Below are 134,318 nucleotides of genomic sequence, written 5' to 3'. Positions count from 1 at the left end.
CTTCTTGTTTTGGTGTTTTCTGATGAGAGGGGACGAGAAAGAGACAAACAAATAGAATGCATTCATTTGTTTGTGTTGTTAACAACAATTTACAACCAAGCAAACTATTTGGTATGGATATGAAAAGTGGAGACACAGAAATAATCTCGTATTTTTCAAAAATAAATTAACATACCGGGTTCATAGAGGGTAAATATGTATAGTTCGTGAACGAATGATTCCGTTAAAAAAGCAAGTGAATAATACGAGCGGAGAGCGACCATCGGCTGTTATGGCGGCCCACAACATCACCATGGCCGGCGCTTGAGTTCTGGTGGCCAACCGAAGGTGCACATTTTCAGCTGGCCTCCTTGGCAAGCGAACTAGTTCAATCAAAATCGGTCTTTAAAGTTTATGTGGTATTTATCGGCTGTCCAAACTATCAATTCGTTCAAATTATCGTTCAGTGTAAATCTGTATCTGCGAACTATGAACTAAAAGAACGAACTGATTCGTTCATGAGAGCTGAACTAAAAATACTGATCTTCTTAATGAGCTAGAAAGTGTAACCATAATTGAGGGGGAAAACAATATTTTATGAAATTGTTTAATAGGGATCCATCTTACTGAGATATGAGTTTTATTCATTTTTAGGGCGAAAATCGTACTTTTAGTTACCTTTCAAAATGAGCTATATGATCGAAGTTGCAATGAACTACTTAACATTATGCCACGAGCATCACCATTGGTTAAACGGCTCATCGGCCTATTGGGCAATGTGACTTACATAGGGATAGGTAAATCGATTTTCGTCTAATCTATTAAATCGACTTTTTGTATTGAAAAGTCTAAGTCGACTTTAGATATTTAAGGAAATCAAAAAGTCAAATTCGACTTTCGATTTTCTTCTGGAAAAAAATCAAACATCTTTCACGGAAAACTTGATAAAATCTATGCCGGCAATATTGAAAGCTTGAAAATGTTATCTTGGATACGTTTCACTGTGAGGTTGCTTTTGTTTAATAGTCATTATTTTTATACCCTTCAGCACAGTATCTCAACGAAATATTCATTTCCGAACCTATATTCTATTCTATGACAATCTAGCCATGTCCTTCCATTCGTCTCTTGCAATCACGCAATCTTCTGAGGAATTGAGATAGATCGCCAAAATTTTGCTTAGAGTCGTCTTTTGTCTGCAGGCAGGACAAGGTTACTGTCCAATTTTCGATATTTAGAAGTTCTTAAGCGCGCTTTTCAACCGAATTCGCTGAAATTTCGTGCATTGGGTTATTTTTCTGGTAGCCCCCATATAACGGTCCCCCCAATTTACGGTATTTTTGGGGTTCTTGAGCGCGTTTTTCAACAGAATTTGCTGATACAAGAGGTACAAGAGGTTCTTATTGGGTACCAAATTTCTCTAATAAAAATTATAAATATAGATCAATTTTTTTGGGTAACCCCCATATAAGGACACCTACAATTTTCGGTATTTTCGCTTTTCAACCGAATTCGCTGAAATTTGGTATTTTGTAGTCGCATATGGTAACAAATCTTCCTACCAAATTTATTAATGTTCGCCCCTTTTTGGGGTAGTTCCCATATAGCCCCCCTCTTATATTAAAATAGATAGCTGATTAGTTCCGTGTGTAGGGGTTGTCCCCATATAGGCGTATTCTACCATAGTATAGCGAATAGTCGTTACTCGAAATAGTCAGTTTTACCCTACAAATTATGGTATTTTGGGGGTTTTAGGTGCGTTTTTAAACCGAATTCGCTGAACTTTGGTACAAGGGTTTCTTATTGGGTACCAAATTTCTCCACTAAAAATTATAAATATAGGTCCATTTTTTCGGGTAGCCCCCATATAAGGCCACCCACAATTTTCGGTATTTTGGGGTTCTTGAACGCGTCTTTCAACCGAATTCGCTGAAATTTGCTATTTTGTAGTCGCATATGGTAACAAATCTTCTTACCTAAAATTATTAATATTCGCCCCCTTTTAGGGTAGTTCCCATATAAATCCCTTCTTATATTAAAAAAGATAGCTGATTAGTTCCGTGTGTAGGGGTTGTCCCGTATTCTACCATAGTATAGCGGATAGACGTTACTCAGTCAGTTTTAGTTACTTAGTCAGTTTTACCCTACAAATTATGGAATTATAAGACGATTTGGCCATCGGTTGTAATCATTCCGCTTTCTAAGGAAATCGTGATAAAAAGACTCGAACCTGACGATAATGAAATATATCGGCCAGTATTTAGGCTTCTCCCCCATATACGTCTTGAAGGAAAGAATTAAGGCACAAAACAAAAATATTGGATTCGAAATTGACATATGCCGGTCCCCGATAATTCTCTAATTCGTAAACTATGTAATCTAACTTTGTAATCTAAATTACAGTAGTATGAGGATTGTATATTCTACAATGCGTTATTAGTATCAGTCCATGCTTTGGGGTTTTCATTAAAAATTGCTGAAATTTGTATTTGGTGTACATAATGGTTTAAATAAACCGCTTTGTAGAATTATCAGTATAGGTTTACTTTTTGGTATGGCCCCTATATTTTCATTTCAAGTATCTATGGTGGAGGGTATCCAAAGTTCGGCCGGCCGAACATAACGCTTTTTCACTTGTTTATATTGAATTCACATTAACATTGTTATTTTATTGCATTAATTTTGGGTTTGGATATTGAGGTTCACATATAAAAAATAATAAAATTAATTTAACACGCACGTTTGAAATGTTTATTATAAAAAAACCAAGTGGATAATTTTGACTGTGACAGTATGTCATAGCCTGATATACTATCATCCCATGGCATTAAATCTCTCGGAAACGTCGAATGATACTGCCGAATTAGAGTTTAACTCGCTCCTAACGACGTCAAATCGGTTATAACGAGGGTTTTTTAATAGCGACGAAATTGGTCTCTATTCAAAATGGGACAGAACAGGTTTCTGGACTTTTTGGACCCCGTCGTTATAACCAATATTACGATATCCTGCTGGAATGTTCCAGATCCAGCAAGAATGTAAAATTTTTTACTTCGATAATAATCTTTCCTTTATGTTATCAAAATGAATAGTAAAAATTAGTAGATTCTTGCAGAACACAAAACAAACATAATTTATCATTTTATTATGCATTTTTTCTTGAATTGCTCACAATTGTATTTTTTTTTTTTTTGAAAACGCACAAATGACATCACTAATTCGATTTATTGTTTTTAATTATAATATTTCACTCCCAAGCATTTGAATTTTGAATATATATAGAACACACAATAACAAACTCAAAAATGTATGCTGGGTACTATTGTTGATGATACATTCACGCACACTCACACAACCAAACACAATCATGCACACAAAAAAATATATAAACAAACTAACCTTCAAAAATAAAGTTAATAGCGATCTTAAACTTCGCGTCCAAACAGAACAAAACACGTCCACTTGCAGCTACGTTAACGTTGATACTGAACGAAACGATCAAAGCAAAAACACTTGAATGAATGAAGTTGCATGCCGTGCCGCCTTAACGTATCCAAAATGTGTACTCACAAAAGCTCATTAATTGGTGGATTATTTGATAACATACTCTCGCGCTCTTTTGGGCCATTGTTGTCATATTTTCTTGTATTAAGTGGGCCACACACCTCAAACATGTGCGTTCGATCGGTGTGAAGCTCCTAGCCCACACACGTCAAACGGATCCATTAAACTTCATTTCATATTTATTTTTGAAGCGTGAAGATGGACCGCGATAGTGATGACGGAAAAAAGACGTAATATTTTTATTTAATATAAATGTATTAAATACTTTTATTTTATTCCGGGAAAAACATTTTTATTTGCCACACAGTAGAATATGTGTAAAAACATCAAAAAATCTTCCAAATACATATGTATTGCATTTATCCGCTGATCCGCACTCCACGAAATTTCTCAACAAATGAGAAAATATCCACACACCAGGCCACAGACGTCAAACATGTGCGCGTCGCACAACGAAAAATTAAAAATTTTTAATTTCTTTCGATCGGTGTGCGCACCGGCAGATCGGTGTGAACACCGTACCACACACGTCAAACATTGCTTCGATTCACACCGATCGAACGCACATGTTTGACGTGTGTGGGCCACTTTATTCATCTAGCATGCTAGAAAAATTTTTTGTAACAGCCACCGAAAAATCCCAACATTCTTATCGTTAATATAGGGGTATTAGCAATTAGGGCGATAAATGTTTTGTGGTTTGCTACAAACGAAATACTAATGTGTGTTTTTTTTTTTATTTTTAGAACAATTGCATAGAGGAAATTGTGAAAAAATTAAACTTTGAACAATGATTAAAATATTTAACATAACTTCAAGTGTGATTTTGTTATTTCTATCAAACGTTTGGTCTGTTTTAAAACTGCAAGAATTTACTAATTTTTAATATAATTTTTCATTATCATAAAGGAGAAATTATCAAATTCATTAAGAGCTTAAATATTTTGGAGGCTTTGATGTTGAAGAACACAGATCTAGACTGCAAATTGTCTACCCAGGAGATTAGTATCCACTAAGATCTAGTTAAATTAATTTCTACTATGTTTAGCCATCAATCCTTTAGCAGCTACTTTCACTTCGGGACCCTTGGTCCATTGTGTTCAGGAGGGAAATAAAGAATGAGATTAAATATTACAGCCTAACCATGACAGATTTGTGGCAAAGCTATACATTTATTTTAATATGATATATACCGGGGAAGAATATTAGAGTACCGATTTTAAGTTCTTAAAATATGGACCTATATTTACAATTTTTTTGCGATGAAGATGCCAAATTAGGTTGGGAAATTTGCGGACTACCAAATTACAAACACTACGGTCGGAAAATGTGGCGATTTTAATTTTTTTATACACTCTACCATAGTATGGAGGGTATATTAATTTTGTCATTCCGTTTGTAACTCGAAATATTCATTTCCGACCCTATAAAGTATATATATATTCTTGATCAAGGTAAAATTATAAGACGACCTAACCATTTCTGAAGGAATTGAGTTAGGGTGCTGAAATTTTGCATAGGGTTATCTTCAGTCTGCAGGCAGGTCAAGTTCGAAGATGGGATTTATCGGTCCATATTTAGCTCCCATATAACGGTACCCCCTAATTTTCAATATTTTGGCGTTTTCAACCGAATTCGCTGAAATTTGGTACATTGGGTTCTAAATGGGTACTAAATGTTTCCGCAAAAAATTTAAATATATGTCCACTTTTTCTGGTAGCCCCCATATAACGATACCTCATTATTTTGGGGGTTTTGATCCTATTTTTCACCGAATTGGCCGTAATTTAGTTTTTTTTTTAATTCTTAATAGGTACCAAATCTCTCCAAAAAAATTATGAATATAGGTCCATTTTTACGGATAGCCCCCATAAAAGGGTACCCCCAATTTTCGATATTTTGAAGTTCTTGAACGCGTTTTTTGTAGTCGTATATGGTACCTACCAAAAATTATCAATATTCGCCCCCTTTTTGGGGTAGTCCCCATATATTAAATAGTTAACTGATTTGTCTCGCGTTTTTGGTTTGGTTCTACGACACTGTTGTTATCATTTCACCTGCAAGGATATCGAGATAAAAAACTAGAAGTTCGATAATGAACTAATGGTAATAAATGAACTACAATGAACTATAACCCGCTTTTAGGCCTAACCCCTATCTTCGAACTTGAACTAAGTTTGGATGAAATCAAAATTTTCTGAAACGGATTTGGTCCAAAAAAACATGGGGTCTAGAAGCAATATTTCGATGAGGCACATTTTCACCGTGTCAAAGTGTATACACCCTCATTAGCCATAAGGTATAGGTATACTTTTTGGTATTTTCCCCATATTTTCATTTCAAGTACCTGTCAGTATATCTATGGTGGAGGGCATCCCAAGTTCGGCCCGGCCGAACTTAACGCTTTTTCACTTCTTGTTGTTTTTTTAATGTCGTCCAGATCAAGTGATTGTTATACGGCTGCTCTAGATGGGATGCCTTGGCACCAGCAGCTGTATCTTCTACAAGCGCATCATGTTTAAAACCAAAAAATTATAAAGACCTGCAATTCATATGGAAAACCAGCTAGTCAAGATTGATATTAAACAGTCAACGACTGACAGGACTGACATGGAATCCTTAGTGCTATCCACGATAGTCTGGTGGAACAGAGTAGGGAACTCTTCGACCTAATGGACAGGCTTGTACCGGAAGAGCAGAGTTGGGATACACTTCCGGGGGAACTGCTACTAAACCTGACTGCTGATGAGCTGGATACCACGGTAATTCCGCCCAAGTCTACACTGGAGGATTACAATGTCACCAACGGAGGAAGTCTAGCCCCTATTAAACGACCGAGTGCAAGTCTGATTTCTACAGGTCCTGTGTCGGCACATGTCGACAATAAGCCCGACAGCGATTCAAATGTCGGAACCGCCCGAGAAGCATCCAATGCAAAGCACTACAAACGCGGTGTATCATTGCAAATTCGTAGGGCGAGATGCGAATTTGCTTTCCGAGAGGGAGGTTCATCTCATCATGGGAGAACGTTGAAATTCATAAGGAAGTTCGAAAGATCTTATCCGTACGCTCTTCATCGTAAGCTCGAGATGGAGAAGATTTCCCTCCCCAAACAAACTGCTCGATCAAAAATTTCTAAGGAGACCTCTGAATCGAGAAAAGTAGTGGAGTTGGAGCTGACTTCTGATCCGAAGCCTAGCCCGAGTCAAAAAGCAATGGAAAAGGCTGTTGAGTACATCCCGACACAAACGTGTGAAGGGCTCTGACTCAAAGACCGATTCTACGCCAACTGACAAAGGTGAATCGGTTGGTACTAAGTCTTTGAATAGCCCCACCGTTGGTCGGAATACAAAAAAGTTCAAGTCTGGTAAGGAGCCATCGTCTTCTGGAAGATCGAATAATGAAATCACATTGGAACATATTTACATAAAAACATATATTGATCAAGGTTAAAAAATATGGATGACGATTATTGAAATTGACGACAGATAGAGGACACACATTTTGTAGATTACAGCCAGTTAAAATAGTCGATTGTCCTCTAAAAAAGAGGACGTATGATCACCTTATGATAGGCCCACATCATCAAATACCTAAAAAATAATTTTAAAATATCCAATTGCAATCGAAATCACCAAATCTATATTAAATTCGATAATCGAGCAGCTTCTAAACATTAATCGAATAGGAAATCCTATGGGGTCTAAACTCTAGTTTTTGTACTTGGTGCACCAAAGACCCTAATTTTCTTCGATTTAATGAAATAATGCAGAACATATTCGATTCAGTCGAGAATGATCTGTACTAAGTTTCGTTAAAATCGGTTCTGTAAATTATTCACTAAATTTCCAAGGTTTGTCCGATTCTGAAGAAATTTAGTACACCTTCTTTCCATCGCATATCCGTTCAGAGGTGTTTAAAGCCATGTCTGCGTTCGGCATTCCTGCAAAATTAATACGGCTATGCAGGATAACTTTAAGTGGCACAAGGTCAGCAGTTAAAGTCGGAAAGGACCTATCGGAGCCTTTCAATACCGAACGAGGATTCAGACAAGGTGACAGTTTGTCGCAGGGACGTACGCGACAAACTGACGTACGACGTAAATGATTTTTTTTCATAGTAAATTTATGTTTGCAACAGCGAATTTCTTCATTTTGTACTACAGAACATTGCAAGCGGTAACAACCACCTTTGAAAAAATTGAGGAGTCTGTCAAAGTGGGTGTGGCAATAAACGGCGAGATGCGTACTTGCTTTCCGAGAGGGAGGTTCATCTCATCATGGGAGAACGTTGAAATTCATAAGGAAGTTGGAAAGATCTTATCCGTACGCTCTTCATCGTGAGCTCGAAATGGAGAAGATTTCCCTCCCCAAACAAACTGCTCGATCAAAAATTTCTAAGGACAATGTTGATGGTATCAACTCGCAAGATGTCCAGTAGACTCGGACCAACTGTGGAACTTGAGAACTACAGCTTCGAGGTAGTTAAAGATTTTATATACCTTGGTATCGCCATAAATAAAAGGAATGATATCAGTTTTGAAAGAAGGATTGTGATGGCCAACAGATGCTACTATGGTCTAAATAAGCAGTTTAGAAACAAGGCCACCTCCCGCCAGACCAAACTCATACATTACAAGACGCTGATACTACCCGTGCTATTATATGGATCTGAAGCATGGGTACTTGCGCAAGCAGATGAGGCAGCTCTTGGGGTGTTTGAAAGAAAAATACTCCGAAAGATCTACGGGCCGATCTGCGTCGACGGTGAATATCGGCGTCGAATGAACCACGAGCTTTACAATTTATTCGCAATCGTATTGAACTGCAACGACTACGATAGCTAGGCCATGTTGAGCGAATGAATGAGAATGGCCCAGCTCAATAGGCATATAAAAGCGAGCCTACTGATGGTTCCCGTAGAAGGGTAGAAAACATCTTGGAACGTGGTCTTTCAAATTGGAGGAGATGCGCACAAGACCAACTCACCTGGAAATCTTTTTTGAGCTCGACTTATGGAACAACCGTTCTGTAACAAGCCAGCTAGATAAGTATGTACTGTATTGAGCCATTCGTGCTTCTAAAGCATGACAAGAGATAAAAGATTTTAACATACAGTGAGCAGCAAAAGTCATGGTACCTCATACAAATCAAAAAATATTCAGTTATTCCTCAAAAAGTAATTCACAAAAATTAAAAAAAAAAATAAACAAACAAAAATTAAGTAAAATTTCATTTTTTTTTTTTTTTTTGAAACATAATATAAAACAATATCGACATAGTGTCAAGTCCATATTTTTGCACAGCATAGCAGTGTGTTTTGGATCATTGTCCTGTTGGAAGTAATAATTATCACGAATGTTGAGTTTTTCAGCACTTTGATTCAAATTATGTTTCAAAATATTCATGTAAACTGTTTTATTCATTATTTCCCCAATGAATACAAAATTGCCAACAGCAGTTGCTGACATGCATCCCCATACCATTACTCCACCACATCCGTGCTTTACTGTTTTCCGAGTATTTTTTGGATTGAGCTCTTTGTCTTTTTTCCACCACACCAAAGAGCGTCCATCCGCCCAAATATGTTAAATTTCGATTCGTCCGAGAATATAACTTTTTCCCAGAACTCATTTGTCACTCATTTTGAACTGCTGATTTGGTTCTGTTTATCATTTTACCTATTTCGTAATAGGATTTTCCCATTTCATGGTTATTAATTATTATTGTTCGCTCTTCAATCGTTCGTCCTTTTCTAAGCATTTTAAAAAATACTTGCTTTCACTTGTTGCACTAAGCAAATGCTTTTGGAAATGTGGAAAGTACCGTTATTGTTTTAAAAGAGAATTTGACAAAACTCTAAATAGTTGCCACCTATTTTACTAAACGGTTTTATCCCATAAATGATGTGTAATATCAGCTCTGACCAGAGGTACCATGACTTATGCCGTGCAAAAATTTGGAGTTGACAAGATCTCGATTTTTTATGGTTTGTTGCATGGTATAATAATAGAAGGTAACAGCAAGTGTTGTTGTACAAAAAACGATACAACAACCACATGGAAATTTGTTTTTGTAAGTTCTACTAGTGTCAACTCATTTGACAGAAAAATGTAAACAAATAAACAAATTATCATCAAATTATTTTTATGTTTAAAATGAAATATTTTCGAATCCTCAAAATAAAAATTGAAAAACATGAATGAAAATCTATCAAATTTATATTTCTATCGCTTCCACATCTTTCCTATAATTGAACCATTGCCATATATATGTGTAACACATATGAAAATCCTGGGAATAGCGAGTTATTCCTTGAATAAAGATTTGCTTCCTCAAACTTTCCCAGCAGGCAGATTGAGTAAATTGAATACAGGAGCACATTTAATAAAGAACAATTTCAAATTGTATGCGTTCCCAATTTTCCTGTTGGGTGATTTTTAAAAACATAATTTGTCAAATTCATATTGATACTAGTAATACGTTGGAATCAAATCAGCTGGGATTTGCTGTTACCTTTTATAATTGTACCATGGGTTTGTTGGAACAAATAAATGAAATATTACTATCCATAGTTGTAGTATAGGAGTGAATACATAAAATAAAAATAATTGTTTTAAATTTTGTAAATTATTTTTTGAGTAATTACTGAATATTTTTTATTTGTATGGGGTACCATGACTTTTGCTGCTCACAGTATAAAGACCGAATAAAAATAATTTTGAAGAAATACCATCTCGAAAATTGTCTGCAAACACGAAAACAACTAAATCTTGGCCTATGGCATATTAAACATTATGTGTTCCTAAAGTGCTGGACTTTTATCCGAAAAAAATGCACTCCCTTCACCAACATGAACTCCAATCGTGGTATAAATGTCATATTTAAAATTTCTACAAATTTTGTAAATAAATAAAATATTCCAAATTATATAAAATATTTCCAAATTACAGATTAATTTGGCTTTCTGCAAAATTCTACAATTTTTTTTATTTCAATTTGTTTAAATAACAATTGTCAATTTCACATTTAGTTTTGAATGCGAGCGGTAATAGTTTATCATTTTTGCATAGCGACTTAAAATATTACTAGAAAAAATGTATGTATAAAAAACAGTCTTATATAGTTAATAATAACACAATTGTGCGTGTTTCAACGACTTCTATGAAGCCCTTCGATTGGTCCAAACAACAAATGAAATTTTTAAACACTCTATTTCTTGCCAATATAAAAAGAAAACTAGTGAATTTTTCATTTGCATTTGTGTGTGTATCTTCATAATAGAGATTGAGAGAGAGAGAACAATGGACACATTCTACACCAATTTGTTCAGCACACCATGGTCATCATCCATAGGCCATATTGATCCATTGGGGCCAAAGGAAAATCTGTGTATGTTTGTTGTTCACTCACTTGCGTGGTGGCATACCACGAGGACCCAATACACCCTCTAATAGATTGGGTCCAGGTTGATTTTTTGGACGTGGTGCAGGTGTCAAAGATCTGGTGTGGGGAGTACCCTCCTCCTTCTTCTTCATGATGGAAGTGGCAGCACGACGTTGACGAATCTTCTCCTCCATGCGGGATGGTACCATGAAACAATTCGATTCACGATAAATTGGTTTGCGGCGATCATTCCAGGGGAATTCCCATTGAATGGGTTTGAAATCGCGGCGCCAGGGACGACGTGGTGTAAACCAGAAATCAACGGTCCAATCCTCCAGGCCGTCATCATCGACATCACTAAAAAGAAAGAAATATTAACATGGGTTATATATTCCATAATCTTCTACTTACCCTCTAACATAGACTCGTACAAATCTGCGTGAGCTGCGGAAAAGTTTCAGGGCCTCATTAAATGTCAAATCCAAGGCGGGTGTATCATTGATTTGTGTAATCTCATCACCAATACGCATACCAGCCCGGCGAGCCAAACCCGTGGGAGTTACATTAATGATCGTCAACGGTTCGAATTGATCCACGCCACCGGTTACCTCAATACCCCACAATTCATCGAAGAAACTCATAATGCGACGATCCGTTTCCACGGTATACGTCATCAACAATTGATATTCGACATTATCAAATGCATCTGAGGTATACTTGGGAATCTTAGTCCGTGGATCTTTCATTCTGAAAGAAAATCATCCCAATTATTCACATCACTTATGTAACAATTATTCCAATATTACGAACCTGTTTCAATAAATTTTCAAGGCAAACGGTAATTTATTGTAACACTAATGTGGACGAGAGTCGCCAAAATGAGGATCACTGTGCACAAGTGATCACAACGCACTTGCAAGGATTGTAGAAGAAATACTCCTTAATATGCTGATAAAAAATCGCTGATCGTACGTCTGATCTGACCGTACAATAATTCGATTTGAAATCAATTAAACAATCGTTAGTATACGATGGACCGTATTTATAGTCTTTATTGTATTGTCTTCCGACATTACACTTCGTCACATTGTTCTGTGACGTTGTGATTTTTTCTTCGTTGACAATGAGGTTCTATTTCATGGTCAAGAAAAATCTTCGTTTGTTTTTAGTTTTTTTTTTTCAATTTCAACGTCATTGATTTTATTTTAATCGAGTGATTGATAAACTAAAAGAAATTGTCAAACAATTACCGTTTGTTAGTAATTAACGCGATCGAAGGTGTTCGAAGTGAATTTGCAGTACCCTCCTTTTGCTAAGGTAACTTAATTGGTATCATAATCTCAATTTGGGTTTCTTCAGCAAATTTTTCAACTGAATTCGCTGTAATTTGATATTTTGTAGTGTTATTCACCCCATTTTAGAGGTAGCCTCCATATAACCCCCTTTTTATACCCTCCACCACACTGTGGTACAGGGTATTATGTCTTTGTGCATATGTTTGTAACAGGCAAAAATAATCGAGATAGACCCATGGTTCCTTTTGAGAATATGCAAAAAATCACTTTCTGAGTCGATTTATGTCCGTACGTCCGTCTGTTCATGTTTAATTGTAAACAAAGTACAGGTTGCATTTATGATCCGAATTGGATGAAGTTTGGCACAGCTTATTTGTTTGGCTCAAGGACGAAGCCTATTGAAGTTGGGAAAATCGGTTCAGATTTTGATATAGCTCTCATATATATTTTCGTCCGATTTAAGATAAATGGTGTACCAAAGTCCCCATATATCTTTCGATTTGCACGAAATTTGGCACAGCGTACTGAATTAAGTCTAGTATGATGTGTGCGAAGTTTCGTGAAAATCGGTTCAGATTTAGATATAGCTCCCATATATAGTTTCACCCGATTTTAGGTAAATGGTGCACAAAAGTCCCTGAAAATCTTTTCATTTGCACGAATTTTGGCATAACGTACTGAATTTAGTCTAGAATGATGTGTGCAAAGTTTCGTGAAAATCAATTCAGATTTAGATATAGCTCCCAAAGTCTCTGAATATCATGCGATTTGCACGAAATTTGTCATAGCGTACTAAATTAAGTCTAGAATGGCGTGCGCTAAGTTTCGTAAAACCGATTCAGATTTAGGTATAGCTCCCATATATATTTTCGTCCGGTTTAATGTACTTGGTGCACCAAAGTTCCTTTATATCTTTCAATTTGCACGAATTTTGGTATAAGGAACTGAATTAAGTCTAGAATGATGTTGCTAAGTTTTGTGAAAAGATCTTGATTGACACAACGTACTGATGTAATATAAATTAGTCTCTGGCAAGTTTCCCTGAAATCGGTTCAGATATAACAAAAACGCGACGTCTGTTAGAATATATATGTAGAATATACCCAAAGTGGTGAAGGGTATCATAAAGTCGGCCCAGTCCGACTATACTACTTTCCTTACTGGTTTATATTAAAATAGTTAGCTGATGGGATTGCCCCCATATAGGCGTATTCTGCCATAGTACGGGGGATAGTCGTTAATCCGGAATAGTCAGTTTTTACCCTACAAAGTGTGAAATTCTGAGACGATTTAGCGATTTGTTGCAATCATTCCGCCTTCTAAAGATATCGTAATAAAAAAACTCGAACCTGACGATAATGAAATATATCGGTAGGCATTTAGGCATCTCCTCCATGTAGTGATACTTCCTGAAGGAAAGAATTGGCATACAAAACTAAAATATTGGGTTCGAAATTGATGTATATATCGGTCATTAATTAGGCATGAGGGCTATGCCAAACCCCAAATATTCGCTATCATACACTATGTAATCAATATTTAGACATAGCCTCTTTAGGCATAGCCTCATATAACTTTGCAATTTAAACTGCAGTAGCTTGAGGCTTGTATACTCCACCATGCGTTATTAGTATCAATCCACGCTTTGGGTTTTTAAGATTTTAGGAAAAATTGCTAAAATTTGTATTGTAGAATTATTGGTATAGGTCCACTTTTTGGTCAGTATACCGCTAGAAGTAGTGTCAAAATTCCAAAAATCGATCTTAAATATTGCGAGCTCTATCGTAATTTCAACAAACGGACAGGTAGCTGAACATTGCCAAATCAATATAGAATTTTACTCTAATCAATAATATGCCGCGGTAGGAAGATTAGACAACCAGTCAAATTAGAGCCAAATTCGGCTGAAAACCCAACCCATTGAACCCAATATCCCTAAAGAAAAACACTGAAAGTTGAGTCAATATCGATAATTTTAGTACCCCATAAGGATCGAAAATACTAAACTACAGTCAATTTGATTGAAAGCAGTGCCAAATTATATGCGGGTCACCTTAAAAAGTGGCCCAATATTTACATTTTTAACAGGGAGATTTACAACTCAATAAAAATACCATAATACTAAATTATGTGCAAAAATATTACAACATATATCGTCTATTTCAATGGTTATACTTTATGCGGGGTCTCCGGTGAATATATGGAGTTGTTGCAAACAGAATATTTTAATCATTCTATATATCTGATTTGCAGATGCAGATACATAAAACCATAATACCATATGCCACAATTTGTGTATAGGGTATATCTAATCGTTGCCAAAATAATAATGGTGATTGTCCTACAACATTGCGTAGATTTTAGATTGTTTACATCTGTAGGAAGTAATCGATTGACATTGATTTGCAATATCGGAAATTGGCACGACAATATAGTAGCAACGTATCTCACTGCAATATAATGGAAAATTAAACGGAAGATAAAGAGAGAGAGAGAAAGATAGATAGAAAGAAAGAGTATATATACCCACACATGATGTTTATACGATTGTGGAAGTCTACCGTCTAGACATTTAAAATTCAAAATCTAAAATACCTTTTTAAGACATTCTGTCCAAATTTCTATTATATTTTTTCCTATTTTTTCCCATTCTCGGTTTCCAAAAATTTAATTTCGTATTTTGATTTAATTCGAATCCACATTAATTCAAGAATGTCCCCATAAATTGTCAAGTGAAAATCTCAACAATTTTTGAAGATATAGCCGATTTATTGTGCTAGCATCAAGTGACGGTCTCCAGCGTTTTTGCTAATGGCGGGCACGATAACTCAGAAACTAATAATCCCATTTTTCTGTGAGTGTATAGCTATATATGAACTAGGATAAATCCAAACGGCGAAGATCTTCCTTATTTTTTAACTTAGTTTGTGGTCAAAAATAGGCGATTTTCCAAAAAGGTTTCAAAGTTCCACCATTTTGTTAATTGTTGTGCGAAGTCAATAATCCTAGTTCATACGAGAGACAGAAAACTGTGGAAAACTGTATTAATCCCTACTGGCGTTTTTAACTCTTTCCAACTCATAGAAATCAATCTACGTGTAGGAATTACCGAACATATCGTTAAACATAGTTTTCTCGCTAAACATCTTACGGATATTGTCAAAGTAGTAGCTAAGAGGAAGTATAACAGTAGCATAATTTGCCATATGGATTATTTAATATGTGATCCACGTAGAGCAAGCTCGTCTGCCACTTTATTTCTATTATGACCTGGAACCAAAGAAAGTCTAAAAAAGCCGTAGTGACATATATACATACATTGAACAGTGTCTGTAAGGACTCAAATATGTCTTCTCTAAGTAATCGAAATGCCATATTACAGCAACTTCGGCTGGTAAGTAATGATAGCGATTTTAAAATACCCAAAATCTTTCAAAAATACATTTAAAATATTCTATCGAACCACAGTAAGTTACGTTGAAAAAGTATTTAAAATAGGGCGGATGGATCTTTATATGTGGGCTAAGTCAAAACTCTAACTTATATTGAAAAGTGTGGCAGAAAGTCTTTTATCTCCTATTAAGCTATAAAAAATCGGACGAGGACTACACAAAGGCCTATGGAAATAGCCCAAAACAGGTATGTCTTCAAAATGGGATTAAAATTCAACGGTACCGTTAAACATTTTTCAATGCTCTTGCAGAGATCGGCATAGAATTTTATTCCGATCAGTGCTGGTGACAAAATGGATTCATTTGCTTTCCAAAATATTTTTAAATTTCTTATAGATCGAAGTGTAGTATAACCTCACTTTGTTGACTTATCTCTAATGAATATAACTATTACATTTCACAAATATCAAGCGTGTTTCTAATTAAGATATAAGATGCTTTTTTTAAAACAACATTGCAGATCTCTATTCATCAGTATTAAATACTTAAAAATTAAATTTTTTTAAATAATAGAAGCCCTAATACAAACCCTACTGTTGCAATAAAACAAATCGTTTCATATTTTTGTGTTTTTAAATAAACTTTAGTTTTGTCTTATTGTGTGTGTTTTTTTAAATTCCTTGTTTACGATGGAAATAATGAAATGCAACTCTTTCGTTTGTTACTCTTTTTCAACACATTAATATACGTTTTGAAGTTTCTCGACGACAGAAACAATTATAATATAATTTACAACTAAATAATATTTATAGGAAGGAATTTTTAACAAAATTGGAGACTGCACACGACTGTAGATATTTTTTACCATATTGTTGTTTCTTATTCATTGTTTCATTAAGGCATAAATAAATTGTTGTTGCTGTTGTTGATGTTTGTTTTGAAAAGAAGCTCCAAATGATTAATATTTTTATTGTAATTATATGACGTTTTATTCTATTACGTTGTCTAGAGAGAGTTTTGTGTTTTTGTGGCATTTATTAGCTTTCAATGGATCAAGTCTTCTAATTGTTTGCGTTTGGTTTTGGTTAACAAAATAAAACCAGACATTATTCACGATGTAATAAAACAAAAATGGCTAAGATTGATAAAATTGCCCACTGTAAGAGAAGAAACAAAAGGGAAATTAATATTGAAATTTGTAATTAGGAAATTAATTTCGACATACCTTGACTTTAGGATATTCGTTCATAAATATCGTAATGATGCCAACATACGGCAAGAACCCTCTAGCCCGGCCAACAATATCCTTTTTCGTTAGCCACAATTGTCCGGGAGCGTATAAACCTCTGTCGTCGACATTGTTGTTATCGCCCTTTGTCAAGAATTTAACGGAGCCATCTTCCCTGTAATCGAAACGTTAAAATGTTGAATTCTTTTCGTTAAAAGTGGTAATCGTTTTTAGCTTACTTTTCATGCAACTTAATAACACGATGTACAATGGGAATGTCTCGTCCCTCCACTTTGAAGACAACAATTTCACCTACACGAACGGGTTCTTCCTTATAGTTGGTAAGGAATAAGAGATCACCTCTGTGGAATGCTGGTTCCATACTACCACTCAATACAACAACAATGGGACTTTCGCTGCCTGTCACCACCATCAGACCCTTCCAGATCATAAGGGCGGAGGAGACAATCATAGCAAAGCTAAGAAATTGGTACAAGGACTAAAAAAGAGTACAAACATATTTATCTCGAGTCTCAATTGCAAAGGCATTAGGACCAAAAAGACACGTATAACCGCAAACAGAACAGCCAGCCAGCCAACCAAGTTAAAGCTCTTCCCAACCAAATCACACACACTCATACATACACGTACACTTGTTTGTTGAAATGTGAGTTTGTGCTTGGTTGGCTATTTGTGACCATTGTTGTTGCTTGTTTCGAGTTTTTCAATGTGTCTCGTCGTCCAATCCTCCTTACCTGGCGTTTGTTCATACGCTTGAAATCCTGTATCATTTCATCAATTTGTAATGTTTCGGCTAGACCCATATTGTATTGTTTTTTCTTTTTCTATTCTAAATCTGTGCTACAACAAAAATAAACTCTCTGAAACTGTCTTTACAAAAATTTTGCACAAAAATTTCTGTGACTTCTAAAAAAGCCGCTTGTTTTTATACCACGTCAACTGAGAATGTAGCCGTCGACCAGGGTTTCAACGCCGGCAGTTGTCAGTGCCGACATGTTTTCTTATTACCTGCGCTGCGTAGTTAAACGCCTTTGTTTTTCTGTGATATCTTAAATCTTGTTTACATTAAACGTGACTAAACTCAAATTTGTTAATCAATTGTTTTATAATATATTTTTTCTCGGGAATTTAGGGGTAAATTATTTGTTTAAATTAAAATATATTTATTTTATAACCAAAATATGTTTTAATATTAATGAAATACAGTTATAATATACATCGATTTTAATACACACGTTTATAAAATATTAAACATGGTACTAAACTTAAATTTAGAATATTTAAATACACAAAATTTTGGGTTGTCTTTTCAAAACCTTTTTCAAAACGTACTATACAAGGCCTATAAATAAGGTCGTCAAGGTGGATATTAATTGCCTCTCACGTGTGCTATCAAAATCCATTATTGTGAATTGACATCCATTATTGTGAATTGACAAAGTCCGTATTCATAAATACTAAAATTATTTTTTTCCAAAATACGCGAGGATGTCCGATTTTTATAAAATGTCAAATAAGTTTTCTTAGCACAGAAGATTTGCATTTTCTCAATGAAACTCAGATCCTAGGGGTACCGGGAAACCCATTCAAGTTCAGAAAATGAAAACCAATACACTTAGGTCGCAACTCCTATATTACATTTGTGAATAATAATTAGAACACACTATAGAGGGACCTAATAGAATCGCTGTTGTAAAACATGAAACCATTTACCTTTTAAAATCCAATTGTGCTTCTATAAATTAATTTAATTCAGAGTTATTTTTATACCCTCAGCCTTATGGTTAATGAGGGCATATTCCCTATGTTACGCAAACATGTGCCTCATCGAAATATTCATTTCAAAGAAACATAGTGTTTCTTTGGGCCAAATCGTTTCAAAAAATTTGGAGTCGATTTACAAATATCCGTCCGTCTGTATGCGCATCAAAACTTTCTACAAAGTAATTGGTCTGTTCCCGTACTGAAAAAAATCTACTACTATAACAAATTGTATCGAACAAAATATAAAAACCGTTGTACAGGAACGGACCAAATATATTGTTTAAACTGACAATCCGATTTTAACCAAATTTTGTGCAGCTGTCTTTACCATACCTAGAAATTCGAACTTGAGACCCATTGGTCCACTCCTTCTGGTACCTCCACCACAAATGATCAACATTTTCAATATGTATAAATCCAATATCGGGCTAATGGCTTTTTTATCTTGTTCATACCGATGCTTCTCAAGATTGCTGTCAAAACCCATTATTGTGACTGGGCTTCCATAAAATGTTTATATTTAATTCATTCATGACATTAGACTTGAGAAAAAAACAACTGGTTTTCGCTAGCTGGGTGACCTTATTAATAGATAATTGTACTGAATTTCAAATAAAATGTTAATATTTAATTAATGCCATGTATAAACATACTGTAATGTGACGAGTTTGTGCTTTCATTCACAATAGAGTGGCAGTAGACAGCTGGCATTTTGTCATCAACCGTCCAATGTGCTCGGTGTCATTTCTGGAAGAGCCACCATCCAGCTTCCCTAATTAAATCCTCAACAAAAATATGGGTGACCACAAACTCTTGGATACAACACAAATTGTAAATGGAATAGCTGTGCTATTGTCATTCTTTGTGGGCTATAAATATGCTCTAAAAAGGCAAGAATTAAAAGAGCAGACGGACAACAATTCAAAGAAAACTGATGAGGCCAAAGGAGCTGTGGGTGGTGGTGGCAGTACAAATGTGTCGGCCAATGAACCGGTAAGAAGAATACGAGGAATATATTCCAAAATAATATATTTTAATATTTTATTTCCAAAATAATTACAGCTCTTTGCTAGCTTTAGCCACAACTACAAAATGGTGCTGCTCGTACGCAATGATTTAAAAATGGGCAAGGGTAAAATTGCCGCCCAGTGTGGACATGGTGCGGTTGGTGCATATCAAAAGGCTGTACATCGTACACCAAGTTTGGTTAGAGCCTGGGAGAATACCGGTTGTGCCAAGGTTGCCCTTAAAGTAGAAAGTGAAGCTGAAATGATGGCCCTAAAGCGGGCGGCAGAGGCCAAGGGTCTCAACACCTGTTTGATTCGTGATGCTGGTCGCACACAAATCGAACCGAATTCTAAGACTGTTTTGGCTATTGGACCAGCCGCTGTTGAGGCTATTGATCAAGTTACTGGTCATTTGAAATTACTTTGAAGTTATCAACATAAATAGAATGCTTAGGTTAATATTATATTAAGTACATATTGTAAGTTTCGTAAGATGTGGACAAATACAAGGTAAAAATAACCCATCAGTGGTGAGTGTTATTTTATTTTTGTTCAGACTTTAAAAGATTTCTGTTTTCAGTGCAGTGGCCATGGAGAATCAGAGAAATTTGATTTAGAGATTTTTATAGATAACTGACAAGGACATGCAAATTATTTGTTTTAAGAATTTGTCCAAATAATGATCCCCATACAAATTTTAGGTATATTCTAACTCTACTCGTTTACTAAGTATTAAAAGGAGGATTTCACCGACTGGATACGGTAGCTATATAAATACGTAAACAATAACCTGTTCAAATTTAGAACCGATTAGATTAACAGAATTTGACGTACCAGCCAGTAGTAAAAGCACTACTTGCAAAAACACCAAGGCTGTAATGTGATATTTTAGGTTTGCATTGTGTAGCACATATTCTTACAAAAATGATACATTTTGGTCTACTTGTTTTCGGATTTTGTGCGCGATTTTCAACCGATTTCATCAAAACTTAGTTCAAGTTCGAAGATGGGGAAGATCGTCCAGTTCTTCTGTTATCTCCTTAACAAAATGGTCAAAATTGTGCAAAAAATTAATTGCATAATATCAGGCGAACATACTATCCGATTTGAACCAAACTTTGCACAATCTATTATCTTTATTAAGACTACGTCAAGTCCGAAGATGGGACCCACTTCTTCTGGTATCTCGCCCATAGATGGTCAAACATTTCAATATCTATAAATCGAATGAAATGTCCGATTTGAATCAAACATTGTAACACCTGTTATTATTACTAAGGCTAGATAAAATCGGAAGATGGTCAACATTTTTTAATCCACTATTAGACGTCAAGTCCGAAAATGGGACCCATTGGTCAGCTCCTTCTGGTACCTCCCCACAAATGGTTAAAAGGTTAAATATTTACAAATCCACTATTAGGCGAATAGAATGTCCGATTTGAACCAAACTTTGTACAACCTATTATCTTTATCAAGCCTAGATGAAGTCCGAAGATGGGACCCATTGGTCCACTTTGTACAACCTATTATCTTTATCAAGCCTAGATGAAGTCCGAAGATGGGACCCATTGGTCCACTTTTTCTGGTATCTCCCCCATAGATGGTCAAACATTCCAATATTTAGAAATCCAATGAAATGTCCGATTTGGTACCTCCCCACAAATGGTTAAGAGGTTAAATATTTAAAAATCCACTATTAGGCGAATGGAATGTCCGAATTGCACTAAACTTTGAACAACCTATTATCTTTACTAAGACTAGGTCAAATTCGAAGATGGGACCCAATGGCCCACTCCTTCTGGTACCCCCCACAAATATTAAAAATTTTCAATACTTTCATTACTTTCCTATTATTACCACGCCCAGATCAAGTCCAAAGATGAGACTCGTAGTTCATCTCCTGGTACTTCCCGATTTGATCAACATTAAATCCGAAACCTCTTCGATAAAAACATATTCTTAATATAAAGCGAATAATAAAACCTGTATGTAATTCCAAAGGCCTCCGCAAACCATATGCTGATGGTATTTTATCTGTCGGCAACATCGATTGACACTTGAATCGTAGTAGTACCACAGATTTATACCCAAAGTGAATTTGGTCCTTTCCGGTTTCTGAATTAATATATAATCAAGTTGTGAATACTAATAACCAAACAATAGAGGACAGTAATAGAATCGAAGTAAGAAAACATGAAAACACTTACCACCTTTTATATTCCTATTGCGCTGCTATATGTACATGTTATTGGGTTAACGCTCGCTATATATTCGAAGTAATTTTTATTTTATTCTTTACACTTTTTATATTTTTATTATTTTTTTCTTTCCCACATTTAAGACACTGAATTTCAATTATAATTTTTTTTATTAAATTACTTGTGCTTTATCTTTGACTTCGACAATTAACCTAATTTTTATGGTTGAAACCCGCACTAACTGATGAACACTTAAAAAAGCACAAATTTATCTAAAGAAGCTTTTGTAGTAAACCTACAGCGAATGAGAACCAACACAAAGGCAAATATAACTAACACTTATTAACCGGCAAACGGAGAATTAACCGAACGGAAATGGAGCTTTTACTCTCTTTAACACGGCAACGGAAACTTTGTGGCCAAAGGAACATATTTTTATTTGATGAAAAGCTTTTTTGTAGCCAAACGCGCACAGATTGCAGCACAACAAAGCATAGCAGATACATACACACACGAACACTAACACACGGTCTAATATGCAAATATTTTTGCAATAGATAAAGGAATATTCCAGAATATTTTATTACACGTTGTATAAAAGAATTTTGCACTATTTTTAGTTGAACTCAACTTTTTTATTTATTTGAAAGCATTATAATTATTTTCCCGTTTTTTTTTTTATAATTTGGCAACAAACCCGATTAACCGATCACTACAACGGACGTCTACACTGTACGAACGCGAAGAAAGAACTAAAGGAGTGGAAAGTTCTAATAAACTCTCTGACTGGTATGATGGGGAATATGAGAGACTTAACGAATGAAGTTATGCATTGGTTTCCCTTAATGTTTTAAGAGTGTGTACTGAAAATGGACATTTTCTCTGAGAGTAGCTATGAGGGAAACGAAAGGAATGTGATATTGATGCAGTTTTTTAAGCACATACATGGTTTTTTTATATTTTTGAAAATGAAAGCAAAAATGTCGGAAATAGCATCAAATTGCAGAATAATTTTAGATTTGTTCGAATTGGTTACCTTTGGCACGATTTATGGCCTTCAAACTACTAATGTTGCTTTGCCAAAATGTTTGCGTGCCCAAGGTTTTAATACATCCTCCAAAATATTTTCGCGATAATATTCGGCATTTATTTTGATGCCACGGTCGATTAATACGAGCGGAGTGCGACCATCGAACGAATGTTTTCTCATCGGAGAAAATCAAATTCGGCAGTTCACCACTTGCGGCCATGCGAAGCAACTCTTTAGCTCTTTTGAGTCTATTTTCTTTCTGATGCGGTGTAAGTTCTTGCACTTTTTGGAATTTCAATGGCTTTACCCCGAGCTAATTTTTTTAATATTTGCGCGAATGGAATATTGCGATATGTTCAGCTCACGAGCAATTTTTCGGCCACTGCAACGGGGGTTTCGGTCAAGCCGCTTCTTTACTTTTCGAACCATTTCTGCTGATGTTGCTGTTTTCATCCGTCCACTTCCCTGACGTCGGGCTACGCTACCAGTATCAAGGTAACGAGCGATGGTACGAGACACAAAATATTTGTTCACATTTAAATGCTGGAGTGCTCTAACGATAGTCACTTGTGGTTTTCAAGCCAAATATAAAGAAATCACACTATCACGCTTTAATTCCATCACGAATAACTTTTTTTATGGAAAATTCTGGAAGATACCAAAAGAGAAGACATAAGGATCTCACCTGCGGGATTGATTTATGCTTGGTATAGATAATAGGTTGTGTAAAGTTTAGTTCAAATCGGACATTCTTTTCGCCTGATATTGGCCTTATAAATTTTGAAAATGTTGGCCATTTGTGGGGGAGGTATCAGAAAGAGTGAACCAATAGGTCCCATCTCTGGACTTGATTTAGGCTAGATAAAGATAATAGATTGTGCAAAATTTGGTTCAAATCGGACATTCTATTCGCCTGATATTGTATTTCAAAATATTGAAAATTTTGACCATTTCAGGGGGAGGTACCAGAAGGAGTGGACCAATGTGTCCCATCTTCGGACTTGATCTAGACTTCATAAAGATAATGGGTTGTACAATGTTTGGTTCAAATCGGATAGTCCATTCGCATGATATTATATAATTAATTTTTAGCAATTTTGTGGGGGAGGTACCAGAAGGAGTGGACCGACATTCCGCATCTTCGAACTAGATCTATGTTTGGTAGAAATATTACGATGTGCAAATTTTGTGCACCAGCCGGCCACACAGATGGACGAGCATTTGTAATTCGACTCCAAATTGTCTTAAACGGATTCGGCCCAAAGTAACATGGGGTCTAAAATCAATATTTCATTAGCTGAGGTTATAAAAATAAGCCATGTGTCATTTTACCGTGATAATACAACAGTATGTTTATTTAGAGGATTTGCTTAATGTTTTTATATTTTTCCCTAATACTCAATGTCAGGCATTGCCAATTTATTTTCTATAATAATAATGTAATGTAATGCATGCATACACCTTAGAACGCTCGTGAACGTTCATCACAACAACAATGCAACAACTTCGTTTCAACTTCTTTCGTTAAGTCTCTCATATTCCCCAGCCAGTAAAAGAGAGTTGTACAAGTGTCCGCTTATTTAGTTCTATCGCCGCGTTCATAGAGTGCAGACGTCCGTTGTAGTGATCGGTTGATTTAGTTGTCAAAATAAAAAAATAGGAAAATAATAATATATATTAGAAATAGTTTAATCGAAGTTAAATACATCAAAAAAATACAAAATTCGTTCATATTCGTTCGCGTAATAAATTATTCTGCAATATTCCTCAATCTATTGCAAAATTTTTCTGCTTATAAGATGATGTGTTAGTGTTCGTGTGTGTGTATTTGCTTGTTTGCTTTGTTCTGTATGTTCGGCTGCAATCTGTGCGCATTTGGCTACAAAAAGCTTTTTATGAAAAAATATGTTCCCTATGCAGCAATGTTTCCGTGGTCGTGTCAAAGATGGTAAAAGCTCCACTTCCGTTTGGTTCACGATATGATTGCCGGTATATGAGCTGTATTTTTGTCGCCTATGTGTTTGTTCGCATTCGGTTTAGGTTTACTACAAAAGCTTCATTCAGATAAATTTGTGTTTTTCATTTGTAAAAGTGTTCATTAGATAGTGCGGATTTCAACCATAAAAAGTGTATTAATTTTCGCAGTTGTAGATGAAGCACAAATAATTTATTCAAAAAAATATATTCGAAATAAAGTGTGTGGCGGGAATAAAAAAAAAATTAACAAAAGGTGTAACGAATGGAATACAAATAATTTCAAATATATAGTGAGTGTTAACCAAATAAATGTAGATATAGCAGGCAATAGGAGTTCAAAAAGGTGGTAAGTGCTATCATGTTTCCTTACTTCGATTCTTTTACTGGCCTCTATTGTTTGTTAATCCATATTTACAAATATAATAGAGGATTGATTCGTGTCTTAGCTGTATTGGTTGTTACTACGAACAGAGGTGAATTAATTTAAACAGATCAAATAATGCTGTGGTAGGTACGGGAGGTACTTGTAGGAATAGTGGATTTACAGACGCACTGGAAGTACCCACAACTTCATTTGCGATTTTTTATACCCTCAGATTTATGGCTAATGAGGCAATATACACTTTGATATGCCAAAAATGTGACTCATCGAAATATTAGTTTTAGACCCCATGTTTCTTTGGACTAAATCCGTTTCAGAAAATTTAGAGCCCTCCGTTGTTCGTCTGTCTGACTGGTGCGCACGATAACTCTCGAAGGGAATAATTTTAATTTCACCCAAACTTTCCACATCTTATTATTTCTTTCAAACTTAGTTCAAGTTCGAAGATGGAGAATACCGATTCACTCCTTCTGGTACCTCCCACACAAAATGGTCAAAATTGTGCAGAAAAATAATTTTATCAAGCGAACGGACTACCCTATATGAACCAAACTTTGTACAACCTCTTATCTTAACTAAACATAGATCAAGTCCGAAGATGCGACCCATTGGTCCACTCCTTCTGGTACCTCCCTCACGAATGGTCAACATTTTCAATACTTATAAATGAAATATCAGGCGAATGGATTGTCCGATTTGAACCAAACTTTGCACAATCTATTATCTTTAGCAAGCCTATATCAAGTCCGAAGATGGGACCCATTGATCCACTCCCTTTGGTACCTCCCCCACAATGGGACAAAATGTTCAATATTTATAAATCCAATATCAGGCGAATGAATTGTCCGATTTGAACCATACTTTGCACAAACTTTTAATAAATTCGAAGAACAGAGCATCCGATTCAAACTTTGCAGAATCTTATATTTTAATAATGTCTGTATATTGTCTGTCCACTCCTTCTATTAACCTCCCTCAGAAAAGGTAAAAAATTTAAAAACTTGTATGAAACGAACGGAATACTCAATTCTATCCCAACTTTGCACATCGTAATATTATTACCAAGTCTAAATCGAATCCAAAGACGGGACCCATCGTATTGTATTTTTTGATCACTCTCGCTACATCATGAAGATTACTCCTAGCTTGCCTGAGGCAAACCTGTTCACAGGCTACGGCAAGAGAGTTCCCGACGATAACAACCAAGGAGGTACTGTATCGACAACATTTAGTTGTGTCAATGGACCATGGTCATAAGAAGACAGTCTGCTTCATTTCTTAGGACGACATTTTGGCAGGTCGGAATATTCTTCCACTGCACTTACACTCGCATTGGCCGTCCTATTCCTTTATATGAGGTCAACAAGGTCTCCTTGTCAGCAACCCTATAAACAGCCGGTTTAGCTAACACGGGACTCGGTTCCGAATTAAAAATGATTTTTTTCCGAAGTTTCTGTTCTCCATCGAGTTTTATGTTTAGCGTAAGCTTCATTTTAGCTGCCAAAGGGGTGATTAGGAATTTAGCTATATAGAATATTACCCACTCAATTATTATCCCAAATTTCAAACACGTTCGGTGTTTCGTCTCCTATATATCATCGAACTGTTTGCCATGTTTGACATTTGTTGCCGGTACGATTCTCCTCTTCGGACATCCTTGCTATTTTCTTCAGTAGTGGTACCACACTACTTTTTTCCCGCTTCAGGAACTATGTGTGTGGTTAACGACAAATTGAGGGCTGCTGTTAACTACTCGGCTCCGAGTTCTTTCAGTTGTTTAATTTCGTCCGTGCTCAATACTTTATGAAATCTACACCATTGAGGTGCTATATAAAAAGCCGGTTTAAATAACATGGGCACCTTTTCCGATCTCTCAAACATACGTCGTTAAATGTGAGATCCATCTTTTCTTCCAGAGTTCGAGAGTGACTTAACCATTGTCCACAATTTACTTGTTCCGGGTTGTACACCTGTTTTAAAATCTTAAATAGTTGTCTGATGGTAGAACAAAAATCAGTTTTGTTTACCTTCTATAGGAGAAAATATTGAAACACCGTAATTTGCTTTATTTTGTGTTTCTCATGATCTTTCCACAAATCTTTCATTCATGGAACCAAAGAAATAATAAAAAGTAATATTTTAAGCTTTTCTCGATTTATAATTTTTAATCTTACTATACAAAAAAATTAATATTAATTATTATTTTGAAAATAAAAATTTAAAGACATTAAAATTCTATTGCAATATTTAGTAAAAAAACCCTCTTAAAACATACAAATTTAAAATCTTAACCAATCATCATCGTTATTATCATCCTGTGATGGTGGATCTTCTGGTGGCTGTTCCTGTTGTTGATGATCTTCATGTAGGCCCGAGACATCACCATAAGCTGACATTTGTTGTATTTGCTGTTGTATACCCATCATTGTGTGTGCAGCACCACTGTTATTATCCGCCCCTGCAATATCCTGTTCCATTTGATGCGTGAAACCACCCTCCTTTTTGGGGCGGGCATTATCATCGTCATCATCACTCTCCGAGATGGCTAAATCATTATTAATATTCATGTGATGATCTTGATTCATTGGTGCGGCACTTTCCTGATGGGCATCTTCATCTTGTGGTAAAAATTGTGATACATTTGATGTTTGATATGTGGAATCGGTGGTGGAAGTGGCATTAGCGTTGTTGTTACCACCACCTAAACGATTGTGCATTGTAAGGAAATCAGATGGATCATAGTTGGGATCCAAGTCCATTGATTCTTCTGTAAAAGTGATATTGAATTGTTTAACAATTCCTTTTAGATTATAACAATTACTCTTACCTCCAACAATCTGTGGATCTTCGATTTTCATTTCTGATTTAATATGATCGGAATGTAGGGCCTCGGAACCCTCACCTTCACTGCCACCGGCATTTGACATCGAATGCATACGTTCGCCCTGATCTAAGATATTTGCTGCACTATTCTCATCTTCGGAGACTTCTTGGAATTCATCATCTTCATCCTCGGTGGAACACTGTTGATCTGTGGCCAGAAAAAAGAAACATATGATTTAATATTTTCCGTTAAAAAACAACTTTGAAGCATTAATTATATATTTTTTGAAACTGAACATAAAAAGGACAATACTTTATTGAGTCTAAAAAATAGAACAAAAAAATTACAATTTAGTCAAACAAATATACAAACAAGTGTATATACAAGTAGTACTTGAAATAAAATTAATAATTTGGAATTTGTACAAACTAATTGGGGGTAAGACACATATACATATATTATTGCTGTATAATTTGATATTCCGCGAGATGTTTATAGAGACCTCAATATTTAAGATGGAGCTTTGAAATTTGGCCATAAATCAAAGTCCTAAAAATATTTCATATTTAAAATACTTAATCATCCTTATTACGGATGGCGTAGTCGTGTTGAAAATTTGGCACTGTCGCATTTATACGACAAATCGGTATTATGAAAGGCGTTACAATACGCCAAATCTGTCGTGAACGATTTTTTTGACGACAGCATACAAAAATATATAAAAATGTGTTAAAATTGCATTTTAAAAATATTTACTGATTCAACTTTATTTTATTGCATTACTCAATATTCATAAGAATTAAAATTATCACAAAAATTAATTAGAAAACAAACAAAATTACATAGTTTTTCCAATACAATATAAAAAGAGTATGGACCGAAAATAACAGTTATTTTTTAAAATGCTAACAAAAAAATCTTCATGTTAGAGACATGGGACATCAATAGTGTCATATACCAATAGATTCGTATTGAGGAGCCCATTAAGGATATTGAGTGATCTTGAGAAAACACTCTCAGTTCCCATGTTAAGGATTATTTTTAATGGAAAAAATAAACGTTGATTTTTAACTGATAAAAATGATTTTTATTTTTTCCGTCAAAAATAAGTCTTTTTGGGATTTTTATTTTTTCCGTCAGAAAATTAAAGTCTTTTTGGGATTTTTATTTTTTCCGTCAGGAAATAAAACTCTTTTTATGTAAAGAAGTTTATACAACTTGTAATCAGTTATAAAATTACAATTTATAAATCTCTGTCCTTATTACAATAAGTGTACACATACGTAATCAAGATCAAAGGTAAAAAATATTTGTTATAAATTTTTAAAAAAATAGTCTAGTGTACCAAATCATGAATATAAATTAAAGAATCATTCCCCTGACTATTAAGTCAAAGGTTATATAACTGGTACCAAACTCTATATGTTTATTTACGTAAAAAGACTTTTATTTTCTGACGGAAAAAATAAAAGTCACAAAAAGAATTTTTTTTACGGAAAAAATAAAAATTTCAAAAAGACTTTTATTTTTGACGGAAAAAATAAAAATCATTTTTATCAGTTAAAAATCAACGTTTATTTTTTCCGTTAAAAAATAAATAATTAAAGTGGATTTTTTTTTATTTAGGTCACATAATAACAGTTATTTTTTACCTGATTTGATATAAGTTATAACCGTTACGGTCCCTGAAAAAGGGTTCTAAAAGAACAATTTTTGATTTGGTTTTGTAACAGAGTAAAAGAAAAATCTATTACAATATTTGGCGTTGTCGAAAATTTTACATAATACCGACCAAAAACGGCTACGACAACGCAATCGACTACGCCTACGAGAGCTGCCGTACAACGACTACGCCTACCGTAATAAGGGTGCATATTTTTTCATATAGCCCCCCATATAACGGTTCATTTCCCATTTCCTACCATAAGGTGATAAATTTGTCATTCCGTTGGTAACACCTCGAAATAATCTTCTGAGACTCTATAAAGTATGCACATTCTTGATCAGAAAAAAATTCTATGTCAATATAGCCATGTCCCCCTGTTTGTCCGTCCGATACGAATTGAGAACATTGCTTTATCCGGACCTTAGTTGTGCCAGAATTGAACAGGTTTGCCTAGGAAGAAGCCTCTCGACATGTATGTCGTTATATGTCGTTACCAACGTTTCTTTATCCTTGTCCCAGAAGGTGCCAGCCGCTTCCGGAAGAAGTTGGTGAAATTGGAATTTCTTGGACTTACGTCGTCAATGTTAACGCAGGACGTAATAATCATACAGTCATCGGTTCATCGACACCAATGAAACGCAAGGCGGGACTCCCATTTTGATCTTGCGATATTCGGATTTTTGGCCACGGAACTCAACGAAGGCCTGCCGCCCATTAATGTAGTTGGCAAGTCAACGCTGGATATCACTCGGAAGGGTGGAATTTGTGATGTCGGATATCAGCTCGGAATGATCGACCGTATCAAACGCCTTGGACAGATCTAAAGTTGTCACAATGGTCCGTTCAGGTGGTCGTCGCTGATTGATGCCATTTGCAATATTGATCTTGCGATATTCGATTTTTGGATTTTTCATTGACGGAACAATAGAGACTATAAAACCTTGGCTACTGGTTTTAGAATTGGAATAATCCGGGCAACTTTCTAAATGTCAGGAATTACAAACTGTGACATAGATAACTCGAGAACTTTGGTCAGATAGCCCAGCCCCATTGCTCCAAGCTTCTTTATCATGAACATGGATATGCTGTCTGGATCAAGGGCTTTGGATGGCTTGGATTTGGAGATAATTGGATACTGGGAATAGGTTTGAAATCAACATGTACAATTCCCCAGGGTGCGGAGAATGATTAAAATACGCTCTTTCTCACGAATGCTCACCGCAAGAATTGAAATGTTTTCAATTTATCGCGAATGATAAATCTTTCGCGAGCATTTGTTGCTGAAGAGCATTCTCAAAAAACAAATGTTCGCAAATGCTCGCGAGCATAAAAAAGTAAACATACACAGCGAATGAATGTGTCTGTAGCGAATGTCAGATTGATCGTTGTTGTGTGGTCTCACTCGTTTGTTATGTACGTGCGAACATTGGCGAATGCTCGTTTGGTAAAAAATTTATCGCGATAATTTCATTTGCAAAATGAGCCCAACACGATTCACATCTGCTAGCATCCTTACCAAGATTTAGTAGGGGGAACATCCCGACTATATTTCAGGCTTCAGTAACAAGGTGAATGCCCAACGATAGGATGAGTACATCAGTTAATAACTCTACTCAAGGTTCATCTAGCTGCAAAAACATCATCATTGAGATTCCATACGGGCCAAAGTTTTGGATGACTTTGCGTTTCGAATGACATCTACCCGGAGGGATCTTATACGACGAAACACACTCATTTTTGCCTTGACACTCTCTACGGACTGCAGTTTAAAAAACTCGTGCATCTCGTTGGATGTGTCACAGTTCTGCAAGTATTCCATTACCACTCTTAATAGATTATTTCTTGGACACCTTAATTTTTCTTTTGCCTTCAGCGATATTTCTTTCTATCTGGTAGACCTCTCTTTGTTTTATTTTTTTCAATTTATCATAGTTCCACCAGTAGGTTTTTGTCTCTGGTAATAGTCAGTAGGATTGACAGAAGACCTTCATTGAATATTTTATTTATAGGAGGCCTTATGTGAATTTATATATAAATATAAGTCATGTAAAGCTTTCCAACAAAATATATATATTATTGTAGAAGACCTTATAGGTCCTCCCCAGAGATGGTCCGTCAGAAACAGTGACGTAAATGACATACATTTTCGACATATATTACATACGTCAGAAACGTCGGAAACCCACCCAAAACAATTAGGGTTTTACAAAATAACTATTTCCATTAATGAATTTGGAAATTACGCATGCTTTATTGAAATCCATAAAAATTTCAAAAAAATTTTCTCCGAAAGGTTTAGAATTTTGTATTAGTTCTAGTAAGGAATAGGATATATGTAAAAATAATATGGATTTTTGAAAATAACGGTATATGTTAATAATATTCGAATAAATGACGTTTTATACATTTATTACATTTTATACAGGTATATGACGTTTTCGACGTTTACACCTTTTTGACAGTCGAAAACCTAAAAATTCGTCATACGGACCATCCCTGGTCCTCCCATGAGTAGAAAAAGGTTTATGGTCTCCTGAAGATGTAAATAAAAGTACTGCTATATGATAATTGTTCTTCCCATAAAATATCTTCGGTTGTTTCATTATATTTGTATATATTAACATATATACATAAAATTGTTCATAAATAAACACTAATAAAAACAGATTTTACTAAAATCGTCGACAAAAGTAACAAAATAGTAACTAAAAAAAAGATATTGAAAAGAGAAAGAAAACACATACAAAAGCAAGTCTGTGCAAAAAAAATGAATTGGGTGATGTTGTGCAAACACTACACAATTATATTAGTTTTTACAATAATTATTAAACATCTCTAGGAGCATATAGCAATATAGAAAATAATTGTTAGTAAAAATATAATATTTTGTGGTTAGATTTGTTTTCAAAGATAAATTAAAACATATTAAACTACTCTTTACAAAGTGGATGTGTATGTGTGTTTTTTGGTAACAAATAGATAGAAAGATAGAAAGCAGTATTAGTCTTACCTTCTTCCGTAAAAGAGGAATTATGTGGGTTACTTATATTTGAGGTTAAGCTGTCCTTACGGGGACGACCGCGACCACGTTTAACAGCATTCGCATTAAATTTAACTAAAAGTATAAAATTGTGTAACGCAATAGTTTCCATAGATAGATAGATTGAGTTTGATTTTTTTATTAGTTATCATCGTTAATTTTTGGTTTGGCAATTTCAGGGAGGATGAGAAGAGTTTGGATTTGATTTTGAAGAAAAATAAATTGAAAGAAAAAAATAAACTTAAACATTTAAAATCGACATCATGGAATAAATACCAGAAAACAGTTTAGAAGGGAAATTATAAGGGATAACTATTAACGATGATAATTTAAGGAAAAACATAGAAACACAGAAAAAAATAATTATTACAACATTCAAGTAAAGTGTACATAGATAGATTTCATTGTTTGAATTAATCGATCTTTTAAGGAGATCTATTTTTAGAAGTATTCATCTTTGCTACTGCATACGTCTTGCTGAACTATAATTGTACAAAAAGAGAGTGAAACTGAATTCTACCAGACTCCTGTGGTTGGTGAAAAGCCTAATGATGTATTAGGTCCGATTAACTTGATACCCTTTAAAATAACCAAGTGTCGCAAAACGGTACTCCCGTCGAATTTGTTTTCCTTTTTTCATTCCATTTGGGAACATAGGGCATTTACAAGAAAAAAAATTCTATTTTAATGGTTTTAATCTCTTCCCCTATTTTGTTAATTTTTCTTATTTCTAGAGCAATAGTTCTGCGCCTCGTATTTCTAGGAAGGCCAGGTCTTCTGGAGCCTTGAGGATTCCAATCTAGTGCGGCTTTGGCTATGCTTTCATGCTTTCGTTTTATTCCACAGTTCCATATTTGCAAATTTGTTCGGCAAAAATATGCGGAAAATAATACGCAGACATTTGTTTATGAAGACTTGGAGTGTCTGAAACATTGATTTTGATAACATACACTTCATATAGTAGTATAGATTTAACAAATGCATTGAATATGTTTAATTTTGTCCAGAGAGATAAATGCGGCGATTTCCATGTTTTATTTAGACGGCCAAATGCGGACCTGGCTTTGTTGAGTCTATTCTTAACATCATCTTCAATTCTTCCATCTGCACTCATGAAGCACCCTAGGTAGCAGAAGGATTTTACGTATTTCAGGGGTTCGTTGCCAATCTTTAATTGGTTGTCAGATGCGTTGGTTGTCAGATGCGTATAAAGCTTGTGTCTTTTTATATTTATTTCAAGCCTTACTTCTTTTGCACGGAGTACGAGGTCTTTTAATTTGTCTTGCATGTCGACGAACTTATGTGACATGAGACAAATGTCGTCAGTAAAGTCTAGATCCTCCATATGACGTTGGAAATTCCAAACTAAACCTCTTTCGCTTGTCGATACATTTCTAATCAAGAAGATATTGAAGATTGTGAGGACCTTTCCGGAAAGTGGATGGACAATGGAATGTTTCAAATACCTAGTAAAACCACTATATGTGATACCTCAAATGAGAACAAGGTAGATCTGACGGTGGACAATAGTCATTGAGGAAAATTGTAACTACTATAACTTGATTTCAACATGTCATAAAGAGAATATTTTCCTTATATATCGTGACAAAAAGCCAAAATATCTTCGTCTCCATTGTCTAGAAAGAGGGAATACTACAGGAACAAAGAAGCCTTTAGATGTATGGCAGTTTTTGTTTTAAATCCGCAAGATGTAAGCTTAATTTAAAAAATACTGTGCAATAGATTTGTAGGCTCGGACGGGTAATTGAATATATGGAGTGTGTCGTGAGGGATTTGCTGGCAGGAGGGACAACTGTTAAGGTTTCCTCTCCCGATATGAGTTGAGAACATTGCTGTATCCGGACCTTAATTTATGGCTTGCTGTATCCGGACCCAATTTATAGCTTCGGATACCGCCAGTTAATGCGCGGATTTCATAGTGGTCGCTATAGGCTTTGCTGGCAGGAGGGACACCGGTTAAGTTTCCTCTCTCGATACGAGTTGAGAACATAGCTGTATCCGGACCTTAATTGTGCCAGAATCGAACGGTGTTGCCTAGGAGAAGCCACTCACTCTCCGAAATTGCAGGAGGATGTTAGAATAGGACTTTATTCCATCTGTAGCCATTTATGGCTTCGAAGACTGGCATCACGGATTTCATCGCGTTCGCTATCGACAATATTTTGACGTCCGATGGAATGACGTCTTGGATGCTATCACGTTAGAGCCTGAAGTCTTGACGGATGTGTCACGGAGGTGAATCTGTCATCACTGTGTGATGGTTGGGATAATACGGCAGATGCCAGCAACAACTTTCAGTCAACAACACATTATGTTGCTTGACTGACAGAAACTGGTATCCTCATTGATGTGATCGACGCTCATCATCTGGACACATCCGGTTGCAATTCTGAGTGCATTATTTTGAGTTGTTTGCAAGGATCTATATTGTGTGTCGCAAAGGAAAGAAGTACAGACTGAGGTAGTATAATTAAGAATGGAACGATCTGTGGCCTTATATGTCGCTATCAACGTGTCTCTATCCTTGCCCCAGGAGATGCCAGCCAAAGCTTTCAGTACGTTATTCCTAGCTTTCAACTTCGGTTAATGTAGTTAGAATGCGGGGAGAAATTAAGGAGGTTATCGGAGACCACCCCAAGGATTTTCAGATTTTTTGGACGGTGGAAATGTAAAGTTCTAAATTGACTTCTCGAGTCCATGGAAGTGAAAAGTGACACAGTAGACTTTGTAGTGGATAATTTTAGATTGCGCTCCCGAACGAAGTTGGAGATGGTGGCTAAATAGTTGAAAATTTTTGCACTTATGTCGTCAATGTCAACGTCGGACGAAATAATCGTACAGTTATCGGCATACGACACCACTGAAACATGTGGTGGAGGAATGGGGAGTTTCGCAAAATACATGTTGAACAAAATGGGAGATAGGACACCGCCTTGCGGTACTCCCATTTTAATCTTGTGATATTTGGATTTTTGGCCATGGGACGCAACGAAGGACTGCCGTCTATTAAGGTAATTGGCAAACCAACGTTTGATATCACTCGGAAGGGTGGAATTTGTGATCTCGGATATCAGTTCGGAATGATCGACCATATCAAACGCTTTGGACAGAATGTTGGATGTTATTGAAGGAAATAGCAGGGAGATTTTTATTTCTTTTTGGAACCAGATATACTCTTAATTGTAGACAAATTGGTGATTGGAATGTATATTGCAGTGGTTAACGTGTTCTAACCATTTAGAGCACCTATGCTGAAGAACTAGAGCATCTAATTCAGCGCTTAGCTGCAGGATTCTGTGGTCAGCGTGCTTTCGGAGTTGATCGCGTTGCTGTGCCAATCTGGATGCCTTGGATGGATAGTTTGGCCTCATTAGAGGAATTCTGCCCACAGGAATGAAGCGTTTATTAATTAATTAATTTGTAGTAATCTACACTTTTTATATTTTATCACGACGACATAGAAATTAATTCGACTGATTGAAACAAAATATTCTGCATAGGTCTTAGGAGTTTCCTCGAACACAATCTTAAAACAATATTAAGTTTTTTTTTTGAAATTATACTAAATAAATTTAAAGTAAATGTTAGTATTTCATAGATAATTGTAAACTAGATAATGATTAGAAGAGATATATAAGAAAATGTACAAGAATCGTTTCATTTTGCATTTGATATAATATTGTAGGTTATGGTACTACACTTTCTCTATAGTTAGACTATATATATGGAGAGATTTAAATGTGATTAGTAAAATATGCAATTAATATTTTTTTTATTTAATAAAATACCACAGCCCATTGATGAGAATTGGTAGAAATTAGTAGTAAACCAAAAAAAGCTTTCAGAGAAAAGTGGCGAAATATAATTTTTTTTGCAATTTAGTTTTTTTTTTTTTTTGCCTCTTTGTAGAAAGAATTCCAACATAATTTAACAACTTGACACTTCTAACACTCTCAGATCACAACATGTATGTTCGTTGGAAAATATAAATAAATATATTTTAATTCAAAAATTGGCTTACCTTCTTCAGTTATATCGCGAAGTTTACGTGGTCTACCACGACCACGTTTTATGTCATTTGGAGGTTGCATATCGGGATTTAAACCGGTATTAAGAGATATTAAACCACCAAGACCGCGTTGTAATGTGGCCGATGATGATGATGGTCTCTCATTGCCCTCCACATCAATAAATTCATTTTCTGGTGTACTCGAACGACTGGTTCGGGTATAATCATATTCTTGATCTTCCACACCACCCCAGGTGTCATCCAGATCAGCATCAACTCGTGCACGTTCCTGTACCTTGGCAATATTCTGCTCCAATTGCAGGCATTGTTCTGAACTCTATGGAAGGAAATTTAAATTATAAAAAATATTTTGCAACAACAAAAAGTGTCTGGATATATTTGAACTAATTTTTGGGAGGCATGTCCTCAGTATCCAGTTTGTTATTATGTTCATTAAAAGATTTAGCGAATAGATAATAGCTTCTTACGCTCAGAAATTGACTCTGAACCTGTTTTGTCGCTCTTAATCTCGCAATCCGTAAATCACACACATTTAACTTATTTTTCTTCTTTAATACAAAAGAGTACCTTACCTCCTCCAATTGTGTGCGAGCAAATTCTAAAATATGCTTTGCATTTTGTGTAAATCTTGATTCACTGCCATTATACTGTTCACAATTTGCGGCAATTAATTCAATGTCTGCCAAGAAATCAGCTCTAGAGTGGTATTGATGAGCTGTAAAACAAAACCAAACAATTAGAATAAAAACTTAATTAATATTGAAGAAGAAAAGCAATTGATATTTACCTTCAATATTTTTACCAATCGTTTCCAAATCCATTGGCCTCTTAATAATCGTATAGTAGTCTTTAACTTGTTTCTTATTGACCGGTTTAAGGAATGGCCAACTTTCTTGCATTGTTTTAATTTTTGTATGCAGTTTTTCCAATATAAATGATAATGCCACCTGATCATCATCATCTAGCAGGGGATTAATTGCCTTTTCCAAACGAGCCAACTTTTCTTCTTTTTCAGCCATTAAATCACAACAATTCTTGTACATACGTTGGGCAGCCGATGTGAATGAACTATTCAGACCGTTGTATAGGGTAGAGTTTTCCACAATTTGCTTTAAGTCCGCCAAAAATGTTTCACGTTTGTGATAACGTTTCTGGCGTATATTGTCACGCATTGTTTGCAGGTCCGTGGGTTTGGTAACAATGCGATAATAATCGGGGACCATCTAAGAATAAGAAAGAAACGTTTTAAAAAAATAAATTAATTTTTTATTGACACTTTACCTTGGCATTAACGGGAAACATAAACGGTGTAACATCCGGCATTGCCCTTAGCACATTTAAAATCTCTTCCAAAATAGATGACAACACCACAACCGGATCGGTACGTCTACGATTGGCAGTTTTATTATGACGCTGCAGGTAATCACAGTGTATATCACTGGCTTTGCGTTTCTTTTTACCCATAACATCTTTGGGCACTTTCAGTAGAAGACCCTTTTTGCTGCGTCCCAGCAAACTTTCATCGTGGCGCTTTAGTACTTTGCTACTCAATGTCACCTTGGTACCATCAACATTAACCAAATCATCATCATCACAATTGATTTCACGGCTTTCGGGCTCTTCTTCAGGTTCATCCATTACCGAAGAATTCATTGATGAATTACCTGGACCCTGTGTTCCCGTGTATAGAGGACAAGCCTTATTTGTACGCATGTGACCAACCTGCCCGCAGGCACCACATTTCAATTTCAAATCTGGTTTCAATTTGAATTTCTTTCTTGATGGACTCACTTCCTTGTGGCTGTTATCCCGTTCTTTGTGTGAAGAACTTTGTGAAGTCTTGGGATCACCCAAAGATGTAGGCATACCACCGGGTTGCAGTTTTTGATTCTGTGCCAATTGGGCCAGACGTTCTTTTTCTTGGTTACGTTTGATACGTCTCAGTTGTTCTTGAATTCTTCTCTTTTCACGTTTCATTTCTTCCTTTTGTTGTTCATCGAGAGTGGCAAATTGTTTTATAAACTGTTCATCCTTGGTGGTGCGGATCTTGACATATGCATCAATTACCGGTTGTCGCCTCACTGTTTCTACACGGGTATATTCCTTGCCTTCCTGATCCTTAAAGGTTCTGGTGATTTTCAATATGCGTCCCAAATTTGGCTGTGATTGTTGTTGATTTTCTCCCGATCCGTCTTTGTTTTTATCATTCTTTTGTTTATTACCCTCCTCGTCTTCCATCATTTTCTTTAACAATTCTTGTCTTTCTTGTTCTTCACGTTCGAGGGTCAGTTGGGTAGATGTTTTCTTATTGGATAACATATTTTCCAAATTTTTACCCAACTCTTCCAAATCCGATTCTTCTGAGGCAGATGATTCATCTTCATCGGTGGAAAGTACTTCGGAACTGGCGAGTACCCGATTTTGTAAATCGAATATACGTTGACATTCTTCTTTATAACGTTCTTGATGTTCGGCAATGGAGAAACGATTACCTCTGGAGAATTTATCCATTCCTTGTTCGCCAGCCTTAGCTTTTTCTGTTGACAAAGTACGTACAACATCAATAACTTCCCATCGAGATAACTTCTTAATTTCCTCCTCGGGTACTTTAAATTTACGCAATAATTCCTTGGCCCTCTGCAGTGGTAGACGACGTAAATCGGCATCTGTACCGGTTACAGTACGTTTTGGTTGGGATTCTTGTTCTTCTTTTGTTTGCTGGATGTGTGATTTGAAAATTTTATTTTATCAAATATTTAATTTCAAATAAAATTTATTTACCGTTGGTTTATTTGGTACCCTCACATATGAGAAACCTTCACCACAACCTGTGGGATCAGCAGGGCCAGTAAGTTGCAGCAAACATTTGCCACGCATGGCTTGTATGTAGGCCCTGTAAATAAGCAATAGAGAATTAAATTTCTTTCCCAATTAGTTAGAAGTATTACTTACCTTGTCGTATTCCATGGAGCCACCTTAACTTCGTCATCCAATTTCAATTGAGATTCCTCATCATCATCCTCCTGTGGAGCAAATATGGATTTCTCACCATAACCCGCATCCTAAAAGAACACACAAAACTTATTTTATTAATATGCCAATCTATATTTTTTCTATGTATTCCTACCTTTAAACGTTGCTCTGCGGCAATCATACTAAAGTAAGCACAACATTGCTCGGGAGAAACCATCGAACGAATTTCTTCCTCAGATGGTAGACGAAATTCGGGTTTAATAACCCACCAATTGGAGTCCATACCAGTACGTTTGAAATCAGCACATTGTTTCAGCCGTTTACGTATACTACTTTCCGAATGGGCTGGGAAGGCCCGCTTTATATCATCCATACGAATACGACGTGGATTATCTTTACTTTTCCAGAAGAGACGATAAATGAAGACTTGTAAGAAGTCTCGAGTAAAATTATTAACCCTCTTCGAGTTGGGTCCCGGAACCTCATACAAAGGACACTCTTGACCTACCGTGAACAGAGCATTAAATTCACGTATATAATAATTATTACGCGTTCGTATAACCAAAAAGTCTGTGGGATTTACATTGTGTGGATAGATGGGAGCACGATACATATTATTTTCCAATGCCTGTATACACTGGCCGGGATGTAAGATACCCAAAAAGGGACTGGTGTGGGCAATTGCTGTTTCACCATATTTGAAGTCTTGTGGTCCATTATCTTTGGTGGCCTTACGTTTGTAATAGTTTTTAATTTTCGAACACATGCCAACTTGATTCATTAGAGGAGGATGTTCTTCACAGAACTCAGCTAAAATGATATCTCCATCTTTGCCACTCAAATCTTCAGGATTACGCATAAAGAAGACATCACCACCACCCGATGCAATTCGTTCAGCATCTCTTTGCTTAGCCTTTTTAATGATATGCTTAAGCAATGGCAGTACTGGATGTGGTACCGGCTGTGACAGCGGACCATAAGAGTACTTTTTCAGCGGAGGTCTGTGGAATGATCTCAGTTTCATTGGACCCATATGTGTGGGTATAAATGGCGACCTCAATTCTACCACAGGGGTTGAATGTTGTATTAAACTACCTCCACCAACTTTGAGGCGTAATGTTGGTTCAGTCTTAGGCATATAGTAACTGTCATTGGAAATATTAAATGGATCTCTGTCTGGACTTTTTGGTGGTGGAGGTGGGGTATCTTCAGCCAGTACATTAATAACACCAGCTTTACCCAATAGAATTTTTGATTTCTTAACATGAGGATGGGGAATTTTAATTTTCGGTGGTGGTCCAGTATTCTTATTGATTTTCGATGGATCAATATCATCCGGAATACCCAGGATAATATTCTCATCATTTGGATCCAATGTCAATACTTTGGGTTTTGGTATCTTGGGCATTTCTTCAGCATCCCAAATGATTTCATCTTCCCATTTGCTGTAAATTAGTTCCTCATTTTCCACTGGGAAAATACTGTACCAGGTATCATCCACAGCTTCTGCGGGTTTGGCGGGTAAGCTAAAGAAACGCAAAATCAATTTTAATATAAAATCATTTTCTTATTTACTTTACTGTACTTACTTTTGATTTGCCTTTTGTTTACTTGTTGAACTACCACCTGCGCCTGAAATTTTTCCTGATGGCCCTCCGGTCACGGGCAATGCTTTACCAGCCGGTGTAAATGCTCTCGAGCCACTGGATGGCAGCCAACCGGCAGCATTTGTTTTTGAATTTAGTTTTTGTAAAACTTTAGCCTTTATTTCGTTACCATCCCAGACCACTTCATCTTCCCAATGCAATTGGGATACCATGAGGAAAGCATCATCTGCAATGGCCGCCTCTTCCTCCTCCTTTGTTTGTTCTTCCTTTTTGGCTTGTGCTTGTGGCTTAGAATGTTTCATTTCTTGTTTACTTTTAAAACCGTAATTGAAACCCTCTCCTGAATCGGGTACATCTAACATATCGTACCAAATTTGTGCCGGGCCATAGCGCCAATCGGCAATTTTCGGTTTATTATCTGTGTTATCACCATTTTCTGGTTCCTGTTTAACATCCTCATCATTGAAAATACTCAAAAGTTTATCTTCATCATCTGATTGGCATTGTGAAGGCATGGGATCGGGGCCATAGTGAATACCAAAACCTTTTTTACGTGGCTCCTCCGAATCACTTGTAGAATCTGAACCTGGATTGTGAGGTTTATGATCGCGTGATTGTTTACGTTTTCGCCTGCGCTTCTTAACATGACGCCAAATTTGTGGAAGACTTGAAGGTTTGCCGGGACCAAATAATCGTGAAAATCTCAAGATTTTACCCGGTCTAAAATCAGGAAATAGTTCGCGAACATCGACATTAGCATACTTTGAGGGTAGCATATCGGCCAGTGGTGTGTCCAATTTACGTTCAGAGGCTAAAAATATAAAATTTGACAATTAGTTATATTATTTAGATAGGGAAACAATTTCCTTACATTTCTCTGGTTTAACATCCGAATCCATGCCACTATCTGATCCACTTTGTTTACTTTGCGCTTCTTGTGTTGAATTGGGTTGTGTTCGTACGGGGGTGCTGGGCGGTGGCATCAATTCCTTATCATCCTTGGCCGAAGAACAAGCATTACTCTGCACCTTTGATGCCGGTATAGCATCCTCCAGATCTTCCAACATATTGGAGGGATCTGATTTATTTTCCGTCTCTGTGGCTTGTACTTCTGCCGGTGGTGTCTTGGGACAATCTTCCGATAGTTCATTTATATCGGAATAATCAACGGCATCAGAATCTTTTATAATTTCGCCCGTTTCATCTTCTTGACTTTCTTTGTTATCCACAAATCCTGATTTGAGGGCATCAAAATCACTCATTGGTTTCTTCTCCTCCTCATCTTCATCATCGGCATCCTCTGCTTCAATTACTTCGCTCAGCATGGAATTTAAACCCATTCTAGAAGAAAATTTACAATAACAACAAGTATATTTCCATATTTGAGTAATTGGTCTCACTTTGACAATGAACCCAGATGTTCCTTTAATTCCGGATCGAATGCCCCCGCTCCATCATCATCCATCAGCTTGCCCTCCGAGTCAATATTACCAAATAGAATACCAGTTAAATCTATACCAAATCCTCCACCGCCATGATTACTGCCGCCGTGATTAGATCCATTTCCCAGAGATCCATCATCATCACTGTCGGTATCCATGCCTGCTGATTTCTGTTGAGTGGCTTAAGTTTTCAATGAGATGAACTTGATTTTTTATTGCTCAATTGTTTCACCGCTGTTTTCTGATAATTTATTTAATTAATTTTAATAATAATATATTTATTTTTCTATTTTATTAGCGGCAAAACTAAAGCGTTTGACAATTTCACGAAAAAAAACACACAATAACAAAACCGCTGTAAGTGGCCAGGGTTCTCTAGATCGAAAATGGAACAGGGTTGTACAAATCGATTGTGGTGGTTTGGCGATACTTTAAATTATGAAAGATTTTTTAGTCAGCATTTTTAGTGTTGTAAAACGTGCGTTAATCTATTTTATCATAAATATATACCGTAAGCTTAATTACATACACTGGTGACCAAACTAAAGCAACTGAAATTGCAAACTGATTAAAAGAATTGTAACATTTTTGAAAATAAAGATATAGGGCCAATATATACATTTTCAGTCTATTCGATTGAAAATGTTCCCACAATACTGAATAATAGCTGGTACTTAGACTTTATACCCAATGGGAATGCAATATTACAGCATATTTGCATAAAAATTTGTTGCGGGGTAGCTAAAACGCAGTCTTTTGTCGAAAGCCAAAAAAAATTTTGCGTGGAGGGGCCTTAGGAAGTGACTTTTTTCGCCTACGAGGTAGCCACTAACCACGAGTTTCCACCAGCTCCCATTATGCGGTAGAGTTGGGGGAGCTGGAGGTAGCTACAATGGACACTCCCGGGATGACAAGCCACTGTAATGCCTCTTTTGGCCTGCCGTGTCCATTATGTTTGTTCTAAGGGGTTAGTATATATTTGCCAGGGTGGTGTTAGTAATTTAGCACAATATTTGGTGTGTGCTCTTTTTCGTTGGGATGACCCTTTATTGGGATTCATCCATAATGGCAGGGCAGCCTCCTGTGCGTCCGGGTTTTGACGCGACTGTCCCCGAACCCAATTACTCCATGATCACAGTCCAGGAAAAATACATTTGTTTTTCTCGGCCAAGTAATAACAAAAAGTCAGCCAACTTGTCCACGGATGACGTTATTCCTTATGGCCGAGAATAATCCAATGTTTTTTTCCAAGACTGCGGGGGAAACCTGAAAAGAAAAATAGATTAATAAAATATTTTATAAAAAATTACAAAAAAAAATGTGCTATTAGCTCTAGAAAACTTTGTTGATGTGAAGCAAATGGTGAACCGCGTTGCCAACCACTTTTTTAGTAGTGGAACCTAATTCATTCATGAATAAAACACGTCTTGTAAGTGCAAGCAAGTAAGGTAGATGGCATGTTCACAAAATCAGAAAATGTCGGATTTATTTAAAATTTTGAAATGTCGGACATTAAACAGGGACAATTGAATGGATGTATGCCAAATGATAACATATGTAAAGAAATAAGAGAGATGATAGGAGTAATGATACCAAATTGTCTGATCGACTAGAGGAAAAGAGTTAGCGGTAGTATAAGATGTAATAAGAAGATTTGGAGAAAATGTCGGGTCTGGAAATATTCCAAGAATAAACCGAACATATAAATAGCCCATAGAATGGCAGAGAAGTCAGTATTGTATAAGTTGGTGCTGAGTGCTAATTAGTTGAGTCAACGATAATAAGGTGTATACGTGTATTTTACGTGTATAACAATTGATAATTTATAAGTGTACAGAGAAAAGTGCACATAATTCAAAAAGGCAAAGGTAAAAGTGATTAAACCCAGTTATTAATGGAAAGAATATATTGTAACAAGCTGAATCTCTGTTTTGGGTAGGTCCAAGTGATCAAGAAGTTCCCGATTATTATCCTTCCGTAATCCTAAAAAGAAGTGCTCTTCCAAAAGTGTGAACGGTTTTAGATCAAAAGTTAAACGTTCACAAGAGGCTAGCAGGGACTAACCATATAAAAAGGACAGTCCGAGAGTTATAAGTAAAGACCGGCATTTGTAACGGTGACACTACGAAAAGAGGTAGGATCCAACCAAATATATTGTACCGCTATATTATTACTACCCGGTAACTAAGGACCTTTGCTCCCAGAAAAACTGGAGACTCACTCTATTATACCACGGTGCTCAGCACCATATTAACTTTTACGTGGAATTAATAATACTTAATATTGGTGTGTGTTTGATATATAAAGTAATGAAGGCAAAACCTCCGAAAAAAATGGTATAAGTTAGCGGTAACAACGGAAGCTAACGTCCACGAATTTCTATCACACCACCAAAAAGCATACCAGTATTTAAATTCAAACGACAGTAAAACCCAATTTTGACAACTTAATTTTTATATTTATTTATTATTTTTTTTTATAATTTATAGTTCATCATTGTTATATGACACATTTTTGTGATTAGTCTTATTATGTATCTAGGTTGGTTTTAAGTGAATATTTATTTGTATCTTAATTAGTTTAATTTTTTTAATAATATTTATTTATAATAATATTGGAGTTAATTTTTATTACTGTTAGAAACCACAGTTGGGTTGTATGCATAGCATCTAAATGTTACAAATAGAGCTCTATTAGGAACGATTAGGAATTGGCTTTACCCGTAGTAGTCCAGTGAATTGGGCGTGCGCTAAAACTCTTTAGTGGGTTCTAAAGACCATAAAATTTGACTTCAATTTTGAATTTTGTTTTGGGTCAACAGACCTTTCGATTTATCCTTCGGAATACCTATAAATATAAGGAAAATAAATAGAATTAATTTTACTTGTAGTAATCAGAAATTGTTATACAGTAATTCCATACATAAATAAATTATCACTTTTAACTAGAAAGTATTAAATAGAAAATATATAGGGTATACAAAAATAGCGGAGATAAGATTAGGTTTAGTTTTGTTTGTAATAAAAGACATGTGAAATAGTATTAAGAGAACATAATGGACTTGTGATTGAAGAAGGAAGGAGGGACTTAAAGGTGAGGTAAGTGGTATGTTATGGAGCGGGATTAGGGGTCAATATGATAATGATGGGAAGGGTTGACCAAGGTAGGGAGGGCGGCTAAATAGGTCATACGGGTTTGGATTTGATGGAGTTGGAAAGTTTTAGATTTAGTATTTTTGTAGATGTAAACCTATCATCTAGGTTACTGTGTACGTTCCTGTGCTGGGAATGCGGGATGGGACCCCCCCTTATGAGAGGCGGCGGAGCTGGCTGGAGTTACCTGAACATCTCCCAGTGGCGAAAAGGGTCACGTAACAAATTGTTCCCAAACTATCCATTATACTGAAATTTAAGATGTACCATTAGGGACTATACCAAAAAGTGTGCTGATATTGGCACCCAAAGTGCACCAAAGTGCGGAAGATTTGCCACCCAACTTATGGTCAATTCAACTGAAAAATGTGCCAATATACTACTGGATAATTTGTTATTGTATTCTAGTTGGTAATATTCTCAATGAGAATCTAAAATATATGATTACAACCTATTTGGTTGACAAATGTTCCCTCAACTCTCTGAAGCTTAGGCTACGTTTAGACTACTAAATCCGCTCGATCCCAAATGTCAATCCTGTTGGATTAAAAAATGGATTTTAAAAATATAAACGTACCTTTATCTTTGATAATTGGTAACAACATTTTCTACCGAATGAGAGCATAAAAATGCCAAATTGGTTAAAAAACGTGTGTATAATACCGTATATTGGTGGTACACCGTAATATGGACGCTTTTAAAGCTCCAGCTTAAATATTGCGAGCTCTATCGTGATTTCAACAAACAGATAGACATGGTCAATTCTCAAGATGATTTAAATTTGTATGATAAATAGTGGTACCAAATTAGAACATTCTAGCTCTAAACGTTCCGTACCCTTATAGTACGAATTTTCACAGACCTATCCCTTTCCAACACTGACCAGTATACAAAACTTCAAGATTCTTTAGAGCGCGTTTAAACTAATAACTTATTATAATTTGCTTAGCAGGCTTGTGACGGACCATTTGTTCCATAAGCCGGGCATAAAAAAGATCTACAGACGCGTCGGTCATGCAAGCAGCTCTTCCAATTTGAAAGACCATGTTTGAAAATCTCCTCTTCCACTTGATCATTACATCTAATTCAGTGTTGAACAGAACTAAATTAAGAGAAGGTGTGTGAGAGCGCAACTGAGAGATCATCATCAAAAATGATCGACGAAAGAGAGAAAACGTGTTTAGCCATCACCGCTATCGTACTATTTTGTGCATTAGTGATCTAATTCGTGGCCTTCCCTTTCTGAGTCAGCTATAGGCTTGCTTTTATATGTCTTTTGAGATGGGGCTTCTTCATCCATTCTCACAAGATGGCCTAACCAACGTAGTCGCTGCAGCTCGATCCCTCTGACTATGTCGATGTCTGAGAATTGATTGTATAGCTCATGGTTCATTCGACGGCGCTATTCACCGTCGACGCAGATCGGCCCATAGATCTTCCGGAGAATTTTTCTCTCAAACACTCCGAGGACTTCCTCATCGGCTTGCGCAAGTATCCACGCTTCAGATCCATAAATCAGCACGTGTAGTATCAGAGCCTTGTAGAGTGTGAGTTTGGCCTGGCAGGAGGTGGCCTTGTTTCTAAAGTGCTTACTTGGACCATAGTATCATCTGTTGGCCAGCAGTATCCTTCTCCGAATTTCAAAACTGATGCCATAAGTTTTATTTATGAAGGGACCAAGGTATATAAAATCTTTGACTACCTCGAAGCTGTTGTTCTCAAGTTCCTCAGTTGGTCCGATTCAACTGGACGTCTTGCGTGTTGATACCATAAGTTTGGTCTTTCGCCATTTACTGTCAGTCCAACTTGACAGACTCCATTTCAATTCGTTTTGATTGAAGGGCTCTTAAAGGTCAATTCCGACCTTAACTGCTGACCTTGTGCCAGTTAAAGTTATCCTGCATAGCCGTATTAATTTTGCAGGAATGTTTCAGTCCACCTAATAGTGGGGGAGATAAAACGGCATTTACATTAGAACTCTTTAGCGGGTTAACCTAATTTATGAGGATTTTTTATAAAATGGAAAATCCGTTCCAATGTAAACGTACCATAAAGACATAACAGGACAACATATTTCATATGTGTTTTATTTACATTAACACATTTGAAAGTACGGAATTGATAACCCTGCATTGTTGGATACTGACAATCTCTAAATTAATATAAAAATGCAATTCTTGTTCGGAATTTGTAATTTTTGTCAAACATGTTTATAAAACAGCTGATTAGTACTAATGTTTTCAGTCAATTTAATAATCAAATGGATAGTATTGTAACCTTGACGAAATGCATACTGGGATTCAATTATCTTATTTCCACCGTTCTGAAGGATTTGTTTTTTTTTTTTAATAATGTACTCCACTATCTTAGAAAGCGCTGGTAAAATCAGACGGAGATAATCGAAATAACGAACAGAATGACATTTTTGAATGGAAACCACACGAGCCGTGTTCCAACCTACTAGAAATTCCGAAGTTGTTATGATGTAGTTTACTAGATCCATGATCACGCCAGATATGTAGGGGAAAACTAGTTTGAGAAATTTTATTGATATGCCATCAACACCCATTGACTTTGATTTTACTTTCAGCATGGCTTCAATAAACTAATTTTCATCAACACATTGGAATAAAAAGGATGTATTGGAGTCGATAAAATTTTCAAAATCGATTTGGGAAAATCCATTAACACCAAGAGTCTACAAAGAAATCGTTTATGCAGTTAACATCAATATTTATCTCATCATGATCGTTATCCATACACCCAGAACTTAGATATTTCCACATCCTAGCAGAATCCATGCCGTTAAAAACCGTGCAGTAATGGTGTCTTCATTCTCGCGCGAATTATAGATTTTGTCTTATTTCTGAATTTGCAGTAAATTTTCCAATGATTATGAGATTCCAATTATCTTGAGATTTATTTCTTAGGAAAGTAGAGAAAGCGAACCTCTTAGACATTTCCACATCCTCGCAGAATCCATGTCTGTGTCTCCTTTCTCGGCGAATTATGCATTTTGCTTTATTTCTGAATTTGCAGTAAATTTTCCAATGATTATGAGATTTATTTCTTAGGAAAGTATAGAAAGCGAAATTCCTAATGGAAATGGCATATCTTACTCCTCTAGATTTCATCCAAAAGTCTCAATCTTATTTTATTTATTTCCTAATAATAGGAACAAAAGCAAGAAAATGCAAGAATTAAAAAAATAATGATTTTTAAAATTAAGGATGGAGGTCACCGTTAGGCGGAATATCCCTTTCAAAAGGAGTGTATTTCATCGAAATTTACGAGACATTATTTAAATTCCGGCGAATATTTCGAAAAAATTAAATGGCAAGTTATTTTTTTTTTTTTTTGCAAAAAAGACAACTTTTGTTATTATTAATTTATTTCTTATATACTAATACACGGATAATATTAAGTACAATAATTACATCGTATTTCATATACAAAATCGGCAATTTATTAATTACTACAACAACAATAAAAAGAAATTCAACACATGACAATAACTCGAATCAAGTGCAAAAGTCGACCAATAAAAAAGGTGATGTTTAAATTTTATTCAATTTTGTTGTTGATAGTGGGTGTTAAATTTGGTTTCGACAATAATAAAAATAATAATTCTAAAAATGAGAATTCGTTTTTGAATTAATACGTTAACGAATATGAATATTGTGTTAGTAGTAGGATGGAGGAAAATTACACAGACGCACACACAATTTTGACATTTCTCAAAAAGGCAACACTTGTTCACATACTCCGCACCGGTAGAGGGCAAATCATTAAGCCACACTTGAAATGCATGTGACACCATCGTATTGTGTCTGTCTATTCGTCCGTCCGACATTAGGAGCACTCGACTAACGACATTTACCACTTCGAGTCGTACGTTGTTATTTACATTTTATTTAGTTTCGAGAGTTTGAGAGTGTGTTAATGTTGTTTGTTCTCCAATCAATCCGGCAAACCTACACTAACCCGTTTGGTGGCGGTGCTGCGAATATTACGACGCGGTGCTGGTTTCTCAGATGTGGGCGACAGCGTCGCATCGTCATTCTCAGCTATAATTGCACCATCATGAAAACATAAACTACTGCGCAAATGTTTGCGAGGTTTGTTTACCTCAGCCGATGATGATGGTGGTGGTGGCGATGGCGATTTTGCTGTTTCAGGTGATGCACTTGGTGTGCTAGTTCGTGTGCGGCGTGGTTCCGGAGAGGGCGATGCAGTATATCTCCTTGAATACATTTCGTTATTTAATTTATTGACATTTCGTTTAACATTTTCTTTGTGACTGGTTTGTCTTTGTCCTTCATATCTGTCCTCATATGGCTGGCTGTGGGTATCATCATGTTCATCGTAATGATCGTATGACCTATTTTCCGAACGTTGTTGTAAATTTCCTCTTTTCGTTACATTTCTTGTAGTAGATATTTGATTACGTCTATAATTTTCGCTGGGACGTTGTTCGTCTTCATAATACTCATCGCGATAATATTGATGTCTTCGGGGTGGTGATGGTTCTATGCGAACTTTTCGCATTCTTTCGCCAGTTTCATCTGCTTCTTCGTTGAAATTATAGTTGTCCTCATTTCTGCGGTTTGGTTTCTTAGTATCATTTTGTATGCGTCTGTATTGAGGTTCCTCAACGTAGTCTTCCGCTTGATCATAGGTTCTATAACGTTGACGAGGTTCCTCCCTCTCCTCATAATTCCTTTCCTTGCTTAATACTGATCTGGTAGGTTTTTCATAATAATCACGATCATTTTCATAGCGATCTTCAGATTTTTCCACATTTCTAACCGGTTGCTTGTCATAACGTGAATTTTTCCTTTCATTTGATCTAATATTCGATCTGTCATAACTATCATCCCTGCGTTCGCGATATTGGAGATTAGAGTTCCCCTTGGCTACATTAACTTCCTTAATTGGCCTTGAAGGTCTTTCCAGCGTTTTGTTATAACGATTATTTATTTTCGGTATCTCCTTTTCCTCGCTGAGACTTCGTACATCGCGTTTTATTTGCAGTTTTGGACTATTCTTCGAATTCAATTCCATTTCACGTTTATCGTTCATATCCATTTTGGGTTTTCGATAATTATTCTGTTGACGCTTGGCCCCTTCCTCGTCTTGTTCATTGATATAGTCGTAGAACTGGATTTTCGACATATAAGCCTGTTTTCGTTTGGCAGTGGTGTAGGCTTCATCCACAATAGTTTCCGGCAGTTCTAATTTAGTGGCAGTTGGTTTTTCTGTTAGTTCCATTTTTTTGCCCACACCTGATCTCAGTAGAGGTCTTCTATTGCCCATCGAATCATTTTCATTTAAATTATCATAAAACTGGATTGATGACTGTGAAAACTCCTTGCTAAATCTCCGCTTGGTATCCACTTCATTTGCCCCGCCCACGGAAAATTGTTTGGTAACCTGGGGTTTATCATTGGCCTGCAATTGTACACTGTTCCGACGTTTCAGACGATGTTCAACAGCAGATTCTGCCTTGGTATCATCAGGCCAAAATAAATGAGATTCCAGACGATTTGGTGTGGCCCCGCTACCTCCACGTTCTATCATTTTGGGCGGTAGACCCGTAAAAAATTTTCCGTTTAACATTTTCCCGTTCTGTCCGTGTTCACCTTTATGATTTTAAACGCGTCCTAACCGTTCGTTGTCTTAAACTCTACTAAATTGAAATGACCGTTTCCATTCTCACATTCAGATTCATTGATCGATCCGTCGTGAGTTGTTTTGTTTCAAAGAAAAAAATGTCGCTGTTTCGTTTTGTTGCCTGTGCTGCCACTGTAGGCGTTTGAACCATGTTAACGTATAAAACATTTTGGTAGACAACCTTAACTGACATAATCAAGGCACAGTGGTTTTGATTGATCTTTTTTGAGGTTCCTGCAATATAAAGGGTTATTAAGAGATTTTACATTGTTGGAGAAATAAATAAGATGTTTTTGAATTTTATAGAAGTAACTTTTTTATATATTTTTCGTATGACAATAAATAGACCAGGTGTTCTCTGAAGAACTGGTTATTTCCCGAAGCAGAATACTAATTTATGGTATTCAAATAAGCGTATTTGTATTTACATATGGTTCATTAATTGGTTTGGCACAGAAATCGCTTCATTATAGGTCTGTTTGTTTTAGTTTACAGCTAAAACTTACTCACCTACCTACTAAAAAGTCAAAATATATCAATTGATGTGTGAGAATACCGTTGAGAGAAACTGGCGCCCGACCATGGTATATTCAGTAAGGTAGCCGCATAGGCTAATTTCTACAACAAACATCGGTTGTTGTATTTTGATATGTCAAAAATATATTTCCAAAACAAACAGATTGACAAGATTTTTTTTACACAAATTCTTGTAGAAAATGTTAATAAAAGTATTGCCAAACAAGCTCTTCAAAATTCTAAGATTTTCATTTATAATTTTGGGCCGATGCGGCTACCTAATTATATATATCTTGGCGCAAAGCCGATATTATTGCCTTACATGAAATAGGATGGAGAGGGACAGACGTAAGTAAGTCAAATGATTACACCCTGTATTGCCGTACTGCCGTTTTATGGTTAACAGGAGAATGAAAGACCTCGTCTCCAGATTCACTCCAGTTAATGAGCGAATTGCTATAATCCGTATAAAAGCGAAGTTCTTCTACATCAGTCTTATTTGCGCAAATCGAGATGTACAGGAGTCGGAACGAAGTCCGAAAATGTTACCAGAAAGTAAAACACCAAACCGAAGGCTTTGGTGCATGCACCTCCTCCTGTAGATATGAATACGGAAACCTGGTGACAGATACAGATAGCGTGTTGAGAATCTGGAAGGATCATTTTGTAAAGCTTCTGGTATCAAAAAGTGGCGGTAAAGAAGATACCCCAGATGACGGAATAGATTGTATACCAACTAGCCAAGATGAGGTTACAACAGTAATTAATCGGCTGAAGAATAACAAAGCATCTGGTGCCGTTGGCTTATCAGCCGAACTATTCAAGACCGGTGGTTAGATTCTGGTCAGGAGCACGCACCAGCTGATTAGTACAACTTGGCTAGATGCATGTCCAATAATTGAAACCAAAGCATCCTATTTCCCATGCACAAAAAAGGAGACAAGAAGATATGTGCCAACTATAGAGGAATAAGTCCTCTTCCCATCGTATATAAAGTGCTGTGTGAACGACTTAAGCCAATGGCAATATTGGCTTTGCAAAATCCACCATTGACCAGATTTTCACACTACGCCCGCGACACATTACACCTATTTGTCGACTACAAAGTCACATTCGACAGCCCAATCCCCTCAGATGTATTTAAAGCCAGTACGGCTATGCAGGATAACTTTAACTGGCACAATGTCAGCAGTTATGTCGGAAAGGACTTCTCGGATCACTTCTATACCGAACGATGATTCAGACAAGGTGCCAGTTTGTCGTGAGACCTGTTTAACATCCTGCTGGAAAAGGTCATAGGAGATGCGTATTTGAACGCCGATTTCGATTTTCTTCATAAATATTTATTTTAATATTATGAAGTCCAACTTAACGAAAAATTACACATTCCTGAACTTAATTTTATCTGTTACCAAAAATTCATATAAAAAATAAAATTTTTAGGTGAAAATCGATTTTGATCAGGTTTGACAAAATCGAAAGATCGAAAAGTCGATGTTGTAGTCAAAAGCAAAAGTCTAAAAATCGGCTTTTTGGTCAGTGACAAAAATTGAAAAGTCTAAAAGTCGACTTTTACGCTCAACTACGTAGCGCTATTCCATATCGAGTGTGTTTCTTCAGAGCGATTGACGTTGCTGTTTTACTAGTTAAAAGCTCCAATTTTTTTAGTTATAAAGTATTTTATATACTTTAAAGCATCGCCTGTCATAACGGTGGAGCTCGGAGCGCACAATTTTTGAATATGATTCGGTATAGAAGCGTTTTTTGTCACAATAGATAGATTGTAAGAGTAACTCTTCAGAATCAGCACCAACTACCATATCTATTGGTTGAAGCCATTACAACTCGTTGGTGAGATACATTTTCAACACTCAAGCATTGTTTGTTGACCGCCTGTATTGAGATTCTCTATTGCATATTCGGCAAGGGGAATATCATCGATAGTGGATTCATTCGTTACTTGGGTTTGAAAATATTGTCAATTGCTTCCCGGTCTTCATGATTGGCAACAAAAGGAAGGACCTGTGAAGTATTAAATCCTTCAACACAAATTTCGTCAATTGTAATTCCATGTTTGATATAAAACTCTGAGTTGATCAAATATCTGGCTGCATCAATTACCTTCGCTGGGTCTGATTGTTTCAGTCATGTAATTATGCTGATGCTCAATACGACTTTTAAGAAAATTAGATATCGAAGTGCTTTGCAGAAGTTTAAATACCTAAAGTATTTTTGGATGTATCCTACTTTAAAGAATAACAAATATTTGGATTTTTAAAACATATTTAAAAACTTTTTCTACTGAACACGTGACTATAGAAGTTTTTGGTCCATGAAACACCATGTAATGATATCTTATGTTATTAAATTCGGATGCATTTGGGACCACAGTAACAGCTTTAAAATCAATTTTTACAGCTTTATGGAAAATTGTGAAAATAAATTTTTGACTGAAGCACAACAACAACAAGACAGCTGGACTTAAATATATAATTTATTTTTATATATTTTTTTTTTTCAGATTTTGTACTTTGTGTGTTTTTCATGTTGTTTTGTTTGGGTTTTCGATTTTGGCGACCAAATGCCAACAACAAGTTTCTAAATTTGGTTAGTAGGTTGTTGTTACTGTTGTCATTGGAATGAAGTAATGAATGAATAAATGAAAGATTGGATATAGAGCTATAGCTTGATTTCTGGTTACCCAAAAGATTGTGCTCCGCAAAAGTTGTTCTCAATGGTTAGTCGCATGTAATAACGCTGACGTCAAAGAAACGCTTAACCAACAACGCGATTGAACCGTTGTTTGTTTTTTCTAAGTGCACAACTTAAGTTACGACAAGTTGACAAGATGTAGATAAAAATGATTTGGGAAAATTTGTAGTTTTTTTCCTAAGCAATTGAGATAGATTTTAGATATTATCATTTTGTACTACATACTTATGACAAAATTATATAATAGATGTTGTGTGGTTTTTAATTACCTTAAATGATCTTAAGACCCGCCAAAAGCAGGGTCTTTGGCCGAATTTTATTTAGTTTTTTGTTTGTTTTTTTTTTTTTTAATAAAATTTATTGTCGTTCTGTATTCTAATTTCCATATAAGAGATTTTTTATCTATTGGGAAATACCCAAAATGTTATTTCTTTAGGGAAACAATCCATTTAGGCATCACAGAAATAAAACTATCTATGAAATTAAAAAAATTGGTATAGAAAGAACTAATGGATTATATTTGGCAATAACCACTAATTTATTTTGGATAAAAAAACTATTGTATCACGCCCAAAACTGTATAAGTCTTCGAATAAATAAATATATATACTTACTTAGCTGACTTGTGTCAGAACGGTTGTAAAAAAGATTTCCAGGCGCGTAGGTCTTGGCTCGCTTTTTTATGCCCTCTGAGCTGGTGCATCTTCATCCATTCTCACAAGATGCCCTGGCCAACGTAGTCGCTGCAGCTAGATCCGTCTGACTATGTCGATGTCCGAGAATAGATGGTATAGCTCATGGTTCATTCGACGGCGATATTCACCGTCAACGCAAATTGGCCCATAGAACTTCCGGAGAATTTTTCTCTTAAACACACTAAGAGCTGCCTCATCTGCTTGCGCAAGTACCCATGCTTCAGATCCATAAATCAGTTTGAGTTTGGTCTGGCAGGAGATGGCCTTGTTTCTAAACTGCTTACGTGGACCATAGTAACATCTGTTGACCAACACTATTCTCCTCCGGATTTCACGGCTGATGTTACTAGTTTTGTTTATGGCGGTACCGAGCTAAATAAAATCATTCACTACCTCGAAGCTGTTGTTGTCAAGTTCCACAGTTGGTCCGAGTCTACTGGACGTCTTGCGCGTCAGCATGGTCTTTTCGCCATTTACTGCCAGTCCCACTTTGTCAAACTCCTTCTCAATTCGTTCAAAGGTGGCTTATTATGTCGATGTCATCGGCGTAAGCGAGTAAAATATGCTGTTTGGTGTACAGAGTGTCATTTCTTTCGCATTTGCATCTCGTATGACTTTTTCCAACAGGATATTGAACAGGTCACACGACAAACTGTCACTTTGTCTGAATCCTCGTTCGGTATTGAAAGGCTCCGAGAGGCCCTTTCTGACTTTAACTGCTGACATTGTACCAGTTTTAATTGTACCGTATTAATTTTGCAGGAATGTCAAACATGACTTTAAACACCTCTGAACGGATGGGGCTGTCGAATGCGGCTTTATAGTCTACGAATAGGTGGTATGTGTCGATGTTTTTTCGTGCATTTTTTTCCGGGATCTGGCGCAGAGTGAAAATCTTGTCAGTGGTGGATTTGTCAGGCCTGAAACCGCATTGGTATGGTACAATAATTGCCTTCAGTCGTTCAGGAGGAGACTTATTCCTCTATAGTTGGCACATTTCGTAATGTCTCCTTTTTGTGCTCGGGGCACAGGATACTGAGGTCCCAATCATTGGGCATACATTCCTCTAGCCAAATTGTACAAATGAGCAGGAGCTCCTGTCCAGGTAACCTGTCTTGAATAGTTCGGCTGGTAATTCATCGGTACCTGATGCTCTATTGTTCTTCAGCCGATTAATTGCTACTCTGACCTCATCTTGGCTAGGTGGTATACACTGTATACCGTCATCACTTTATTGGTTCTGGGTATCTTCTTCACCGTCACTATTTGATATCAGAAGCTTTTCAAAATGCTCCTTCCAGATCCACAACTCGCTGTCTATATCTGTCACAAGATTTCCATTTTCATCTCTACAGCAGGATTTGCCCGCACCAAAGCCGTCGGTTTGGTTTTTTATTCGTTGGTAAAATTTCCGGACTTCATTCTGACTCCTGTACATCTCGAATTGTTCTTTCTATCTTGTTCTTTCTACTTTTTTATCTGAAAGTACGTTTCTCCTTTTCTCCCGATAATTTTCCTTCGCATTACGTGTTGCTACTATCTGCAGTGCGTTTTTCGCCTCAGTAGCATTACCTAATCGCACCACGGGTTTCTTGATGGTGGTCTCTGCAAGAGCTCCCACTCATCTAAAAAGACTGGCTTCAGTTCGTCTATTAAGACGGTGTTCGGTTGGTCTATGATGTTAAGATTCAACCCGCCTATATATTGGAACTTTGGCTCGCCTATAAAAACGGGCATAGACCTAAAATATCTATACGAGGGCAGTTCGGAAAGTTCTTAGCCAAAAGTGTGTGTGTGTGTGTGTTCGAAGGCGGTCCTCAGTTCCTTAAGGCCGCAGGAATTGGCGATCCGTGAATACACGTGGCCAGGTTTTCTTCCAAAAAGATAATATCCAAAAACGATCGTACACAGCCAAAAGTGTTTTGGAAACTTCCATCTCCATTAAGAACACATGTTAGATTATGTTTTGATCTGGCAACTCCTTCATATAGAAACAGGTGGTCAAAATAGACGCATTCGCAATTTTTTACAAGGGAAAAGTTAGAAATACATGATTCCAATGTAAGAAAATTGCGGATGCGTCGTTTTTGACCACATGTTTCTATATGAAGGAGTTGCCAGATCAAAACAAAATCTAAGTTGCCAGATCGAAGCAAAATTTAACATGTGTTCATAACAGAGATGGAAGTTTCCAAAACACTTAACATTTTTCTGTTTATACCGCGCTTTTTGTGCTAGGCTAAGAATTTACCGAACTGCCCTCGTAGTAGACCTTGGTATCGCAATTATTTTGATACTTCCCATCAAATTTCCAAAATGGACATTTGTTGCTTTAGCCAATTAAAAATCGCCAGATATATTCCGTTAACATCATGCTCAAAATGTATATCGCAGATTTGCTGCAAGACCGACATAAATTAAAATTATCGATTTTTGTGTTAATTATGCAGAGAATGAGCGAAATGTCAGCTACTGTATATTTCTTATACGGCAGCCAATCATGTTTTTTAATAAACCAATCTGCCTACCTATAATTTAATAACAATTTCGAAAATTTTCGGACACGTTTTTATTGAAATATTCATTTGTTTTTGTTCGTTTTTTTTGTAGTTTTATTAAATACAATATTGGAAATGTTCATACATATTTATTTTTGTTCCATATTTATTTTTTTTATTTCTTGTTTTTTGTTTTAAAAACTACCAATTCTGATTTGTTTGTGTGTGTATGTGTGTTCAGTGTGTGTTTTATGTACTTTTCGTCTATCATTCTGAATTTCCAAATAAAACACATTCAAATACTTCTTAGAAATACATAAAATACATTGGTATCATAATCTAATTTATCAATAATTTTTGTTGTTGTTGTTTTTTCTTTTCATTATGATTAAAATCATTTTATAATTATGGTTTTATTTTATTTATTTTTTTGTTTTTCAATGGAGTTTTGGGAGTATTGTTTGCTTTTTCTGAAATATACAGTGTCTGACAAATTTAATGGGAACTCTTTTTTTATAAATTTGTATTTTTAAATCTAAGACTATTAAAAAAAAATTACCAACTCTATAGAATAAATATTTAATGTATATTTTAAGTTTAAACATTTAATATTACAGTCGACTCCGCTTTACTGTAAGTCGCTTAACTGAAAAATATCGGACAAGTGAAACTGATTTCCTGCATCATTACATTTTAGATTAATCGCCCACAATTTACTCCTTATAAGTGAAACTTCGCATAACTGAAAATATCGGATAACTGAAATAGCCTTTGAAGTCAAATAATGCAATTTTCTTTCAAATCACTCTGCATTACTGGAAATCATGAGAGTGAAAGATAATGACAGAATATTCAAAGCCCACCCTTACAGATATTTTTCTGCAATTAATGATTTTTCCGACGTATGGAACCTGTGTGTCAAATATATAATATTTGACGTCGAAGAGCGTTAAGTTCGTTCGGTCAAACTTTTAAAACCATTTGGAAAATTCGAAAAAAAATCGGTTAAGCATTTCTATAGTAGCAAAGATGTACCAAAATATTATACAGAATGCACCATTCATAGGGGAAATGTCAATACGAGGTTCCATATAATTTACAAAATTTTGAGGAGTTCGTCCTACTAAGATATTATTTAAATCCTTCATGATGATAACCAAAATTTAAATAGGGACAACGTAAAAATTTTAATCTATATTGAACAAATGTTGCAAGGAAATATGTTACTCATTCACAACCCCATATTAGAGGCAAGTCAGCTATTGAAAAGACTTAAATCGGTTAGTATAAAACCTTTTCAAAAGCATGGGCCGATATTTTCCGTTTTTAATCTATAATAAATATTATATTATAGACCACATAATAAGTAAGATTCGTTACAAGCCGCGTATTTTAAAAATACGCATAAAAAAACAGTTCATAATAAAAATCCCTTAAGCTTTGAACATGTCAACCAATTCCAATTTCTATCGCCTATTTTCATAAAATTCGAAACCTACGAATTCGATGAAAAAATAAGAATTATGAAATTCCTAAAACTGAAAAAAATGTTATGATAAGTTCGGATAACTGAACTTAATTTCAGAAACAGACATTCAGATTTTTTTCCGTTTCAGTAAAGCGGAGTCGACTGTATTTTAAATTAATACAGTATTTTCTCGCAGATTTTCCTTAGCAATAAACATATGTTTTGAATTAGTAGAGATGCCACCTAGTATTTTTCAGAAATTATGTCAAATATGTATGTAAAAAAATGCCAGATTATTTTTCAACTATTATTATGCAATTAACCTGTGAAAAGTAAAAGGAATTTTATTTTTGATGACATGAATTTTGAACCAGTTAAGCGGGAAAATCAATTAACAGGGTTTATTTATCCAATCATGTGGTTATTTGCCCAATCATGTGGTTCAATTAAGCGTGGAAACCAATTAACCGTAGGGTCAATTAACCGAAAAATACTGTATTTATGTTTCATTGCTTCGTCAATATCTCAAAACTGAATATTTTTAATTTTCTTCGTAATCTTGGAGGAAAAATAGTTTCTTATAAGTTAATGTTATAAAATTTATAAAAAATATGTTGGTAAGTTTATAAATTTTGTTCTTTTATTTTTTTTAGATTTAAAAATTAAAATTCGAAAAAAATGTTTCCATTGAATAGTTAGTCACTGTATATGTATGTGTTTTTCTTCTGTTTTTCAGTTGCTAATTAGACAGTCTGCCCAGAAAGTGTTTTGAAAAAGATTAGGATTTATGCAAGGACCAAGTCCTAATTGTGTAATACACCTTCTATAGAAAAATAAAATTATTTTTTTAAATGAAATTAGGGGTTTTCTTAACCTTGTCAAAACACTTCTTCTTAACAAACTATTTTTTTCTCATTTTAAAAATAAACACAAAAAATAATCTATTTAAAATAAAATTAAATAGCTTTCTATATTAAAAACCAAATCAATAAAAGAACACAACATCAAAGGAGTGGTTTATAAAAATAGTTTCCTTTTTTATCGAAATTTTTATTTGCCGGATATGTAAAATTTTATTTTTTTCTCATTTTCTTGTTTTTTTTTTTTAGGATACATTAAAATTTCCATTTTCAAAATGTACCATAATTTACAATTTTTTTGTTTTTTATTTTTTCTTTTTAAAAAGCATTTCATGCAAAACTACAAATTTTTTTGTTTAGCCAATTCAAAAAGAGAAAATTAATTTTCTTCATATAATTTTTTTTGTTTTTTTTTCCTTTTTTGTGTCATTTGATTCATCTCCTTGCAGTCGTTCGGTTCGGTTTTGTTTTTTTTATCAATCTACTTATTATTTATGGAATTAAACGTTTTTTTGGGGTTTAGGTTCGGTCTATAGTTTAAATGGACTATTTACAATTGACTGGCAACACTAGTAATACAAATATGTAAACAAAAAATTAAAAAAAACTACAATTGGATGGCAACTCTTACAACGTTATCGACAAATTATCGTAATGTAATGTGAGGTTATGTATATTTGATAGTATGGGGATTCGAAAAATACAAGGAAAATGCGGAAAATGTAATTAAGACCGCCAAATTCCAAATTGCCTATAATAACCGCTTCTAGGCAATTTCATTAGAATTTTTTACCGGGTTAACCTACTCTATGAGGACTTATTTGACATGTATACAATGGAATTGATAACCCACTGGGTTAACGAAATCCGGTACAATGTAAACGTACTATTACACGACTTGTTTAATCCTACGATCCATACTTACTTACTTATGACAGAACGGTTGTTCCATAAACCGAAACCATCTCATCCAATTTGAAAGACCATTTCCCGAGATATTGTCTTCTACTTGATCTTTCCATCGGATTCGTGGCCTTCCCCTTCTACGTGAACCATCACTTGGCTCGCTTTTATATGCCTTTTGAGCTGGGGCATCCTCATCCACTCGCTCAACATGGCCTAGACACGGTAGTCGTTGCAGCTCGATCTGTCTGACTATGTGTGAGAATAGATTGTATAGCTCATAGTTCATTCGACGGCGATATTCACCATCGACGCAAATCGGCCCATAGATCTTCCGGAGAATTTTTCTCTCAAACACTCCAAGAGCTGCCTCATCTATGCTTCAGATTCATACAGCAGCACGGGTAATATCAGCGTCTTGTAGAGTGTGAGTTTGGTCTGGCGAGAGCTGGCCTTGCTTTTGAGTTGCTTACTCAGACCATAGTAGCATCTGTTAGAGAACACTATTCTCTTCCGGATTTCACTGCTGATGTTATTAGTTTTGTTTATGGCGGTACGGAGGTATATAAAATCGTCCACTACCTCGAAGCTGTAGTTTTAAAGATCCACAGTTGGTCCGAGTCTACTAGACGTCTTGCGCGTTAATACCATCTGCTTGATCTTTTCGCCATTTACTGCCAGTCCCACTTTGGCAGACTCCTTAATTCGTTCAAAATTGGCTGTTACTGCTCGCAATGTTCGACCGATTATGTCGATGTTGGCGAGTAATTGCTGTTTGGTGTACAGAGCAGCCACGGCCAGTGCATAAAAAATTCTGTTCTCACGCACTTGTCTTTGTGTGTGTGTCAATGGTTTTTCAATTGGTTCAGTTGAATATGTGTGAGAGAATAGTGATACTTACTCTCGCGAGAGAGAGCGCGTGCGGTGGTTCGCCCGACTGTACTACAGAGTGTCATTTCAGTTCACATTTGCATCACGTATGACCCTTTCCAACAGGATGTTGAACAGGTCACACGACAAACTGTCACTTTGTCTGAATCCTCGTTCGGTATTGAAGGGCTCCAAGAGGCCCTTTCCTACTTTAACTGCTGACATTGTACCAGTTAAAGTTATCCTGCATAGCCGTATTCATTTTTCAGGAATGCCAAAGGCAGACATGGCTTAAAACACGGAACGGATAGGGCTGTCGAGTGCGGCTTTATAGTCGACGAATATGTGGAATGTGTCGATGTGTATTTCGTGTTTTTTCCAGGATCTGGCGCAGAGTGAAAATCTGGTCTATGGTGGATTTGCCAGGCCTGAAGCCGCATTGGAATGGTCCAATAATGTCATTGACCATTGGCGTCAGTTGTTCACACAGCACGCTGGATAGCACTTTATATGCAATGGAAAGGAGACTTATTCCTCTATATCAGGTCGTGGTCTACAGATAGTCCTTGGAAGGGTGACAGTGGAGTATCAACGAGCAAAAGTATGCATAACCCAATAGGCATGCCTTTTTATGAGTTCAAAATTGTCATTCAATAAAGTAGCAAAGATGTTCCAGCAGCGTTCGTTTGAGGACATAGAATTCTCAACTCCATGTCAGTCGGGAAACCACAGACCTATGCAATGGTGTTTGTCTGGTGGACGCCCCTGTATCCGTTTAAAAGTTCTGGTCAATACAATATGGCATTGTGGCCAGAGCGAATATTGTAGGGTTGCTACCTCAAATGTTATTTATTTAATAGTCAAAGGCAAAAATCGATCGACTAAGACCTGAAGAAGCTCTAGCTTTTCTTGGGTTTATTCTGATGCAAGAAACCAGGAGCAGATTTCTTACTCATGGGCAAATCATTGGTTCAGCTGTTCAGTAAGATTCATCCTCATAAATGAAAATTGCATGGATGGCATGATATTGCGCCACCCAGAGGAATAGAATTGAAACATTAAATAAGCAGTGACCCCAACCATTGTACCAAATTCAAGGAATCATTTGTTCTAGGCAACGATAGATGGCAGACCCATCTCCTAGGGCAGGCTATAGTAGAAACGAGGATGCTCTTAAAAGCAGTAACAATGGAAAGGGGTGGAAATCTGGTCGTTTTTGGAAGCTATTTTTAAATTCGTTAAATCGGGCTTTTTAAAATTCATATTCCCAGGTCAGTTTGAAAGATCTAAGTGCTTTTCGAATATTTATAAAAAGAGGTTTACATTCTCCTCCAGATTAAATGTATCCGAAAACCCCTAATAACCATCCAGGGGAATAGAATTGAAATACTAATTAAGCAATGACCCCAACCACTGTACAAAATTCAAGGAGGCATTTTTTCTAGACAACGATAGATGGCAGCCGCATCTCGTAGGCCAGGATACAGCAGACTTAAAATATACTTAACTGGAAAATGTGAATGATCTCAAGAGCTGAACGGGGTGTAAAACAGGTCGTTTATGGAAGTTATTTTGAAATTCGATAAATGAGGCTTTTTAAAATTCAAATTCACTACAAATACATCTTCCTGAATAGTTTAGGAAGATGTATTTTAAGTGAGTTTTTTTCGAAGTTTTGCAATGAAAAGAAAGGCCAGGGGAAGAACCAATATGTTGATAACTTGTATTTATATCGCAGTCAATGCAAGGTCTCAAGGTCTGACATTTGTTTTCACTCAAGCAAGAGTCATATTCAAAGCAGATTTTTGTTGTAGCGAGGGATAATCAATCCACACACCTACAACTGCTTCGCTAACTAGCAACATTTGGGTTACTCTGGGCACCTAAGTTCGAATCCTAGACGTGCTCAGCTGAAATAATTTGTATTTATTGGAGTTTTGCATGAAAGTGCGAAGATCCTTTGAATGATTTTTAAGTGAAGAAGATATATATAGAAAAAAAATATTACATTACGATCATGTAACATATATTCCGGAAAATTCCCACCGCTTTCTAAAACTTACAACATACATTACGATTACGATCATTAATTTAATACTATAATTTTTGAACTCGAACTTCTAACACAACTACGGTTCGTCCACTCATTCGCACACAACAATTTCCCAGCTCAATTCTGCATACCAATTGTTGTTGCTGTTCCCGCACTAGTCGTTACAGTCGATGTCGGTTGCATTAGGATGAAATTGGTTTTACCCTCCTTATCGGTTGTAAGTTGTAATAATTCGGGCTTGTCGACGCACCCGGATGCACCCGTGATATCACCGGTATGCGTGATGACACAATACTGATTGCCATTGTAGGTGACAATGGGCAGAGTACCAACAGTGGCAACTGAGGTTGGGACATTGGTCGTTGTTAAATGGTGTTGTTGTTGATGCTGTTGTTGCTGCTGATGATGTTGTTGCGATTGCTGCTGCTGTTGTTGGGTTTCCGTTGTGGTCTGAATATTCAGGCCATTTAGATTATTCAGCTGGGCTTGGACGTAGGTGGCGGCAGTTGGTGAATTTGCAATAAAGTTGGCAATCTAATTAAACGAAAATTAATGGGCGTTTTAAGACTTTGATCGATATTAAGTACGGGAATATGTTGGTGGTGGTGTCATTGTTGTTGTCAGTCTCTCTCTGTGTGTTTATATATGTAGGAGTATTTTTTAGGAAGTGTCATTTATTTATTTTTTTGGGTGTTTCTTTAATGTGTTTCCTGTTGAAATGTGGTGTTGTTGTTATTGTTGTTTTTAATTAATCAGTATTTTAGCAAATATTTACATCTTGATTATTGCCATTGTTGTTGTGATTGGTATTACTGCTGTTGTTGTTGGCGGATGTGGCATCTCTATTGTCGACATTGACAGTCGTTATTCCCGAGTTGGTGGTTGTACTAAAAATGGCCGGTGGTTGGGTTAATTTTTTTGGTGCTCTCTTAACCACATTTTGTTGTTGCTGCTGTTGTTGTTGTACTTCTGTCATCTGCTGTTGTTGCTGCTGCTGATGTTGTTGTAAATTGATAAACATTTGATTTTGTATGATTATCTTCTCTTTACGCTGTGACATTTCATCATTGTTGCCGTTATTATTGTTATTGTTGTTGCTGTTGGTACCACCACTATTGTTATTGTTGTTATTATTACTGTTCGTAGTTGTATCCATTTGATAGTTGTTTTGACTTGCCATTTTGGCTTGTTTTCCAGTATCCGTTGTTTCCTGTTCCTGATGTCAATACTGCAAAAGGGAAAAAGGGGAGTAGAAATTATTATTCGCTTACGATGAGAATGGATCTTATAAAACAATAATTTAGCAAGATTCAACAAATCTGAGATTACCAAAAATTGGCAAAACTTCTGTAAAAATCTAAATGACTTCTTACTTGTTTAGAAAATGGGGGAATTTTTAAAATCACTTGGAAATGCAACGACTAAATCAGCCAAATCATTCAAGACTTAAATGAGTTATTCTGCGATCGTGAGCCACAATCTCCTACAGATGTGGGTGTCTTAGCATCTGTAGTCGAAGGTATAGCTAAAAGCACTCTGCCACGAGCAAAACCGAATTACAGTTGAGAAACCACAAGGGAAGGGCAGTCTCGTCCTACCCTTCCGAGTCAGGAGGGGACTCAACTTCAAATTCAGAGTCTGAACAAGAAAATCAGACAAACATAAATGTCTTGGAAAGACGAAAGAGAGAAGGGGCTGACAAGATGGTAGAGGAGGTAAACATATCGCCAAACTCACATCTAGGAACAATCAGTTGTATGGGGCACAAAGGCGATCAGAATGAAGCGGAGGATGTCAGGAGGGGACTCAACTTCAAATTCAAAGTCTGAACAAGAAAATCAGACAAACATGACCATCTTGGAAATCCGGAAGAGAGAAGAGGCTGACAATATGATAGAGGAGGTAAAGATATCGCCAAACTAACAACTAGGAACAATCAGTTGTATGGGGCACAAAGGCGATCAGAATGAAGCGGAGGATGTCTTGGAAGAGCAGATGATCGTCAAACCCGCTAAATAGTAAAACAGCTTCCCGATAGGAAGTGAAGCTGTCCAAACCAACGTCAAATGAAACCAAAACATTGACGAAGGAAGGCGAGGCTGGCTCTGATATCTGGAAGACAAACGTTGAGTCTGAATCTTCCGCAAAGACCGGTAATCCCAAAAAGTACCAACCAGAATTTGTGAAAGAGGACAGCGAAAGATCTGAAAATAACACAGATCAAAGAGCATAGAATATGCAAAAAGGATAAGTTCTCCGGAAGAACAAATAAGTGTCAAACATTCTAAAAAGAAAAAACAGCTTCCTGAAAGAGAAAAAGTCAAAGGAGACTGCCACGACATCCATTGATGAAGGAAGGCGAAGGTGGCTCTGATATCATGAAGACAAGCGATGAGTCGCAATCTTCCGTAAACACCGGGAATCCCAAAAGGACCAATCGGAATTTGCGAAAGAGGACAGCGACAGATCTGAATAGCTGCATTTTAAAAGGGGACTATCTAATGCTAGAATTGGAATCATCAAAGAGCATAGAAGTCCTGCGGAAATTAGTGGGAATAGAATAGGCGAAGAGGATAAGGTCTCCGGAAGAGCAGATGAGTGTAAACCCCGCTAAAAAGAAAATGAGCTTCCCATCGGCCGTTAAGAAGTGAATGCTGAGCCAAACCAACGTCAAAGGAGACTGTCACGACAGTCCATTGACGAAGGAAGGCCAAGCTGGCTCTGATATCAGGAAAACGAGCTCTGTGTCGGATCTTCCGCAAAGACCGGGAATTCCAAAAGAAAAAAACCGAATTTGCGAAAAAGAACAGATATAGATTGTAAGGAGCCGCCAGCGTATGCGAAGGTTACCAAGAAGCGCTATGGAGACGAGCTCTGTTATGCAGTAATCGACATAAATAGTGCGTCCGGTATGCTGTAAAAGGAGACCCATAAGAAGGTTGTGAATGCTGTCAAAAACAAGATCGTGAGGCACCTGCTTCAAGGAGGGGACCCCATTAATCTGAAAATAGCTGCTTTCGAGGGGGACTATCTAATGCTAGAATTTGAATCACCAAAGACCATAGAAGTCTGAGGAAATTAGTGGCAAGTATTGAACCAATAGATGAGACAACCAACCTTAAGCTGGTGAGGAAAAGAGAAATTCCTCATTTCCAAAAGGCTACAGTCTTCGTCAAAGATTGGAACAGATATTTTCAGTCTACAGAACAAGATACTGCTGGTGATGAAGTGGGAAGTCTTCTACAAGGGAGGAGAACGAGGAAGGGATTATCCTTGTGGTAGGCTTCGACAGGTCTTCATTTGCTTGTCTTGCGCCAGGACAAGGCGCATTACGTGTCCAACGCAGTGCACATTAAAATCGGAAAGGCAAGGATTGGAAAAGGTGAAGCCACAAAAAGGAGCAGCGAGGGGGAAGTCCCCAGCGAATAAAGATGGGAGATACGAGGAGAAGATCACTGACTCCCAAGAGTTGTCAACATCGGACGCTACTATACTAGTTTTTGAGCCGATTTTGTGCACAATTTATAGTAAAATGGGACGGATATATATGTGGGAGCTGTATCTAAATCTGCCCCGATTTCAACAAAACTTAACACATGTCATTCTAGGCTCATATTAGTATGATATGCAAAAAATCGCCTCTATCGAAATAGATTTTTTCTATCCGTTTTAATTCTGCACAATTTTCAACACCAATGACATCAGATTCCAAATCACATGTATACAACCTCTCATATTCTTCCAATTCTTCAAAATCATAAAAACTACCGACTTTTGCTCACCTCCAAATGACTCTTAGCATGCAGTGTCCATTCGTCGCGATTGGAAAACATCCGACCACACAATTCACAAGTCCACGACAATTGCTGTTGGGCATGATGATGTGGTATTATGATGCCGGGTATTGTTGTAGTCTGAGCTGTACCGCCATGTTGGCCGCTTGACGTTTGGACAATTATATTTTGAGCGGCCACTTGGACCGCTTGCTGTTGCAGCTGTAATTCCAAATTTTGTTTATTGTCCTCCGGTTCGGGTTCTTTCTTTTTCACCAAATTATTGAGACGTTTCCCAAGTGGGGCTATATTTGTCGGGGTGACATGTTTGAATTTGTTCATATGAATGACCAATTTATCACGGCGAGCAAAAGCTTTATTGCAAACCTGAAAAAATATGATGAAGAAATTATTAATATTTTTTGTCAATGGCTAGGTAAAGAGAGCATCTATAAAATTATACTTCACAAATATAAGGCTTCTCTCCGGTATGTATACGCATGTGAATGGTGAGTTTATCCTTGCGCGCCAATCCTTTGCCGCAAACGGTACATTCAAATGCTTTGTTGGTGGCTGGAATATAAAATAAAAAACAACAACAATTAACACAAAATTTTGAATATATGATTTTTGATTGGACTTACGTTTAGACGGATTAACTTTTCGCACACCTGAAGATGCCTGCTGCACCTGCTGCAGTGCCTTGAGACGGCTGGCCGGATGCATGGAACCACCCTCAACATAGGGCTCTGTAAATGGTATCAAATTCGGCTTGGGTATATTATAGGTTATATTGTCCGATGACCAGGTGCCCAGACTCTGCAGAACCCGCACCCCACCTTCAAAGCCCATACCCACATCATCGGGTACGGTAAAGGTGCTGTCATTACCGGCTGAACTTGAGGAACTTATTTGTGGTACTTTAATGGTGCTCGCATAGTGTTGCTGTTGTTGTTGCTGCTGCTGCTGTTGTTGTAATTGTTGATTTGTGTTGTTATTGTTGTTGTTGCTATTATTATTACTATTACTAGTGTTGTTATTATTGCTATTGGGAGAGTTTTGTTGTTGCTGTTGTGTTTGATTAGTATTGGACGTTTGTTGTTGTTGCTGCTGCTGTTGTTGCTGTTTGAATTGTATAGCCGCCTGGGCCATTTGCTGTTGCACTGCCATATGTGCCTCCAAATATGCGTTCTTTTGAGCCACTGTCATTTTATCCATATTCACTGTACCGTCCTTTTGGGTTAGAACGAAAAACACAACAACAAATTATTAAAAATTAATTATTTTATTTGATACTTTGTAGAAACATATTAATTTTTCGTATTTCTTTAATTTATTTGCAAGTAGAAAAACCCCTTCTCTGTGCCGCCAACATTAGTCAACTAACGAAAACAAACAAAGCCATTTCACTTTCCAACCCTTAAAGGGCTCCCCATTTTAATTAAAAAACAAAACTTTTACTCTCTCACAAATGCTGTCTCACTCTCGATTGTTTTTCTCTACTTCTTTCCGTTTCATTTCAGGACAACAAACAATTTTGTGTTTTCCTTTCCTGAAACATTTGGAATTGAAACAAAGCATTCATTCTCTCTCAATGTCATGTTCGAACACCGGTAAGTGATGCTAATGCTGTATTATTGATAAAAAAAGCTAAAAATTTGAGATCGGGGGAAATCGATTACATTTGTTAAATAATTTTAATTTAACACAATTTACAGAGTATCGACTTCTGATTGTCCTTTTGGTTGTTTTGTAAGAACTATCGGCTTTATTTTGCTAGTTATATACCGCATGTCACTTTGTTCGCAAAACATCGAAATATTCCCATCATCTCGCTACTACTCCAAGGATTTTTAGTAGTGGAAATGAAACATATGGTTCCACGTTTTGGTGTAGCTTCCATAAAGCGATTCCAACAATAATTGGTGTATTTGGCACGGGTTTCAAATTGAAACTTTCAATCGACGTAGGGCATGATATATACCGAGCAACGGCTCTGATTTGCTATAACATGGCAAAGACCCTCTTTCATTTCAATTGTTGACTGGACTGACCTCCCCGCAGTGTCAACTGGGGTAGCTACTTTTATCATCCGTTGAAATGGTGAGTCGATATGTGCCGCGAATTCGACCATAAGAACTATAAAAAATGGGTTTAGGCGTTGGGTTAGTGACCCACACTCGGAAAATCCCACCGAGTTGAAAAGCAACGAAAAAGAAAACCAATCCCCCCAATGTAGACGACCCCCGCCAACGTATAAAGGACTACGATCTGCGAATATGCACTTGGAATGTGGGCACTTTGTACAGAACAGCTTTCGCATGCCTTACAGGAAATGCAATGGAAAGGAACTGGCGTAGCTGCCAGGAAACGAGACATGAATTTGGCTGCGGATTTATGGTTAATAAAAGAAAAAATACCTCCTCTCCAGATGAGCGAATTGCTATAATCCGTATAAAAGCGAAGTTCTTCTAAATCAATCTTATTTGCGTCCATGCTCCGATGGAAGACAAAGATGACCACATCTAAGATATCTTTTATGATCGCCTAGAAACAGTATATGTCCTCTGCCTTGGCCATGACATTAAAATTCTGCTAGGAATGTAAAAATCGGAAGGGAAAACATCCGACGACGGATTTCTCCTGATCAAGCAAGGAGAAATCAAATTGATCATGTTGTGATGGACAAAAGTTATTCATACAGTGTTTTAGACATTCGGTCGATCCGAGGAGCGAATATCGATCTTTTACGATCGCCTAGAAACAGCATATGACCGCTGCCCTGGCCGTGATATTAAAATTCTGCTAATAGATTTTAATGCAAAAATCGGAAGTGAAAATATGTTTGGTCCCACCGTAGGAAAATTCAGCCTACATGAAGAAACATCCGACAATCAAGCAACGAGAAATCAAATTTATCATGTTGTGATAGAAGAAAGCATTCATCCAGTGTTTTAGTCGTTCGATCGATCCGAGGAGAGAATATCGATTCGGACCATTACATTGTGGCAAACAAGGTTCTCACCCGTCTTAATGTAGCAGCAAAGTTGCGATTTAATGTAACACGGAAACTCGACATCGAAATGCTGCAAACACAGCATAAAGCAGAATCCTACTCAGCTCAACTTACCCACCTGCTTGACGAAAGCACTCCTTGCCTCGATGATAATATAGAAGTGCAATGGCAAATAATTACCCACTCTCTACAAACGGCAGCAAAAGCAACTCTAGGATACCAAAGACCACCATGTAAAAAACCCGTGGTACGATCAGGAGTGTCGTAATGCTACTGAGATGAAAAAACGCAGCGTATAGGGCAATCCTGCAAACAGTCCACAACACGCAATGCAAGATAGAATTGTCGGAAGAAAAGGAGAGAGAGGTGAAACGTACTTTCAAAAGAAAAAAGAAAGTACAAAAAATACGCGAGCATGAGCAAATCGAGATGTACCGGAGTCAGAACGAAGTTCGGAAATTTTACCAATGAGTAAAACACCAAAACCGAAGGTTTTGTTGCAGGCACATCCTCCTATAGAGATGAAGATGGAAACTTGGTAGCAGATACAGATAGCGTGTTGAGGATCTGGAGGGAGCATTTTGAAAAGCTTCAGGTATCAAATAGTGGGTATGAAGAAGATATAGCAATTAATCGGCTGAAGAATAAAAAAGCAGCAGGTGCCGATGGATTACCAGCCGAACTATTCAAGGCCGGTGATCAGACGCGGATTAGGAGCATGGACCAACTAATTAGGATAATTTGGCTAGAGGAATACATGTCCAATGATTGCAACCTCAGTATCCTGCACCTCGTGCACAAAAAAGGAGACAAGACGATATGTGTTGACTATAAAGAAATTGGCTATTCAGCGTGATGTGTGAACGACTGAAGACAAGGGTCAAAGACATTATTGAACCATACCAATGCGTCTTCAGACCTGGCAAATCCATCATAGACCAGATTTTCACACTGCCCCAAATCCCGAAAAAAAACCACGAAAAACACATCGACACATTTCACCTATTCGTCGACTACACAGCCGCATTCGACAGCCCTATCCGTTCAGAAGTTTTTAAAGCAATGTCTGCGTTAGGCATTCCTGCTAAATTAATATGGCTAAGCATTTTAACTGGCACAAGTTCGGCAGTTAATGTCGGAAAGGGCCTTGTAGTGTCCTTCAATACCGAACGAAGATTCAGACAAGGTCCTACTGAAAAAGGTCATACGACATACAAATGTGAACAGAAATGACACTCTGTACACCAAACAGCACATGCTACTCGCCTACGTCATCGACATAATGGGTCGAACATTGCGAGCGGTAACATCCACCTTTGAACGAATTGAGAAGGAGTCTGTCAAAGTGGGACTGACGGTAAATGCGAGAAGAGCAAGCTGATGGTATCAAAGTGCAAGACGTCCAGTAGACTCGAGCCAACTGTGAAACTTGGAAACTACAGCTTCGAGGTAGTGAACGATTTTATATACCTCGTTACCGCATTAAATAAAACTAATAACATGAGCTTTGGCATCCGGGGGAAAATAGTGTTGGCCAACAGATGTTACTATGGTCTGAGTAAGCAATTCAAGAACAAGGCCACGATTCCGATGGAAAGATCAAATGGAAGACAGAAACCATCTCGGAACATGGTCTTTCAAATCGGATAAGCTGCACATTTGAGTACACACAACAATATAATTGATATAAATTTAAAGATCAATCACTCAACTTCTGGGGTCTATGTCCTTTAGGTGTAATATATACACTATAGAATAGAATGTTTGTAATTTTTCACACAGAAGTCTGGTTCCATTTGACCTTTTTAATATTGGCCTCTTCTTTTTTTAACAATTCTTTTTATAATTTATAAAAATACACGCAAATTTACACATATTTTACAACGGTTTCATTCAATGTTCATTTTTTGTTTCACATTTCAAATAGAAAAAAATCGCTAAATTGACATCACACCACATTCACTCTCTGCAAGAAAGAGCGAGATTGAGATTCACTCATTGCATTATTTAACGGTAACTTTAATATCTGTTGTTTGTTTTTGCTTTTTTTCCTTTGGCTTTGTTTCATTTATTTCGTTTCCTTTTCTTTTTATTATAAAAAATTGTTTCATGTTACCGTTCTTTACGCGCAAAATTATTTTTCTATTCTTTTATTTCCATGTTTTCTTTTATTATCTTGTTTGCAAATTCTCGCATATTTATTCGGCAAAGAACACAAGCACACACACAAAGCTGTTCATAGGATTGCGTATGTTTGCTATTTTTCTTCTTCTTTTTACCATTTAATATAAAAGCCGGATGCAATTTCAGTGGTTTGAGGTTCAAGTGTGTATTTCATGATAAATTTTACACAGAAATGTACTGAAATCGTTGTACATATGTATGTGTACATATACATAGTGTATATAATTATTTATATAGTACATAGAAGTGGTATATAAATTACACTTTTTGTGATTTCTTTTTGTTTGAGTGTCATATGTAACACTAAATCGATTTGTCTTTTTATTTTAATAATCGTTGGAAAATAGCAAGAGGAATTGTTAATGGCCTACACATTTTGAATATCAAGTTCAAAGTTAAAATTTCTAATTGACCTTCAACTAGTAGGAGACGTGACAGTGGGGAATTTCGCAAATGGGTTAAATAACTGGCGCCCAAGTAATAATCAAGTAAAAAAACGAAAAGGATATGTATGCTACAACAGAATGTAAGACCGGTGAACTCGAAATCAGACACTCAGGTTGCTGAATGGGCTATGGTCATGAAAATATCGTATATAGTTTGGCAAAAAATCCTGTATATACAGCACTAATGCACAAAAGAGCAATCGATAGCGGTGATGGCTAAACACGTATTCACTTTTCTTCAGTTTTGATGATGTCTCAGTTACGCTCTCACACACTTACTCTCACTTTAATTCTGTTCAACTCTGATATACAGCATGAGATGAAAATATATACAGGATGAGATAAAAAAAACTGCACCCAACTTCAGACTGCTGTCATTTCTAAGCCACTCGTCCGACAGCTGTTAAAATTATTCCAGTGACAGCTCATTATATTGTTTACAAGCGTACAAAAGCATTTTGGTGAGAATTTTCCAGAAAAAAAGTATTCGTGATAGTGTGATTTCTTTATATTTGGCTGTAAAACCACAAGTGGTTATCGTTAGAGCGCTCCAGCATTTAAATGTGAATAATCGCTCGTTAACGTGATACTGGTAGCGTAGTCCGACGGCAAGGAAGTGGACAGAAGAATACAGAAACATCAGCTGAAATGGTTCGAATAGTAAAGAAACTATTTGATCGAAACCCACGTCGCAGCGGCCGAAAAAATAGCTCGTGAGCTGAACATATCGCAATATTACATTCGGCAAATATTGAAAATTGAGCTCGTGGTAAAGCCATTGAAATTCCAAAAAGTGCAAGAACCGCAACAGAAAAAAATAGAGCTAAAGAGTTGCTTCGCTTGGCCGAAAGTGGTGAACTGTCGAATTTGGTTTTCTCCGATAAGAAAACATTCGTTGTATAGCAGTTTGTAAACAAACAAAATTATCGTGTTTACTTTCCAAAGAGGTCAGCTGAAATGTGCATAACAGCCGATGTAGTAATTGACCGCGGCATCAGAATAAATGCCGAATATTATCGCGAAAATATTCTGGAGGGTGTATTAAAGCCTTGGGTACGCAAATATTTTGGCCGCAGACCTTGGACATTCCAACAGGACTCAGCACCATCGTACTCAGCACGCGCCACCCAGCGCACAATGGCCACCAAAATCTCCGGATACCAATCCGTTGGACTATTGTGTCTGTCGGTCGCCTCAAGCAAGCACTTCGCCGGGAATGGGCCAAATTATCGCAGAGTAACATTCGGGCAGCATAAAAATTATGACGTTTGACTTTGTTGCAGTTTTTTATCTCACCCTGTATTTGAATACCGGTCGCTGTTTTGTCGGTAATTGATAAAATCATAGAGACGTTTTTATTTAATAAACTGCAAATCTTTTTAGAAAACAAACGATTAATGTAGGAATTTCAGTTTGGGATTCGAACAGGTTGTGGAACATCAGATGCTGTTGTAAATTGGACACACACAATTTTCAGTGAACTTAATAAGGCATTCAATGGCGTATCTGCAATATTTTATGATCTTACAAATGCCTTCGATCTCGTTGATCACGATATAATGTTACATAAAATTAGATATTATGGTATTTAAAAAATAGAAAGCAATATCTGGAAATTCGTGGCGAAAGAAGTTGTATAGGTTCAATAAATGTTACGGAACGAGATGCCACTTTAATAGTTTAATTTGCACGATTAAGCCGCTTACCAGTAAACCCTAAAAAACTCAAGTTATTCGATTTAGACTGCAAGCATCAAGACCAAATGCAGACAAATTTTGCATATACACTCAGTAGAAAAAGTCTGCGTAAAACCTTCCGCTTTACTTTATATGATATATGGCTAGTAGTGAGTCATCGAGTCTACTATGGATAAATATGCGTACCTTAAAATTGTAAAGGCAAGTTTAAAGAGGAGCGCGGAGAAATTGAGTCTGGAGAATGACTACTACTTCCAGCAGGATAATGACCCCAAGCACACTGCTGACATAGTTAAGCTTTGGATACTCTATAATGTCCTTACACAGCTTAGAACGCCGCCACAGTCCCCTGATCTGAACCCAAAAGAGCACCTATGGGATGCCCTGGAACGACGAATCCGATCGATCGCAAAATTACCTCTAAGGAAATGCTCAAATAAGTGCTGCAAGACGAATGGAACCAAAATCTCCTACAAAAACATCCAAGCAGGTCTTTTCGATGACACAGCGCTTAGCAGAAGTTTCCCGGAGTTACCGGGAAATTCCGACAGATTATGAAACTTAATTTTAGGTATATTATGTCAAAGAATAAAATATTCTACGTCAAATTCCACTACAAGTCCCAAAACAAACTATATATTTATATTCAATAGTTTTTTTTAGGAAATTTACATTATAAAATTATATATAATAACAACAAGGCTAAAAACTGATGGAGAACATTTTTGTTCCTTCTTAAACAACACTTGTTGTAAAAATGGGTAAAAACTAGTAATAAATACTATTTAAACCCAAAAATTATTTTTTTTAATTTTCCACGTTTAGGCTGATTTTTGAGTTTTAGTCTATTCTGAGACTTATAGTAAAACATTATGGCGAACATTCCTGTTTTTTTGATCTCAATTTCGTCAATATATTTACAATATATACATACATATATAATTAATTTTGGTTTCACAATTGCATATTATCCTTATGTTTATCCATTTTCAAATTTTCTAAATAATTGAAGTCTCTTTTTTTTCTAAATTTATAAAGTCTCTTTTAAAATATTACAAACATTTCATTGTTTTTCTTCGTTTTTTTGTCTTTTACATTTGCACTTGAAACAAATAACCGGTGTCGAATTTTTCAATTTCTAAGAATTTCTTATATATCCGGCAACGAACATTGTCCTTTATGGTGTGTCCTTTTGGAAACAACAACAAACGATTGGTTGGCATTTCTTTCGTTCAGGCATTTAATCGATTTTTCGCGTTATAATAATGAAACGATTTATATGTACTTTTTAAATATAGACATACTACATCGTTGTCGAGGGGCAGACAGACAAGCAGCCAGCTAGCCATACATTCACACACACACAAACACCCACGCACTTTTATATTAAATAATGGCTATGATATAATCATTAAAAATTCTTAAGAAATTTTTTTGTTAAAGAACTTTACTTTGCGGAACTCAACATGAAATGCTGCTGCTGGCCCTCCGGCATTCGCCTTCGCCCAGCCAGTGAAGAAGATAACAGTTTAAACTCTTTTAACTTCGAGGAGACACTCACTCTCACAAACGCGGAGAATTGACAAGGCTTTTTTTAGGAAAGCCAAGTCAATTAAAGGTAATCCAGTCAGTCAGTCAGCTAGCTAAGCAGCCAGCAAACTATATTAAAAAAAAGTTATTACAAATTATTTTCTTCTTTTTTTATTTTGCACAACACTTGATATGCAACGCCGCAAAGTATGCTATGAATTTTTTTCCAAGCACCTTTTGTTTGTGTATGTATTGCGAAACTGATTTGCCACTCACAAACGAACTCAAAGCAAAGTCGTCGTCTGTCTGGTGGTGCTGGCGCAGCAGCAGCTGCTGCTGCTGATGTTGTCGTCGTTAGTCAGACGAGTGTTGTTGTTGCTATTGTTATTTTGCTTGTTCTTTTTTGTGTTTGTCTTTCCTTCCTAGTTCATCGTTGAAGTGTTGTTGTTGTTATTGTAACATTCGTACGAATTAATAAAAGAAATCAACGAATTGGATTTTGATACAAACTTTGATAATAGTTGCTGCATATTTTTTTTAATATCTAAATAAGTTTGTATTATTTTTGGGCAAAGTTTGAATGAAAGCCTGACGGTTTGTTTCGGTTTTTATGCATTTTACTTTCAATTAGGTATTGTTGTCCAAGTCCCCAAGAATGTTCGTAACGCAGACGCTTTCAAACTCTCTGGAAACCGCGTCGTACACACATACACATATGGACATTTGAAATGTTCGTGAAATAACTTTTACTCAATACATTTTAGGGATGTCAATGGAGATTCATTGAATAACATTAAATGATCGCCAGCACAATTAGAATACAAATGTAAAACGTGGTAAATATCGGCGGGCTCAATCTGTTTATACCCTCCACGATGACATGAACTTTAAAAATATCTAAAACTGGCTGGGTATTTTATTTGTGGATTATTTTATAGTGTTGTGTTCTAGGTCGTTTTGGCCCCGAAAAAACTCACTCATATTAGAGAACGGGGCTAGGAACATCAACATACCGAAAATTAAATTAAGCAAAGCTAATAACATCAGGTTTGAAATCCGGAGAAGAATAGTGTTGGCCAACACATGTTACTATGGTCTGAGTAAGCAACTCAAAAGCACGGCCACCTCTGGCCAGGCCAATCTCAGACTCTACAAGACGCTGATACTACCCGTGCTGATGTATGGATCTGAAGCATGGGTACTTGCGCAAGCAGATGAGGCAACTCTTGGAGTTTTGAGAGAAAAAAATTCGGAAGATTTATGGGCCAATCTGTGTAGACGGTGAATATGGCCGTCGACCATCTATTCTCGGACATCGACATCTATTCTGCACCATCTATTCTCGGACATCGACATAGACGTATCGAGCTGCAGCGACTATGTTGGCTAGGACATGTTGTGAGAATGAATGAAGATACCCCAACTCAACTCACGCAGAAGGCCACGAATCCTGAAGGAAAGATCAAGTGGGAGGCAACATCTCAGAACATAGTCTTTCAAATTGGATGTTCTGCGCATAAGACCGACGTGCCTGGAATTTTTTTAATTCGGAACAAACGTAAGTAAGAAAGTAAGTATTGTATGGGACTGAGAACCATATTACAGCCACTCCCGTAAGAAATTGCGTTAATGACGTTCAAAATAAAAAAAAGGCCGGATTTTTATGTGGGTACTATATTAAAATAAGGATACAGTATGCAAAATCCGTATTCGTACACCCATGATACATCAAAAAATCATATATAATTCATGTTATGTAATATAAACATCAAAAATTGATAGGTTAAGTCAACTCAACCCTGAAGACAGATTGGAACGTCAAGACATAATTGTAAAATATTTCAAAAAATGTTGTCCACTTCGAGAAAGGAAATCTGTCTTCGAAAACCCCTGGATGACTGGGGAAATTCGGAACAAAGGTTAAGGTCGGAAACTCGCCGCAAGCAATTTTTCGAAAATGGACAACTAACTGTACGCTAAAAGGAAACAAATACATCAAAACAGGAGAACCGCTAAGCGCAACTCCTGGAAAATTTTCTGTGAACAGGTAGATAGCGCACATGACATTTCACAAATTAAAAATTTTCTATCAAAAACTCACACTCAACGCGTATCTCAGATAGATGAAGAATAGAAACAACAACAAAAACAAAAAGACTCCTTATCAAAAGCTCACTTCCCACCGATACTGACGAAGTAACGCTTCTAAAGGAAGGAAAAATACGAGGAACCTAAGATTGATGGATAAACGGTACGCGATGCATTGAAGAGTTTGTCATCATTCAAAGCAGCTGGACCAGACGTCTTCCCAGCTTTACTACAAAAAGAGGCGGGCTAAATGACACCATATTTTGCAGCACTATTTAACGCATGTATACGGTTTGTGTACACTCCGAGAGCCAGGGTTGTCTTCATACTCAAAACTAAGAAAGGACATATCGGATCATGATAAAGAGCAATATATCCAACGATACGCTTAAGTACAAACAACACGCGTACGTAAAGGGAAGGTGAGTAGAAACCGGCCTGCATGAAGTGGCACAGCACATTCGAAAAGAACATTTTTATTTTAGCTGTACGCATTAATATCGAGGGATCTTTCAATACTGTCAGCACTGAAACTCTTAGCCAGAATCAGCCACATTCTAAGGAATAGATGGATAAACTGTAGCCTACAAGACATAACTATCAGGGACAAAGTAGGACAAGGGACGACGCAGGGAGAGATTTCTATCACCACTGCTGTGGGTTACCACTATCAATAGTCTCTTAAGAACCTTAATTGAGGATGGGATTTGAATCCGTCTGTTATTCAGACGACTTTATAATACTTCTGAGGGGAAAGAATCCTAACTTGTTGTATAGGAAGGCTGAAACGGTGTTAAACATTGCCTATAATTGGGTGATGCCGATGGTCCTTAACGTAAATCCGGCTAAGACGGATATATGCAGTATGAAGAGCCCGTCTTTCAAAACAAAATGATAGTCATATCAAATTAAGGTACAATTATGGGAGTCATTCTATACAGGAAACTTAATGCAATGACCATATAAAAAAAACGGCCCACAGATGCTGGCATTTATGCAGAAGAACCGTAGAATCTAAATTGGCTCCCATTCATAAGATGATACATTGGATCTATAGGAGCATATTTTATCAATTGTAACATGCGCGTCAGTAGTCCGATGGACAGCAACGGACCATAAGTGTAATGTAAAAACCGTACACAAAGCCCAGAATATATGTTGCTTGGGTATATGGGGGCAATGCGGACAACTTTAGAGACTATTGTTTATACATTCAATTGATATCCAAATAAAATATGAATCTGCCATCACAGCTTTATGATTAAAGCAATGACGAGTGAATCGATACCAGACACAATATACAATACAAAATTTTAATATATAATATAATTGGAAGCTTGAGCAAAAATCACATGCTCTATAATTCTGATACCGGCCATATGGACGGAATTCCAGCACAAACATCCTCTGGTAAATGTTGGTACACAGATGGCTTTCGGCTAGTAGGAAGTACGTGACTGGGATTTTTTAAGAAACCAGCGAAAGAAATGTCACTTCGCTTGATCATACAGGCGGAGTTTCAAGCTATAACGGAGTGTCTAAACTGGTCAAGTTCAAACTCTGGACAAAATATAATGACGGATAGTAAACAAACTATAAAGGCACAAACCACTAAAACATTCAAATACAGAACTGTGATTGAATGCATAAAACCATGATCTTGCATGAGAAAGTAAAACCTACTCGCCAGAGTGATTTTTTAAGAAACCAGCGAAAGAAATGTCACTTCGCTTGATCATACAGGCGGAGTTTCAAGCTATAACGGAGTGTCTAAACTGGTCAAGTTCAAACTCTGGACAAAATATAATGACGGATAGTAAACAAACTATAAAGGCACAAACCACTAAAACATTCAAATACAGAACTGTGATTGAATGCATAAAACCATGATATTGCATGAGAAAGTAAAACCTACTCGCCAGAGTGATTTAAACCCCAACTGCCGTGAACATGTAAAAATAATAGCGTCGTATGGAGACTGAAAACCGAGAACCCCCAAAATATCGAAAATCCGGCATATCGTTATATGCGGGCTATACGAAAACTGGAAACCGATATAAATTATTTTATGAAGGAATTCAAAATATAAAATTATAGCCAAAACGTTACCCCTTGGGCATATTTTAAAATTGAAATTTTGATAATTGCTAGTAGGAAGAATGTGGCAATATTAACAATTTTTGGTAGGTAAAGTAGCTACTTATTAGAATTCAACATATAAAATACAAAAATGATAACCGTTTTTTTACTAGACTTGCAGATAACTTCCTAGAGGTCCTAGAAATATATTAATTATTGGTCTTCTATACCTAGAAGATCATTTAACTTCTAAAGGCTTTTATGGTTTCTATTCCATTATAAGACCAGTAATTGATATTCTATATATTTCTAAAGATATGTTTATATGCAATGGATACTTCAGCACCCATTCTATACCCCTCAAATCATGATTATTTGTTTATCAAACGAAACAGCTCGCCTGATTTTGAACCAAATTGTATTAATCTAAGTTCTGACGACTCTCTATCAGATGTATTTCATTCGGTGCTTTGGTACATATAGCAGTACCAAAGTTCGAAAAGTGAAAGAACTTCTCGGTCTTAGATTTTTTGGGTGCCCCTATTTTATTCCTTTCCTCAAAACTTTTTTTTTGTTCTGCAGGCAGTCCCTACAACACAGTGCTTGTTTATGGGTACACACAAAATTTCTAGATACCACCAATGATCACCATGCTATCAGCTACCTGAGTGTAATCATCAAAGATCATCCCTTCTTTTCCTTAAAATTGTGTATGTCACACATCTTTACATAGACTTTCCAACCATCAGTGATAATAATCATTTCTATTTCAAGGCATTCCTGCCCTTTAATTCTCATTCACTTCATATCCATGGCAAGGTATAACATTCACAGTGACCACCGTCTAGTTATCGCTTCTCGGCCTTATGGCTAAGATCAAAGTGTAGTATCTGTTCTTATCAGCTTAACATCTGATAGATCCTCCATCGGAGGACAACAAATGTTAAACTGATTTTTGGAAATTGACGAAAGTTCAAGGGGCTTGCTCCACTTTTGTCGCGGGTTGGCCCGGTATTGCAGTACCGCCGGGATTTCGGCCCAACCATAAATAAATACATTTCATAGTAGCCATTATTAGATAGAAAATTTTTTTAGGCAAGGCTTTTTAAAGGCATATTTTTCAAAGCCCCAATAGACGTGGATTTTTTGAAGGAATATTTTTTACTCTGCTAGAAAAGAAGGTTACGGATGGAAAAAAATTTTAAACCGGTATTTCATCAGTGCTGTTCAAAAGGGAACCCCTCTCCCCTAAATTTGTTTTTTTTTCTTTTTGTAAAATTCCCAATATTTAATAAATCTGTTTTTTTTTTTCTATTTTTATACCCTCGACCATAGTGTGGAGGGTATATTTATTTTTTCATTCCGTTTGTAACTCAACGAAATATTCATTTCCGGCCCTATAATGTATATATATACTTGATCAGGATAAAATTCTAAGACGATTTAGTCATGTCCGTCCGTCGGTTGTAATCACGCTATCTTCTGAAGGAATTGAGTCTTGTTAGTCAACGTTTAGGCATAACCCCCATATAAGGGTACCGCCCAATTTTCGATATTTTTGGGTTCTTGAGCGCGATTTTCAACCGAATTGTCTCAAATTTGGTACATTGGGTTATTTTTGGGTACCAAATATCTCCATTAAAAATCAAAAATATCAGTCCACTTTTTGTGGTAGCCCCCATATAACGATACCCCCCAATTTACGGTATTTTGGGGGTTTAAGCGCGTTTTTAAACCGAATTCGCTGAAATTTGGTACAATGGGTTCTTATTGGGTACCAAATTTCTCCACTAAAAACTATAAATATAGATCCATGATTTCGGGCAGCCCCCATATAATTCGCTATTTTGGGGTTCTTGAGCGCGTTTATTAACCGCTGTAATTACGTATTTTGTTGTCACATAGGGTAACAAATCTTCTTCCAAAAATTACTAATATTCGCCCCCATTTTAGGGTAGTTCCTATATAACTCCCTTCTTCTATTAAAATAGTTAGCTGATTAGTTCCGTGTGGGTTGTCCCCATATAGGCGTATTCTACCATAGTATAGGGGATAGTCGTTACTCGAAATAATCAGTTTTAACCTACAAATTATGGAATTCTACGACGATTTAGCCATCGGTTGTAATCATTCCTCTTTCTAAGGAAATCGTAATAAAAAACTCGAACCTGATGATAATGAAATATATCGGCCTTAGCATTTAGGCATCTCTCCCATATAATTGTACCTCCTGAAGGAAAGAATTGAGACACAAAATAAACATATTGGGTTCGAAATGGATATATGACAGTCATTAATTAGGCATAGCCCTCATTTAATTATAACCCCAAATATTCGATAATATCCAAACACTATGGATATTTTGAGGATTGTATATTCTACCATGCGTTATTAGTATCAGCCCACGCTTTGGGGTTTTCATTAAAAATTGCTGAAATTTGTATTTGGTGTACAGGGTTGCCCATATTCGCTCCACCGCACACAAGTCGCATAACAATCGATTTTCTGAAGAATTTGTTTCGGGGCGTTTGATGTCGAAAAGTGGTGATTGGGACTGGCCACCGCGTTCGCCCGATTTTACGCCGCCTGACTTCTTCTTGTGGGGATATTTGAAGTCAAAGGTTTACGTTAACAAGCCAAGGACCGTAGAAGAGCTCAAGGACAACATTCGTGAAGAAATAGCCACTATTCCGGCCGAAATGTTGGCAAAAACGATGGAAAATGCAGCAAAAAGGCCACAATACGTCATCAACGCCAGAGGCGGCCATTTGAGAGATATCATGTTCAAAAATTGATGTAAACAAATCTACTTGGAACAAATTAAATGATTAACATTGCCAACCGCCAAATTTTTATTTTTTTCTTTGATTAAAAAAAAAAATCATGGGTCCGTCGAATATGGGCAACCCTGTACATAATGTTTTACCTAAACCGGTTTGTAGAATTATCGGTATAGGTTCACTTTTTGGTATGTTCCCTATATTTTCAAGTATCTGTTAGTGTACCTATGGTGGTGGGTATCAAAAGTTCGGCCCGGCCGAACTTAACGCTTTTTCACTTGTTTATTTTTTTCAGTATTTTTAGCAATGGAACGAATTTCGCCTAAAAAATTAAAAAACAGTAAGCCATTATTTTATAATTATATATAAATTTATATTACGCCAATCTTCCCCTCGTAATTGTGACGCATTCCAATCGGCATCCCTAACCTTCAATGTTATACAAGTTCGAAGTTACGTACGCAACATATCCCCCCATTGTATTGAATTTCTATTTCTGTACACACATGAGTTGTATGTTTGTTTGCCTTTCATTGTAATTGTTGTTGTAATTAAAATAAATGTTACCGTTGTTGCTATTTTGGGGGTTGCGATTGCCAATGAGATGTGGAGGAGAGCAAAAATTTTTGGCGCCTCAGCACAAAGAGTAACGAAAAAAAATGAAACGAAATGGAAAAGAGACGAAACAACATTACCCTTAAACAACTTTAAGCCGTAATAAACGAAACGCGTGTACTATGTCAAACAATTTCGTATTGTGTTGTGTCGTGTGTTTGTTGCTGTTTTTGTTTTGCTGTTCCTTTTTGTTTGAAAATGCCGCTATTGGGGATAAATACAGTAATGCTAATATTGAGGTTTTTTGAGATTTAATTACTAAATCGAATGAATTGAAATTAATCACAAGATTACAACAATGAAAACATAAGGATTATAGATTTCCCCAATAACAATTCCCTGTAAAACAACTTGATTTTTTATCTTACTTTTGAAAATATTTTTTTATTTATATTTGATGAAATTTTTTTTTACAAACAATGTGCCAATGGCTGTACATATTTCAAATTCGCCGATAAAGTTGACAACACTGTGCACAATTAAAAAACATTAAGAAATTTTGTGACTACAAAAATGTGAACCGGAACAAAAGTGGAAAACGGCAAATCTACCAAAGAAAAAGACTGCAATTTTAAATTTCAACTAGAATAAGATGTTGGCGTTATTATTTGACATTCATTTAACACACAAATTGTATATAAATATTATCTGTCAAGGATGCCGACTAATGGAAATGGAACATAATTTAAAAAAATCGTTATAATTTTGTTTTTGAGACTCTCCGAAACCTCCCATATAAAATAATTTCAAAAATAAGCTCATTTATTAGTGTACATCACACTTTTGAATGTATGGAAAATTCAACATAGATTTTTGTCTTCAGGGTAGCCGATATTCCAATTTTGAGCCTCATTGGTATGAAAATTAGATTTGGACTTTCAAGATACCTTAAAATAAGGTTCGGAAAACGCAGCTTGAACCATCAAAATACTTACAGTGGACAGGAAATAAACAGTTTGGATCTTGGAAGGTGTTGGCACATCGAAGCAAATTATCGAGGTTTCTTCTGTATAACTGGTCATGTGTCGTTAATTTAATATGTTTACCTGTAGTCTTTAATTTGAAATAAACATATCACCTGATACCAGTGCATTTTTAAGCGATCACAAAGTACCATTATTGGATAATCGGCAGTTCAGGCCTGTTGGCGCCCAATCATGAAACAAATGCTTGGTCAATGGAACCCCCTCTCCCTATTCTATATTTGAAATGCGATTAAGAAGCTTCAAAAGAAGCTGAATGAGGGTATATATCATAAAAGAACATTTATCGTAATGTAAACTAGAGCCCCGACTTGAGTCGTCCCGATTTGCCTGGTTGTGGTAGGAAATTAGTGTGTGATTCGCCAGAGTACATTAAGGACGTCAAAATAAAAGAAAATTAATAAGTTTGGAATTAAAATTGGACGTAATAAAACGTTTTAAATCGGGAGAAAAGGCTGTTAGTAAAGAAAGAGCTTTTGGACTAGCCCCTACAACAGTACGAACAATTTGCAACCGAGACAGTGATAAAATAAATCCATTAGCTGTAATTGTCACACCACTCCAATCTAAACAAGATACTATAGCAAGAAATCCCTTATTGGTTATGACGATCGTGATCAAAATAAGCGAAGAATGCCACTGAGCAAGGACGTAATAAAAAATAAAGTTCTTTCTATTTACTTCAACTTTAAAAAAAATTCTGCATTCTGATTCTATCGAAGCCAGTAATGGTTGGTTTAACCGCTTTAAAACACGGGCAAATTTACATAATGTGGCATTAAAAGGAGATTCATCCGGCGTGAGCTGAATGCCATTATTGAAAAAGGAGGGTATTCTGCTAAGCACGTTTTGGAATGCCGACGAGAACTTGTCAAAAAATGAGAAAGCATGCCCTGGATATAAAGCAGATAAGGATCAGGTAACACTTCTTTTGGGCGGAAACGCAGAAGGATATTTTAAATTTAAATTTTTCTTGATAATCCAAGAGCAATAAAAAGTATAAACAAAAAAGACATCCCGGTACACTCTAATAAAAAAATTTGGATGGCCCTGTTTAAATATTGGTTAGAAAATTGTGCCATTCCTGAGTTTTAACGCTATTGTTCCTCTCAACAAATTTAGTTCCAAATGCTTTTATTAGACGATAACGCACCAGGACATCCAACTTCTGCAGATGACTTATCGGAGCATGTAAAAGTTGCCGCCCAACACAACATCACTTATTCAACCTATGGACGAGGGTGTAATTTCGAACTTTAAACTGTACTATTTACGCCGAACTTTCCGCAAACGTCTTGATTCAATATACCAAAATTATCAACTCTCTATGAAAGACTTCTGGAAAAACTACAACATAGTGAAAGTCATAGGAAGTATACATTTATCTGGGGAAGAAGTTAGAGCATCCTCCTTGAAAGGGAGTTGGCGGCAATTATGGCCAGCACTTATTGATGGAGACGAATTTGGCTAATTTAGCTAGAGAAGCCGAATCAGAAGGAATGGAGGAATGTGATATTAATGAAATTTTTCTGTCTCAGGATGAGGAGCTTGATAATGAATATTTATTATCCATTGATATTCAGCATGTTTCAGAAGAAGATGCCAAAATAAGTGATGATACATTAGAAGAAAAAAATTAACAATCGTCAATATTTCCAAAGCTATGCAACTAGTTTCCCTTGCAATGGATATATTTTCTGAAAACGATCCTGACGAAAACCGTAGCATTCTGATCAAGCCATTAGTTTTTACAGACCATCCAATCAAATGGATATACGTGTTGTTGATTTCGAACGATATACAATTTTATATTCTATAATTATGTCGATTTAGGTACAAATCTTTATTTATTCCATTTTTTGAGTATTTCAATGAAAATTTCAACAAAACATCATTAGCAGTTTCATTGGAATTTGTTATTTTCAACATTTTGTTGCATAGTGTAAATTGGTATAATTGAAATTTGTAGAAAATATGATTTTTGACACATACAACAATTCCACGAAATAGAGAGTAAATCATGCCAATCTCCAAAAAAAAGAACTCTATTTCGCTAAATATGGAGTCAGCACGGAATCCCAATTTGTTGGGAAGTTTATTAAAGCCAACTCAAAACAAAACATCAATTTAAAGAGACGTGTTATTTACCAAAATATTTGAAACCCCCCTTTTGCATTGTTTTGAATATTTTCTCCAGTAAATTAAAATTCAGTGCATTTTGTATATGTATAGAAAAATGTGATTCGATTTGCTTCATTTTGAGTTGCGTCGCGATTCTCCGGTCCCCATCAACGACGCAAGTCGGGGCTCTAGTGTATTCTTATTATCTATCTAAACATAGACCTATAGGGACATTTTCTGTCAGGATGTCTTTTGGCCTTTGAAAGAATTAATTACTAAATTACTGAAATTTAGGATGGAATATGTAAGTCTATAAAACGGGAACAAAATACTCCTTATTAACCCAGATATGCCGTGTATACTACGTGTCTATGGTTAAGTTGTTTTGTTTACTGCACCTTAAATTTTCTAATCAGGATGATGAGACAGAACATAACCGTTTATAAAGCGATATGTTCTATAGAGCCTCTACAAGGTGATTAGAACAGATATCGTACAGTAAACACACAATTTTAGGCATAACATATGTACTACATGTATGGGGCTTTAACACATCAGACAGGACAAATGAAAAAACTAATTTTGATATGATCAAGAATAAATATACTATATATACTTAGATTTTTATTCTTTGGAAGATATTATTTCTCTAGAATTTGAAAAATGACATTGACAGATCTTTTTATAGATGACATGTAGAGGGTTCCCAAATAATGGGTCTTACTATAGAAGATCCTCGTTTTTGTATAAAAAACCTTAGAACACCTCCAGAAGGTATTTTGTTTACGGGAGACATCGAAAACATAATCCATATATATAGTTTTCTATATACTAAACCCTTAACAAGCTCTATAGGTATATTATAATATATTCCATTAATAAAATATCTCAACATAAGGGCTCATTTCCTATTATTATAAAGCTTTATCTTTCGCATCGCGACCTAAAATAAAATTAAATATTAGTATATTTCTGGCATATTTGAAGTCCAATAATGACAATAGACCATAAACTCTATCAATGTTCCTTTTTACATAGAGGTTTAACATCCTATAGCACTATGAAATTTTTAATTTATAGAATATCTGCATTTTCTTCCTCTTTCCTTTTAATCTCATTTTCTTCCTCTTATCCTCCGTTTTCCCTAGATGAAGTATTTATTTATGTACGAGTATATGACCACTTGCCATCTTACCTGAAAATTTATTGTTGCTGTAACGGCTCTCATCGACTCCGCATAATTCCTTAGAATGTGTTCGTTGTGTAAACTGGTTTGGCGCCAGTCGTACAGGCTTTCCACTTTTTGGACACAAAGTTCGCAAATGTTTTTGGGTAGAAAATCTTCTTTGGCAATCTAGAAAAAAAAAACGATTTGCAAAATGGGAAGAATGTGGAATGGCATCAATGAGGTCAAAATGCAAGAAAATGAAAAAAACAAGACTTGTTGAGGGGTGGAGGGGCAGGAGCAGATGAGTGCTACTTACATTAACCGGCATTAGCAAACGTAACTTATAAACGAGATTACGTTGTTCGGCTTCCTTTTCGAACAGGTGAATTTTGGCGGGCCCATTACGTAGCGAACACAGGCGGCATAATTCGCCAAAGGTTGCAAAGTTCAGATTGGCATCGTAATCGTGTGCGTTGATGTTGACGATTTGTTGGGATTGCTGCTGTTGTTGTGTTGGTTGTTGTTGTTGCTGCTGCTGGGGCTGTTGTTGGTGATGCACTGTTTGTTGTTGTTGCTGATGATGATTATGTTGTTGCTGTTGTTGTGTTGTATGATGTTGTTGTTGATGCTGCTGCTGTTGTTGTGTTTGTTGTTGATGTTGTTGTTGCTGCTGTTGATTGCCGTTATTCAACATAACTATACGTTTTCTTTTTATTTTATTCTACTACGGTCCACCATTTAGTATTTCGTGGGGCGTGAATATAATAACTTACTAAATTAAAAAATTATAGTTCATCTACTTTAAATCACAGTCCAGTTTTGTAGTTAGTTTCACTTTTCTCGGGTTATCTGGTTAGGAATTTGAAAATTTTAAATACTGGAGGATTTTTCTCAATGAAGTTCTTAATTAGATTATAAATTCGTTTCACCGATTTATTATTGATCAAACGTGGGATTAAATATGAGGGATTCTATATATATTTATGGCCTAGGTTAAGTTGAATAGAGGGATGATTTATACCACTACATGTCCAAATGTAGGACAAACTCTTAGGACGAACCCCAAACCCGTAAAATAGAAAAAAAGTGCTTCCTGTCGGCTGATAGCAATAGAAGGCATAGCCTACCCGAATTCAAAGGTGGCTGCCAGAATCCATATAATATAAAACCAGTAAGGACAGTTCAAAAGTTGGATGGTGCCGACTATTTGATACCCTTCACCACTTTGGGTACCAACGGGAAATTTATGAAAAATTTAATGCCAATCATCGAGCAAAATATGTATAAGATCTATATATAAATGGGGGTATTTGTGCAACCGCCATTTGGTATGCTGCAACACAGTGCGCTATCCGAAATCTATCTCGACACAAAATCGAATTTCCGATTTCAACAACAAAATGTCGTGCAAATAGAACAGGATGTGAGCTATATTTAAATCTGAACCGATCTCAAACTTAACCAAAGCATTTTACACTAAATTCCATACCTGCTGCTAAGTTCCGTGAATATAGAACAAACATAGAATCCTCGGTGTGCCTTTTACATAAAATCGGACGAAACTATATCTGGGAGCAATATCTAAATCGAAACTGATTTCAACAAAACTTCACGGACATCAACCTACAGTAATTTCAATACGGATGTCAACCTGTAGTAACTTCAATACGCTATGCTAAATTTTTTCTCAATCGGACAAACATTGACAGTATAGTGTACCATTTATATAAAATCCGAGGAAACTATATATGGGAGCTATATCTCAATCTGAACCGATTCAAACAAAACTTCGCATACATAAATTTGGACCTAACTCGGCCTAAATTTGACTCTTTGGCGTTCCATTTACATAAAATCGGCCGAAACAATATATGGAAGCTATATCTAAATTTGAACCGATTCCAACAAAACGTCGCATACATATATCTTGACCTAATACAGTACTTTTTCTCAATCGGACCAATATTCAGTACCCTGTGTATATATAGGAGCTATATCTTCTGATTCCAACAAAACTACGCATACATCTATCTAGATAATTCAGGTGTAACATTTTGTATGGTGTTCCATTTACATAAAATTGGACGAAACTATATATAGGAGCTATATCTAAATCTGAAGCGTTTTTTCCAAATAAGTGACAAGTGCCAAATTTCATCCAAATCGGATCATAAATGCGACATGTACCTTGTGCACAAAAATACATGGATGGACGGACAGGCATAAATCGACTCAGAAAGTAATTCTATGCATATTCTCAAAAGGAACCATGGGTCTATCTCGATTCCTTTTTCCTGTTACAAAAATATACACTGTACCACAGTGGTGAAGGGTATTAATACGAGCGAGGTTGCCAGGAGTCACAACAGAGACGAGCTTAGCTATGCAGTGATCGACGAAAGCAATGTGTTCATTGATCTGAGCATCTGCGGTTTCAAGGGGGGCTATAAAATCAATCAACCTATCAAATGTATGCTAATGAGGAAAAGGGACGTTCCTCAATTACAAAAGGCAACGATCTTCGTTAGATATTGAGGCAACGAGTTCACGTCAGAAAGCAAGGTCGAAAGCAGGTGATACTCAACTTGTGGTAGGATCTGTCTAGGCCTACCACAAGTTGAGTATCAATGACAAGTCTAATCAAGGGCAAGGCACATTACGTGTCCAATGAGTGAGGAAGCCGAGGAGAAGATAACCGACTCCAAAAAAGGTCCTCCATCTGTGTGAGACGACAACACTGGCTCTGACGGAAAGAATAATTAAAGGTTATATACACATCGGCTCTGACCTTGGATTATCAAAAACAAGGATTAAACCACATGAATCATATCGGTTAAAAGCAACACATTTTTACCGACCACATCGTGGAATTGATTAGTTATCCGTCATTACATGCCTGACTTTAAACGTCAAGAAAATAATGTGTAGTGCATGATTTTCTTCACCAGAAGATACCGGCTCAATCAGAGAGGAAAAAGTACTTCGATAATTAGTTTCAGCGCATCAAAAGAGGAGGGTATATTGAAAATTGAGGAGGGCTCGGAAAACTCAAGATTTATTTTTGAGAAGCTCCATTTGACATTTTGCTGCAGTTTACAATTCGGCGGATATTTGAACTTTATTTTTTTTCGAAAATGAGGTAGGATCAACAGTTACGCTGAATACATTTCGAGATGATTAATGATTTGGTATGCTCGGATTTATATAGTATTGAGCTGTACAAAATATCATACAATCTAAAAACCAATATGTATTGCTACGCGAAATATTTCCGGTTCGTGTTATCTCTTGAAGATGTGATCACAATTAATCCACAAGATCATGTGATTGGAAACCTTCCAAATTCTCCATTTGGGACTGAATAAAATATATAGACAAGAATTCAATAGTCCAACCACAAACTAACTTCAAAGATGCAATTCCCAAGGCTATTGAAGATGTTTATGATATTTATGGAAAGTGGTATTTTTGAAGAAGGCATCATTAGAAGAGACCGATGGTTTCCAACTTCGAATTTAATATAAGTTTGGAAAGAATGTATTATTTAAGATTAAGTAAATTCCAATTGAATGGAGAGATATGTCTTCTTTTCATCGATTTTAAAGAATTTTTATGCACAATTTAAGCATTTTTCAACTTAATCATTTTAATAATCCTTACTTCATTTTGCAACTCACTGTACGAATGTAGCGCACATTAAAATCAACTCATTTTCAATTGAGCATCGGCAACAAAATTTCTTTTATTAGTCAGCAAAACAATTCTCCATCCATCCAACAGTTCGTTAACATTGTGCACTTCTATCTTCTTTTTTGTTTGTTGGTGTGCAACAAACGAAATGTAGTTCCGCATAAAATATTGCCAGCACGTTTTCTCAAATAATATTGAGTAGGGGATACCCCTATATTAGAGTGAGACAAAACATAAACATGCATTTTAAAGCGGTGAGAGAATACATTTTAGTTGTTTACCTCATTTGCAGAGAAAAGAATTTATGATTGTGTGATGAGGATGCCAGATAATGGAAACAGCGAATTTATACAAAATACCCAAGAAGAAATAAATGATTATGATAAAGGTCCTGAACATACATGCGCTTAGCATTCTGGTAGGACATTAAACTGTGAAAAAAGAATCCCAATTCGCACGTATTGCGAAATTCTATTCAGAGCGACTATACGTATCTAGTCTGAACATATATAAAAGAAATGCATCGGTTAAGAACTATATCCAATTATAAAGAGCATTAGAGTTACATATTGGACGCCACACATGACCAATAAAAAGTGCAATAAATAAATGTCTACTGGGAACGAAATTGTTTACTGATACACACACACGGTGCAAAAAACAAAGGCTACAATATGTCTTCTCGACCGAAATATAACAAAAAGATTATTAGATTATCTGTAGTTCGATCTCTCCCTGAAGGAATGAATTTGGCAAATGATACACAGATACGGAAAATTCCGACTGTGAAACATTGTTGCTTCTGTCGAAGGGAAACCCACCACAAATCCTTAAAATTCCATGTCAGCTTTTGGTCTGTTCCCATACTGCAAGAATCTACTACTTTTTACTACGATAACGAATTTTCCTTTATGATATCGAAGAAAATAGTAAAATCTAGACCATTTGTAAATAGCTTGCAATGTAGCCACACGAATTCTATCCCTGAATAATCTATGGGTCCACTCTTTCAAATACCTCCCCCAGTGTATGTCTTATATTAAGATTTTTACCCATAGCCTTATAGCTAATGAAGGTATATACACCTTGCTACGGCAAAATGTTCCGTTTTTTTTTTTTTTTTTTGAATAAATCCGTTTCAGAAAATATTTCATCGATTTACAACTATACGTCCGCCTGTCTGGCTGGTGCACACGATAACTCTCGAAGGGAGTAGACGTTTTCATCCAAACATTGCACATCTTAATATATCTTCCAAACTTAAATCATGTTCGAAGATGGGACCCATCGGTGCACTCCTTCTGATACCTTCCACACAAAATGGTGCTGATTTTACTGAAAATTAATTGTATATCATTCATGAACTAAACTTTGCACAACCTAATATTTTATGGGACTCATATGGGACCCATCGATCCAGTCCTTCTGGTCAAAATTTTGAAAATTTGTTAATCCAATAACAATCGTTTGGAATGTCCGATAGAGTTGGGTAGTTCCGGAAAGAACTAGTTCATTGGAACTGCTCCGAGAAAGGAACGATCGGAACTAGTTCCAACTCTTTAATTAACATAGTTCCTTTTTCTGATCTCGTTCTTTTTTCTTTTCCTTTTTCTCGTTTTTTTCTGATCTCGTTCCTTTATTCCCATATTCTGCATTCGTTGGTATTTCAAATTGTGTAAATAGTTACGTTTAATTTTTTTGTTTTAAATATTTTTATTTATTTATAAAAAAAAGTATTTTGTGCTTATCGTCCTACAGTTGAATTCTGTGGCTTCATTTCATTTTCTTCTTTTTTCATTTTTGCAATTTTTACATTTATTAACAAATCAACACGGAACTATGTGAGCGAAAAAGGAGTCGAAACTATATGGAGCAAAGGAACTATTTGAAGCAAAGGAACTGTATATAGGAACTATATGGAGCAAAGGTACTATATGGATCAAAGGAACTATATGGAGCAAAGGAACTATATAGAAAAAAAACGAAAAAAAAAACAAAAAGAACGATGAAAGAGAGATTCAAAGGAACTATGTAGGAGTCGGAACTATATAGAGCAAAGGAACTGTATGGAATAAAGGAAATATAGGGAGCAAAGGAACTACATTAAAGAACTAGTTCTTTTTTAAAAAAGGAACGAGAAAGATCGATCCGCTAAGTGAACAATATACGCACATTGTAATATTTTATACAAACTTAAATAAACTTCGAAGATGGATCCCTCGGATCACACCCCCCACCAAACTTTGCACAATCTAATATTTTAACCTGGACTTTTTGCTCTACACCTTCTAATAATTGCCCACAACATTTTGAAAAATTTTAAATCTCATATGAAGCGAAAGAAATATCCTATTTCATCGAAACTTTGTACAACGTATCTTACCTTACATAGATCAAGTTCGAAGGTGGCACAAAGGATCAACATTTTACAAAACGTGTAAATTTAATTTAAAGCGAATGAATAACCGATTTAAACCATTATTTTTACATCGTAAAATTTTACCAAACCTACTTTAAATCCGAAGATGGGGACTACTGGGTTCTTAGTGCAAACTCTTCTGGTACCACGGATGGTCAACGCCTTGAAAAAATATACTTTTTATACAACGAATAATAAAACCTGTGTATAATTCCGTAGACTGAGGTTATATATCTCACGGCAACACCGACTGACACTTTTTAATTCTTTTTCTTAAATTTTGTTGAATGTTTTACTAGTTTAGTGTGATCAGGAACGGGCTTGGAGTAAATAGTTGCAAAAATAGTAGATTCTTATACCACGGTCTAGTGGTTCCATTTTCCAAAAACTACAACACTGATAGTGCTACATTATTACACAACCAATACTAGACGAGGATCTTGCTTCTCATAAGTAGTACCTAAGCTCAATCTAATTTCAATAAAATCGAGCCCTTTTTTATTATTCTATTTTTCGGGGCATAGTTTGTAGGTGGGGCCATAGGGAATAGTCTTAGTGAGTTGGTTATGTCTTCTGCTAAGCCGAGACACTTATTGTTAAGGGTAAAGTAAGTGCATGATAAGTTATGACGTAAGATAGGTTTAAGCCGTTTAACCTGTTATAGATGTAAGATTTGAATTAATAAAATGGCCGTAGGCTAAAAATCGAAATCGAAAATCAATAAAATCGAGTTTGAACTCCCCGACTATGATTCGTTTAGCGAACACTGAAGGCTTAAGATCATTACCCACGCTTGCCCAAGTTGATGGACTTAGATCATAAGATGTATCCTAGTTTTTTATAAAAATGTTCAAGCTTCAATTTATTTATAATAAAATAATTAAAAATTTACAACAATCTGGTAACACCATTTAACTTAATTTGAGAGATAGTTGGTAAATGAGTAGTGGAGCAAGAATGTTTTGGTGCTGGCACGAAAATGACGTTTTTCCGGAAAAGCAGTGAAAAGCAATTTTCGCGGAAAAATGCACCAAGCGAATGTAACACCATAGCCATAGTGAAATTCATTGTTCTCGTTTTTTGGGCAAAATGACCAACACCACCTTCCCCCACACCCACTAATCTTGGGAAAAATCGATAATGCAGCCAATACCAACAATGCAAAAATTAAAGAAATTGATGGTTTAATTAATAAATAAAATGAAATTTACATTAATAGGGAGGGATGAATCTCCTTTTAGAAAATCAGCACTTTTTTGTTTGAACTTTTTTTCATGCCACCATATTTGAGATCATATCTGGATTTGGGTTATTTTTTTTATTTGTATTTATTGCATTGAACTTGTTTTCTTTTCTTTTTTCTTGGTCGTATTTTCTCCAAATACCAAAACCACAATTCGAGGGAATGCAGCTCTTTTTTTCTTATTCGATTAATTACATTTCATGCCAATTTGTGTTTGTCATGTGTATAACTATGTTATTGGAGCAAGTGGCACATATTTTTTTCTTTTGGAATTTTTTGGATGGTTATTGGTTGGGAGTAATCCAATTGGATTTTCACTGGGCTTCCATCAATCACATCACTTAACCGACGGAACAACCGAACACCGAATCGGCAACAAGACAATTTGCAAATTACCGCTGTGACCCATGCAATGGGCAATGGGACAATTACTACTGAAGTGAGTTAGTTGTTCCTCGTCGTCATCGTCGTAGTTGTTGGCAATGCAATTTTTTTTTGTTGAACGACCGAGAGTGAGCAGTGTTCGGTGCATGAACAACAAATCGTGTCAACAACACTTGAAATGCAACTTTTAAATGAAAGTGTGTGTGTGAGAGTGTTGTTGCACCAATTCTCTCATACTCTCGCTCGCCATACTGAGTTCTCTGGGAAAAAAACTTATCCAGAATATAGGCAAATGTGGAATGGGTATGATATGCGAATACGAGGAAATTTGGTAGGATGGGATACATTTTTTTGGAACGAACTGTTGGATTCATTCGGTAGGCAATAGTAAAGGATATGAATTTGTTTTTTATATAAAATAAAATGTGTCAGTCGGTGTTGCCCGACAGGTATATACCCTCAGCCTATGGTTTGCGGAGGTCTATGGGTTTTACGAGGACAGTTCGGAAAGTTCTTAGCCTATCACAAAAAAAATAAACCGCGTTTTGGAAACTTCGGTGTATGAACACATGTTAAATTTTGTTTCGATCTGGCAACTCCTTCATATAGAAACAAGTGTTCCAAAAAGGCACATCCGCAATTTTTTTACAGAAAGCACACATTTCTAATTTCTCCATTGTAAAAATTGCGGATGTGTCTTTTTTGAATACCTGTTTCTATATGGAGGAGTTGCCAGATCGAAACAAAATTTAATATGTGTTCATAACAGAGATGGCAACTCCTTTGTGTGTTTGACCCTTTGTGGGCAACATACCAGAAGTAATGGACCAATGGGCCCCATCTTCGGACTTGATCTAGACTAGGTAAAAATAGTAGGTTTTGCAATCGAAGAGTCCGTTCGCATGATATTATAAAATTAAAAATTTTTGACCATTTTGTATGGGAGCTACCAGAAGGAGTGGTCCTGTGTGTCCCATCTTGGAACTTGATTTAAAATTTGAAAGAAATTTTACGATATGCATATTTCGGATATTCCATACGTTTTTTATTGAATCAAAAAAATCAATATTTCGACCCTTCATGGGGAGGTGCCAGATGGAATGAACCGATGGACCCCATTTTCGAACTCAGTTTTAATTGCTAAAAATACGACAATTTCCAGAGGTTTTGAACATTCCATTTGCTTAATATTGCATTTTTATAAATCAAAAATTTTGAATTTTGTGGGAAGGTACTAGAAAAGTCTAATCTTCCAACAATATACAGGCTTGGTAAAAATATTAGGTTGTGCAAAGTTTGGTCCACATCGGATAGATCGTATAATAACACAAACAAATTTTCAGCAAAAATGTTGTCCATTTTGTGTGGGTGGTATCAGAAGCAGTAAGCCGATTTGTCCCCACCTTCGAATTTGATATAATTTGGAAATAAATATTACGATGTGCAAATTTTCGATTAAACGGTTACTCCGTTCGAAAGTTACCGTGCGAGAGACAGACATTTGTAAATCGATTCCAAAGTGTTCTGAAACGGCTTTTGGTTCAAAGAAACATGGGATCAAAAACTAATAATTCGTTGAGGCACATTTTTGCCGTAGGGAAGTGTATACAGGGTGAGATGAAAAACCAACTTCAGACTGCTGCCATTTCTAAGCCACTCGTCCGACAGCTGTTAAAATTATTCCAGTGACAGCTCATTATATTGTTTACAAGCGTACAAAAGGATTTTGGTGAGAAGTTTCCAGAAAAAAAGTTATTCGTGGTGGAATTCAAGCGTGATAGTGTGATTTCTTTATATTTGGCTGGAAAATCACAAGTGGCTTTCATTAGAGCACTCCAGCATTTAAATGTGAATAAATCTTTTGTGTCTCGTACCATCGCTCGTTACCGTGATACTGGTCAAGGATGTGGACTGAAGAAACAGTAACATCAGCAGAAATGTTCGAAAAGTAAAGAAGCGACTTGACCGTAACACGCGTCACAGTGGCCGAAAAATGGCTCGTTAGCTGAACATATCGCAATATTCCATTTTGCAAATATTGAAAAATGAACTCGGGGTAAAGCCATGGAAATTCCAAAAATTGTAAGAACTTACACCGCAACCGAAAGAAAATAGACTTAAAAGAGCTAAAGAGTTGCTTCGCTTGGCCGAATGTGGTGAACTGCCCAATTTGGTTTTCTCCGATGAGAAAACATTCGTTGTCCGACAGTTTGTAAACAAACAAAATGATCGTGTTTACTTGCCAAAGTGGTCAGCTGAAAATGAGCATCTTCGGTTGACCATCAGAACTCAAGCACCTCCATGGTGATGGCGTGGGCCGCCATAACAGCCGATGGTCGCTCTTCGCTCGTATTAATCGACCGTGGCAGCAGAATAAAAGCCGAATATTATCGCGAAAATATTCTGGAGGGTGTATTAAAGCCTTGGGCACGCAAACATTTTGGCCGCAGACCTTGGACATTCCAACAGGACTCAGCACCATCGCACTCAGCGCGCACCACCAGAGAATGGTTAGAAAATGAGGTTTCTCGCTTCATTTCCAGCCCACAATGGCCACCAAAATCACCGGATACCAATCCGTTGGACTATTGTGTCTGGTGTATTTTGGAAAGCAAGATGGCACTAAAAAATACCAAAGTGTCGATCACCTCAAGCAAGCGCTTCGCCGGGAATGGACCAAAATACCGCAGAGCAACATTCAAGCAGTGTGTGACGGTTGTTTGAAGGCCATAATTAGTGCCGAAGGTGACCAATTCGAACAAATTAAAACTTATTCTAAAGTTTGATGCTATCTCCGACATTTTTTTGCTTTCATTCAATAAAATTTAACAAAAAAAGTAAAAATGATGGCGTTTGACATTGTCAGCCATAAGGCTGAGCATATAAACATTGAACTACCCTGCACATTTTTTGGGAAGCAGTTTTTTTTTTCAAATCAGATCTAGGCAATAGCAAATAAGTGGCAATTCAAAGTATTCAGAAAAAAAATATTTGTCACATTCGAAGAACCTGAAACCTGGTACCAGGAGGAATAAGCCGATATTCCCTATCTTCCGACTTGATTTAAGTTTGGAAGAAATAATGCGATGTGTACAATTTAGATGAAATCGTTTACTACCTTCGAGATTTATCAGCCAGCCAGACAAAAAACAGGGGCCTAAAACCAATATTCCGATGAGACAAACAAATTAACCAAACTGAAACTTTTACGCCCCAGTTAAACATTTCCGATGCTATTAAAAAGCGTATTTAAAATTAAAACATCTTTCTTAACATAAGAAATATACATATCTTTAAATTTATTTTTTTATTCCAGATTATGGAGAATTGTAGTACATGCTCAGATTTCCGTATGATGACAATTGAAAACTATCTACATATTTGTTGAAAATATGGCAGGCACGCCCTCCCCGCCTACAGCGATAATTAAATCTTTTGCAATCATCCCGTACTCTCAATCCTAAAATTCCACTAGGAAGGAATGCAATACGACAGAGACCAACTATGTCGATTAAGTTGTTAAGAAATTTGTTTATTAAAATTTATATTCTTTAAATGTATATATTTTTTACAAAGAATATTTAATAAAATTTAAATGAATTTACTAAAAATATTGTTTGTTTTTATTTACGGATCCAAAAAAACGGTAAGTATATGCACCAAAGGCACTATGTTGCGACATATGATGAATTCACAAATTTTCTTTCATCTGGTTTTGTGTAAATGTGCAAATTTCACAAAAATACCAGGCGCCCAGAAAATAATAGAAAGTAGCCCGCCAAAAAAATTAGAAAAAATTTGCATCTGGCAACGCCGTACTAAGAAATTACAAAAATTGTAGCATACTTTTAGGCGCTCGATTTTTTGGCAGGTGGGGTATTGCCAGATCAAAAAATTTCAAAATTTTATTTTTTTTTTGGCGTGCAACTTGCTATTTTATTCTGGGCGCCTGGTATTTTATGAAATTTTGCCCAAAAATGCACAAAATTTTTGGGATTTTTTTTAATTCATTGGAGGGACCAGGATGGGAATGTGAAGAAATATTACTAAGAAACTAATATTGATAACCCCCCACTAACTAGCAGGTATTTTGAACCTCCATATATAAATGAAGAAACATTTTTAGTATTTGTTTTTAAATCTTTTTTTTAATTTCAAAAAACAATATATAAAAACAATATATAAAGAAAAATTTAACTAACTACATACACATTTTCTTACTTAGTATTTATTACTTAATACAACAGTGTAGAACAGGAAGTCGGGATTAAAGTTTGGAGTAGGCACTTTCTTTCGGAAATTGCTCAAGCATACCAGGCATCCAGAACAGGTAGTTAGAAAAATAAACAAATGTGCAAACTGTAGGCTTTCAGCTCCGTAACATGTATCAGGATTGAAATTCGGAACACGATTTTGGGGTTCACATCTTAAACATGAAATTTTGAAAGCTGAATTCTATCAAAAGTAAATTTATAAAAAATAGGAATCATGATCGGCTCTAGTAATATTTAAAGAAATACTCTAAAAAAGCGAGGTCTGCTTTCATTTTCCTCGAAAATGTTACTTGAAGGAATATTTAAAAAAAATCTTCCCCAATGGAAATGTTTAAAAAATTAACCATTTAAGAAACAATTAGAAAAAATTAAGCCTGAAGGAATATTTTAGAACAATCAACACATTAAGAAATGATTTTATGGAAACTACACCCGCTTGGAAAGTGGTACTACTGTGTACTAAATTTGGTACAATTTGAATTGTGGGTGAACGATAGAGTTGGAATCCTGCAACTTGGTCTTAGGATCATTGTGGGGGCTTAGGATTGGGGTATGTAGAAAGATTTGGAAAATGGTACTACTGTGTACTAAATTTTGTACAATTTGAATTGTGGGTGAGCCGATAGAGTTGGAATCCTGAAACTTGGGGTTAGGATCACTGTGGAGGTGTAGGTTTGGGTTAAGTAAGAAGTTTTGGAAAGTGGTACTACTGTGTACTAAATTTTGTACAATTTGAATGGTAGGTGAACCGATAGTGTTGGAATCCTGCAATTTGAATTTGGGACCATTATAGATTTGTAGGATCGGGGTATGCGGGAAGTTTTGTTGGATGGTTGAGGAGGGTACTAAATGGAACTAAATTTGGTAAAATTAGGATTTGGGTGAACCTTTAAAGCTCGAATTATGCAATTTGGTACTAAATGGTACTCAAATTTAATTGATGGTCGATATTAAAGTGTGGATTGTTTAATTTGTCTGACATATGCAGCTTTCAGGGAAAATAAAATAATATGTTAATACAAGTTTAAATAGTTCCCACATTCACTTACGAAGTAGCAGGTATATGCTAGTATATAATAAAATACATCTTTCGAATTCTCTCGAACTATTTGTGCAATATTTATAAAAATCGCTTTTTGCTTTTGAATTCAACGATGTTCCCAATTACACCTACTGTTCAGCGCTGCTCACCTATTCCCCTAAAGTGAAAAATCACACAAAAAATCGGTCTTATAAAAATGGAAATAACCATTGTTACGTTACATTAAAATTTGTGTATAAAAATAATCACCCCTATCAATTTAAAAATCGGACTACATACAGATTGTGTTTGACCTAAAAGTATGCTATAATTTTCCTTACAAACCAGCAGCCATTGTGAAAGCAATTTTTGTGTGGTTTTTCACTTTCAGGTAATAGGCGCTCAGCACCGAAGAGTATGTATATTTTGGAACATCGTTGAATTAAAATTCATATAACTCGGCGACTACTTAACCGATTTTAATAAATTTTGCAGCAATGGTTAGAGGGAATTCTAAAGCTTTATCCCGTATTGTATATAAACTTATGTTATATTAGAGAAAATTAGAATTTTGTAAAGTTCAAAGATATTTTCAATATCGACTATATTTTTTTGTTAAATGCTCAGGGTGACTCATGATAAATGGGCAGACTTCAAAAAGTAGATAAATGCCAGGGAATATTTATCGATAAGCAGGGATTCATTATAGGCGAGTTGAAGGTCTACATATACGAATTTAAGCATAAGGATTCTTTATAGAAGATCTGAAGATCCTGGAGTCTGTATAGAATGAAGCCGTAGAATGAAACTGGATTTTCCCCTAAGAGGTGATATCTTCGAAAATGTTTAACCTCTACCTTTTTGGAATTCCAAACCGTACGGCATTAAGAGCATTACGTAGGCAGAAAGTTCTTCGATCATAATGTCTGGACCAAAACTGACGATATTTACTAGCATTGTTTTTCCTATAAGAAAAATATGCAGAGGTAGCATGGACAGCGGGAATACGGCTATCTTTGAATGTGCAGGTTATAATTATCCCAAGGTTCTGGCAGTCACCTTCGATAGCTTATATTTTGCGTTAAGATCAGGAGGAGGTGCATGGTTCTCAAGTCATTAACCGGTAGGACTTGGGGGCTAGCTATTTTGCGTTAAGATCAGGAGCTGGTGCATGGTTCTGAAGTCACTAACCGGTAGGACTTGGGGGTTAGCTAATGAAAACCCCTTGTTGACAAGCTACCAATAATGCGATATTTCCGTCTGTACGGATTCGACCAAATTATTAATTTAGTAACCTCTCCAATATTCAATTTTTTCTGGTACAGGTTTTGTATTATGTTTTTGTGCATATGTTTGTAACATGCAAAAATAATCGAGATAGACCCATGGCTCCTTTTGAGAATATGCATATAATCACTTTATGAGTCGATTTAAGCACGAAATTTGGCAAGGTCATCCGCTAAGGTAAGTATAACAAAACGCCAAATTACCCCCTCAAGGCTGTAATAGGGTTCTCCTGACGTGTTTTCTGCAAAATAGTTTTTTTTTTTGTTTATGCCGGTCTTGCAGCAAATGATCGATATCGATTATGGATAGACAATCAGTGCCCTGGCATTTCAGAAAGGATTTTCATGATCTAACGAAACAAGTCAGAGGCCTAAAGAGTCTAATAAGTAGAATCGATTTGTATTCTCACATATTCAGTTGAGGAAACATTTCAGGAATACAGAGTGAATATAGTCCTCTGAGAACACCCGACACAAACCGGAGTGATTTTGGAACATTTAAGATCTGGATGGTGTAGCAGCCTTTACTCATAAAATTTCAATTTTCGTGTGGTATTTCATTTTCAGGTAACAGCACCGAAGAGCAGGTGTATTTCGGAACATCGTTGAATTTAAATGCAAATAACTTAGCGTGTACTTAACCGATTTTCAAAAATTTTGCAGAAATGGTTAGAGGGATTTCTAAAGATGTATTCCATATTGTCAATGTGAAAGTTGAAATATATTTAAAATATTTGTATACCTTCGACCTTATGGCGAATGAGGGTATGTACACTTTAATGCGGCAAAAATGTGCCTCATCGAAATATTGGTTTTAGGCCACATATTTCTTTGGACCAAATCTAGATATATCTGATATTCCTATATTAGCTATTTCGTGGAAGGCCGGCCTAACCTCTTTTGAAGCAAGTAGGAAAAAATAACGCCAATTTCGTTATGACTCTCATAAAATTGGCTTCAATTTTTGTTAGTTTTTGGCGTAAAGGAACGCTTTTCTAGTACAATTTCAAAGGTAGCTCATTATAGTACTACTTTGCACCTTTGGGAACCCAACAATTCATTAAAAACTCATAAAAATTGTTGTCTAAACGAACAAGGGTATTTGCTTTTTAATTCCGAAAAGAATACCCATTTTCTTCATTTCAAAATGTTTCAAGATTCATTAATGATTATAAAATCCAATTGTATGGCAAAGCGGAAACCCATACTAATCTATTTATTAGAGAAAGGATTTCAAATTCAGGGACAGCGTAAGGTAAAATTTACCCCGGAATTGGCTGCTGAATTTTTACAGGATATTAGTGAAGAACCGGAATTTATGTTTCAAGTTATATTACTATCCAAAGGAACGTCAGAAGCATTTATATTGGCCAAAGAAAATGCTGTTGAAGATTTACTCAATTCCATGGTGTGTTATTTGTAAGTAAAGCGAACAAATTTTAGATATCGATATTTTAACCCAAATTTCGTTTCAGTGGCAATTCCGTGGAAATGGAGAAAAATGTTTATGTAACCAAATGCTTGGGAAAAGTGCGCAAGGATATACGTTTTATATTTCCCAATTGTAAGGATTTCATATAGCTCCTGTTCCATAAGAAAAATTTGTTTGCAACTTCTTTTCTTTCAGATATTTTTGAGCCCATTGCCTATCCCGATTTGATGGAATTTTCTCAAAATAACCCCTTTGTCGAGTCACTAATATCAGGAGTTTATGATATTGCCACCCAACCCGAAATGGATCCACACAAAAGTTGGAAAGAAAAATTAGCCGATTGGCTCATACTATCGAACAGGGATTTACCTCAGGTATCGAATCAATGTTCTTGGAATCCTTCAGTAAATCTTTGCGAAGTTGGACAGCAAACAAAGATTACGTCGTTCAAACATGATTGTAAGATAGACCGAAATGTTTCGAAATCTTCCGCCATGGGTTTTAGTACCGATGGAAATTCTCTGAATATTACAACATCGTCGTGTGTTTCCTGCTCCGATTTGAATAGTAGTGCTGATGAATGCATTCAGCAATCTAGATCCTTAAATGAAATGATCAAAATGAAAACAGCTCCTTTGTTAGTGCCAAGTAAGTCCTCTTCAGCCACTATCCGAATCGATGAAATGGAAATCGAAGAAGAGAAGAACTTCGTGGAGATCATTGAGGAAGAGGAGAATTCATTGGATGAAATTCCCATAGCTATGCCAGGTGATCTGAGTGATGCAAATAAATCCAAATCTCTATTGTCGATCAAAGGCTCTGAAGAGAATTATGTAACTTCTTCCAAGATACCCAGTAAGGAGGGTGCAGGTGATGGTGGCAGTTTACTGATTGAAAATAAATCACTAACAATAGATGAAACCCCTCCTGATACCCAGGTAATGTCTGTCACTGACAAGGACATGCTAGAACAATTAGAGCTGCCAGCAAATGAGACTCCTCAAAAAGAGTCATTGGAGGATTTAGCAGCACCACCAGAAGCACTAAATATCCACGAAGAGAATGAAGCTGAAAATGCTGATGAAATACCGCCAGAAGAATCAATCGAGATTTCACCTACCCAACCGGAAAGTGTACATCAAAATGATAATGAAAATGTTGAGAAGATTGAGGTGCCGGTCGCATAATAATGTTTTAGAAATAAAATTTAAATCTTTCTCAGCGATCTTTGAAAAGGAGATGTAGTATATTTCTTTTAAGTTCTGCAACCCCACTAGACAATTTGTTGCTATAGCAATTTTTACTGTTATGTATCTATCAGCTTGATCTGGTTCTGTTTCAAACTTCAGATACATAACGGCTGCGATCTGTATACATTGTGTGCATTATAAAAATGGGGTTAGGTGGGGAGATTTGGTTGGACGTGTGCTGTGGAGCTGTGTGAGGCGGCTACACCATCCACATCTCAAAAGTGAAAAAACTCTGGTTTGTCTCGATAGTTGCTTCAAGGTCGTGCCATTTAAACCTTTGCCAATTGGCGTCCAATACGAATTGAGGCGGCTACACCATCCACAACGATTTTGCAGAAAACACGTCAGGAGACACCCTTTTACAGCCTTTGGAAGGTAATTTGGCATTGTGTTATACTGACGGACGTATTCCGCATATACGGAAATATCGCAGTATTGGTGGCTTATCAACAAGGTTTTTCATCAGCTCCCCTCAAGTACTGCCGATTAGTGACTTGAGAACCATGCACCTGATCTTAACGCAAAATAACTGTACGGGTGACAAATATAAGCTATCGAAGGCGACCTGCTAGAACCTTGGGATAATTATATCTTACACATTCAAAGATAGCCGTCCATATTACCTATATATTTTTTGTATAGAAAAACAAGAAAAAGAATGCTAGTAAATATCGCCAGTTTTTGGTGCAAACGTTATAATCAAACAATCTTCTGCCTAAGTAATGCTCTTTATGCCGTGGTTTGGAATACCAAAAAGGTAGAGGTTAAACATTTTCGTAGATATACACCCTCCTTTGGGGAACTTCCAGTTTCAATCTACGGCTTCAGTCTATACAGACCAGGAGCTTCAGATCTTCTATAAAGAATCCCTATCCCTATCCTAGAATGCGTGACCTTCAGCTCGTCTATAATGACTCCCTGAGCTTCAACACGCCTATAACGAATCCCTGCTTGTCGATAAATATCTAGTTTTTAAAGTCACCCTGAGCATAAAAAAACCAAAAAAATCATCGATATTGAAAATATCGTTGAACTTTCATATAATGCTAATTTTCTCTTATATAACATATGTGTATGTACGTATTGTATTGTCAATAGAATTCCCTCGAATCATTTTTGCAACATTTTTGAAAATCGGTTAAGTACTTGCTGAGTTATTTGCATTTGAATTCAACAATGATCGGAAATACACCTACACAGTACTGGGCGCCTGTTACCTGAAAATGAAAAACCATACAAAAAATGATTTTTTAAAAGTGGCAATTTTTTCTTTCATAATGGCTGCGGGTTTGTAAAGAAAATTATAGCATACTTTTAGGTCAAATACAGACTCTGTATATAGTCCGATTTTTTAATTGATAGGTGATTATTTTTATACACAAATGTTAATGCAACGTAACTCTACATACATACACATTAGCGCCGTTATGAATAAATTTTATTTCCGTTTTTATAAGACAGCTCCTGAAAAGAACGCCTTTTTGCATTTTAGCTAATGATATGTTATATAGAAGAAAACATTAAAGTTCAAAGATATTTTCAATATCGATTTTTTTTGTTTTTCGACGAGCAGAGGGTCAGGGTCAGCTAGTCTTTTTGGACGAAGCGAATCTCAAGGGGTCTTTTAACGAGTTGTAGCACAGTAAGTCTTTGCAAACCATCTAAAGCGCAGAGAGTCTTTGCACACCGTCTGAAGCTCAAAAAACTTTAGACAAATTGAAATTCTAAAGTTTTATACCATATTGAAAATAAATATTGACACCTATTAGTCCCATTTTATCCTCCAAGTGGCAGAAATGTATGATGAACGATAAATAATTGTAAAATATTTGTTGTGTTTTAAATTTATTTTTCAAAATAAAATCTTAACATACTAAAACGATTCATATTAGCCAACTAAAAATGTAATATCATTGAAAAAAAGAAATAAAACAAAAAACGAGAAAAATGAAAAATAAAAAAGATTTATACATATGATTTATCGATATTTTACTATAATAAAAAAATAAGTAGATAGAATATATATGTATATAGAAGAAAAGATATAGAATAAAAAATATGTTTTTTTTTTAATGTTAGAGATATATAAAGATCTTCGTTTCAATTTCTATATTTTTATTTCTTTCGATTTTTTTATTAATACAAATAAAATAGATTTTTTATACATGTATATGCCGCCTTAAAGCATGCTGTTGTTTTGAGGGGGGTTTGTTTTTTTATTATTTAGACAAGGAGTAAAATGTACAAAAACAAAATAAACGCGCATCACAATTTTTTATTAAGAATTCACCCACACTTTTTTGTCTATCCATCATACCAAATAACTTGCAAAGATTTGGTTATTTTTATTATTATAGAAGGATTAATAATTATTTATTAGATTTGCCAGATAATTTAACCTAAGGAGAAAGAAGAGATACACAAGGTTAATAGGGAGTAGATAGTCGAGTAGATAAAAGAAATTTATTATTTTCACATACCGGAAATTCTGGCAAAAGCCAATGAAGATCTTTCATGATTATAGCATTTGCCAATTTGGGAACAAATGCTGGATTCATCAATAACTATGCTCTCGGACAAATGCATAATGCTCTTGCCATAAACTTGAATCATTTCAGAGCACTGAAAAACAAAATAAAAGGTAATAAGAAAATATCATATACATAATTTTCAATAAACTTACAATCTTATAATATTTAGCTGGTACATTTTCACAGGCAAGTTCAATCAAATCGTTGACATTAATGGTATCATGTTCGGTATGCTTTCTCAAATAGGGCAAAAGTGAAGAAGATGCTCCATGGCAAACACCGCACTCAATGACTTCATCTAAAGGGAAATAAGAACATAGAACTGTATTTCCTATTCCAAAAAGAAGGAAAATCCCAATTTTTCTTTTTGTCCTTACCATTAACAACTTCATCCAAGCCAGCAAAACACAACTGCATACGTTGGCATATCTCTTTGGGTGGCACACTACCAATCAGCGAAATAATCGCATTGGCATATTGCTCAACAAACTTATCACAGCTCTTGGCCACGGTCTTGGGCATACGATTGCATATAGTTTCAATGGCACGCTTAATATCATCCTGTTCGGTTTTATTTTTCAAATCGTTTTCAAGCTTTGTCATAACAAATTCACACAACACACAGGTGGGTGGCTCTTGTACGGTCATCGATTCATCTAAGCCGCTATAACGGCCATTTTTAGGCGAAACAACATTTTCCTGTGGCATTGCAATGACATCGTATTTCAAGGCTTCATCGATTTCCACTGGAATATTTGAAGATTTTAATTTCTATTTTATGAAGAAGTGTTTTTTTTTTCGATTTACTTACAATCTTCCTGTTCGCTGAAGAGACACAAACCCAATTCGGCACAAATCAATTTCGGGTCCATTTCCTTCAATAAAAATTCAGCGATTTTGTCACCATATTTATCAACATATTTGTGGCATTTTGGTCGCAAATTGGCGCGCATTTTTTCACATGATTTTTCCAAAGCCTTTTTGATGTCATCCTGAAATAAATTAAAAAAAATAATAAATTTTTATTGGAAGACTTAACACAACTTATTATAGAATATATGAATGGTGGCAAAATAAGGAATAATAATATTAAAATAATAACAAAGATAAATATATGAAACAACAACAGTTAGGATGATACAACAATAACAACTAAGTTTAGCGAAAACGAACAACTGGAGTACCAATGTGATTATCTTGAACCTGACATAAATTTAATTTGGCACTACTATGCCCTGAATTTAATTTAAAATTTAAATTTGTGTCGGTCCACCACTATCAGATAAAACAATTACTTGGTAGCATTTATAGAACAAAAAACTTCGGTCTGAGAAACAAGTAGAATCATCGACATATCTCTGACAGTTCAGACCTGCTAAATAAACATATTCTCCTTTTGTATCGTTGAAGATCCATCCTGATACGTTTGGGTGGGGAAATTCGAACAATAATTAGGATGATTCCCTCTAAAGGTACTGCTATGCTGCTGTAAAGGAAGGGTATTTATGAGGGAGTTCTATCCACCAAAAAATGTTAAGGGTGATTCTTTCTGAAGCACCCTTATGTATTGTTACCGCCCGATTATATTTATTTTGTAAGCCCTGAACTCATTTTTCCTACCGAAAATGATGTACTGTCCCTCAAAGATAATCATTAAAAAATCCACGCCTTTGACATTGATATAGTCTCAAAGATATTCTTTAAAAATCCACGCCTTTGACATTGATAGACTCTCAAAGATATTCTTTAAAAAATCCACGCCTTTGACATTGATAGACTCTCAAAGATATTCTTTAAAAAATCCACGCCTTTGACATTGATAGACCCTCAAAGATATTCATTAAAAAATCCACGCCTTTGACATTGATAGACCCTCAAAGATATTCATTAAAATATCCACGCCTTTGACATTGATAGACCCTCAAAGATATTCATTAAAAAATCCACGCCTTTAACATTGATAGACCCTCAAAGATATTCATTAAAAAATCTACGCCTTTGACATTGATAGACCCTCAAAGATATTCATTAAAAACTCCACGCCTTTGACATTGATAGATCCTCAAAGATATTCTTTAAAAAATCCACGCCTTTGACATTGATATACTTATTTCTGAAGCGATACTGCAATACTGACGTAAGGGAAGAATCCTCATAACCTCATGTAGATGGTCCACATAGGTGTTATGAGGAGGGATACTGTTGCAAAAGTATTTCGGGAACAAAAAGTAAAATCTGTACATATCACATTGTCTGGCTTTAAAAGCGGAACTACCCTTGCTATTGTCCAGGCTTATGGAACGATGTGGGTGACTATCGACAAATAAGAAATTTTAGTCATATTCCAAAATCCCGGTTTCAGCATTACCATACTTACTTCGGGGCTCAACGTTTTAGTTGATTTTGTGCTGCATTAATCAACCATTGTAAACTGTGGTGGCTCTATTGTATATTCTATTCGCTATGCCACTTTTGGGAGATGATCGAAATAATATCGATTAAAATAAATGCGCATTTATTCACAACAGTCACAATTTCGTCGTTAAATTTGTCCTATCATCCTTCTTACCAGGGTTCGAGAGGGGCTTAACCATTGCTCACTTTTTTATCACACCAGTCCTATCATCTTAATACCTGAGTTCGAGAGTGACATAACCATTGCCCACATTTTACTCATGCTGAAGACAATTATGGGAAAGTGCTCTGATCCAGGTGAAATGACTTGCTGCTAGTAAAAGTTATTTATCATATGGTATGACACGAAGGTTATATTTGGGGAGCTGTGACACTCTCTCATTATTCTGGTGGGGGAATCCTGATTAAACGTGCCATTATTTAATTTGTTATTTGAGACTGAATAGCTTTGAAATTTTACTTTTATGGAAGAAATAGCTAAGGATCGAGCTAAACCATATAGCTGACATGGGAAATAATTTAAAACTTTCAATTTACCTTGGACATAATAATACCTTTGGTAAACTATTCAAAAACAAACAGTTTAATTTAATGAAAAATAAAAACAAATCAATAAAAAATTATCCATACCTTTGTGGTGTTTTTGTTGATACGCTTCTCGGCAATTTTAACCATTTCCTCGCACAACAAACAATTGGGGGTAATACCTTCGACATGCTGTTGGAAAACAATTTCAACGGGCATTTCATCGTGAGAAATTATTTCGTTAAAGGCTATAGAAGGAGGAAAATCGTTTAGAAACCATTGTTTTTTTTTTCGAAATACGAAAACAAAATTCTTACACATATCATTATCGATTTCTTGGCTGGAGCTATCATCTTCAACGCTGATACCCAATTCGTTCAAATAGTTGTTTGTCTTTGGACACAATTTCAAAGCAACACAGATCTCATTGGCCTTAAAGTCACTAATAAACATATCAATCAATTCCGAAGAATAGGTATCGACAAAATCGACACATTCGTTTTGTAGTTTTTGTGGCAAGTGTGTGCACAAATTATCCAATACATTTTTAATGTTTTTCTGCAAACAACAAAAGGAAAACAATTAATTTGATTACCAAAATAAATTTTAAAATATATTTCATTACCTTCGACTTGTCACCCTTGATCTTCTCCTGGGCTTGTTCAACAGCAAACAGGCAAAGAGGACATGTTGGCTTATCCTGTTCATCGGTGGCCTTGGGTGAAAACACTTCCATATCCTTGTGGTTTTCATGATGTTTGGGGCATATTTGCAATTTGGGACAAATTTCAACAGGATTTAGTCCTTGAATCAATAGAGCCACAACAGCATCACCATACATATCAACGAAATCATCACATTTGCCACGAACACTGGCAGGGAATTTGTGACAGATATTCTTGACGGTATGTTTAATTTGATCTTCGGTGGAGGGTGTGGCCAATGTCTCTTGAATGAAGTGCAATAGATATTCACAAAGGGTACATAATTCACCGTTGTTGACCAGCTGGAAGGGATTGGCGGCACCCATCAAATGATCAATTGGCAAGGTCATATCTTTAAGTTCTTCCTGGGTGAATTTAGGTTCATGGGCACCCAACTTCTTGCGAATGGTTATTTTTACCTCTGCTGGCGGTATGGCGGGCAACATTGGCATTATATCGCTCTTGTACATGGCATCTGATCCCTTGGGGCATACACCAATCAAGAAGCAGGCACCATTGGCATCCAAATTATCAACCAACGATTTGTAGATTACACTGTAGTATTGATCAACAATACTTAAACATTCGGCCTTGAAACCTTTAGTTTGATTGCATAGACCTTCCATGACCTGTTTGAATTCTTCCATTGTGGTATTGGCCACCAAGAGATCACGCAAATGATGTACCAATTGTTGACACAATTCACATGGAATATCATCATTACCGGGAGCCATTAAATCAATGGGTTCTTCTTCTTTGGGATCTTCGGGATGTTGATGGTACTTGGCAGCACATACACCCGAGATGTGACAAACACCAGCTGGTTCAAGATTGTCTTTGATGTGATCATATATATCATTGAAATAGGTCAACACAATGTTGGCACAAGCATCCGAGAATGAAGACATTTCACCGCACAGATGTAACATATTTTCCAAGATATCATCACGATTGCTGGATTGGAATTTATTGGTCAACAGAGTGGCCATATTGAAACAATTGCCACAAGTCAATGATGCCTTTTTAGGTGTTTCAGGAGCTGTAGTTATCATTTTTGTTACAGCAGCTTCTTCACTGGATGTATCTTCTTCGCTTTCACGTAATGTTCCATCAAGGGAAGCGGTGTAATATTTGTGTAGAAGTTGATCAATTTCGGCATTATTACAGAGGCCAGCCACCGAACAGACTTGCTGTAAATGGGAGAGCAAAAGAGAAGAATTAAAATATATAGAAGTTATAGATAAGTGGAAATTAGTGAGAATTTCTAACACATAAATATAATCCCTTTAGGTGTTCCTATAAACAATAGAAGTCCTTTTATAGACAATGCAAGTCCTTCAAGTCTTCTATAGACAATACAAGTCCAAGTCTTCTATGGACAATAGAAACCCTTCAGGTCTTTAGACAATATAATAAGCCCTTCAGGTATTCTATAGACAATAGAAGACCTTCAGGCCTCTAAGGAACTCTACAGGTCTCTTATAGGCAATAGAAGGCCTACAGGTCTTCTATAGAAAATAGAAGCCTTCAGGCCTTCTTTAGACAATAGAAGCCTTCAGACCTTCTTTAGACAATAGAAGACCTTTATGTCTTCTATAGACAATAGAAGGCCTTTATGTCTTCTATAGACAATAGAAGGTCTTTAAGTTTTCTAAAGACAATAGAAGGCCTTCAGGTCATCTATGGGCAATAGAAGCCCCTTCAGGTCTTCTATAGACAATATAGGCCTATCAAATATTTTATAGCAGTTCAGGTCATCTAAAGACAATAGGAGCCCTTAAGGTCCATCAGAAGTCCCTTCAGCGTTTCTATATAAAAAACTAAAGACCTTTCGGGCCGTCAATAGATAATAGAAGCGCTGTTAGGTGTCCTATAGAGAAATTTCCAAATAAGTATTTGACGAGAATGACTCAAGGTGGTATCAAGTACATTTGCTTTCGAGTTTACATTACATATAAAATGTTTCCAAATTACTCAAAACTTACATCTGGATTCATTTGTGATGATAGAGCCTCAACCAATTCGGGTATAAAATCATCGGCCAATTTGCAACATTCCTTCTTAACAATTTTAATGGGTATCAAATTGCAGGAGCCCTCAAAGACTTCCTTTAATTCTTCCATGGTTTCATTGCTACGCAATTGATCGCGTGCCTGTGTCACCATATCCTTACAGATCTGGCAAATGGAATCATTGTCAACGGGAACCTGATGACTCTCCCAAACCGTTTGAATGCAATGACGTACAGCATTACAACCTTTAGCATTGCTGAAAAAATAGACAAAGAAAGAATGAAAATTATTAATTAAATGTGTTTGTTTTTAAAAATAGCAACAAAAAACAAAAAAACAAGTTTAATTTATAATAAATATTCGTTGAAACGATAAGGCAGGCTGAGCTGTTAAAACTTGTAAAATGCAAGTACACATATTAAGACTTGAACGAATGGTGAGATAAGATAAAGATAGATGGACTTTCGTTGTGGTATTTTTTTTTTTTTTGTGTGTTTGATGATGCGGTAAATACTATTTCGGAGGGGCACCTGTTTAGGGTTCCAGGGACAGTGCGCTCTCGATACGAGTTGAGAACATTGCTGTATCCGGACCTTAGTTTTGCCAGAATTGAACGGAAGAAGCCTCTCACTCTCCGAAATTGCAGGATGATGTTGTTGTAGGACCTTATTGCATCTGTAGCCATTTATGGCTTCGGAGACCGTCACGGATTGAGGCACGGATTTCATAGCGTTCGCTATCGACAATCTGTTGAAGTCCGATGGAATGACGTATTGAATGCCATCACGATAGCGCCAAAGTCCTGGCGGATGTGTCGCGGAGGTGGATCTGCCATCACTGTGTAATGGTTAGGATGACACGGCATAGAGCATGCCAGCAGGAACTGTCTAGTGAACAACACATGTTGCTTGACAGACAGCATCCTGGTCTCCTCATGGAGGTGGGTGATCGACGCTCGTCATCTGGACACAGCCGGTTGCAAATATCTCCATTGTGTGTCGCTAAGAAAAGAAGTCCAGACTGGGGCACCATAATTCAGGATGGAACGACCTATGGCCTTATATGTCGTTATATGTTATATGTCTTTATCCTCGCCCCAGGCGGTGTATGGAGATTTACCACTCATTACTAAAAATGTCAAATAATAATCTATTAAGGAATACCTATTTTCAAATGAAATGCCACAATTGAAAACACATCCCAGCAAATTGAATTTAAATCCAAATTATCCATTTCTTTTAATATTAAAAATACCGGCTTTTCAAGTCTTTGCATCCAGCTTCCATATTAATTTCAGTTTTGATAACTGAGGAATTTATGTGAACTCAGTGATATAACCGACTGAGGCATATTTTTTGTTCCTGCTGAAAATTAATATTCAGCATTTCACATGAAAATGAAAGCGTATCCACACACTACACTCCAGTACACAACATAATATTTTCAATGTGATAAAAATGAATCACAAACAATATTGTACATACACACTCTCAAACGTAATATCGAACAAATGCCATTTACGATAAAATTACATGCCAAACAGAGTTCAACTGTAATGAGCCTGCATTTGAAATAAACAATAATGACAAATCCATTGAACGGGAGTGAACAAAGTGTGCTATAAAGACTATAGGAGGGCAAAAATTCACTGGAATAACTCATGGACATGATAAGCAGGGGTTTTGGGTGCAACTATTTAAAAAAATAAACAAAAAATGAAAACAATGAAAGAACAAAAAAACCGCAAACAATGCACGAACGAAAAATACTTTTAAATTCTACCCCAAACAAATATTTTTTTTATAAATTTTTTGTGCAATCCCACAAAAAAAAAAATATATTTCAGTATTCTCTTTAAATAAAATCAAGGGACAGGGGTAGGGGGAGAGAACACTCAAGTCGAAATTCAATAACCCAAAACCGCTTACAATCATGAATAAAACGCATATTAATGACTTACAAAACCATGGCTATTTTGTAAATAGTTTCATGTGATACAAGTTTTAAATTTCCTTAAGGGAACCCCCCCATTCTCAATTTTTTATTTTTAAGATTTTAAATGGGCTGGTAAATGAATACCAATGCTTGTTAAGGTTTGTAACTTTGCACATATATATTTGAGAATTTAAAAAGGAAGAAAAATAATTTACAAAAAAATTTTGTTGTTGTTTTGTTGTTGTTTTTTGTGATCAAAGAAAAGTCCTTATTTTTGATGGCGGGCATGATAACTCCTCACTGGAACATCGGAATCCGAAAATTCCAACGGTGTTGGAAAGAGTACATGTCTGGCTCTCGTATGAACTAGGATTATTGACCTCGCTCTAAAATTAACAAAATGGCGGACCTTTGAAAAAATATTTTTGGAAAATCGCCTATTTTTTACCAAAAACCAAGCTAAAAAATAAGGAAGATCTTCACCGATTGGCTTTATCCTAGTTCATACGAGAGCTATACACTCCCAGAGAAACGATGCAAAATTTGGAACCGATTGGATTATTAGTTTTTGAGTTATCGTGCCCGCCATTCGCAAAAAAATGTTTAGAGAAAAACGCGTTTAAAGTTTGAGAAACCCTTTAGCCGTCACTTGATGCTGACACACTAAATCGGATATATCTTCAACAGTTCTTGAGATTTTCACTTGAAATTTCGTAGAGACATTCTTTAATCAGTGTAGATTCGAATTATATCAACAAAAATTTTGACCCCGAGAATGGGGGGGGTCCCCTTAAATGGACTTTGTTTTAAAGTATTAAATTGTTGCCATTGCAATCACTTTCGGAATGTTTGGACATTGGATACAATAAACAATTACCAGCCTTTTTCCTTTCTTTTGCTTTTTAAATTTCCGATTTTGTTTTTTTTTTCCTTTTCAATGATAAATGAGTCCAGCGACTCTGCTAGAATATGTCTGCTCCCGGTTGAGACATATTCCAAATATATGAACTATATGATATATGCATATATTTGTAGTTTTATCGTGAGGAATCCATATATACATATGTAAGTTCTTATATTTGAATTGTTCCTTTTTGCAGAAATGTTATTGTCAACAAATATTTTGTGATAATGCAATCGCCGGCAAAGTTGCAACAAATAAAAAAGAAAATAATTTTATTTAAAGCTGATTGTTTCCTTTGTTTGTTTTTATTATTTTAAGATAGCTGAAGTTAATTCCAAAAAGGCTATTGTACGATTAGACATATTTTAGGGTATAAAAAAATAAATATTAACAAAGAATTTTTTGAAACTTTTGCGATAAAAAGGAGGTTGCATTTTGGGGAAAAATGAAAGTTTTAGATCATAGGTAAATTTCTCATTGCACCGCCTACGGGAAGCAAAGCTGAATGCTATTAGAATCGTCCAAGGTTGCGGATTGTAATTAATTTAATTAATTTGGCGTCCTGAATAACCCTGTCACAAAACAACAACAGTCCTAAACATTACTTCTAACTCCCCAATGACACGCCACAAATTCACTTCCTACTTTGTAGGCGGATACCGACGGAGCAGTTTTGATACCTATGCTCATGAACAAAAATTTCAGGCTTAGCTGTCAAGTCACGATACTTAACACAAGAACTGACTACATGGAGTAATTTATTAGTACCCTCAGTCCTAAACTTTACTTCTAACTCCCCAATGACATCGATCAATGCTAATTTTATTACAGACTATTTAAATAATCCTCCCAAACCCATCAAAGTCCCCCCTCAATTTAATTGAGGAAACTAGATACATATTTCGACTTCGCCCTTGACGGATGTGAATGACGTTGACTCAAGAAGAATCATTAAATGTGGTAGGAGAGAGTATCGATCTCGAAACCCTAATTCCATGACGGCAAGTAGAAAACCGATGCAAGAAGTCATTGAGTGAATGTTGGTGTCGATGATATTTATACTCCTCACCAAACTGTGGTACAGGGTATTATGTCTAAATGTATATGTTTGTAACAGGCAAAAGGGAACGAGATAGACCCAAGGTTACTTTTTATATAGTATCACTTCCTGAGTCGATTTATGCATGACCGCCCGTCTGTTCGTCTGTACATATAAAATTGTAAACAAAGTACAGGGCGCATTTAGGATGCGATTTGGATGAAATATGGCACAGCACAATTGTTTTGCACAAGGACGAACCCTATTGAAATTGGGAAAAATCGGTTCAGATTTAGCTATAGCTCCCATATATATTTTCGTTCGATTTAATGTAAATGGTGCACCAAATTCCCTATATATCTTTCGATTTGCACAAAATTTGACATTGCGTACTGAATTGAGTCTAGAATGATGAGTATTAAGTTTCGTGAAAATCGGCTCAGATTTACATATAGCTCCATGTATATTTTCGTCTGATTTAATGTAAATTGCCCCTCTTATCTTTCGATTTGCACGAAATTTGGCATAGCCTACGGAATTGAGTCTAGAATGATGTACCTCAGGCCCTATATATATTTTGATGTGCACTAAATTTGGCATAGCGTACTGAATTGAATCTAGAATGATGTGTGTTAAGTATTGTGAAAATCGGCTCAGATTTACATATAGCACCCATATATATTTTCGTCCTATTTAATGTAAATGGTGCACCACAGACCCTATATATCTTTCGATTTGCATGAAATTTGGCATAACGTACTGAATTGAGTCTATAATGAAGCCTTTATATCGATGCAAGGGCCTCAGGAGGCGGAAACTAATCAAAGAGCAACTTCTTCTTAATAAGGGTGTTCCCGATGACGGACGAGAGGAAATCATTGGCAATGTTTATCCTGATTGGTGTATCAGAGAAGTCGATCGACATCTGATGAACATTTTCCCAAACGCCGAAGTGGTTCGAAAGAACTTTCTGTTTGTTCAAGTCAACATGTTGAAGGTTCTAAGCTGGCTGCATGTATCAGTCGAAGAGATTATGTGCGGAACTGATGAAACACTGAAAACGGTATGACGATCTTCGAATGAGTGTGTGGATAATTTTCAATATCAAGGACACAACTGGAGTAGTAGCCTATCTAAACCTGCACAATAGTAGGGTGCGGAACTACATCTTACATTGATATCCTCAAAGACGAATATGGTAACTGATATAAGCTGCAAACCCTCTATAGTTTTCCACTCTTGAAAATGTAAGGCATGGAAATCTACATACGGTTTACGGATTCAATTACTGGAAATCTACATAAGGTTTACGGATTTGATTACTATTATTCCGATTGGGTCCAAACTTAAACACGTTATTCTTTATATGTACATTTGAGTTAAATTCACGAAAACCTCACAATATTTAAGATATAGCTTCGAAATTTTTCTAATATCACACAAATTACGTTATTCTATGTATACATTTCAGTTAAGATCACAACATTTGAGATATAGTTTCGAAAAACTTGCTAATATCACTACAGTAGATATCGGATATAAGAAACTCCAAAAATGCCGGAGATTTCTTTCTTATATGGGTTTTTTTCTTATATGGAATTATAGGATATAAGAAAGTATAACCTCGGTGTTTTTGATAATCTTTCTTATATGAGATTTTTTCTTATATGAGATGTGCTTATATCCGATATCTACTGTAACAATTTTATATTGAAAATAGAATACCGATAGCCATATTAAGGCTTCCGATCCAACCAAAGTGACCAAATTTTGAAAATATCTCCTCGTGTAAAATTAGAACACAAATTTCCCACACCACACTTCCAGTTGCCTTACTTCCCCTATACACAGTCGGATTATAAAACAAACAATGCAAATACTCGTGAGTAACACTCGCTTACACATACATCAATAACAGAAGGCAATTTGTTATTAACACCGGTAGATCTTAGTCATCAAAAATTTGAAATTGAAAAAAGAAAAGAAAAAAAAAACAAAAACAAACAACAACAACAAATACAATCATTCAATTAAAACAAAATTCATGTAAGATTCACATGACAGAAATAAAAAGCAAAATTAATAAAAACGCATCCCAGTTTCCCGCATTTTTTCAATGAACATTAATGACCTATGTCTAAAACGTAATCTCAAAAGGAAGTCCAACAGGAATTTCAATTCAAAAGAAGAGATCATGTCTATGAACTACAAAAGTGAATATTAAATTATGATTTTTTTGTTTTATTTGTATAGACCAGCTTCATATTTATACATTGAAATAATGATACTGGTGCTTCTGATGCTGTTGTATTGTTTAAATAATAAAAAAAAAATTTCAACACAAAGAGGTTATCGACAAAAATGCCATTAATACGATTTGTGCTAATTTTCTTGTTTACTATTTGATTTGTTGTTGTATATAGGTTTTGCAATCAAAATAACAACAACAAAAGGGTAAAGAAAATAAATAAGACCAGACTGCATTAATCTAATTACTTATATTGAAATGAATAGAGGCAGTGTGCAATTTGATACTCTTGTCTAAATATTAACAATTAAAATTGTGCAAAAGTGGAAGAATTGATTTCATAGATGAATGAGTAAAGATGACTCAAGTTAGATTTGGAATTAAAATGCCTACAATCGAAAAAAACTTCTAGTGCAGTTTTTAAATGTGTATTTGAATATATGTACGTGATTTTCTTTGATAGAATATTTCAATGAACTACTTGATATAAGAAAATTCAACAAATTCTATAAAGATATTGGGTCTGTGACAGATTTTTTTAATTACTTCTTCACCCTTTTGTCTAAGACATCGTCGTTTAAAAAATCATTTAGCATAAATAAAGGTTGTAACAAAACTAGTACCGATATTTGGTACAGCCCTCATTTATATATATATATATTAACCATTTCAGCAGCTAAAACCTTGCTGAAAAAAGCAGGACCTTAATATGCGGGACCATTTAAAAAAATTTCATTTTGGAAAATGTCGACAAAAAGTTATTCAACCTACAGAAAATAAAAGTACAGATTTCCCGTTCTGAAAATAAGCTTAAAGCCTTCATAATGCCGGAGGGCAGGACCTTTTTTATGGATAGATGTCATAACATATAACTATATTGATAATTGTAAGACTCCCAGAACCCGGACTGTAAAATTACTGCCACTTTGGCATTTTTAAGGTTAAGACGCATTAATCCTTAAAAATACTGAAATGAGCGGGACCTTATATATGATAGCTATATCAAATCGTGCATCGATATATCTGACTTGCAAAACAAAACATCCTAGTAGTAATAGCAATGGGAGTGGGGAAATTCAAAGCTATATCATAAATATTGCGATCTCTGTGATTTCTGCGGAATCATTGGCACTTCATCATATGGTGCAGTATAATTACTTTGGATGCATTAAAACCAAGCTCCCGAAGTTTCTGGCGAGTCACTGTAGATGTGTGTGTGGCCTAGCGCTGTCTTGGTGGAACACGACACCTCTCCTATTGGCCGACACCTCTCCTAATTGGTTTGGCACCCAAACATCGAACTTCATTTTGAATCCAGCTTTGTGTAAATGATTTAAAATGGTGTTATGGTCGATTTTTAGCACCTGGGCGATGTTACGAAAGCAATTTTATCGACATTTTCGACGACCGGAGATCTTTTTCCCTAACCTAATATTATATTTGCCAATAAAAATATTATTGCATTATATTCAAAAACTCGAAAATGCGAATTAATAAACTTGGCGGGTAATGGAGACCAGAATATTTGGGTAAAGTGGACCAATTTATTGCAATCTTGGGTAGCAATGAATGCATAAATATATGGGTTCATGTTTTGGAATAGCCCCCATTAAAAATAGCCCCCTTTTAAAACCAGAGATTAAGTAAATTTTCAAAACCAATTTTGATGTTTGTTTTCACTAATTATAACTACATTTATCGAGGCGGCATTGACATATTTCAAGCATTTTCATTTTCCATATTACCCGAAGTTCCTCTAATAGGAGAATGTATCAAGCGCATATAGAAGTCCGGCAGTTTAGAAAAACCTTAATCTAAACAAAGTTTGGATTGTGTAGCCATGTAAGCGTTTGCCCACATATAGAGTCTTAATCAAAACATAATCTGAATCCTTATTTTTATTTGAAAGGAATTTGAATTCCGTAGCCACGTATTTCCTGTCCATATGATATTTAAAGAAAACATAATCTGAATGCAAAATTGCGTTTAAAAAGAATTTGGCCTGCGCAGCTATATAGGATACGATTTCATGCCCTGACTAGAATCTACATCTGAAACCCAAATCGCGCTGTAGTTCGAAATGACAATTATTAAAAAACGTTGATTCAATTCGGACTGCGTAGGCATGTATGCACCTTTCCACAGGTGAAAGTCCCAAGGACCGGTCAAAGACCGACATCTTAAAATGATTTGAAATCGAATCCTATATTGCACTTGATTTATAATTCAGTTTAAAAATATAAGTTTCATTGGGACCAATTTCCGTCGCAAATGCCTTTAAAAATAATGTCAACCCGGTATCTTCCCCACTATTTGCTTTGTTCTAACGAACAACAACATATAGCCGCCATAATATTCCTTATCAGTTTGTTGCTATTGATAATTACAATAAATCGAAAAAAAAAAAAAAAATATGAGTCTCTCAAAATCCAAAAAACAACAACGAAAATAATATTTGTGTCCGCGGAAAAAATGTCATTGTTTTCTTGTCAGTTTTTCGTTTGGACAAATGTGTAGCTGTTGCTTGTGGTATGTTATTGACCAGTCTAGCAGATTTTTTTTTTATTTTCTGGAAAAATAATATGTGTAGTTATTTTTAAAATTTTGTCTTTCAAATCTGCAATATACCATAACACAACAGCGGCAACGACCACGAATCTGAAGAAAATATGAAAGGAAAAACAAAATAAGTAGAATTTTTTTCGGTTTGGTTTTTCAACAAACAATGGCCGGTAGATTGGTCGGTCGCTCGGTTGGGGCGTTGTAACAAATGACTACGCAATTTTTTTTCTTCTTTTGTATATAGTTAATTTTTGATGTTGTGGTTGTTGTTGGTGGTGTTTACAAATACTAGCTCATTTTGTCTACATTGCCTGTGGAAATGCACTCACTATCGCAAATATTTGATTTCATTATTCTTTTCAAGCAAATGAAAAAAACTTACGTTATGTTACTGCACCAGTATGTTGGTCCCCAGGTGCATTTGTTTGCTCCCACCAATTGTTGTTGTTGGTGAACAGGAGATGCATTAACTGCATTCAAACCTAGAAAAAGCACAACAGAAAAACAAAATGGTGAAACAAAGAAATAGAAAAATTTGATTTTGATAATTTTTTGTTTAAAACGCAAAAAGTGTTGTTGTTATTAGTAATAAACACAATTATTTTGTTTTTAACAAACACACGCACATACACACAAAGTTAACAAACACTTTTTTCTACGGAAAATATTCGCAAAAGAACAACAACAATAACAAAATGCATTATCTCTATGACAGCGCCATTTCATAGTGGTGTTGGTGGCAATGGTGTCGTCGTAACAACAACAAAACTTAATTTTGTTTTTTTTCTCTATTTCGCACTTACCCAACAAAGCCACAAGGGCTACAATGGCACACAGGCCAATATTCGTTTGTTTCATGATCGAAACTGCCGTCACACCACACAATTTACTTTACAAAGTATTTTTCTTTTGTTTTCCCCTTCACACAGTAATAATTTTAATTAAATTTTATAAATTATATTCATTAAAATCTTATAAGTGTTCGTATTGGAATTTAGTTCTATATATATATATATATATATGTTACTGATACAACGTTCGCGAATGCAATGCAACTGTAGAATAATAAAAAATAACACCAGCTTGTCAACGATGACTTGAGTATAGGGATCGATAGGTCGTCATTCGGTTAATCGATTAGTAAAAAGTTGATTTGTATATCCCTACTATTAAATCGTATTGTCGATTATTTTAAATAATTGCAAATATCTATGAAAGATTGATTTTGAACCCCATTTTTTGGACTAAATCCATTTCAAATTATTTGAAAACTATTTACAAATGTCCGCCTGATACCATCCATTAACCGGTATTTTGGGTAGTTTGAGTTCGTTTTTAACCGATCTGGCTGCAATTTAATACTTTCGAGTTCCAATTAGGTAACATATCCATCTACCAATTTTGTTCATATCCTATTTAGTGCTTTAAATCTGTGAACAGAAAATTATTCTATGATTACGGAAAAAATCGAGGCACAAAGGGTTAAATGACCACTTCAAATGCAACGTCACGTCGGCAACGATATCAGTTGGCATGTTATTCCGACAATCTCGATAGACATCTTGATCTAGTGGTCTTTGTTACATTCTGCCTATTGCGGCGTAATGGTGGGGTTCCACACTAGCTCAGGTGGGAGCGTTTTTTATTCAGGGGGGATTTTTAACCCTGCCACCATTAACCCTAGGGAATGAACACTTTAAGGAACTTTGGATCAACAAAACAAAGACGAATACAAACACTACATAAAACCATGACACAGGAGCTTGATGGAATCTGCTCCTCCACTTCGCCCACCCATCCTTGACCCTTTTGATCCTAAATTTAAATTGCAATATAAAGGGCCCCGTACACCACTTACACTTACTCACTTACAACATACTCTTAGTTTTGGCTCTCACACAATGGAAATTAACACAACATATTTAAACTTTACATTCTAACATAAAAATGATTTATTAACATTGTCATTTTCCTTAAAATTAGAACAAAAAACACAATAGAACCTGAAACATTAACAACTATAAATTTTCTTAAATTCTTGAGTCATTCACTCGGATTACCCTCTTGTTACTTCAAAATTATTGCCAATTTAGGCCATTTTACGAAAAAAAAACGCTTAATACCTGCCTAAATGAGCTCTTTTAGGTGGTTTGGGACATTACTTTCCGTCCACAAACAATTTATAAATTCCAAAACCAAATTTCAAGGTAATTTGGGGCAACCCTACACTCCAATATATATGAAAGACAAGTAATTAATGTTCCTTACAAAAATTATTTAAAACATTTAGACAATACCACTTAACCTAGGTTATAACATATACACGATTAAACTATTTATTATATATATTTGTTAATTTTAAATCAACTTGTTTTCTTTTGTTGTTTTTCTTTTAATTTATATCAATTTTGTGCCTTTTTAAATTATATTTTTAATTAATTGAATTTTGTTCTTCTTTTTCTTTTTTTTTTAGATTTCAATAAAGTGGTGCTTTGAACTTTTCTTCAGGCAATAGTAAGTATAAGCCTTATTCTATTTTACCTGGACTTAGCCAATATTTTACATCAACATTTATTTCCTCTTTCAGGAGCACTTATCACATTTCTTTCGGGGTAAGGCAGAACCCGAGACTTTCTTGGCGGTGTAGTTGGCGGTTTTGTGGTGTGGCCGAAAATCGTTATTATGGCTGTTAGCCTGGCCAATATTTGCTGTTGTGCTGCTGTGGCCAATAAAAATGAACTGACCCCTCCGTTTCGTCTGCCGGGGAGGCCAGTTGACGCCTTTGAATATTTTTATGTTGGCGATATCTACAACCATAAAAGAACAAAACACAAAAACTCATAAATCTACAGAATTACACACCACACAAAGACTTCACACTTACACTGCGTTTCTAACGCCCACGACAAAATTTTAAAAATAATATAGGCGAATTTCAGCCTTTAATAAATTTAGTTTATTAACCAAAAAAGGATTTTTGTTTTAATTTTCGAAAATAATTTAAGACAACTGTTAACTGTTTTCGAGTGCACCACTGGGGAAATGAAGGAGAATTTTTCTTTTTGGAGCTTTTTATACTCCTGTAAGGACGCCGAATTTTCCCTCCTTACCAGGTTTTTCCTGATTTCCCTGACATTTACCAATTTTCCTTTGTCGATCTAGCCAGCCCTTAAACATATCGCAGGGTTGTATTTTCGATTAGCTCATTTCTTTGCTAATCGACTTCAATACAACCCTGCCAGTGGCGGCAATTCTAAATAACCCTGGGTTAGAACATTTCCGCTTCATTTTTTGGACGTGGGTTGAACTGGAGATTTGTTTGCGGAGTTTTGCATGGCATTTTTTTTTTAATAAAAATTCCACACGCAACAAAACTTCTCAATTTGTAACCATTGGGAAGCAAATTGAGATGTGCGTGGTAATGAAAAAATAAAATAATTGTTGGCTAGAAATGCAGGTAAGTTAATCTAAAAAATTATTATTTGCAAATACCTAACCCATCTTCTTTTCCTTTCAGAAAACTCATGGTGTCACATTTTTTTGCGTGGCTTGTGTTTGGTGTCTCAATGAGGTACGTGTGTGTGTTTGCGTGTGCGTACCCACGCTTCTTTCAATGCAGCTGCTGCCGGCGCAACACATTTGAAACCCAACGTAGAGTCTAAACGCAACCATAGAGTCTAGAGTCAGCGACAGTCGTTTGCCGTGTGTTTCTTATAGGCAACGGGAAATCGCGACGTCTGACGTTCGCGTCTAGCGGCATGACGCTAGAATAGATTTTATTCATTTTTGCTCAGCGTCATACTCAAAATTTCTCTCTTGCTCTCAATTGAGTTGCCATGTTTTAGGTAAAAATCAACAGTGCTACCAAATTTCAATGAGAATTTATATCAAAACATATGGCAGTACTGTTAAAAAAACAAATATTTTCAAAGATTGTGGATGTTTTTTTTAATGAATTATTAGAGTTAGCGTTAGCGGCACAAAATGTCAATTATTTGTTTTCATTTTCTAACAGAAAATTTTACGTTGTGCAAACCAAAATCAATTTATTATTTAATAAACAATAATGTCAAGGAACTTGGATAAAATTATCGAAAAAAAATATTTTTCTTCTATTTTATTATTAATTCGTTAAAAAACATCCACAATCATTGAAAATATTTGTTTTTTCAACAGCACTGCCATATGTTTTGATATAAATTCTCATTGAAATTTGGTAGCACTGTTGATTTTTACCTAAAATATGGCAACTCAATTGAGAGCAAGAGAGAAATTTTGAGTATGACGCTGAGCAAAAATGAATAAAATCTATTCTAGCGTCATGCCGCTAGACGCGAACGTCAGCCGTCGCGATTTCCCGTTGCCTATAAGAAACACACGGCAAACGACTGTCGCTGACTCTAGACTCTATGGTTGCGTTTAGACTCGTATGTGTGTTTGGTAGCAGAATCATGTGTGTGCCTTACTAAATACATTGGTTTTCATTCAGCTGCTTTCCATTCACACACACACACATACCTGCATGCGGCTTTTGGGGGAAAAAACGCAGCAGCATTTATTGCAATGAATGTGCATTACGTGCGTAGCGTCTTTACTTCAATGGAGGTTATGGTAAGAAATGTAAAATATTTTGATAATTGATAATAATGATTTATGTGTGTTACTTTTCAGAATTTGTGCAATTGTATATGCGATATTATTCTTATTTAATATTATTATTATTATTTAATATTATTATTATTTAATATTATTATTTATTATGTGTCTGATTAATAACCTTTTTCCTTTTCATTACAGGTAATAAAAAGAACGTGCACTTGGGAAAAGCCTTGGTCACTACCCAAAAAGAATCTTGGAGTTTTTTATGGACAGATGGGTGAAAGATTGTTTGATGCAGTTTTGCATTCAATGCGTGGCGTATTTGCCGCAATTTCAACGCTCCAGTTACTGGTCTTATTTTGTGATGGAGGTGAGTACTCCTGGCTTCCAATTGTCTTTTAAAATTTTAATTAGAAATAGTGTGTATATTTGTCTGTGCTATTGTGACTATCTTGCATGTGTGTTATTAATTAGTTGTTGTGGGATCCCAAATTTATATCATTTTTTTACGAATTTTCTTTTGAATAATTTTATTATTTCTTTCCAGTGAATCCTTTTGATTGTAATTTTTCCAAATTTTCATTGCTAATTATGATTTCACTAATTCCTTCTTGTCTTCCTTTTCAGGTAATATATAAAATTCACTCTTGTTGCTGTATAATATTTGCAAACACAACTGCCAGCTGGTTTCAATTATGGATATTTTCATGTGTCTATGGAGTTTGATTTGTTTGTGTATACCTGGAATATTTACATCATCAAGGACTTGTCCCGTTTGAAAAGACCATAAATGGACAATATTAAAATTCGGATAATAGCTGGTGAGTGTGTTTTCAATTTATTATTATTATGTCCATAAAACTAGTTGTGTGGAGTGTGTGTATGTGCAATAAAATATTGTAAATCCTTCCAAAGGATAGGAATTGTATTTTGTCGACGGTGACGATGTGAAAAAAATGTGATCTGTTTTGAGCAAAAGACGTGAGTCTTTTGGAAGGCGATATATTTTATTGCATGCAATAAAAAAAATAGAAACACCTAAAAGTATACAGTTTAAAACTGTAGTGTAGCATGCGATACAAATTAAATAATCATTTGGCTGTGAACTTCTGTTATGGGAGACAGATAGTTTTAATATTTATATGTGATTTGAAAATCAATTGATCTTATTGAAATATAATGACTTGGTGGTATCAAACAAAACATTGATTTTCATGCAGTTATACTTTTAAACAAAAAGTAAAGATTGGAGCTTGTCGAAATAATTTTTTTTGTGCAACCCATTTAAATACTGGTGGCTAAAAAAACAACATGCGAATTTGGTTGTCCAACTCATGTATTCTGAAACGAGCCCAGGTAGATATGAGATCCTCTGGATAAAATAAACCATGAGCTATATACGACCAAGAATTATTTACATTTTATGATTTGGGTTAGCCTAATATTGCACTGATCACACTTCATATTTCTTCCACACAACAAATTTATTATTTCTGTATAAATATTTTACTTTTATTATATACCTATATTCTTGTGTGTTTTTATTATATTATTTCCATTAGATTTTATTGATATTTATTTCAAATGGTCTTTATCTCCGGGAATTACCTTGACTTAAGTTTGGCTGGGAAATTTTTAATATTTATGGTTGAACTTGTGGACAATTTTAATGGTAGTTTCTGATGAAAATTTCAATGAAAATCTAATATACTTTACTAGAATTTTACTATAATTGTTTGATGACCAGAAAATACTTTCGTTTTGTTTTGAAAAATGAATTATGGAAATATATATATATATATTATATATATAAATGGAAAATTTTTTATGACCACTTTTACGGAAATTTTTATGAAGAATTTGTATGGAAATTTGATGAAAATTTTATGACACATTTTTCACAATCATAAAAAATTTTCTGAATGATTTATGAAAAAAATGTTCTGAAATATTTTATGGCTTTCTTTTACGGAAAGACAATTATCTGACAAATTGTGTGGAATCTCATATGGAAATTTTTATAAAAACAATAATATGGGAAATTGTGTATTGAAAATCTTATGGAGAGTTGAACGGACAAATCTTATGAAAATGGATTTTATGGAAAGTCTTATTCAAACTTCTCATAGAAAAATTATAATAAATTGTATTCAACATTCAATGGAAGATCTGAAAAAATGTTTACGGATAATTTTTTCCGAAATTATGAGAATTTATTGCCGAATCTTATGAAGAGTTTATTAAAAATTTTAATTGGAAATTTCATGGAACTCCTGATAACAGATGTGGAAATTTTCTGAAGAATTTTCTAGACAATTTTCACATAAATATTAGGGAGAATTTAATGTCAAGTTTTATGGAATATCACATAAAGAATATTATGGAAAATCTTATCAAGGATTTTGTGGAAATTCTTGTATGGAAAATCTTATCAAGAATTTTGTGGAAATTCTTGTGAAAAATTTATTGCACGAATTTATGAAACATTATGGAACAATTTTATGGAACATTTTATAAAAAAAATTAGGGAATAATTTTTATGTTTACATTTGATTAATGTTGACGCAATTTATTATTTGTATTTGTTAAATCTTTATGTGGGCAGGGTATTTTTGGTGATTTTGGTCACCCATTCTCAAATATCATATGGATTGTTTCAAACTTTACATCCTCTGGGCAAACATCACATTGTATTCATCTAGGTACTTTTGATTTACGGTCAATACCCATCTCACATACTCATCATCATTTAGTTTCATGCTCTCTTCATATGACTGGTGGCTTTTAGTTCCAACGTGGGGAACTCCCACACCCTGAGATCAAGAGTCTCATACCGACTGAGATAGCCGGGCAATAAACATGTTTTGTTTGTTATTAATCAGGTACTGCGGATTTGTAGACAATAATTTCTCTGTATAATCATTAATATAATTACAATATAGGTTTAAAAAAATGGACATTCACGACATACATTTTCTTAATCTATATTGCACTTAAATTAAAATATCACAGAGTTTATTGCGTGTTGTTGGTATAATCGTTAGGTGTTGTATAATGGTAGACAATAATCTTTAGGTATAATAAATATAATTACAATATAGGTCAAGAAAAAAATGGACGCACACGACATTCAATTTCTTAATCTATATTGCACTTAGTTTATTATATCACAGATTTTATTGCAATTCCTCTAGGCTTTAATATCCTTAGCATGAAAATGGCCAAGAGATTTTCCTTGGAGAGTTTCCAACTCATACATATTGTTTCCTATGGGTTTTACCACTCTGCATTTCAAGAATTTCTTGCAGAATTTTGCATTTATATTATTCTTGAAGTCTGACAATATGTGATTTCTTCGGTAAACTTCTTGTCCTGGTTGAAAGATTATATTTCGTGATCGGTAATTGTATCTTTTTGCACTGGATTGGTATGCCTCATGTAGGTTGTTCTTAATTTTCTGTCGCAGTAATTCGAATTTATCGGCTTTATTTAAAGAAACTATCTGGTGGTCTGATAAAGATCTCAATTTCTTGGCTAATCTGTAGTCTGTTCCGTTAGTGAACATATTGTAGCCGAATAGCGCGAAGAATGGGTTTTCGCCAGTAGCGGAGTGCACCGATGTTCGTAACGCTTGTTCAATTTCAGACAGGTACAGATCCCAGTCCCTATGGTCATTTTCGACATAAGTCCTTATTGCCGCTAAAACAGACTGGTTCACACGTTCGGACGCATTCGCTTGGGGTGAATAGTAAGCTGTCTTTAGGTGTGTTATTTTATAGTTGTTTATCATTTCCTCGAACAGCTTTGAGACAAACTGTTTTCCATTGTCGCTATGGATTATTTCAGGAACTCCAAATGTATGGAATACCTGATTCTCTAGAAATTTGACCACATTTGTAGCAGTGGCTTCCTTCATTGCGTGTAGGAACGTAAACTTGGTGAAGTGATCCATCACGATAAATATATAAGTGTTACCTCTTTTGGATCTTGGATATTTTCCAAGGAAATCAATGTACAGTTTTTGAAACGGTCTTTCAGTCACGACTTCATTTCCAATCGGCGGTCGCATGATTCGATTTGACGGTTTCGTCTCTTTGCATACTTGACAATTGCTGATGTATTGCCTGACTTGGGATGCCATTTTCGGCCAATAATAAAATATTTTTAATCTATTGATAGTTTTATTTAATCCTTCGTGGACTGCATTGGAATAATTATGGGCCTTCTCAATTAGCGCATATGTAATTTCTTGTGGTATCCACAGTTTCCATTCGGTTTCCATGGTGTCTTGATCGAAACATTTAATCCTTATGTAGATTTTCTGGTTGTCTATTTTCAAATCAGGAAGTCTTTCTTTGTTTTCTGTTATGGTGTTTCTTAATTCTACATACTCCTCGCTTTCAAATGCGGTAGTTTCGAAGTCTAGTAATTCTTCATCTGTTATTTCTTCCACTATCACATCTGCGTCAATGGGCATCCGCGATAGGGTATCAGCCACTATATTTTCGGAACCTTTCCGGTGCTGGATTGAAAAGTCGAAGGCTTGGAGCTGCAGTGACCATCTAGCGAGTCTACCACTCAGGTCCTTTAGGGACATAAGCCACTTAAGGCTAGCATGATCCGTGATGATGGTAAATTTCATTAGTTCCACATATGGCCTAAACCTTTTTACCGCAAGTACCGCCGCCAAACACTCCTTTTCGGTAACCGAATAATTTCTTTGGCCGGAATTAAGTTTCTGGGAATAGAATGCGATGGGATATTCGCCATCGTCATCATCCTTTTGAAATAATACGGCTCCGATTCCATATTCGGAAGCGTCGCATTGTATAAAGAATTCCCGTCGGAAATCCGGATGTCGGAGAACCGGTGCCGTTGTTAGGGCCTTTTTTAATGTTTTAAAAGATTCTTCCGCTTGTGGTGTTATGCTAAACTTCTGGGCTTTCTTCAATGTATCCGTAAGTGGCGCAGAGATACTAGCAAAATCCTGGATGAAGCGTCGGTACCATCCAGCGGTACCCAAAAAGCTTCTTACCTCTCTAGGAGTTTTCGGTATAGGTATTTTTATGATCGCACTGACTTTTTCCGGGTCAGTCTTTAGAGTTCCGTTTCCGATTATGAAACCCAGATATTTCAACTCGCGGAAGCAAAATCGTGACTTTTTGAGTCCAATGGTCAGGTTGGCTTTTTGTAGGCATTCCGCTACTTCATTTAACAGTCGCATATGCGTATCAAATTCATCAGATATTATGAGGAGGTCATCCAGATAAATAAATACATTGGATTTCAGTCTGCCAGGGATCACGCGGTCCATCAATCGACAGAGTCGTTGTGCTGCGTTGCATAGACCAAACGGCATTACTCGGAATTGGTACAGTGGTCGACCTGGTACAGTGAAGGCTGTATATGGTTTGGCTTCATCCTCCAGCTCTATTTGCCAAAACGCGTACTTCAGGTCGACACTGCTGATGTAATGCGTTTGATCTATGCGGCTCAGAATCCCATCAATATTTTGTAGGGGATATGCGTCCTTGATAGTCAGTGCGTTCAGTTTTCGAGCATCCAGACAGAATCGGTTTTTACCGGGTTTTCGTACTACGGTGGTTCTATTGCTCCAAGGCGAATCGCTTTCTTCAATTACGTTTAATGCGAGCATATTGTCTATTTCCTTATACACGATTTCCTGTACGGCGGGGGATAAAGGATAGTGTCTGTCTTTGACAGGATTTGCACCTTCTACTAGTTTGATGGCATGTTTTTCCAGCTTAGTGCACCCCAACCCATGTTTTTCAAACGTTCGGAACTTTTCTATTACTTCCGATAGCTTCTTCTCCTGGTCCTCATTTAGTACATGCATATTATTCACTTCATTCTTTGCCGCTCCGTGGATGTTTCTTTGGAGATCATTATTAATTTCTGCAACTGGAAATAATTCCGGTGCTATTTCAAATTTCTTCCAGAAGTCAATGCCCAGATACAGTTCCTGTTCTAGGTCAGGACACAGGAATAATTGCATCTGGCATATTTTATCCTGGTATTCAACATTTACTTCAATATTACCTAAGATACGGTGACGTTGACCAGAGGCTGTAGTGACGTTTGAGATATAGGGCTTTATTTCAATTCCCAGTTCTTCCACTAGTTCTCGACACTTCTTCCCTAATAAACTCACTGTTGCACCTGAATCCAATAATCCTCTTACATCCCTACCGTATATTTTTATATTGGCGTATGGCCTTAAATCTTTTATGTTTTCGCATCTTACAATTGCTTCAGACACTGATCGTTTAATTTCCTTATTTTGTTTTTGTTTCTGTCTTAGTTCATCTATTTTTACTTTGTTTTTCGTTGAGTGTTTTAATTTCTTTATTGTATTTTGGTTTAGTTCCATGTTAGGACTTTCAGTTTCGTTTTGGAATATCCTGGCTTTTGTTTGTTCATAATTTTTTGCTCTAACTTCTAATGGCAGATAATGCCTAATTTTCGCAAAGTTTTGTTCTTGGTTGTTTACATTTGCGGATTCTGTTGGGGTTTCGGGTCGGCGGGTTGATCGGTCGAACGGTGGTTCCCCGCGGCAACCCCGTTCTTCCTCGAGTTTCCCGCTCGGCAATTTGAACATTTAGGTGTAATGGTGTTTTGCTTTCCGCATTTGAAACAAAAAAAATTTCTTTGCACCGAAGGGCAATCCCTAAATCCGTGTCCAGGGGCTTGACAATTCCAGCATACTAATTGCATATTAATAGCTGAAATGTCTACAACTTCCTCCTGTTCATTAAAATTTTCATAATTTTCCACCTCATCTTCCTGTATGGCATTGACGCGAACTTGTCTGTTAATTCCTGGATTAGGTATGGGTATAGGTTCCCTACGAAAGAATGTCTTCTCTACTTCTATACATTCTATTCTCAGTTGTTCTAAGGATGAAACTTGCATCGAATAAACAATACTGGAGATGTTCTTCCTCAAATTTTTCTTTGCCAGGGAGATCATTTCATATTCAGATACTGGTCTTTCAAGCTTGGACCTCATAGAATTCAGGTCATGGAAAAATGAATTGATTGATTCTCCCGGCATTTGTTTACGCTCTAACAAATCCCTCATTTCTTCGAAGCAAGTTCGTTTGGTCTTGAATCTTTCGCA

At 35.9% G+C, this 134,318-nt stretch overlaps 9 protein-coding genes, 2 long non-coding RNA genes and 1 other non-coding gene across 12 annotated transcripts; 4 read left to right on the top strand and 8 right to left on the bottom strand.

Annotated features, from left to right (window-relative positions):
* Window positions 1-10,951: 10,951 nt before the first annotated feature.
* Window positions 10,952-11,674, bottom strand: LOC133336431 (uncharacterized). The gene is made up of 2 exons (XM_061544762.1): window positions 11,340-11,674; window positions 10,952-11,285 (listed from the first exon to the last, which is right to left on the bottom strand). Exons 1-2 carry the CDS (start codon window positions 11,672-11,674, stop codon window positions 10,952-10,954), a joined length of 669 nt encoding a protein of 222 aa, XP_061400746.1.
* Window positions 11,675-16,693: 5,019 nt separating this feature from the next.
* Window positions 16,694-17,686, bottom strand: LOC133336224 (signal peptidase complex catalytic subunit SEC11A). The gene is made up of 4 exons (XM_061544541.1): window positions 17,599-17,686; window positions 17,083-17,342; window positions 16,841-17,018; window positions 16,694-16,772 (listed from the first exon to the last, which is right to left on the bottom strand). Exons 1-4 carry the CDS (start codon window positions 17,665-17,667, stop codon window positions 16,722-16,724), a joined length of 558 nt encoding a protein of 185 aa, XP_061400525.1. The 5' UTR covers window positions 17,668-17,686; the 3' UTR covers window positions 16,694-16,721.
* A 1,737-nt stretch (window positions 17,687-19,423) lies between these two features.
* Window positions 19,424-20,068, top strand: LOC133336324 (probable peptidyl-tRNA hydrolase 2). Its single transcript, XM_061544653.1, has 2 exons — window positions 19,424-19,613; window positions 19,689-20,068. The coding sequence occupies exons 1-2, from the start codon at window positions 19,424-19,426 to the stop codon at window positions 20,060-20,062; spliced, it is 564 nt and encodes a 187-aa protein (XP_061400637.1). The 3' UTR covers window positions 20,063-20,068.
* A 7,433-nt stretch (window positions 20,069-27,501) lies between these two features.
* LOC133336115 (transcription initiation factor TFIID subunit 1) lies at window positions 27,502-42,983 on the bottom strand. The gene is made up of 14 exons (XM_061544446.1): window positions 42,784-42,983; window positions 42,255-42,724; window positions 41,366-42,194; window positions 39,931-41,302; window positions 39,756-39,865; window positions 39,585-39,696; window positions 38,085-39,521; window positions 37,591-38,026; window positions 37,376-37,518; window positions 36,795-37,119; window positions 36,008-36,019; window positions 32,723-32,827; window positions 28,050-28,253; window positions 27,502-27,989 (listed from the first exon to the last, which is right to left on the bottom strand). Exons 1-14 carry the CDS (start codon window positions 42,981-42,983, stop codon window positions 27,502-27,504), a joined length of 6,243 nt encoding a protein of 2,080 aa, XP_061400430.1.
* Window positions 42,984-49,937: 6,954 nt separating this feature from the next.
* LOC133336009 (uncharacterized protein DDB_G0283697) lies at window positions 49,938-51,557 on the bottom strand. The gene has a single exon (XM_061544338.1). It carries the CDS (start codon window positions 51,555-51,557, stop codon window positions 49,938-49,940), a length of 1,620 nt encoding a protein of 539 aa, XP_061400322.1.
* Window positions 51,558-64,342: 12,785 nt separating this feature from the next.
* On the bottom strand, window positions 64,343-65,405 carry LOC133335904 (TNF receptor-associated factor family protein DDB_G0272098-like). Its single transcript, XM_061544230.1, has 2 exons — window positions 65,001-65,405; window positions 64,343-64,759 (listed from the first exon to the last, which is right to left on the bottom strand). Exons 1-2 carry the CDS (start codon window positions 65,403-65,405, stop codon window positions 64,343-64,345), a joined length of 822 nt encoding a protein of 273 aa, XP_061400214.1.
* On the bottom strand, window positions 65,319-89,399 carry LOC133335544 (uncharacterized protein DDB_G0289975-like). Its single transcript, XM_061543887.1, has 6 exons — window positions 89,022-89,399; window positions 88,733-88,891; window positions 68,643-69,231; window positions 68,462-68,571; window positions 68,008-68,385; window positions 65,319-65,453 (listed from the first exon to the last, which is right to left on the bottom strand). The coding sequence occupies exons 1-6, from the start codon at window positions 89,397-89,399 to the stop codon at window positions 65,448-65,450; spliced, it is 1,620 nt and encodes a 539-aa protein (XP_061399871.1). The 3' UTR covers window positions 65,319-65,447.
* LOC133335722 (uncharacterized) lies at window positions 73,954-98,339 on the top strand. The gene is made up of 2 exons (XR_009754533.1): window positions 73,954-74,127; window positions 98,194-98,339. It is a non-coding gene; the product is annotated as an uncharacterized LOC133335722 (long non-coding RNA).
* LOC133336646 (U2 spliceosomal RNA) lies at window positions 81,889-82,085 on the top strand. Its single transcript, XR_009754554.1, has one exon. It is a non-coding gene; the product is annotated as a U2 spliceosomal RNA (small nuclear RNA).
* LOC133335649 (uncharacterized) lies at window positions 98,047-99,298 on the bottom strand. The gene is made up of 2 exons (XR_009754530.1): window positions 98,493-99,298; window positions 98,047-98,335 (listed from the first exon to the last, which is right to left on the bottom strand). It is a non-coding gene; the product is annotated as an uncharacterized LOC133335649 (long non-coding RNA).
* Window positions 99,299-104,169: 4,871 nt separating this feature from the next.
* LOC133335794 (uncharacterized) lies at window positions 104,170-105,641 on the top strand. Its single transcript, XM_061544127.1, has 3 exons — window positions 104,170-104,441; window positions 104,498-104,586; window positions 104,650-105,641. Exons 1-3 carry the CDS (start codon window positions 104,170-104,172, stop codon window positions 105,639-105,641), a joined length of 1,353 nt encoding a protein of 450 aa, XP_061400111.1.
* A 2,532-nt stretch (window positions 105,642-108,173) lies between these two features.
* On the bottom strand, window positions 108,174-123,444 carry LOC133335460 (uncharacterized). The gene is made up of 10 exons (XM_061543769.1): window positions 123,383-123,444; window positions 122,962-123,061; window positions 113,865-114,147; window positions 111,801-113,069; window positions 111,493-111,733; window positions 111,281-111,423; window positions 109,047-109,227; window positions 108,613-108,981; window positions 108,388-108,533; window positions 108,174-108,326 (listed from the first exon to the last, which is right to left on the bottom strand). Exons 1-10 carry the CDS (start codon window positions 123,435-123,437, stop codon window positions 108,177-108,179), a joined length of 2,937 nt encoding a protein of 978 aa, XP_061399753.1. The 5' UTR covers window positions 123,438-123,444; the 3' UTR covers window positions 108,174-108,176.
* Between the last annotated feature and the right edge of the window lie 10,874 nt (window positions 123,445-134,318).

The sequence above is a fragment of the Musca vetustissima genome, unplaced genomic scaffold (genome assembly GCF_032173495.1).
Source record: "Musca vetustissima isolate MV318-11 ecotype Yass unplaced genomic scaffold, APGP_CSIRO_Mvet_v1 utg16946, whole genome shotgun sequence".
Classification (NCBI taxonomy): Eukaryota; Metazoa; Arthropoda; class Insecta; order Diptera; family Muscidae; genus Musca; species Musca vetustissima.
This window is presented reverse-complemented; position numbering and strand designations above follow the sequence as displayed.

Coding starts and splice junctions, on each gene's coding strand:
- LOC133336115 (XM_061544446.1), bottom strand. CDS start 42,983: ATGGATACCGACAGTGATGATGATGGATCTCTGGGAAATGGATCTAAT. Junction 39,866..39,930: donor CCGCAGAGCAACGTTTAAAG/GTAGGAATACAT, acceptor GTGTTCTTTTAG/GATGCGGGTTATGGTGAGAA. Junction 27,990..28,049: donor AGATCCACAGATTGTTGGAG/GTAAGAGTAATT, acceptor TCACTTTTACAG/AAGAATCAATGGACTTGGAT.
- LOC133335544 (XM_061543887.1), bottom strand. CDS start 89,399: ATGTTGAATAACGGCAATCAACAGCAGCAACAACAACATCAACAACAA. Junction 68,572..68,642: donor AAAAGTTAATCCGTCTAAAC/GTAAGTCCAATC, acceptor TTTATATTCCAG/CCACCAACAAAGCATTTGAA. Junction 68,386..68,461: donor AGAAGCCTTATATTTGTGAA/GTATAATTTTAT, acceptor ATATTTTTTCAG/GTTTGCAATAAAGCTTTTGC.
- LOC133336431 (XM_061544762.1), bottom strand. CDS start 11,674: ATGAAAGATCCACGGACTAAGATTCCCAAGTATACCTCAGATGCATTT. Junction 11,286..11,339: donor GTACGAGTCTATGTTAGAGG/GTAAGTAGAAGA, acceptor CTTTCTTTTTAG/TGATGTCGATGATGACGGCC.
- LOC133335460 (XM_061543769.1), bottom strand. CDS start 123,437: ATGAAACAAACGAATATTGGCCTGTGTGCCATTGTAGCCCTTGTGGCT. Junction 113,070..113,864: donor CATCACAAATGAATCCAGAT/GTAAGTTTTGAG, acceptor TCCCATTTACAG/CAAGTCTGTTCGGTGGCTGG. Junction 108,327..108,387: donor CAGCTAAATATTATAAGATT/GTAAGTTTATTG, acceptor TTTGTTTTTCAG/TGCTCTGAAATGATTCAAGT.
- LOC133335794 (XM_061544127.1), top strand. CDS start 104,170: ATGTTTCAAGATTCATTAATGATTATAAAATCCAATTGTATGGCAAAG. Junction 104,442..104,497: donor AATTCCATGGTGTGTTATTT/GTAAGTAAAGCG, acceptor ATTTCGTTTCAG/TGGCAATTCCGTGGAAATGG. Junction 104,587..104,649: donor ACGTTTTATATTTCCCAATT/GTAAGGATTTCA, acceptor CTTTTCTTTCAG/ATATTTTTGAGCCCATTGCC.
- LOC133335904 (XM_061544230.1), bottom strand. CDS start 65,405: ATGGCAAGTCAAAACAACTATCAAATGGATACAACTACGAACAGTAAT. Junction 64,760..65,000: donor ACAATGGCAATAATCAAGAT/GTAAATATTTGC, acceptor TCGTTTAATTAG/ATTGCCAACTTTATTGCAAA.
- LOC133336224 (XM_061544541.1), bottom strand. CDS start 17,667: ATGGGTCTAGCCGAAACATTACAAATTGATGAAATGATACAGGATTTC. Junction 17,343..17,598: donor AGCGTATGAACAAACGCCAG/GTAAGGAGGATT, acceptor ACTCTTTTTTAG/TCCTTGTACCAATTTCTTAG. Junction 17,019..17,082: donor GTTATTAAGTTGCATGAAAA/GTAAGCTAAAAA, acceptor TTTCGATTACAG/GGAAGATGGCTCCGTTAAAT.
- LOC133336009 (XM_061544338.1), bottom strand. CDS start 51,557: ATGATAGAACGTGGAGGTAGCGGGGCCACACCAAATCGTCTGGAATCT.
- LOC133336324 (XM_061544653.1), top strand. CDS start 19,424: ATGGGTGACCACAAACTCTTGGATACAACACAAATTGTAAATGGAATA. Junction 19,614..19,688: donor CAGTACAAATGTGTCGGCCA/ATGAACCGGTAA, acceptor CAAAATAATTAC/AGCTCTTTGCTAGCTTTAGC.